This window comes from Oncorhynchus mykiss, chromosome 6 (genome assembly GCF_057628025.1).
Source record: "Oncorhynchus mykiss isolate SJ-2025 chromosome 6, ASM5762802v1, whole genome shotgun sequence".
Lineage (NCBI taxonomy): Eukaryota > Metazoa > Chordata > Actinopteri > Salmoniformes > Salmonidae > Oncorhynchus > Oncorhynchus mykiss.
Window position 1 is genome coordinate 22,674,121 of NC_143027.1, and position 140,126 is coordinate 22,814,246.

At 42.6% G+C, this 140,126-nt stretch overlaps 14 protein-coding genes and 1 pseudogene across 20 annotated transcripts in view; 7 read left to right on the forward strand and 8 right to left on the reverse strand.

Annotated features, from left to right (window-relative positions):
• Positions 1-973: 973 nt before the first annotated feature.
• ptges2 (prostaglandin E synthase 2) lies at positions 974-12,184 on the reverse strand. The gene is made up of 7 exons (XM_021605681.3): positions 11,878-12,184; positions 11,460-11,648; positions 11,273-11,328; positions 11,042-11,194; positions 2,864-3,064; positions 2,593-2,710; positions 974-2,428 (listed from the first exon to the last, which is right to left on the reverse strand). The coding sequence occupies exons 1-7, from the start codon at positions 12,160-12,162 to the stop codon at positions 2,273-2,275; spliced, it is 1,158 nt and encodes a 385-aa protein (XP_021461356.3). The 5' UTR covers positions 12,163-12,184; the 3' UTR covers positions 974-2,272.
• A 34-nt stretch (positions 12,185-12,218) lies between these two features.
• On the forward strand, positions 12,219-41,437 carry LOC110525507 (ral guanine nucleotide dissociation stimulator). 4 transcript variants are annotated; one of them, XM_021605679.3, is made up of 18 exons: positions 12,219-12,904; positions 31,596-31,900; positions 32,008-32,082; positions 32,252-32,445; positions 32,606-32,730; positions 32,860-33,075; positions 33,186-33,289; positions 33,538-33,622; positions 35,167-35,244; positions 35,428-35,514; positions 35,614-35,646; positions 35,767-35,888; positions 35,977-36,072; positions 36,261-36,465; positions 37,330-37,404; positions 37,823-38,074; positions 38,257-38,371; positions 38,573-41,437. In XM_021605679.3, the coding sequence occupies exons 1-18, from the start codon at positions 12,884-12,886 to the stop codon at positions 38,746-38,748; spliced, it is 2,364 nt and encodes a 787-aa protein (XP_021461354.2). In that variant the 5' UTR covers positions 12,219-12,883; the 3' UTR covers positions 38,749-41,437. The 4 variants fall into 4 exon arrangements, with proteins under 4 accessions (XP_021461354.2, XP_021461353.2, XP_021461351.2 ...); XM_021605678.3 differs by lacking the exon at positions 12,219-12,904 and adding an exon at positions 18,919-19,259; XM_021605676.3 differs by lacking the exon at positions 12,219-12,904 and adding an exon at positions 20,903-21,315.
• A 311-nt stretch (positions 41,438-41,748) lies between these two features.
• Positions 41,749-47,438, forward strand: LOC110525510 (SWI/SNF-related matrix-associated actin-dependent regulator of chromatin subfamily B member 1). Its single transcript, XM_021605682.3, has 9 exons — positions 41,749-41,897; positions 42,156-42,267; positions 42,377-42,506; positions 42,595-42,732; positions 42,895-43,022; positions 43,213-43,379; positions 43,848-44,038; positions 46,139-46,270; positions 46,992-47,438. The coding sequence occupies exons 1-9, from the start codon at positions 41,769-41,771 to the stop codon at positions 47,020-47,022; spliced, it is 1,158 nt and encodes a 385-aa protein (XP_021461357.1). The 5' UTR covers positions 41,749-41,768; the 3' UTR covers positions 47,023-47,438.
• Positions 47,360-50,724, reverse strand: derl3 (derlin 3). Its single transcript, XM_021605683.3, has 7 exons — positions 50,488-50,724; positions 50,189-50,254; positions 49,633-49,706; positions 49,328-49,421; positions 48,775-48,970; positions 48,406-48,496; positions 47,360-48,251 (listed from the first exon to the last, which is right to left on the reverse strand). Exons 1-7 carry the CDS (start codon positions 50,575-50,577, stop codon positions 48,128-48,130), a joined length of 735 nt encoding a protein of 244 aa, XP_021461358.1. The 5' UTR covers positions 50,578-50,724; the 3' UTR covers positions 47,360-48,127.
• Positions 50,725-51,064: 340 nt separating this feature from the next.
• On the reverse strand, positions 51,065-66,868 carry LOC110525508 (stromelysin-3). 2 transcript variants are annotated; one of them, XM_021605680.3, is made up of 8 exons: positions 66,551-66,868; positions 55,399-55,664; positions 54,574-54,717; positions 54,258-54,391; positions 53,867-54,108; positions 53,248-53,452; positions 52,636-52,896; positions 51,065-52,514 (listed from the first exon to the last, which is right to left on the reverse strand). In XM_021605680.3, the coding sequence occupies exons 1-8, from the start codon at positions 66,659-66,661 to the stop codon at positions 52,396-52,398; spliced, it is 1,482 nt and encodes a 493-aa protein (XP_021461355.1). In that variant the 5' UTR covers positions 66,662-66,868; the 3' UTR covers positions 51,065-52,395. The 2 variants fall into 2 exon arrangements, with proteins under 2 accessions (XP_021461355.1, XP_090093381.1); XM_090237255.1 differs by having other exon boundaries at positions 54,258-54,437; positions 66,551-66,588.
• Positions 66,869-74,521: 7,653 nt separating this feature from the next.
• Positions 74,522-77,806, forward strand: gstt1a (glutathione S-transferase theta 1a). Its single transcript, XM_021605686.3, has 5 exons — positions 74,522-74,847; positions 75,386-75,473; positions 75,672-75,828; positions 76,526-76,702; positions 76,888-77,806. Exons 1-5 carry the CDS (start codon positions 74,736-74,738, stop codon positions 77,086-77,088), a joined length of 735 nt encoding a protein of 244 aa, XP_021461361.1. The 5' UTR covers positions 74,522-74,735; the 3' UTR covers positions 77,089-77,806.
• On the reverse strand, positions 77,425-79,931 carry LOC110525513 (taste receptor type 2 member 4-like). Its single transcript, XM_036980626.2, has one exon. It carries the CDS (start codon positions 79,889-79,891, stop codon positions 78,926-78,928), a length of 966 nt encoding a protein of 321 aa, XP_036836521.1. The 5' UTR covers positions 79,892-79,931; the 3' UTR covers positions 77,425-78,925.
• A 1,411-nt stretch (positions 79,932-81,342) lies between these two features.
• LOC110525512 (P2X purinoceptor 4) lies at positions 81,343-88,029 on the forward strand. The gene is made up of 13 exons (XM_021605684.3): positions 81,343-81,558; positions 81,983-82,130; positions 82,280-82,351; positions 82,475-82,547; positions 82,859-82,955; positions 83,376-83,456; positions 83,678-83,819; positions 84,079-84,215; positions 84,409-84,499; positions 84,626-84,691; positions 84,784-84,888; positions 85,032-85,139; positions 85,327-88,029. The coding sequence occupies exons 1-13, from the start codon at positions 81,440-81,442 to the stop codon at positions 85,804-85,806; spliced, it is 1,719 nt and encodes a 572-aa protein (XP_021461359.1). The 5' UTR covers positions 81,343-81,439; the 3' UTR covers positions 85,807-88,029.
• Positions 88,030-96,241: 8,212 nt separating this feature from the next.
• LOC110525517 (small nuclear ribonucleoprotein Sm D3) lies at positions 96,242-97,678 on the reverse strand. Of its 2 annotated transcripts, none has more exons than XM_021605691.3 (4): positions 97,540-97,678; positions 97,129-97,254; positions 96,673-96,865; positions 96,242-96,405 (listed from the first exon to the last, which is right to left on the reverse strand). In XM_021605691.3, exons 2-4 carry the CDS (start codon positions 97,252-97,254, stop codon positions 96,341-96,343), a joined length of 384 nt encoding a protein of 127 aa, XP_021461366.1. In that variant the 5' UTR covers positions 97,540-97,678; the 3' UTR covers positions 96,242-96,340. The 2 variants fall into 2 exon arrangements, with proteins under 2 accessions (XP_021461366.1, XP_021461365.1); XM_021605690.3 differs by having other exon boundaries at positions 97,129-97,258; positions 97,540-97,677.
• Positions 97,679-97,709: 31 nt separating this feature from the next.
• LOC110525516 (protein GUCD1) lies at positions 97,710-102,023 on the forward strand. Of its 2 annotated transcripts, none has more exons than XM_036979639.2 (6): positions 97,710-98,725; positions 98,956-99,040; positions 99,144-99,309; positions 99,464-99,555; positions 99,713-99,954; positions 100,253-102,023. In XM_036979639.2, the coding sequence occupies exons 2-6, from the start codon at positions 99,030-99,032 to the stop codon at positions 100,342-100,344; spliced, it is 603 nt and encodes a 200-aa protein (XP_036835534.1). In that variant the 5' UTR covers positions 97,710-98,725; positions 98,956-99,029; the 3' UTR covers positions 100,345-102,023. The 2 variants fall into 2 exon arrangements, with proteins under 2 accessions (XP_036835534.1, XP_021461363.1); XM_021605688.3 differs by having other exon boundaries at positions 98,036-98,422.
• A 741-nt stretch (positions 102,024-102,764) lies between these two features.
• LOC149982799 (beta-ureidopropionase-like) lies at positions 102,765-108,745 on the reverse strand (annotated as a pseudogene).
• Positions 108,746-112,453: 3,708 nt separating this feature from the next.
• LOC118964915 (uncharacterized) lies at positions 112,454-118,072 on the reverse strand. The gene is made up of 9 exons (XM_036980627.2): positions 118,055-118,072; positions 117,747-117,914; positions 117,526-117,592; positions 117,162-117,315; positions 116,847-116,883; positions 116,428-116,738; positions 113,076-116,034; positions 112,805-112,886; positions 112,454-112,630 (listed from the first exon to the last, which is right to left on the reverse strand). The coding sequence occupies exons 1-9, from the start codon at positions 118,070-118,072 to the stop codon at positions 112,512-112,514; spliced, it is 3,915 nt and encodes a 1,304-aa protein (XP_036836522.2). The 3' UTR covers positions 112,454-112,511.
• Positions 118,073-121,410: 3,338 nt separating this feature from the next.
• LOC118964854 (uncharacterized) lies at positions 121,411-125,009 on the reverse strand. Its single transcript, XM_036979657.2, has 3 exons — positions 122,037-125,009; positions 121,766-121,847; positions 121,411-121,601 (listed from the first exon to the last, which is right to left on the reverse strand). Exons 1-3 carry the CDS (start codon positions 124,941-124,943, stop codon positions 121,483-121,485), a joined length of 3,108 nt encoding a protein of 1,035 aa, XP_036835552.2. The 5' UTR covers positions 124,944-125,009; the 3' UTR covers positions 121,411-121,482.
• A 2,464-nt stretch (positions 125,010-127,473) lies between these two features.
• Positions 127,474-134,077, forward strand: LOC149982800 (uncharacterized). Its single transcript, XM_090239403.1, has 9 exons — positions 127,474-127,491; positions 128,629-128,796; positions 128,951-129,017; positions 129,228-129,381; positions 129,660-129,696; positions 129,805-130,115; positions 130,509-133,464; positions 133,645-133,726; positions 133,887-134,077. Exons 1-9 carry the CDS (start codon positions 127,474-127,476, stop codon positions 134,003-134,005), a joined length of 3,912 nt encoding a protein of 1,303 aa, XP_090095529.1. The 3' UTR covers positions 134,006-134,077.
• A 1,701-nt stretch (positions 134,078-135,778) lies between these two features.
• Positions 135,779-140,126, forward strand: part of LOC118964853 (uncharacterized) — a 15,349-nt gene continuing 11,001 nt past the window's right edge. Inside the window, exons 1-8 of the mRNA XM_090239404.1 lie at positions 135,779-135,796; positions 136,938-137,042; positions 137,197-137,263; positions 137,474-137,627; positions 137,906-137,942; positions 138,051-138,205; positions 138,761-139,851; positions 140,122-140,126. The exon at positions 140,122-140,126 is cut by the window's right edge and continues 1,446 nt beyond it. Of these exons, the coding sequence (XP_090095530.1) occupies positions 135,779-135,796; positions 136,938-137,042; positions 137,197-137,263; positions 137,474-137,627; positions 137,906-137,942; positions 138,051-138,205; positions 138,761-139,851; positions 140,122-140,126 (1,632 nt within the window). The remainder of the gene's footprint in view (positions 135,797-136,937; positions 137,043-137,196; positions 137,264-137,473; positions 137,628-137,905; positions 137,943-138,050; positions 138,206-138,760; positions 139,852-140,121) is intronic.

Consider the following 140,126-nt stretch of genomic DNA (forward strand, 5'->3'; position numbering starts at 1 on the left):
CTTGAAGCGTGGATTCCGATTGGTCAGACCAGCGTTAAATAGTCCTTAGCACGGGTACTTCCTGTTTGAGTTTCTACCTATAGGAAGGGAGGAGCAAAATTGAGTCGTGATCAGATTTGCGAAGGGAGGATGGGGGAGGACCTTGTAGGCATTTTGAAAATCTGAGTAGCAGTGGTGTGTTTTCTCAGTGTGAGTGCTACAGTCAATGTGTTGGTAGAACTTGGGTAGCGTTTTCCTCAAATTTGCTTTGTTTTTATTTATTTAATCTATTTTAGAAAAAGGCTGTAACGTAACAAAATGTGGAAAAAGTCAAGGTGTCTGAATACTTTCCGAATGCACTGTATAGTATGCCAAAACTAAATTTGCATATATCATGGCCAGTATCATGAATGCAACATTGGATAAAATGGTTATTCTTGGTGCTAGATTTAGAGTCATTGTTCCTTACCGTTGTTGAGAAGATAATTTAAGGTAGTTAATGTGGCGTCTTGCTGTGTATGGTTCAAGGTTTTTTTTCCCTGTCATATTGTTTCCTCTTTTCTCGTTCACTGCAGTGATAATCTTTGGGTTCGCCAAAGTCATATTGCATTACTTGTAAATTTCAACCTATGGGGTATTTTTATTGGATGGATTTCTGTCCCTTAAGGTTTTGAGAATGTGACTTCCTTTATCTTGTCTTTCTGTTCTTATTTGTTGATTTACTTTTAGAACCAGTAACGATCATGACATCCACTGTTCCAAGTCATATTGTCAGTGTTGTCGTAGATAATGGAAGGTAATCCACAAACATTTGTTCATAGACATGTAATTTGCTCATGTTTTTATAGTGTATATACATAACTATTTCTCAGTTGGTGCAGAACCAAATAATTCTATAGAGAATACTTGTGTAACTTGTAAAGTATGAAATGTTATAGCCATATCTTCCAAAATAGAACAATGTAGTGTTCCTGAATGAGAACATGATACATGATCAGTTTACTTATTTTTATTGAACATTTTTACATGTATGAACATCATTGGGGTGTTTTTAAATTGGTTAGGAGTTTCGGTACCACTTTGTCCAATGGATGCTGCCAAATTATAATAATCATTTCACTTCTTGCACCCTGCATAGTTGATAAGAATGATAATGTAATTAATCTGGCTATGACTGGAACCCTCAAGAACAACAATGAGGAAGAATTTGCATCAGTCAAGAAGTTAACAGATGAAAGAGAATCTTGAAACAGGATTACTGTGCATTTTTTTTAGGGGAATTCAAACCCTGAGGAAAATAATATACTGATTATCTGATGTAGCTAATTAAACTAAGTAATGTTAGCTCGTGCAATCATTTTAACCTTCAAGTATATTGGAAAATAGAATGGGGGCGAAAAAATTTAATCCAAAATGCTAAGACTGTGTGTAGGAGGTATTTGACAATGTTTACATAGATGCAATGTAAATTTAAAGCTGCTAATTTTATTTTACTTATGTTATATACACTGAGTATACCAAACATTAGGAACATCTAATGTCGTCTCCCCTTAAGCCCTCAAAATGGCCTCAATTCGCCGGGGCATGGACTCTACAAGGTGTCGAAAGAGTTCCACAGGGATGCTGGCCCATGTCGACCTCAGTTGTGTCGTGAACCATTCTTGATATACACAGGAAACTGTTGAGCGTGAAAAACCCAACAGTGTTGCAGTTCTTGACACAAACCGGTGCGCCTGGCACCTTCTACCATTCAAAGGCACTTAAATATTTTGTCTTGTCCATTCACCCTCTGAATGGCACACATACACAATCCATGCCTGAATTGTCCCAAGGCTTAAAAAATCTTTAACCTGTCTCCTCCCCACTGAAGTAGATTTATTAAGTGACAATAAGGTTCATAGCTTCCACCTGGTCAGACTCATGGAAAGAGCAGGTGTTCTTAATGTTTAGTATACTCAGTGCTCATGTTACTGCAGCCTTGACACTGTGGGACACCAGGTAGACAGAATGCCACAGTAATCAAGGATCTACAACTAAACGGCTTGCTGCTGCAAGTTTATTCAAGCAAATTAACACAGATCATTTGGGTGCATTTTCACAGGAAATTAATCAAGAGGTTGGCCTTTTGCCTAATCCATATTAGCTAGAGAAGTCCATTTCTGTGAATTGCATCAGGAGGACAAGAGCCTTAGGACAAATGTATAGCATTTTTTTCACCCATCTCTCCTTAATGCAATCACTCTTCACATCTCCTGATTAAGTGAGGGCTGGAAGTGCTATTGAATCAGATCTCCTAGTGCTGGTCAATATTTAGAGCAGGTTCAGTTTGGCCCTTGTGGCTTTTTGTAGCTGTCTCCATTCGTCTGTACCAGCTCTTCACCTTGGTGTTCTCCATCATGTCATCCCAGGCCTCAAGACCCTCCATCACTCTCAGGATCCCATACACTGCCTGCAGAGAGAAGAGTCGTGGACATAATTAGCAAACACTTCCTGTTTACTACTTGTTTATAGTAAACAAAAAGCCAAACAAAAGTCTCATCAGCAAAACTGCATAAGACAATACAAGTTATAGAAGTCTAAGATAATACTTCACATGACATGTGGTGCTCTTACCAGGTCAGCCAGATTGGGCTGGTCTCCACCCATGAACTTCCTCTTCTTGCCAATAGCCACCACCCACTCATTGACTGCCTTGTACAGATCCTGTCTCACGTCATCCTGCAGGTTGTGTCTGCAGGATAGAGGGGTTTAATATAAAACAGAGCTCATCACCAAACATTGGCTGGTTATTCAGAAAAATCCACTTATTCAAGAACTATTTACAAAAACTGTATACATGTACAAAACCTTAGAACAGATCATCTTTTTTTATTGGGGCACCCACCTACTTTTCAGTCTTTTTGAGATGACAAACATGGCAGCTGCTCCAACATACTTTGCAAAGAATCCCTCATAAGTGCCAAACTTGCCCTCACGGACGATATAGTCAAAGGAGGCCAGGGCTTCTCCAGTGGTCCGGTAAACATTGGGCGAGATCAGGTGCACCAGCCAATCATCTGCCCACTTACGCCATTTGATCTCCTCCCTAAAGCAGTTTGAAGGGAAAGAGAATAAGCAAAAGGGACATTTAAGCCTAACTGATGCTTGACATGTATTATATTAGCATCCCCAATTACTACTCTTCCTGGGATCCAAACAGGAAACAAAACACAAGTAAAATACATAACACAATACAAAATACACTACATGACCATAAGTATGTGGACACCTGCTCGTAAAATATCTCATTACAAAATCATGGGCATTAATATGGAGTTGGTCCCCCTTTGCTGCTATAACAGCCTCCACTCTTCTGGGATTTCCACTAGATGATAGAACATTACAGCAGGGACTTGCTTCCATTCAGCCACAAGGGCATTAGCGAGGTTGGGTACTGATGTTGGGCGATTAGGCCAGGCTCGCAGTCGACGTTCGATAGGGTTGAGTGCTCTGTGCAGGCCAGTCAAGTTCTTCCACACAGTTCTTGCCAAATCATTTCTGTATGGACTTCTTTGTGCATGGGGGCATTATGCTGAAACAGGAAAAAGGGCCTTCCCCAAACTGTTGCCACAAAGTTGGAAGCACAAAATCCCCTAGAATGTCATTGTATAATGTAGCATTAAGATTTCCCTTCACTGGAACAAAAGGGGCCTAACCTGAACCATGAAAAAACAACCCCAGACCATTATTCCTCATCCACCAAACTTTACAGTTGGCACCATGCATTGGGGCAGGTAGCATTCTCCTGGCATCCGCCAAACCCAGATTTGTCTGTTGGACATGCCAGATGGTGAAGAGTGATTCATCACTCCAGAGAACGCGTTTCCACTGCTCCCGAGTCCAATGGCGGCGAGCTTTACACTACTCCAGCCGACGCTTGGCATTGCATATGGTAATCTTAGGCTTGTGTGCGGCTGCTCGGCCATGGAAACCCATTTCATGAAGCTCCCGACGAACAGTTCTTGTGTTGACGTTGCTTCCAAAAGCAGTTTGCAACTCGGTAGTGAGTGTTGCAACCGAGGAGAGACAGTTTTTGTGTCAAGCGCGTCAGCACTTGACGGTCCCATTGTCTGAGTTTGTGTGGCCTACCACTTCGCAGCTGAACCGGTGTTGCTCCTAGATGTTTCCACTTCACAATAACAGCACTTACAATTGACCAAGGAAGCTCTATCTGGTTGGAAATTTGACAAACTGACTTGTTGGAGAGGTGGCATCCGATGACGGTGCCATATTGTTAGTCACTGAGCTCTTCAGTAAGGCCATTCTACTGACAATGTTTGTCTATGGTGATTGCATAGCTGTGTGCTCGATTTTATACATCTGTCAGCAACAGGTGTGGCTAAAATAGCCCAATCTACTAATTTGAAGGGATGTCCACATACTTTTGTATATACAAATGTCTGTCTTGACAGTCCCCTTCGCAACATAAGATCTTTTATCTGTTTTTTTTAAATCTGTTTTTATTGCTAGCTTGAGTTACCTGGGGTGGCAGAGACTCCCATGTAGTCATGGCTCTACGTAATACTGTGTTTCACTGCCTCTGTTCTGGACCTGGGAACTGTGAAGAGACCTCTGGCTGCATGTCTTGTGTGGCACCGTTGAGTGTCTGAACTACGTGCAGACAGTTCAGTACATTTAACCCATCAACACCTCGCACAAAGACCAATTGTGATACAGTCAAATCTCTCAACTTTGAGCCCGGAGAGATTGACATGAATACATACCACTGACATTCTCCCTCTGTGTACATCTACAGTAAGTGCAATACACGCTGCTCTGTTCTGGACCCACTGCAATGTCCTTCTTTGCCGCACCACTGGGCAGTAGTCCAGCTGTGATAAAACTAGGGCCTGTGGGACCTGTCTGGTTGATTTAGATGTCAAGAAAGCAGAGCAATACCTTATCATGGACAGATTTCTTCCCATTTTAGCAACCATTGAGTCTACAGTATATGTTTTGACCATGCCAGCTTGCCATCTAGTGTTAGACCCAGAAGGTTAGTCTCTTCAACTTGCTGAATCAACACATTATTCAGTAATCGATCTAGAGGAGGTTTAGGCTTGAGTGATTTGTCCCAAAAACGGTGCTTTTAGTTTTTTAAATATTTAGTACCAGTCAATTGCTAGTTACCAATTTTAAAACTGACTGGAGCTCTATGTTAAGGGTGTCATTTATTTGATTGTCGTAGCTGACTTGTACACGGTTGAGTCATCAGCATACATAGACACAGGCTTTATTCAAAGGTCAGTGGAAGGTCATTAGGAAAAATTTGTTACACCCCTCATCCGAATTCCATTAGACATCCATTAATACACTGAATAAAAATAAACACAATATGCAACCATTTCTAAGAGTTTATTGAGCTGCAGTTTACATCTCATTCAAATAGAGTTGATCAGGCTGCTGAATGTTGTCCCACTCCTTTCAATGGCTGTGTGAAGTTGCTGGATATTGGCGGGAACTGGAACACGATGTGGTACACATTGATCCAGAGCATCCCAAACATGCTCAATGAGTGATATGCAGGCCATGGAAGAAATGGGACATCTTCAGCCACCAGGAATTGTGTACAGATTCTTGCGACATGGGACAGTGCATTATCATGCTGAAACATGAGGTGTTGGAGGAGGATGAATGGCACGACAATGGTAACTCTGTGCATTCAGATTGCCATTGATAAAATGCAATTGTGTTCATTGTCCGTAGCTTATGCCTGCCCTTACCATAACCCCACCATGGGGCGCTCTGTTCATAATGTTGACATCTGAAAACAGTCAGCCACACAACACCCCACACGCTGTCTGCCATCTGCCCGGTACAGTTGAAACCGGGATTCATCCGTGAAGAGCATTTGCCCACTGAAGTCAGTTACGATGCCGAACTGCAATCAGGTCAAAAGCCTGGTGAGGACAACGAGCATGCAGAGGAGCTTCCCAGAGACTGTTTATGACAGTTTGTGCAGAAATTCTTCAGTTGTGCAAACCCGCCGTTTAATTAGCTGTCCGGGTGGCTGGTCTCAGACGATCCCGCAGGTAAAGAAGTCAGATGTGGAGGTCCTGGGCTGGTGTGGGTACAGGTGATCTGCGGCGGTGAGGCCGGTTAGACGTACTCCCAAATTCTCTAAAAAGACGTTGGAGGCGGCTTATGGTAGAGAAATTAACATTAAATTCTCTGGCAACATCTGTGGAGGATATTCCTGCAGTCAGCATGCCAATTGAGTGCTCCCTCAACTTGAAACATACAGTGCCTTGCGAAAGTATTCGGCCCCCTTGAACTTTGCGACCTTTTGCCACATTTCAGGCTTCAAACAAAGATATAAAACTGTATTTTTTTGTGAAGAATCAACAACAAGTGGGACACAATCATGAAGTGGAACGACATTTATTGGATATTTCAAACTTTTTTAACAAATCAAAAACTGAAAAATTGGGCGTGCAAAATTATTCAGCCCCTTTACTTTCAGTGCAGCAAACTCTCTCCAGAAGTTCAGTGAGGATCTCTGAATGATCCAATGTTGACCTAAATGACTAACGATGATAAATACAATCCACCTGTGTGTAATCAAGTCTCCGTATAAATGCACCTGCACTGTGATAGTCTCAGAGGTCCGTTAAAAGCGCAGAGAGCATCATGAAGAACAAGGAACACACCAGGCAGGTCCGAGATACTGTTGTGAAGAAGTTTAAAGCCGGATTTGGATACAAAAATATTTCCCAAGCTTTAAACATCCCAAGGAGCACTGTGCAAGCGATAATATTGAAATGGAAGGAGTATCAGGTATCAGACCACTGCAAATCTACCAAGACCTGGCCGTCCCTCTAAACTTTCAGCTCATACAAGGAGAAGACTGATCAGAGATGCAAGCCAAGAGGCCCATGATCACTCTGGATGAACTGCAGAGATCTACAGCTGAGGTGGGAGACTCTGTCCATAGGACAACAATCAGTCGTATATTGCACAAATCTGGCCTTTATGGAAGAGTGGCAAGAAGAAAGCCATTTCTTAAAGATATCCATAAAAAGTGTCGTTTAAAGTTTGCCACAAGCCAACCGGGTAGACACACCAAACATGTGGAAGAAGGTGCTCTGGTCAGATGAAACCAAAATTGAACTTTTTGGCAACAATGCAAAACGTTATGTTTGGCGTAAAAGCAACACAGCTGAACACACCATCCCCACTGTCGAACATGGTGGTGGCAGCATCATGGTTTGGGCCTGCTTTTGATCCAAATGATCCAAAACATAAAGCAAAATCTACAATGGAATGGTTCAAAAATAAACATATCCAGGTGTTAGAATGGCCAAGTCAAAGTCCAGACCTGAATCCAATCGAGAATCTGTGGAAAGAACTGAAAACTGCTGTTCACAAATGCTCTCCATCCAACCTCACTGAGCTCGAGCTGTTTTGCAAGGAGGAATGGGAAAAAATGTCAGTCTCTCGATGTGCAAAACTGAGAGACATACCCCAAGCGACTTACAGCTGTAATCGCAGCAAAAGGTGGCGCTACAAAGTATTAACTTAAGGGGGTTGAATAATTTTGCACGCCCAATTTTTCAGTTTTTGATTTGTTAAAAAAGTTTGAAATATCGAATAAATGTCGTTCCACTTCATGATTGTGTCCCACTTGTTGTTGATTCTTCACAAAAAAATACAGTTTTATATCTTTATGTTTGAAGCCTGAAATGTGGCAAAAGGTCGCAAAGTTCAAGGGGGCCGGATACTTTCGCAAGGCACTGTATGTAGCGTTGTGTGACAAAACTGCACATTTTAGTGACGTTTTATTGTCCCCCCCGAAGCACCTGTGTAATGATCATGCTGTTTAATCAGCTTCTTGATATGCCACACCTGTGGTGTGGCAGGTGGATGGATTATCTTGGCAAAGGAGAAATGCTCACTAACAGGGATGTAAACAAATGTGCACACCATTTCTGAGAAATAAGCTTTTTGTGCGTATGGAACATTTCAGGCAGCTTATTTCAGCTCATGAAACATGGGACCAACACTTTATATCTTGCGTTTATATTTTTGTTCAGTGTAAATAGGTAACTCAGTCAATGATTAGGCAGAGAATGTAAATCCATAACACCTCAGTATTCTGCAATAGGTTATGATCAATGATATCAAAAGCTGCACTGAAATTTAACAAAACAGCTCCCACAATCTTTTTATTAATTTCTTTCAGCGAATCATCAGTCATTTGTCATTTGTCAGGGCATGTTATTAGGTGCCCTTCCCTATAAGCATGCTGAAAGTCTTAAATTGTTTTTCTGTAAAATAACATTGTATTCGGTTAAACATGGTATTTCCAAAAGTTTGCTAAGCACTGGTAACAGGCTGATTGGTCAGCTGTTTGAACCATTAAAGGGTGCTTTGCCATTCTTGGGCAGCGGAATGACCTTTGCCTCCCTCCAGGCCCGAGGGCACACACCGTCATCTAGACTTAAAACGGAAGATGTAGCAAACAGGAGTCCCAATGTACTCTGCTACCAACTTCAGCAATTTACCATCCAGGTTGTCGGTACCAGGATGCTTTCCTTATTTATGGATAGCAACAACTTTGTTCACCTCTCCTACAGCAACAACTTTGTTCACCTCTCCTACACCAACAACTTTGTTCACCTCTCCTACAGCAACAACTTTGTTCACCTCTCCTACAGCAACAACTTTATTCACCTCTGCTACTTTGTTCACCTCTGCTACTTTGTTCACCTCTCCTACAGCAATAACTTTGTTCACCTCTCCTACAGCAACAACTTTGTTCACCTCTCCTACAGCAACAACTTTGTTCACCTCTCCTACAGCAACAACTTTGTTCACCTCTCCTACAGCAACAACTTTATTCACCTCTGCTACTTTGTTCACCTCTCCTACAGCAACAACTTTGTTCACCTCTCCTACAGCAACAACTTTGTTCACCTCTCCTACAGCAACAACTTTGTTCACCTCTCCTACAGCAACAACTTTGTTCACCTCTCCTACAGCAACAACTTTGTTCACCTCTCCTACAGCAACAACTTTGTTCACCTCTCCTACAGCAACAACTTTGTTCACCTCTCCTACAGCAACAACTTTGTTCACCTCTCCTACAGCAACAACTTTGTTCACCTCTCCTACAGCAACAACTTTGTTCACCTCTCCTACAGCAACAACTTTGTTCACCTCTCCTACACCAACAACTTTGTTCACCTCTCCTACACCAACAACTTTGTTCACCTCTCCTACAGCAACAACTTTGTTCACCTCTCCTACAGCAACAACTTTGTTCACCTCTCCTACACCAACAACTTTGTTCACCTCTCCTACACCAACAACTTTGTTCACCTCTCCTACAGCAACAACTTTGTTCACCTCTCCTACAGCAACAACTTTGTTCACCTCTCCTACAGCAACTACTTTGTTCACCTCTGCTACTTTGTTCACCTCTGCTACTTTGTTCACCTCTGCTACTTTGTTCACCTCTGCTACTTTGTTCACCTCTGCTACTTTGTTCACCTCTGCTACTTTGTTCACCTCTGCTACTTTGTTCACCTCTGCTACTTTGTTCACCTCTGCTACTTTGTTCACCTCTGCTACTTTGTTCACCTCTGCTACTTTGTTCACCTCTGCTACTTTGTTCACCTCTGCTACTTTGTTCACCTCTGCTACTTTGTTCACCTCTGCTACTTTGTTCACCTCTGCTACTTTGTTCACCTCTGCTACTTTGTTCACCTCTGCTACTTTGTTCACCTCTGCTACTTTGTTCACCTCTGCTACTTTGTTCACCTCTGCTACTTTGTTCACCTCTGCTACTTTGTTCACCTCTGCTACTTTGTTCACCTCTGCTACTTTGTTCACCTCTGCTACTTTGTTCACCTCTGCTACTTTGTTCACCTCTGCTACTTTGTTCACCTCTGCTACTTTGTTCACCTCTGCTACTTTGTTCACCTCTGCTACTTTGTTCACCTCTGCTACTTTGTTCACCTCTGCTACTTTGTTCACCTCTGCTACTTTGTTCACCTCTGCTACTTTGTTCACCTCTGCTACTTTGTTCACCTCTGCTACTTTGTTCACCTCTGCTACTTTGTTCACCTCTGCTACTTTGTTCACCTCTGCTACTTTGTTCACCTCTGCTACTTTGTTCACCTCTGCTACTTTGTTCACCTCTGCTACTTTGTTCACCTCTGCTACTTTGTTCACCTCTGCTACTTTGTTCACCTCTGCTACTTTGTTCACCTCTGCTACTTTGTTCACCTCTGCTACTTTGTTCACCTCTGCTACTTTGTTCACCTCTGCTACTTTGTTCACCTCTGCTACTTTGTTCACCTCTGCTACTTTGTTCACCTCTGCTACTTTGTTCACCTCTGCTACTTTGTTCACCTCTGCTACTTTGTTCACCTCTGCTACTTTGTTCACCTCTGCTACAGCAACAACTTTGCAGAACTCAAAACGACACTGCTTGTCTCATTATTTGGTCCGTTATGCATGAATATGAAGACTGAGCGTTTGTTGTTTGCGTGTGATGCCTACATTTTCTAATCTGGTCAACAACAAAAAAGTTTAAGTGAATATATCAAAGGGTTTTGTTATGAACAAGCCATCTGCCTCAATGAAGGATGGAGCCAAGTTTGCTTTTTTTTTTACCCAAGAATTTAATTTAAGGTACTCCAGAGCTTTTACCTATCATCTTTGTTCCATGGTATATTTTCTCTTTTTTGTTTAGTTTAGTGATCTCAATTTACTGTACGTTTGCCAATCTGCGGAGTTGGAAGACTTATTTTCTATGCCTTATTCCTCTCAGCCATATAGTTTTTTAATGAATCTATCCATGGGGATTTGGTAGTGCTAACAGTCAGTTTCTTGATGGGTGCAGGCCTATCTGTAACTGGAAGAAGCAATATCATAATCTAAAAAGAGTAGTGATGTATGTACACCTTTAGAGAGATTTGGACAGACATACATGTATTTTCATGAATGACCCATGCACGGAATGGTTTTTGGTCATTATATGGTCAGCAGTAATTTGGCACCCAATGTGTTCACCTACTTTCTGGAATCTTTCTCGGGGTACATTGTCTGACCTTCAGCTTCATTCACCATCACCCAGTACTTGTTGTTGAACTCGATCACCTCTTTCCCCTTCTCATTGACAGCCTTCATCTCTGGGTAACAGCGCAGAATTTCTGAGATGGTTTTATCCCTGAGGGGGAGATAGAGAAATCAGACCACTTCATGTAAAGAAAACGCAAGAACACTTTTCGTAGAGGTAGTTACTTACTTGCTCATCAACCGTGTCTTCAAGGCACTGATTATTAATGAGGAGTCATTCAGTTGCTGATGAGTCAAGAGCACAGAAGGGGAGAGAGAGAGAGAGAACACCTGACAAGTTTTCCCATCATCCCATACACACCTGTACATTGTAACTATAATACCAAGTCATGCAGAGTGACTGTGTCCCCTCTTACCACATCATCATTCACCATCACAATTGGCACTTTTCTGTAAGTTGACCACTTGATTTCCTTCCTCATGACGGGGTTGACCTCCACAATCTCATATGGAAGCCCATGGTAGTCTAGGAAGGCTCGCACTTTACTGCAGAACGGGCAGGTCTTGTACTGATACAAGGTCAACTTCAGGCCACCAACAGAAGGCTGAGAAAGACAGGGACGTCAGTTAAAAGTACATTTAATTCATTAACGTTACATATACATTTACAACGCAAAATTTGGCACATTTGAGGATGTAACATTGCGCAAGCTACTTGACAAAAGTACACCACAGAGGTTGTTAGCTGACAAACATAAGATTACTGTGCTTCAAGTATATATGGCCAGTAACGAAAATATTTTTCACATTAATATTCTTGCCAAGTATTATTACCTTGACATCTTCAGCAAGGTGATGTTGGACGGAGAGCTTTATTGTTTGATACAAGCCAAGCCCCCCTCCAAACAGGAACGCACACCCCAGGACCCTGCCACCGCGCAGAGGTGTGCTGAAAAGCAGTTTGGAACGGAATCCTGCACCACCTGTTCTGTAGGCCCTGCTCGATCCATGTAGCGGGACCCTTGGAATCAGGGAGGCAATATTCCCAGCACGATATGGTGGAGACTCCAAAATGTGCCAGCCGACCTTACTGAGAGTTCTCGCACAGGCGGCTGCCATCTTAATTTTACATAAATTCCCACAATTCTGTGCGTTGGGACTTGTTCTAGTACATCGTATCAACGCTGAATTTTCGCTCTTGGTAATGCGTTTTGGTGGGATGTTCAAGAGCGAACACTTTCTATACGCTTGAGCTAACTCATACTGTAAATTCCATTTTTTTCTTGGCTGGTTACGAGCTGGATTTGAAAGATTTAGTCTCACAGCTGTAAATAATCTTTGCTTAAAAGTTTATTTTGAGCATCACTCGACATAACGCATCACTGCTTGATGCGATGTACACCAACGTAAAATGATAGGATCATGCATTATATGACTAGTGTTTATATTACTATTGGGGCTGGATTAAATTAACAATTCCAAAGAAAGAAATGGCATCATGAAATTGTTAAAATCAGACCAGTGCGCATTGCACGCCCCCCGTGGTTGCAGGGGGAGGTTTGAGAATGAAGATAGAGGATGACCTAGAAATTAAATGCTGAGCGATTGCAATGGATTGTGAAGTTTAGACTAATAGCTGAATAAACTATTACAGTATCGTACTACATATCAACTCAAGGTGGTGCTGAACTCACTGAGGACATTTCCACAAGGATACCAATCGCTGATTTGGTACACGAACTGTGGATAATCAAAATGCTGGATGTCGGTACAGAAGAAATGAGAATCTATTCTGAACGTGCACGAGAAGACGTTTGAAGAAGGTCATGAAATTGAGAGGATGATAATGCTGGAAAAACAGGTATACTACAGTCACCTGGGGTAACGTTCATTATGTGAGGTGCACTAGCTGTCACGGTGTTGTAGTGTTGCGTCGACACACATAATAAATAATACATCATATTATGATTTTGATCATGGTGGATTATTTTCATCTGAAACCTCACTGAATAAACCCCTAATCTGAATGCATGTGAATAGTAATTTGTCAGCATGCCCATGACCCCAAATATGTTTATGCATTTATTGCATGTGTGGATAATTCCCCCTATGGTCTACTATGCTGAAGGTGAAATATCATCATTTCATTGTCGGTGCATGAATAAATATCATTATCTCACATCCATCATTGCAACAGCATCTGTTAGTCAGTTTCCTTAGATATGGTCTGAATGTGATACACATAATCTCTCTCTCTCTCTCTGTGTATCTCTCTCACTCACACACACTCATGCTTTCTCTCTCTCTGTCTCTCTCTCTCTCTCTCTCTCTCTCTCACACACACACACACACACAGATAGACAGGCAAACCCATGCACGTGTGCATACACAAACATGCATCCACATACAACACTTTCTGGAGTCTCTTTGCATTTCCAATGTCTTCATCATGTGTGTTTATCTGTCTGTGTGTTTCCAACAAAGGCCCCTGTGTAGATTGCCTTCACATTTAATGACATACACACATGAACACTTTTCTGATTAAAAGATAAAGGGCATGACGCTGAATATTTAAATCTCTGTTTGTTGTTTTTATAATAGGCTGTGCATTGATAAGAATTAACAATAAACACAATGATATTCTTGGCAAGGAAGTGAAGTTCTCTAGGAAATATCCTTTTTGGATCAGGCCCTCTGGCCTTCAGCGCCTGAGGGAGGGTGACCTCCCATTGTTAAACTCAGCTCTTGGGCTATAAAGAAAGCAAAGAAAGCCTCCCCAAAAAACAACAAACTCTCCAACAGCTTTTGAAATGGACTTGTTTGCTCTCTCTGGATTTTGATATATTATACATATGTGAGAGGAAATATCTGGGGTTACCATGGCAACATCACCTGTTGACCATGAGTTTTCAGGCAGGGAGAGGTTTTGCAGGATGTTGCTCTCTGCGTCACTCCTGGAACACAGGTCTTCCTTTGTACATAAACCTATCATGAACTGCCTCACAAAGTTGTTTTTTATGTGCACGCGTCTGTGTGCTTGTGTGTGTCTGTCTGTGTCTGGTGGGGGGTGGGGGGGGGGGGTTGAATATTAAGAAACATGCCTAAAAAGGCATCAAATGATGGCTCTGTTCATTTTCGATCTCGGCCTTTCTCCTTCCCTGACTTCAAAACTGTAGACGACTGATCTTCTTCATGCATTTTCTCTTCATTGTTGTATGACTTTAAGCAGTTTTGTTGTGGCATATGAGCTCATTTCTGATTCTGAATAGAAAAAAGCAGACCTCTCTAATAGACTGGCCTCACTGCACACATATGGCTCCTTCTTCTTTATGGAATGTGACAGGAATCTGTGATTTTTTTTAAATCACATGCCTTAGGTTTCTGTGCACAATGCAGAAGAGGCTCCTTATAATCCTTCTATATCTTTTTCGCCCTGCCCTTTAATCATCAGAACGAGTTGTAATGTGAGTTAAATTATGATACAATGCCTTTGTGTGTAAACTTACTTTGCAAGCTGTCATTGTTCCAATAGTATAAAGGCTATGCCATTACTACTGTAGGAGCCATTTCAGCCTACTTACAGTGCATTCAGACCCCTTGACTTTTTCCACATTTTGTTACATTACAGTCTTATTCTAAAATTGATTAAATACATCTATTTTTTCATCAATCTACACACAATGCCCCATAACGACAAAGCAAAAACTGTGGATGCACACTGGAGACCTGATGCGTGAGACAGGTACAGGTGGCACCGGGCTGATGACACGCACCTCAGGGCGAGTGCGGGGGAAGAGGCACAGGGCGTACTGGACTGTGGATGCACACTGGAGACCTGATGCGTGAGACAGGTACAGGTGGCACCGGGCTGATGACACGCACCTCAGGGCGAGTGCGGGGAGGAGGCACAGGACATACTGGACTGTGGAGGCGCACTGGAGATCTGATGCGTGGGACCGGTAGAGGTGGCACCGGGCTGATGACACGCACCTCAGGGCGAGTGCGGAGAGGAGGCACCACCCTTCCTGACTGGAGGCTCACTCCAGCCCGGCAAGTGCGGTGAAGCTAGCACAGTACGCACTGGGCTATGAATGCGCACTGGAGACCTGATGCGTGGGACCGGTACAGGTGACACCGGGCTGATGACACGCACCTCAGCACGCCCGCTCTGCAGCGCTCTCAACTGCTTCATGTGCCCCCTCAAAAAAGAATTATTAGGGTTGCCTCTCGTGCTTGTTCCATTGAGCTATCTCCTATTATCGTCGCCGTTCCGCTTTCGCTGCCTCTATCTCCTCCTTAGGTCGGTGATACTCCCCGGCCTGCGTCCAAGGTCCTGCTCCATCCAGGATCTCCTCCCAGGTCCAATCCCCCTGGCCACGCTGCTTGGTCCATTTTTGGTGGGAACATCTGTCACGTTCGTCGTATGAAGGAGACCAAGGCTCAGCGTGGTATGCGTACCTTCTCTTTATTAAAAGTATGAACACTGAACAAACTAATAAAATAACAAACGAAACGTGAAGCTATACAATAGAGTGCTGACAGGCAACTACACATAGTTGTAAGGGTTTTCCTGTGGTGAAGTAGAGGCGGACCAAAACGCAGCGTGGTTATATTGATTCATGTTTAATAACAACAGATAAACATGAACACTACAAAACAATAAACGTGGAAAACCAAAAACAGCCCTATCTGGTGCAAAACACAGAGACAGGAACAGTCACCCACAAACACACAGTGAAACCCAGGCTACCTAAGTATGATTCTCAATCAGAGACAACTAATGACACCTGCCTCTGATTGAGAACCATACTAGGCCGAAACATAGACATACCCCAGAACATAGAAAAACAAACATAGACTGCCCACCCAACTCACGCCCTGACCATACTAAATAAATACAAAACAAAGGAAATAAAGGTCAGAACGTGACAATAGTCAAGATCCCAAACCAGAAAGTGGGAAAAACGCCTGCCTAAATATGATCCCCAATCAGAGACAACGATAAACAGCTGTCTCTGATTGGGAACCTTATCAGGCCAACATAGACATGCAAAACCCCTAGACATACAAAAACCCTTGACATACAATTGAGCCCAGGTGTATCCTGTTTCCATTGATCATCCTGGAGATGTTTCTACAACTTCATTGGAGTTCACCTGTGGTAAATTCTATTGATTAGACATTATTTGGCAAGGCACACACCTGTCTATATAAGGTCCCACAGTTGACAGACATTCTGCAGCATTGAAGGTCCCCAAGGACGCAGTGGCATCCATCATTCTTAAATGGAAGAGGTTTGGAACCACCAAGACTCTTCCTAGAGCTGGCTGCCCGGCCAAACTGAGCAATCGGGGGAGAAGGGCCTTGGTCAGGGAGGTGACCAAGAACCCGATGTTCACTCTGACAGTGCTCCAGATTTCCTCTGTGGAGATGGGAGAACCTTCCAGAAGGACAACCATCTCAGGATTCTCTGGTCCGATGAAACCAAGATTGAACTCTTTGGCCTGAATGCTAAGCATCACATCTGGAGGGAACCTGGCACCATCCCTCCGGTGAGGCATGGTGGTGGCAGCATCATGCAGTGAGGATGTTTTTCAGTGGCAGGGAGACTAGTCAGGGAAAAATTAACATGGCAAAATACAGAGAGATCCTTGATGAAAACCTGCTCCAGAGCGCTCAGGACCTCAGACTGGGGCGAAGGTTCACCTTCCAACAGGACAATGACCCTAAGCACCAAGCCAAAACAACGCAGGAGTGGCTTTAGGACAAGTCTGTGAATGTCCTTGAGTGGCCCAGCCAGAGACCGAACTTGAACCCGATCAAACATCTCTGGAGAGGCCTGAAAATAGCTTTGCAGTTACACTCCCCCATCCAACCTGACAGAGCTTGATAGGATCTTCAGAGAAGAATGGGAGAATATGAATACTTATGTAAATCTGATATTTCCGTTTAAATGTTTTATTTTATTTTTTAATTGTTTTGTCATTATGGGGTAATGTGTGTAGATTGATGAATGAGGGGGAAAAACAATTGAATCAATTTTAGAACAAGGCTGTAACATAACATTATTTGGAAAAGGTCAAGGGATCTGAATACTTTCCGAATGCACTTTATGTGGTTGTTGTGTGTTATGTTGTCCATAGTTTTTGTCTTTGTATATTCCACGTAATTTGTACACTAGATGACACTATATGTTGGGTCATTGGTCACATGTATATTGGCACACAGGTGACCAGGAAGTAGGGATGCACAGGTATGGCGAGCATATGCTGTTTTTATCTTTACTGATGAATGGGCAAAAGACCCAACAAAAGAGTGACATTTGGAAAGCAAATCCCATTGTATCCCACCAGTGCTAGAGTGGCTATCAAGAAGGTTGGCCAACTACAGTTTGGGTCCTGTTAGTAACTATCCCTTTTATCTAGTCTGGCTAACTAGTAGCCGACATGGAAGTTCCATAAAACTATTTGGATATCACCAAAGACATTTTGTGTTTACAACATGCTGACATTGGAGAGCAAAGACGATGTTATTAATAACGAATAGATGATGTCCGGTGGCATTGACTATTATACTTTTAAGCAGAACAAGACTCACCATGTTGTCTGCATGGTGGGGGTTCTGAGTGTGCTGTGCACCACCCTGTCCTGCCTTTGTCTACAGGAAGTGGACGTGTAGCCTATGCCACAACCAGCTTCCTGTCCTGGCTGTGGCAGTGAGGCAAGACTCGCATGCATGCAGCCATCGCATTGGCCACACGATTTAGCCCTATGAGGGGACATATTTGCCTTACAGTTTCCCTGACAACTACTATTCTACATTATGCAGGCAGTGTGGGACAGCCACTGCATCTGGAAACAGTTTGCAGTGTCTCAACCCTCGTTCTATTGAACATAGAGGACACATACTCGTTTCACTGCCCACTTATCTGTCTACCTATAGCCAATGTTAAATTGCACCCAATCTACGAATTAGGGTTTGATTTGGTTTAGATTAGATTACAAATTGGTCTCTTCTCACTTCTCTGAATGAGCATTGTACGCTAGTACTACATGAAGATGCTTTTGAAACTTACATTTCACAACAGCTACTGTGAATCACTCTTGTAAATTATGAAACAGGGTGTTTTAAATCAAAATGTACCAAGTCTATACATGCTTTTTTCATGGGAGAAACAACTTATTTGTCTAATCTTGTAAAAAGCGACTTTAGTCTTTAGCCATTTGAGCTAAAAGCTGTGTGACCTAAATGGAGTACCATGTCTGTGATTCATTTGAGTTCAGCTCTCTGTTTGAAGTCCTAGTGAGCTAATAGAGAGGGTAGCTGGGGCATTAACAGGAGCAGTACTTCATGCAGAAAGATGTGTGGACTGAGTGTGGACACATTGCACCTCTAATGTATCACTTTCAGCCAAACAAACACTTCTAATTTTGCCTTGACAGCAGCCGACATAGCAACATGGATTTGCCCCAGAGCTATTTTCTCTTGTTTTACCTGGATGTGTTGTTTTTTCAGCACCTCTCTTTACACAACGCAGCCTTGCTTCCAGTGTTAACATTGACTACACTGCAGCACAGTCAGAGAGGAGAGGGAAATGAGCATACCTGCTGCATTTCACATTACTTTTTTTCTCTGCTGTCTGCATACTTCTGTAGGCTGTGGTCCGTGTGAAAAGGTGTGCGAACAACATTACAATGCTACTGAGGAAGGAAAATCAGCCACTAATGTTTGAATGTGCTGCTGAATGCTGAGGGGTTCTACCTACAGCAGGATGAAATAGAAGAAAGTGGCTTGGGCAGCTGCTGAGAACACAGACAGTCCCTTGTGAGAAACACTCTGTAGAGCTGAAAAGAGAGTGAGAGGGGGAGGGAGAGAGGGAGGGAAAGCGAGAGAGAGAGAAAGAGAGAGAGAGGGGCTAGAAGAAGCAGATGAGGGAGCGGAGGGGTTCCTTCCAGTCTGCAGTGGTGTTGTTTCTGTCAGCAGCAGCCCGAAGTTCCCGTTTGTTTGTGTGTGTATGTCATTGATGCAGAGTGAGAGTTAAAGCGAAAGGGAGAGTAGCGATCTGTTGCTGCAGGAGCCTCTACCCTCTGTGTTCTGTCTCTGGGAGTGAAATTATCAGCATGGAGACCAAGTCCCTCTCCAGCTTTCACAAAGCCCTGGCTCAGCCAGTCAAGATGTGTATGTTTGATTTCCCTGTAAACATACTGGATGATCTGGTAAGAAAGAGCTCATCTGTTGTAATTTGAGGCAGTCGCAGTCTCTTTGGCTGTTGTGTGTGTGTGTGTGTGTGTGTGTGTGTGTGTGTGTGTGTGTGTGTGTGTGTGTGTGTGTGTGTGTGAGAGAGAGAGAGAGGGTTGTGATTGAGAGAGAGAGGACTTGTTTGTATGCTACAGTATGCTACCACCGGAGTGGGGGGTTCAGCTGTTCAGTGTGTCTGGCACACATTCACAGTATAGTTAGGCAACCATTCCCCTGTGATGTCATTCACTTCTGCTTTTTTTCTCACACATGTTTGATCATGCCCACTGTTGAATGTGGATGTGTTTTTATTGCTTATTACATAGCTATAAATATGGTAATACTTGCTGATGGTTTAGTGTTGTTGTTATTCACTGAGTTTGGAAATAGACTATGTGATCTGGTCTCTAGTTCCTTCTGACTGTGACAGGTGCATCTCTGTGTGTTTCATTGTGACAGCTGTTTTGCTCTAACTGTACTCTTCTTACTCACACCCTCATACACTTAATGATAGAGGAACTTGTTTTTGTTGTACTAGGTCCCTGTGGTAGCTTGCTGGTCTAGGATGTATTTACAATTACCTGTTGAACAAATTGGAAAACAGAATCATTGCACTGGGGGCATTTTAAAGAAAAATGTTGTCTTCCCTCTGGCAGTCTTAAAAATGTTTGGTGTAGTATTTCTAAATGAAAAAATGGGCACGAAAATGAGTCATTTCTTGTTGAATGACAACAAAGACTTTCCTGAAGGATCTCTACTGTTGACCAATCATCGACGAAGGGGTGTAGACTTCAGCTAACGACCTCGGCTTGCCTCAAGAATTGTTGTGTGCCTGAACAACCGGGGAAAAACGTACCAACGTCCAAAACAAACAAACATCACAAAAGTCATCATAATATATGCACAAACTCTTCCAACTGTTTCGGCTGTGAAGCATGCCGACACCCCAGACCATGTCAGAAAGACCATGCTTCCCCTGCTATTAGATAGGCTGTCTCCTCAAGGTATTACGGCCTAAGAGTGATTGCTTTTGGCATTGTAAAATGATTTTTAAATGCAAAGACCTATGAGCTAGGAGTGCCTCAGAATGGGCTAGCAGCTGCTTGGTTCGCAGGAGTTATTTCACTGTGTTTGAATGGAAGGTTTCTTCCGCCTCTCCGTCTGTAAGGGGGAAGTTCCTCTAAGAGCTATATCGATGTGACTTAGTGGACTTTTTTGTTCAGCTTGTTCAGCTTCTAGTTCACATAACGCCCCATAAAACTAGGCTCTGTAACCTTTATCAGAGATTCACCACAAAAACACCTGTAACTTATAGTTCGAACGATACGTACTCCACCATAAAGAAGCTGTACTTGTGTTGGTAGTGGCACTACTTTTGGTTTAACTGCTTATGCTGACCATTTTTGCTTTCGTTTTAGCTGAAAGCTAACATGTCTACATTTGTCAATCCATTAGTTGATTTTCTGATGCAAATATAGAATTGTCATAATCATATTTTGTTAGGCCTAATAGCTTTTGTATACATTTTGCCTCACAAATGAGTGAGTCACAACGTTAGTTGAATGGGAATACCCCTGGGAAATCCAGGGTAACATGATGCCAGTGATTTCATTTTCTGTTCAGAGAAGTAAAGTGCAAAGTTTGTTAAGGTTTGTGCAGTTGAACATAGGGACAGTGTATTCACTCTTACAAGCTATTAACAGGCTTTTTGGAATCCCTATTATTTTTGAGTAGAAGTTAATGTTTTATTGTTCTGTGCGTGTTGACCCAGCTGTTTAAGTAAACACCCAACTGGGGTGGGCCTGAAGTGGTCACCCAATCTGTGACTGGGGTGGGGAGCGAGGGGAGGGTGAACTCTGAGCCCTGCTCATCCCGGTCCGGTTTCATCTCCAGTGTTATCTCCTGGTTCTGAGGGAAGCAGTGATGTGGGCTCAGTGGACCTGTGGACTGCTGAGGAGTGGAGCCTTCTGTAGGACTCAGTCTATGTGCCAGGCTGCCTTCATTACTGTGAGACACAGAGAGGTAGACAGACAGGTAGGCATCAACTCTGATACACTTAATATTACGCCGGGAAATGTGAGTTTCTTTGATATCTGATATTTTTTTACTTAGCTTCTTTTAGCATGTTATACATGCTTTTAGTGAGCTTGAGCATGTGTGTGTGTGCATCTGTGTGTGTTCCTCACATTTGACAGTGGCATATTATCCAATAGCTTGGTTTTGTTGACTCTATTCTACAGTGTCTTCAGGAAGTATTCACACCTTGACTTTTTCCACATTTTGTTGTGTTACAGCCTGCATTTAAAATTGATTAAATTGAGATTTTGTGTCACTGGACTACACACAATACCCCATAATTTCAAAGTGGAATTATGTTTTTAGGGATTTCACCATGAGGCCAATGGTGACTTTAAAACAGTTACAGAGTTTAATGGCTGTGATAGGAGAAAATTGAGGATGTGTCAACAAAATAGTTACTCCACAATACTAACCTAACTGACAGAGTGAAAAGAAGAAAGAATGTACAGAATAAAACATATTCCAAAACATGCATTCTGTTTACAATAAGGCACTAAAGGATAACTACAAAAAAACTAACATTGTGTTCTGAATACAAAGAGTTATGTTTGGGGCAAATCCAAAACAACACATCACTGAGTACCACTCTTCATATTTTCAAGCATGGTGGTGGCTGCATCATGTTATGGGTATGCTTGTCATCGACTACAAAACATTTTTAGGCTAAAAAGAAGCGAAATAGAGCTAAGCACAGGCAAAATCCTAGAGAGAAACCTGGTTTAGTCTGCTTTCCAACAGACACTGGGAGACAAATTCACCTTTCAGCAGGACAATAACCTAAAACACAAGGTGAAATACACTGGAGTTACTTAGGAACATTCAATGTTGTCTTGGTGAGTGGCCTAGTTACAGTTTTGATTTAAATCAGCTTGAAAATCTATTGCAAGACTTGAAAATGGATGTCTAGCAATGATAAGCAACCAACTTGACAGAGCTTGAAGAATTTTTTGAAGAATAATGTGCAAATATTATACAATCCAGGTGTGCAAAGCTCTTAGAGACTTACCCAGAAAGACTCACAACTGCAATCACTGCCAAAGGGGATTCTAACGTGTATTGATTGACTCAGGGGTGTGAATACTTATAAATGAGATATTTAATTTTAATTTTCAATAAATCTGTGAAAAATTCTACAAATATATTTTTACTTTGTTGTTATGTGGTTTTGTGTGTAAGTGGGAGAGAAAAAAACATATATTTAATCAATTTTGAATTCAGGCTGTAACATATCAACATGTGGAATAAGTCAAGGGGTATGAATACTTTCTGAAGGCACTGTAAGTCCGATATGCTCAGACTTCTGTATTTTGCAGTTGTAGGTTACAGATAGTACAATTGCACAACCTGAGGTGAGCCCAGTGGCCAAAAACACAATGACAAGTGTCATAAAAAGGTTAAGGCCGGGGTCTCCTCTCAATTAACTCACGCAGAGAATTGTTGTGATCAACTAGCATTATTTTTCTTTCTTCTGAATAGCTTGCACATGATTCATGGTTAAAACAGTCTGTCTGGTGATATAAAGGCCTGTTGTTATATGGTGAGATCTGTCTCTCTGGGTCTGTTAGCTCACAGGGGCTTGTCATGAGACGAGCGGTCAAGGACTGAACTCATGTAACACTGACCTGAGACTGAAAACACCATGGCCTGTGTTGCCGCCTGGCCCTGACCCACTATGGCAGAGGTCTGAAGCTGCGGATCTTAGAATTATCAGCAACAGGGCAATTCCACAGTAACAGATTGATGCTGAGCCAAAGAATTTTCACATTTAAATCTATACCAATCAAAAACCAATGATTACGAAGTTAAATAAAACATCAAATTCTGTGCACAATGACAACTTTTGAAGAATTTTGCACTGAACATTTGACAAAAACACATTTACTTAAAGAACAGTGCAGATGCAAAGTTTGGAAACAGATTGACGTTTTTTGCTGTTGGTGACATCATTCTGTTACAGTGGAATTGCCCAACAGCAATTTGATGAGCAGCAGATTGCAGCAAAATCATTCAAGTTTCCTAGTCAACAGATGACCACCATGTAGATTTGCTGATGACAATGCATGCTTTTCAAGGTGGATTCATTTATGCTTGGTAATTCTTGTTGAATTATGGATAATGGGAACCTTTTTGTCATAGCAACCTCAGGAATTGTGGTCACTGGGTTGAGTGTGTTGGTTGGCTAAAAATGTCAGAAAACTTATGCTTTCAATTAAGGTAAAGTGTGCTGCCTGTATTATGCAAAGTTTGTGTGTTTTGTATGTGTGCATGCATGTGTGGATGAAGTCCCTCTCCTGAGAGAGTAGTTAAGCATGTTGGGGTATATGCCAGAGCCGTAGTAGAACAACACTGCTATTTGTTGATTCCAGAAGGAAGCCTGACAAATGGAATAGGGTGGACTGTTGTTAAATCATCACAGGGCAAAAGGTAGCAGAGTAATTACATTGCATTGATTGCAACCAACTGCTTGCACCTACAGGCTGACAACTTTCCATTTCCATCTCTCTCTCTCTCTCTCTCTCTCTCTATCTCTCTGTCTTTCTGTATCTCCTCATCCCATACAGCTGTTCAGGCAGAGATTTGTGAATTTGAAGCGTAGCAGCACTGGTAATCTGTATTTTGTGCTGCTGAATGCTGGGAAAGGGGAGAAAATGTGGACTCAGGAATGTATTGAGGAAAACACCCCCTGTTGTTGAAGCAGATGCGAATGAACCAATTCACATTCACACCTGTTTTTCTTTTTATGTTGTTGAATATTGTATTTTGCAATGTCTTGTAGTAAAGATTGGTTCTCAGTGTGTTCCAATTCTGACCAGTAGAGGGGAGTGTCACTCAAGAGAAATACCAGCAAAATGGTCTGTTCAGTCAATGTTGGAGATGACATGGGCACTCATCCACAGAATACAAGAGGCATAAATAACACCAATGATACCATTCCTTTGAACTGAAAACGTATTATCCTTGTGATATAAGCAGCTGTTTTCAAAAATGCGAAAAGTATTGAATGCTATAGTTGATGCCTCACCTCCTTCAAAAATGGCCGTTTTGCCTTTATACAGATTACACTTCTAATTTCCGACTAGTAATATAATTGAACATTAAACGTATTTTAAAGTATCTCCATTTCTTAAACAAGCCATACAAAGCTGGTTACAATTTCAATTTTATCCTCCAGAAAATATAGAACAAATATTACAACAAATATTATGCTTAAACTCCAATATATTGATTTATAAAATAAACATTCTTTATGGAAAGATTTTTTAAATGGTATTGTATTTATTAAATATATTATTAATAGAGATGGTGGAGTTATGTCACAGACACTGTATTTTTGTTCAGTGTATATGGGAATGTCTGCTCAATCCAAAATGACAACCAATTGATTGCAGAATTACCACATAATTGGAGGAGGGAAGTGGAGGAAGGAGAAGGTGGAGAACTTGTCTGACATATATTAAAGATATAAATTGGCTGAAATGGATTGGCATAAATAGAAAAATATAGAGATTTTCGATTCCGTGGCACATGGTATATGAACTGATACAAAAAAATAGTTTCGACACTTCCGAGTTTTTCCATTTAAATTATTATACAACATTCTTGCCACCAACAGAATGTATATACGGGGCATACAACAATCTCAGCTCTGTAGATTTTGCTGCGAAGAGACCCAATCACTAAATAATTTATTCTGGTAATGCCCCTATGTAGCTTGTTTCTGGTCACAGGTTCAGGAATGGTCAAAAAACATTCACTTAAAATGAACCTTACAAACAGTGTTGGGGGATTTGGAAAGCCATAGTCAATCGATCAATAATATAATAACACTCGTTGGAAAGGTTTTCATCTTTAGCTCACAATCGGTGGATACTATGCGATTAGAAAGGTTCAAAATGAATGTACACGTCACAATTCAAAATATATGGCACATGGAAACCAAACGAGGGCGGTCTACGGTGATTGGTGGGATGGGCTGAGAGTGGCTGAAGAGTGGGATTAAAGAGCTCGTTTTCGGTCATGTTTATTGGTATGTGTTTGCTGTATATATATATATATATATATATATATATATATATATATATATATATTATAATACCCCAGCGCTAAATGAAGTTATACTGTTCTACTCACTAAATCCCAGGGAATTGCCCTCACTGTGGTTCTCTGACCATGGTCCATCCAATTGTAACACGGATGCGTTTTTTTATTCATTATATTTATTTATAAGGTTTTAGTGGATTATAGCCTACGCTTGAGTTTTTTCTGTCCTTTTTCTGTTTCTACTGAGGTGATATCTATAATACATCTTGCCTGTATGGATATCTGCATTGGAAACATTTTAACAGGACCAATATTTCAGTCTTGAATATACCTTATCTGGAAACGGTTTCCACGGCGACCTCATAGTAACAACATTCACAGAGGGACGGGTACCGTCAGAAAGGAGGAGCTATGAGTAACATTCCGCAATGAGTCATGAATTTCTAAATACAGTAGGTCGAGGCGCCTGCCTTTAGCATTCTACAGTAGCCAGCGTCGTCTCTGTACTTCACTTTTTACTGTGTGGTCCTCTGGTAAAATGAAATGTTTTGTAGCCTATCATCAGAAGTAACTATGGATGTACGACAAAGAAAGGTTGTCACATCTATTGACTGCGGTAATCGTATCCGTTACTAATGGTCCGCTTTATGGGGATGTGCTCTGATGCGCAAAGCATCAAATCGGGACACCTCGATGAGATGTTCGATGCTGGAACATGGAAGGTGCGCAATATTTGGGATGGGGTAAAGCTGGAGGTTGGCGAGGACGAAAGCCCGGTGGTCCTTAACAGTTTTACACATTTGGACCCTGACCTACCACTATTTGAGGTAAGTTTGGGAACTGTGCGTAAAGAAGTCTCCATCAATACCGAGACAGTATTTTAATCTTATGTCCTATAGCTAATGTGTCACTATACTGAACATTTGGTGTAATAGTTGCCTCGTGATTTGTGTCTTATTAAAATGTATAGAGTTTAGGCCTACTGAAGTTCATAGTGATGTGGCAGGGTTTTCCTATGGTTGGTATCATGCGTTCCAGAAATATGTCCGGAGTGTCCTGCCTACTACCCATTGCATAAGGACACATTTAAATTCTATAGGAAGGTCCAAAGAGTGGAATATGTTGGTTTTAATTTACTATCTGCTGATGCTCAGTATTGGCCTTATAGGCATATGGGGAAAGAGTAAAGAAGCACATATACTTCAGCATGTATGTTTTAAATATGTTCAATAACCTTCTGAAGAATAAAATATGCCTTTATTTTCACCAAGCTTATGAAACTAAAGGCTGGAACTCAGACGATATGTTATTTTTTATAATATTTTTTTATTATTAAAGACAGTATGTTTCCTTCATTTATACATGTCACATGCTTAGAGAGGGCAATTCAGGCTCCACTCCTACATTTCTCTCTCCCTCTGTCTCTCTCTCTCTCCTATAATCTAATCCTCTCTAGTAACACAATTACTTGATGCTTAATCCCCCTCTTTCATTGGGCTAGGAGCTGCCTCTACAATCACAGCCATTCTTCTCCTTCAGCTGAGAATGTATGGTGAATGTACAGTATTGGGATTCAATGGTTCAGTTGTGTATAAACAAACTCAGGACACTGCAATTCATGTGACACTTCAGCCAATGGCCATTGATCGCTTTAGGGCCCCTGTAACCCCACCACAGTTATCCTTGAGCTGAAGCAGTAAGAGACTGTAGATATAGTATAATTTGGTCTATCTCAGTAGTGCTGTGTCACAGGCTTGTTGGCGTAAGATTGATAGTGTTATGGTCACTCTGTCTTCTGAAAGGTTAAATTACTGGTAGTGGTACAACCAAGGGCAGTGAGGAGGATCCACCCTGTCATCACTATATACGTGTGTCCTTAGGCCCTATTCCAAAAGCCGTGATGCGTAGTCATCTAGCCAATATTGTCACATATACTCCCTCTCCGGCCTCTAGGTCATCAGGCTGCTGATTATCCCGCACACCTGTCACCATCGTCTCGCGCACCTGCGCCTCATGACACTCACCTGGACTCCATCACCTCCTTGATTATCTTTCCTATATCTGTCCCTCCCCTTGGTTCTTTCCTCAGGTGTTATTGACTCTGTTAGCATGTCGGTGTGTTTTTTGTGTTCATTTTATTTATTAAAACACTCACTCCCTGAACTTGCTTCCCGACTCTCAGTGCACTCGTTACAAATATACGGTTCTGATGATAAAGTACTGCACTCTATAGCTAATTGTTTATTTAGGGGCATGAGTTTATTAGGGCAACCCAAGAGATTAAACTGGTGTAACTGGCACAAATTCTCCTTGGTAAAATATGAAGGACCAAAAGCCTGTTCAGATCAAAAAGTCGCATTGTTAATCATGCAATAATGAAAATATTAGGAATTAAAGTGTATTTCCACATATGGGGTTGTGTGCCTATTGGACCTATTATTTTGTCAACCAAATATGTCAATAGCAAATCATACTCTCCCTCTAACTAGTCAATTACATACTTTGTTGTTGTTTTGTGTGTGTTTGGAAAAGGTCTAGAAATGTCTTGCTGATGTTAAGGAGACCTTTGTTTGTTGGATCTTGTCCTGAAGACTGCAGATTGCAGGCGGAAGCTTAACTGAGTCCTGTAACAAGAAACTGGAGGTGGATTTGTAGAAACAGACATAGAGGAGCTTTTGTTGTTGTAGATCATTAAAATGGAGAAAGAAGAGCGAGGGATAGCGAGAAAGAGGGAGAGTGAGTGAGAGGGTGAGGAGCACTGAGGTTCAGGGAGGTTGAATGAGAGAAACAGACAGTGGGTGGAATGTTTCGGCCTGAAGCCTGGAAAATAACTTTATTCCAAATTCTCTAGACCTAATAATACCAAATAAGTGGTAGTCTTGGCCTTACTTGGTTTGTCTGACTACTCAAAATCCAAGTTTAGTGGATACAGCTCCTGATCTAAATTCACATGTAAAAAATAACTCTTACAGTGTGGCACTCAAATGAGAATGTGGAAGTCAAGCAGATAATGCACTCTTGCATTCCTAATTACTAAAAGCTCAATCAGTTTACACTTGCATTACTAAGTGTTGTGCAAATCATAAATTGATGTCTATGGGACATTTTCTGCAAAGTTTGCGTATATTTTGGGTTTAAAGTTACAATTCTGCTCCAGATAAAGTGATCCTAAGCGGTTCATGATCTCATTGGCATTCTACAGTCGTTGTGTGTGAGAGGAAGCTGCTGCCTGTGCTAGAGGGCCACTGTTGGACTTCACTATTGTTTGTGTTGTGTACTCTATTTTGGAGCATCTCTTTCTGGTGGGGACTTCCTATGTGTCCTTGCCTGAACAGCTGGAGGAGACAGTGATCGTTATCAAACCAGTTGTGGATTGGCCAACAGTTTCCAAATAGCCAACACTATCAACACTACTGAAATACTATTATGAAAAGTAGATGGTTATAGCGATGCTATGCATTTGCATTAGCTGTTATTGTGCCATGTGACATTGTCTATTCAGGCACATTTATAGAACTGATCATCTCTCCACTGATGACTGAAGGATGGATGCCTCTGTTGACACTACCTCAGAGTCCAAAGATCGGTGCTTTGTTGATGTGGTCATTGTGGCAACAGCTTCTGTACATGCTATTCATAAGCCTTCTAACTGACTGAATCTAACACATGTTCCAGATAGATTATTTTTATGGATGGGATGTACAATACATAGATGAGACCATTAACATGCCCACTCATTGTTGACATGCTTTGATAGAGGAAGTTCCCCATAGAAGTTTTTACTCTGATGCAGTCTTGCACAAAAAGTGATCTTGTGAAACGGAACCCATTCAAATGTTGCAGTTGTTGTGGTTACGGAGAGGTCCTCAGCCAGTCCATTACAGGCTAGTTTTTTTTCCTTCGTTTTTGACTGACTTACCAGTTGGATTTCGCTTTCTGATAAACTGCATGACTTATTGGACTTTAGTTCTTCCTCGTGTGAGGCTCCTTTCCTTTCTTCCCTATAGGGATTTCCCACTATTGTCTAGTATCTCGCTTAATCATCACTCTCTCATGAAAGCGCAGTACCTGTTTGTCAATGTCTTGGTTTTTATTTTCATAATAAGGAAGTTTATTTATTAGAATGTATGGTGCCACTCTATTAGTGTGTGCTCAAGTACAACACTTAAAATCACCTTAAGATCCAACACTTAATAAAACATCTACTCAAGTAGGCCTATCAACACTTGATAAAATCACCTTAAGATCCAACACTTAATAAAACATCTACTCAAGTAGAATTTCAACACTTGATAAAATCATCATATGATTGAGTCGAGTACTCACAAAATATTAACCAGAATAATAAAAGTCTGTCAACAAGATGGTTGGTGACAAAGTTATTTCTTAGTTTACCTGAATCACATGTTGTATATTGTATGTGTGTGTGTGTTTGTCGGTGTCTATGTTCCGTGAGAACTACAGACACGTGGAATTAAGACCATGAAAGGCATACTACTATTGTGTATGTGTTACCAGGGCTCCACATGCAATCTTTCACGTTCTGACCATAGTTCTGTTATTTTATCTTTGTTTTAGTATGGTCAGGGCGTGAGTTGGGGTGGGCATTCTATGTGTGTTTTTCTATGTTGGGGTTTTGAGTTCAGCCTAGTATGGTTCTCAATCAGAGGCAGGTGTTGTTAGTTGTTAGTTGATTGAGAATCATACTTAGGTAGCCTGGGTTTCACTTTTGAGTTGTGGGTGTTTGTTTCCGTGTGAGTGTTTTTTGCCACATGGTACTGTTTCGGTTTCGTTCATGTTCACATTTATTGTTTTGTATTTCATAGTGTTCAGTTTATGTCTAAAAATAAACGTTATGGACACTTACCACGCTGCACATTGGTCCTCCAATCCTTCTCACTACTCCTCCTCAGAAGAGGAGGAAGAATGCCGTTACACAATCTCTGTCTGATGACTAAGCTATGATTCCGGCAGAGAGGGAAATGACTGGTCAAGGCTTAATGGGGGAAGCCGTTCTCACTTGTATGTCTGTTTCCTGGCCCTATGTATGCCCTGTTCCGTTGGGTCTTTGGGAGTTCCCCCTGGTTTCCATGGTAACCTGGTCTCTGAAAGCCTCTGAGAGTTCCCTGACTTTCTACAGTTGTAAATAGGTCCTGTGTGGCATGGCCAGGCCACAGGCTGCCACAGGTCACCACAGTATACATTCACACACAGTCCAAATGTTATCTACAACCCTTTAATCGATATATAATCTTATATATATATTTTTTTTGTTTAATTCAAGACCTGGTGAATCTGAATAGGTCTGATTTTAGTTTTCTTAGGCCTTGTTCCATTAACATAGAGAGAGAAAGATTGTCCTTATGTCAAGAACAGGGCTGTGTTCCATTGGGTTTAGATTGATAGGCCAGCAGTATCTGTGTGCTCAGCTGATAAGGGCTACTCTCACTGTGGAGTCCAAGGTCTGTGTGCTCAGAGCCTGCTTTCAAACACAGCCATACAAACATGTTACAAATGATTTATAACCACGTACAGTAAACTCCTCTGTTCTAAAATAGAGTGTTAGTAATATAGCACTCAAACTGGATTTGAATCTCTGCCCAGCTCCATGGAAACCAAGCAAAACAGAGTGGCTGTGTGATTGAAGGTGAGAGTAGGCTATGACTAACAGCGAAAGTATTTTGGAGGTGCTGCTGTATATCTAGCTATCTAGCGAAAGGTTCTGATGAATAATGTGCTACAGATGCATAAGTAGGTGTATGACTGATGCCTGTGTCATGCTTGATTAGTGTACATACCACTACCCCACTGAGGAAGCCACAGTCGTCAAACCGATGTTGTTTGGCTATCTGGGTCAAGTGCCTGGGATGCTCACTGTAAAGTCCTCGAAAATACCATTACTGTCCATATCATTCTGTGTTGGAGAGCTGGAGGAAAAAGGAATGGTGACAACAACCAACAACCACACTGTTTGGTACAGACCCCTCTTTTATTGAGGAAGCAGCTTGTGTTAATTCCTTGTTTGTAAAGCATGGGCTTTAGCCTGTGTTGTTGGGCTGTGTATCTAGCAACCTCTGTTTGATGTAACAGTATTGTTATTCATAGCCACACATGTAGGGAGGGAGGGAAGGCCCGATTTTTGTATATGTTTTTCAGACAGACCATTACATCTCTTTGTCTTATTTTCCCTGTAGAACTCGACACAGGAGATCGGAGAGGAGGTGGAAGAGGGGGCAGTCTTCACCATCACCCTGAGGAAGGTACAGTTGCACCAGTCGGCCAGTAAGGGACAGCGATGGCTGGGTGTGGAGACAGACTCTGCTCTCAGCCTGTATGAGACGTGTAAAATACGCACCATAAAGGCTGGTACGCTGGAAAGGCTGGTGGAATACATGGTGTCTGCGTTCAGGGGCAAGGACTCCACCTACGTCACCATCTTCCTCTGCACCTACCGCTCCTTCGCCACCACCAAGCAGGTGCTGGACCTCCTACTCAACAGGTACAGAGATGGCCGGGAAGCTAGAACCGCCCATACATGTAAGCACATAAATACAAAAACACACTATACACAGTGTAATGCTGACAGATGTTTCCTTCATGTCTTAGGTATGCCAATCTACAGAAGCAACCTGTGATAGATATACACAGACACACTCAGGATGACAGCACAGAGCTCAGAAAGTAAGCGTCTGGGGAGACCAGCATTATCAAACATTTTGATATGTTCGTTTTTTGTGTGCACATTTCTTGTGCAGTGTACACACGTGTACTGTACCATACACTCTTCCCTGTCTGTCATCTGCACGTCTCCTCATTCCCCGCCTCTTCCCTACTGGGTTGTGTCCTGCAGCACTGTGTCATCCATCCTGGGGGCGTGGCTGGACCAGTACTCAGAGGACTTCTGGAGCCCTCCACAGTATAGCTGTCTACACCACCTGATGTCCTACCTGCACCACCACTTCCCTGGCTCTGACCTGGAGCGCCGCGCACGCAACCTGCTGGCCCTCTTGCACCGCAGGCAGCAGTGTGAGCCCGACCTCGACGGTGAGGGCCAGGATAGGGTTCAACTGGGGCTTGTCTGTGTCTCAGTGATATCAGACATGATGGGGTTGCTGTTTATGCTTGAAGTGTTAAGGGCCTGTGCTGGACTATAGACAGTCCTTTAGGCAGTCTGATTATTAGCTCATCTGTGTTTTCTTTACAGTGGAGCACATTGGCTGTCCCTTCGCCATGCAGGAAGAGAGTGGCTTTGAAGATGAACTAACTGCCCTGAACTTTTTGTCCTTTGACCCCATCATGGTTGCCGAGCAGTTCACACTCATGGATGCGGTGAGACCCCCGCCCCCCCCATTTCAACAAACTGCTCGATTTCAAGTAACTTCAATTTTAGCTGCTCTTGCGGTGTGCTTTGTGCTCACCCTTACTCACCCTTACACCCTCCTCTGGCCTCCCCTGTAGGATCTGTTCAAGAAGGTGGTCCCTTACCACTGCCTGGGGGGCATCTGGTCCCAGCGGGATAAGAAGGGGAAGGAACACCTGGCCCCCACCATTCGAGCCACAGTGGCCCAGTTCAACTGTGTCACCAACTGTGTCATCACCACCTGCTTGAGCAACCCCTGTCTGAAACCCACCCAGCGAGCCAGACTGGTGGAGCGCTGGATAGAGGTGGCCAGGGTAAGGCATCAGACCCACTCTCTGGGTCAATCACTCAGCAGTTAGTTTCAGTTGTGGATGATTGGTCATGCTGTTTTTCTCACTCTATGGGTTCTTTCTGCTGTGTTTAGGAATGTCGTATCCTCAAGAACTTCTCGTCCCTGCGAGCTATCCTCTCTGCCCTGCAGTGTAACTCTCTCCACCGACTCAAGAGGACATGGGATGAGGTGTCCAGGTGAGAGGCGATCAGTGACTGAGGCTTCGGTTTGGAGGGTTTACAATTGGATTATAAATTGGACCAGGGAGTTTTCATGGCCAGGTTACATGTTCAAGAAAAACATAATTAGTGTCGTGGGTTTTTGGTTGGGTTGATGGTAGAAGTTAACATTTCGTTGTTATTTGGAGGTCTTTTGCAGTGGTCGTTTATGTTTGTCTTGGCCCCTGAGATGTTAGGTTCAACTTTTGACCTCATTCTGCCAACAGAGAGAATTTCCGCACCTTCCGTGAGCTGTCAGAGATCTTCTCAGATGACAACAACTACTCTCTAAGCCGAGAGCTGCTGGTCAAGGTGGGTCAATGAACAGAGGGAAAAACCATACTCCTGAATGTAACTTACCTGGAATCTGTGTAATGGGTTTGTACAAACCTCTGTGGGCTGTTGTGTATGTGGTACAATGTGTCTGTGTTTGTGTAAACCTTTTCCTCCTGCCCCATATGTGTAAGTGGATGTGGAGACAATAGTTGGTACAAATGACCTACATGTCGTCCCACACGTTACTCTGTGTGTATGTGAGAATGTCCCTGTGTTAGTTTTGGCTTTTTCCACCTGCCTCTTATATTGAATGTGTTGAACTGGATATGAAGACCATTGTGCGCATAATTGACCTGAATGTTACTCAGCGGCTAATAGATCTTTAAGATTTGAACTGCGTTAGAAAACAGGAAGAGGGTATGTGAAAAGTGGTTTTGAAAACTAGTAGTTGACAGGAAATATGGCTGGCTGACCCGTTACTGCTCTATAGACTCTCCTCTCGATCTATACAGCCGGGTCTCCATAGCAACCAGAACATAAATAGACAAGCTAGCTAACACCTTGTCTCCTCTCAGATGCGAGCTCATTCATCATTCATCATGAGTTGTACAACACAGTATAGAATCTTACCTCGTAGTGTTCTCTCTAAAATGTATGAGTGCAAGTATCAGTGTGAGTGTGGTTTGAGAGGACTTGATATGCGTAACCGCATGCCTGTAGAAGTGTGTCACCAGCAATGTAGGCTGTGGCAGTAGTCATGAATATTTTACTCGTTCAACATGAGGCCCAATGCTTCTGTCAGGACTAGAGGCAGATCAGATTCCCTTTGATTAAGACCACATAGGATTAGATAGCAGACAACATGTTTGGTTATATCTGAATCCTCCAAGAGAAACATATTTAGTCTGCTCACCTGAATACATTCCTGCACAAAGAAATGGGAAGTGCCCTCGCCGTTGTTATGCCAATTTTGCACAAGTTACTCTTTAACTTGCAGCATATTCTTTCACTGGTTAAATAGTGAAATCTGAATGTGAAAAGCAGAGGGTTTCTCCAACAGGAATGGCTATCCACATTCCTAGGCTTTTAGACAGGTGTTTGAATTGGCCCTAATATTGAAGCTTGGGGTTTTTGGCTATGAGTTGAGGAAACCTGTGCTTGCTCAGAGGGAATCCCAGCTGACGTTGTAGGCAGTTGGCAGGTACAGAAAAGTGCCCCACCCTGATGATGCATGAGTCTGTAAGGGAAATTCCAAGGTGTTGTCCCACTTACCTCCTTTCCTACATTCCACTAGTGCTTAATCTATCTGGGCCAGCCCAACCAGGCCTGTGTGGGATTGCAAACTCTGGATAGGTTGGGTAAAGAATTCCCCTGTTTTGTATCATTCACAGAAACATTAGAGCTAACTCAGCTGTAACCCTTCCTGCACACTCTCATTCATACATTAGTGAATTAGTTTAGCCCTGTATGTCTACTATTCTGAAAGTGTAATCATGGCCATTACTAGTTGTGTTTCAAACTAGTTTTTGCACTGTTCTAGGGATTGTTTTGTGAAACCAGATTATCCTCTCTCTCTGCAGGAGGGCACCTCCAAATTTGCCACACTGGAAATCAACCCTAAACGAGCACAGAGGAGAAACCAACAGCAGAGAGACTTGGTGAGTCTAGATATTTTTTGAGCTAAATCATTTATCATGAAATACCAACTTCAACCACTTTATGCCAAGTATACTTGAATGCTGTTATTGGGTTCATAGCGCCATCTAGTGGTGAAATGGGAGCATTGTTATTGCTCATGGAGCCTGTTGTCACTGCGCTCTTATCAAACTTCTCTGTCATAGGGGGTGATGCAGGGGACCATTCCTTACCTGGGCACCTTCCTCACTGACCTGGTCATGATGGACACAGCTATGAAAGACTACACAGAGGTGAGAGTCTATCTCTATCTATCTCTGGATCATGTAGCCTCTTCAGTCTACTTGTTTAGTCTCTGTTCACATCTAATTATTATTTGTTCTCTATTCCAGAGTGGACTCATCAACTTTGAGAAGCGAAGAAAGGTAAATTAAATTCTTACGTGCTACTGATAAATAGGTGTTGATAAACAGGGAGACATTGCCGGGAATTGTGGCTATGATTGGCTGGAGGCTCACCCCCCCCCCCCCCCCTTCTCTATACAGGAGTTTGAGGTGATAGCTCAGATTAAGTTGCTGCAGCTGGCATCCAACAACTACAGTTTCACGCAGGACAGCTTCTTCAGGGAGTGGTTCTCAGGAGTGGAGAGACTCAGTGAGGCAGAGAGGTGAGGAGAGATTTTTATGAAATGTAAATTAAAATAATGAAATGTATGGGCATACAGTGTTGTTATTTCCATGCCTTTTTCCCCATAGCTACACTCTGTCCTGTGAGATTGAACCGCTGTCAGAGTCATCCAGCAATACTATCAGAGCCAAGAAAAACGGCAGCATCATGAAACGCTGGAGCGAGTAAGTCCCATATTGCATAGATAACTTTTCACACTATGCCTATGTTTATTATAGTTGCAAATTAATAATAATGACATTTTTATTTTGAGCATACATCCTTCCCAGTGTGTTTTTCACTGTGTACAGTTCATGATGTTTTTATGGGGCCCTGTTCGCATACGTCTCCATGTATTTCCCTTTTCCTCCAGTCGCCAGTTAACTGAGGCCAGCTGCAGCAGTGCAGGAAGCTCCCATTCCAAGTTGTTTGACCAGTCCCACATCAGACCGTACCAGAGAGGGGGAGGTGATAGTGGGGACACCCTCAGCGTCACCTCAGCCGGCTCCAGTGGCTCTGACCTGGAGGATGTCAACGCCAGCTTCCTGTCTGACTCGCCAGATGCCCACGAGAGAAAGGTGAGAAGGAGGAAGGGCCAGGGTCACATGGGGGAGGAGAACACTCCCACCAGAGAAGCATCTCATCATGATTCATGCCACACACATCCACCTTGATTTTCTTTCTTCCTGAGATACTGAAATTCCTGCATCACTGCAGCAATTTCAGTCCTGACATTTCAATGTCTTCGAATTCATGTTCTGTAAGGGCCATGTTGATGATAAGGGCCATGTTGATGATAAGGGTCATGTTGATGATAAGGGTCATGTTGATGATAAGGGCCATGTTGATGATAAGGGTCATGTTGATGATAAGGGTCATGTTGATGATAAGGGCCATGTTGATGATAAGGGCCATGTTGATGATAAGGGTCATGTTGATGATAAGGGCCATGTTGATGATAAGGGTCATGTTGATGATAAGGGCCATGTTGATGATAAGGGCCATGTTGATGATAAGGGTCATGTTGATGATAAGGGTCATGTTGATGATAAGGGTCATGTTGATGATAAGGGTCATGTTGATGATACGGGTCATGTTGATGATAAGGGTCATGTTGATGATAAGGGTCATGTTGATGATAAGGGTCATGTTGATGATAAGGGTCATGTTGATGATAAGGGTCATGTTGATGATAAGGGCCATGTTGATGATAAGGGTCATGTTGATGATAAGGGTCATGTTGATAAGGGTCATGTTGATGATAAGGGCCATGTTGATGATAAGGGTCATGTTGATGATAAGGGCCATGTTGATGATAAGGGCCATGTTGATGATAAGGGCCATGTTGATGATAAGGGCCATGTGAATTGACACTGACCCGTGTATATACTTTTCCTACCTGTCTGACTTGTGGCTGACTGTGGCTCTGATTCCCTCTATAGACCTCTACATCCTCAGTAAAACATTCCGTCTCTGCTTTGGGGAAAGAAAGCCAGACTCCTGATCCCAACTCCACGGTACTTTCACTTACTAGCCTTCTCTTTCCATCTCTCTCATCACTGGGGTTTTTCTTCTGTTCTAACTGTCTCTCTCACTACTTTCCCTCTCCCAGTCCCAGAATATTACTGGCCTTCTCTTTCCATATCTCTCATCACTGGGGTTTTTCTTCTGTTCTAACTGTCTCTCTCACTACATTCTCTCTCCCAGTCCCAGAATATCACTGGGGTTCTTACACTAATGCTGCACTCTCATCATATTACAAACTCTTTCTCATTCTCAAATTCATACTTATGAGTCTCATATACTGTCATATTCCACATTCTATTTGTGTATAGCAGCAACAGAAGTTTGTTCTGTGGACTGTAAATGGCTGTAATCATTCTCTCTCTCTCTCTCTCTCTCTCGCTCTCTCGCTCTCTCGCTCTCTCGCTCTAGTTTTGGGAGTCCACCTCCCTGTCTTCTCTAGACACCTCAGGGATGGGTTCGGGCTCCAGCAGCGCCTCGTCCTCCTCTGTGTCCTCCACCACTCCTCTCCCAGGTGCCTCCCGCTCCCACAAGCGCTCCGTCTCAGCCGTGTCCTGCTACTCTACACTCTCCCTGCCCCTCTACAACCAGCAGGTGGATGACTGCTGCATCATCAGAGTCAGCCTAGACGTGGACAACGGCAACATGTACAAGAGCATCCTGGTAAGACAGAGGGAGAGGAAGAGGAGGAGGAGAGAGCTTATATAGATTCATAGATTCTAAATGTAAATTGTTAGCAGTGGGCGGTTGATTCAATGAACAACGTCTGAGCCAGAGAAGAAGCAAATCAGGCAAATCAGTTTTAAATGTCAACAAAGAAAGGTATTCTTCATCTCCTGGTGCAGGTGACCAGTCAGGACAAGACACCAGCAGTCATCAGTAAAGCCATGGTGAAACACAACCTGGAGCGAGAGAAAACGGAGGACTATGAGTTGATGCAGAAAATCTCTGAAGAAAAGGGTAATATCATATGATAATTTCCCCCCAAAATATACATTTAATTTTCATTCAAATAGATTGCCATTAATAGTATATTAATGTGTTGTTCTTACAACGGATTGACTCTAATCCATTAATCTTGTATAGTGTCCTAATTTATTCATTACTTAAATGAAAAACAAATGTTTTTACTAACAATATATACCTCTCCTCTCACCATAGAGCTGCGGATCCCAAACAATGCCAACGTTTTCTACGCCATGAACTCTACCGCCAACTATGACTTTGTGCTGAAGAAACGTGGCTTGTCCAAGAAAGGCCGGGCCAAGAGTGTAGCCAGCTCCACGCTGCCCCGCATGAAGCAGAAGGGCCTAAAAATCGCCAAAGGGATCTTCTGAGGACGAGTGTCCCAGCTCTCTGTCTGTCTGATGGATTAAGGCCCTCTAAATCCACCTAAGCTAAAGGATCTAAGAACTACACTAGAGACGGAGGCCAGTGGAAAACAACAACAAATCATGTCTGCATGCATCACAAGCAGGCAGCAAAGCAGGAAAAGCAATTACCGTTATCAGACTGATGTCTTCTTGGCTCAGGCCTTGATGAAGGGGAGCTTAACAATGTGCTGTCCCTAACCCTTCGTGCCTAAGTTTGTGTCAGTGGTGTTTACAAAGGGAATATTATAGAGAGTGTATAGCGTACATATGGCCACGTTATAAACTCTCTCTAACTGTGTGGTGATTAGAGTGGTGTTGGTAAATGTCGTACTGAGGAGCATAGAGGAAGGCACAGAGAACAATGGTGGCCAGATTTTTTAAGCCAAGTTAGTCTTGTGAGATAAAATACTTTTTCAAGAGAGACCTGGACAAAGAGACCCGATGTGCTATCCTGGTGGGGTACTGTGAATAGATGGAAAGGTGGTCCATTGTAAGTTTGAAGAGTTGAATGCAGATACTGCCATATTGAATATGGGTCAAGGTGTGTGATCATTTCAGAGAAAACAAGGTGTGAGGAGTGGACACTCTGTTAAGAGACATACATCTTGTTTTATTGAATTACAACCAGGACAAGGAAGAATGACATTGCAGTGGGGCTCGATATGCTCAATTGAAACATTTCAACGATTATGAAGGGTTGGTGTAAAACTAAAAATAGATAAACAGTGAGGAGTGATAGATATTTACAAAATACCCACACAGTATAATATCAGCATTACTTTTCAATGGATCTTTATGTTTGATGATGTTACCATTACAGTTAGGCTATTTGTTTGGTATTCTTTACTTTGCTATGCTGCTGCTAAATGTACATTTTATAAAAGATCAATAATTCACCTTATTTTTTTACAAACTTTTTGGGGGTGAGGACAGGCATGACGTTGGGACTCTCCGATGACGGCGTTGTATTGAGTATCACTAAGTGATTCAGGGGCTCCGATGACAGCATTTCATACCACCCGTCCCTACTGGACTATCTCTGTATGGAAAACAATGGTTTACATCTTTGTACTGACAGTGGGATAGTGGTATCATGTATAATCTGTAACTGCCAATGATTCTCCTTATGGCTGCCCAATGCCTGCTCCATGTATGCAAGAGGAGGTAACAGTCCTCGCCTCACCACAAAAAGCAGTGCACTAACCCACACCAGCTTCTTCTTACTTACAATCTTAAAGACAGAGTGAGAGTAATGACACAAACTCTGAGATCCTTACAAGCATGCCAGTGGTTGTTTTATGTAATGGCAAGTACAGACAAAAAGTAGTTTGTCATTTCACTGACATTACATGCCTTTATTGCTCAGTGCTGCATGCTGGTCCCAGCCCCTTTAAATGGCTTTTTAAAACTGTCCTTTCCTTGATGACCATGATAGAACCATAGAGGTAGGGGAAAGCAATATGGTGTAAACTCCCCTGTGATGGGTACTATCCAGACCTCTTGTATGCATGGCGAGGAAGGGGCGGGGAAGAGGCTGTTCTTTTGGAACATACATAGCATAATGATTGGTTGTCTCTGCTGTGCTTTGTCACTGTAATTTGCTACTTACACTGTGAATGGGTCTTTGCCGATCACTCTGATTGGCTCCCTTCAATGCTGAACACTGTGAACACACACACATTGGTCGTGTTCCTCTGCTCAGACGTTGCATGCATCAATCAATGGTTGTGTGCCACATCATCGGCTGTGCAGTCGGGAACCAGATTGCTATAACATATGATTTGGTTTGCTGACACATAAAATACCCATCTAGGCATTGTAAGATCTGTCATGCATCAGCAGCATCTGAGCAGAGGAATACGACCCTTCTCTCTCTGTCTCGCTCTCCATTATGACACAGTTAAATAGGAAAAGTCAACCCTGACAGAGAATAGATAGAGGTCCATGTAGTGATAGAAATGTGTTCAGGGCATGGAGAAAAGGTGGCAACTGGTTTACCACTATATGTGCCAAAGAGATGAGGGGTCTGTCACTCTCAAAAGACAATGTTTGTTTCATTTCTCTATCACTTGAATTTTCTAGGGGAGTTTACCATTTCTGAGTGTTATGTTCTGAACACTACAACACCATTCTAAGAACCTCAGATACACTGTTCAAGCTTAGGTGGCAGTGTGGTTACCCTTGGAGAAACTGCACCACTTCCCTAAATAGTAACAGTCCTTTGGTTCTTTTCAAAGAATGGGTTCAGTATAATTTATGCTTTACATAAGTGGCTGTGTTTACTACCACTTGACTGATTGTTTTCTGGTGTTATTCATAATTACTGGAGCTTGCTTTGCTTGACCTGGAATGACTGGTCCTCTGCAGATTTATTTTACCTTATCTGTCGCCTTTGCCATTATAACTGAGTTAAAACCTTTGTATGTGTTTGCAGTGTCTTGTCTCTCATGTTTTTCTATTCCTAATGAATTAACAGAATATTGAGATGTCATACTATATGGAATTGTCTTTGTTTATGTCTTTGTTGACCTGGCATTATTTATTGGTTTGTACAGAAAGATTTTGTTATGCATTGTATATTATTTCCTCTCTTGTGTAATTATAGATTATTATATATTCATGTAAATACAAATAAACACTTAAGTTTACAAAAGTACTCATTTATTTAAAGTTTTTGGTGTAATTTAGTTCAAGTGAGGTGAGAAGATGGCTCCTTCCTTGGCAGATATGATAGCTAGTAACCCCATGGTATTAACTTACAGCCTACACAATAAATGAAAGCAATAGAATAATATTCACAGGAAAGCATCTAAGATTATGATAAAATACTGTAGCCTATTATGTTCAGTACTGGACTACGGAATTCTTTATGTCCTCTCTGGTGCTTCAGACTGGCCACGAAGGAAAGGAGACGAGCAAAGGAAGTTAGATAAGGAAGCCATTATACTGACGTCATTTCACAGCGCCAGTTAGTTTTTTACACAATGCGCATGCTCATCCGCGCTGATCTTTGTTGTTACATTTCCAATATGGCGCTTAGTAAGACATTTGGACAAAAACCTGTCAAATTTCAGCTTGAAGAAGATGGAGATTATTATATGATTGGGTCAGAGGTTAGTATTTTCTTTGGTTATAGTATATTTTAAGATGAGTCATTTAGTGTAATTTAGCTATAGTATAACCAACGTTAGTTACGACGTTTTGGTGCGTTTGCATGATAATTACCGGAGGGAACATTAGCAACTAGCCGAGGCGAGAGATAGCAGCTAACAGTAGCTAGCTTGTCGATAACAGTAACAGATGCTACCCTCGTAAGTTAGCTATAGCTAGTAAGCCCTTACGTTTTCCCAATTTGCCGTTTTTGATTTTAGGTAGGAAATTACCTGCGTATGTTCAGAGGTTCCTTGTATAAGAGATACCCATCACTATGGAGGAAACTGGCATCAGTGGAGGAGCGGAAGAAAATAGTGGAATCATCACACGGTTAGTAATTTAGCTAGTTAGTTAATTACCATGAAACGATAACATGGGATAACGAAGTCATACTCTTGTAATGTGATTAATTGTTAAACACTTTCTTCACTTCTATCAGATCATGGTTACACAACCTTAGCTACCAGCGTGACCCTTCTGAAGGCATCAGAGGTAGAGGAGATATTCGAAGGAAACGATGAGAAGTACAAAGCTATCTCCATCAGCACAGAGCCCCCAGCTTACCTCAGGTATTCTCATCAGCATTCTCTCATAAATGTTTTGCCTGGTCCTTGATGGTCTAGGTATTGTAGTCAATAAATATTGTCTTGAAAACAGGGAGCAGAAGGGTAAGCGGAATAGTCAGTGGGTCCCCACGCTACCCAACAGCTCTCATCACCTGGATGCTGTCCCCTGCTCCACCACTATCAACCGCAGCCGCTTAGGCCGAGACAAGAAGAGGACCTTCCCGCTCTGGTGAGCCTGATTAAAACCTAAATCGCTGTCAGAACAGATGAACTCTGATGTAAAGGCCTATCATAGTCAATCATAATGTAAACAAAACTGTTTGAAACAATTTTTCAAATGTGTGACTTGTGTGTTACAAAAATGTGTTACTGTTCTCTCTCCCATGCACAGTTTTGATGACCATGATCCTGCAGTGATCCATGAGAATGCCACCCAGTCTGAGGTTCTGGTTCCAATCCGACTGGACATGGAGATAGAGGGGCAGAAGCTTAGGGATGCTTTCACCTGGAATATGAATGGTAGGATTACATTGTAGCTCTGTCTAAAACTGGTGTCCATAACGATGGTATTTGAATCCCTTTATATCTCTTTAGTTTTCTAGAACAAAATGATTTAAACTTGACAACATTCTTGTCATCTTCTGCCCAACCACCATTTCTTCTCAGTCCTAGTTCAAGTTCTCATGTCGTACATGCTGTTGTTCCTCAGAGAAGCTCATGACTCCTGAAATGTTTGCGGAGATCCTGTGTGACGACCTGGACCTGAACCCCTTGGCCTTTGTCCCGGCCATTGCCTCAGCCATCCGCCAGCAGATAGAGTCCTATCCCACAGACAGCATCCTGGATGAACAGACTGACCAGAGGGTCATCGTCAAGGTACAACCAAGATTGTTATGTTAACTTACTGTGTGTGCAACAATGTGGTGAGACCAGAGTTACAGAACTTAGACTGTGTCTGATAATTAAAAGGTGCAATTTGTAGAAATAGCACCACCATTTCCTGGTTTCAAAAATATTCAAACGTTCACCTGATTTTAGTTTGACACAATAAATGTATAGTGTAGAAAATCATTGTACCATCTAAACTGCTGTGAAATATATTTTGAATAACCAAAAATATTGTATTTATCTGTTTGAACCCGATGTAAAAAAAAAACTAAAGTATAAAGAAGCTAATATAAAACTTACGGAGAGGAATCATAGAAATATCACACAAAGGTCATGCCGCGTATCAGACTTGCTTTCAATGAGAATGGCAGATCTATAACTCGCATTTCTATCTGAAATCACATAATGGACCTTTAACTGATTAGTTAAAACATGATTTCTTATCTTTACCATAAGCTAAACATCCACGTTGGAAACATCTCGCTCGTGGACCAGTTTGAGTGGGATATGTCAGAAAGGGAGAACTCCCCAGAGAAGTTTGCCCTGAAACTGTGCTCGGAGCTGGGCCTAGGGGGAGAGTTTGTCACCACCATTGCTTACAGCATCCGAGGACAACTTAGTTGGCACCAGAGGACATACGCTTTCAGGTAATATATACAGATTGGTCTTCACACCCAAGACCCGATCCGGGACCCGAATTCTACATTTTCTCACAGGTCTGGGTCCAATCTGATATAATTACACATACCTGAGACCCGTGACAATCATAACGTGTTTCCCCTTAAGGACCCGTACAGACCTAAACGCAGCTGCTGCAGTAAAGAAAGAGAGAATTATGTTTATGTTGTTGCTCTTGCTTTTCACGAGTGGCGTGTAGCTTGTTGTTGTCCGCCAATCATAAGTCATCAAAGTGGCACTACAGTCATAGAGCCTCCGTGTGTGGCAAAATAAGTTAGGAGGTATCTAATCGCTCAGCTCCGGATAATGAAGTAGCTTAAAAATGGGCTTTTATGCTGCTTCCCTCACTGGGATCGGACCGGGTTTGGATCCAACCGGGTCTATACGGAACGGCTCTCTAACATACAGTACCAGTCAAAAGTTTGAACACACCTACTCATTCAAAGGTTTTTCTTTATTTCTACTATTTTCCACATTGTAGAATAATAGTGAAGACATCAAAACTATGAAATAACATGGAATAATGTAGTAACCAAAAAAGTGTTAAATAAATCTAAATATTTTATATTTGAGGTTCTTCATTGTAGCCACCCAAGGTAGGGGTGGTATACAGAACATAGCCCTATTTGGTAAAAGACCAAGTCCATATTATGGCAAGAACAACTCAAATAAGCAAAGAGAAATGACAGTCCATCATTAAGACATGAAGGTCAGTCAATACGTAAAATTTCAAGACATTTGAAAGTTTCTTCAAGTGCAATCACAAAAACCATCAAGCACTATGACGAAACTGGCTCTCATGAGGACTGCCACTGGAGAGGAAGACCCAGAGTTACCTTTGCTGCAGAGGAGATGTTCAATAGAATAACTGCACCTCAGATTGAAGCCCAAATAAATGCTTAAGAGTTCAAGTAACAGACACATCTGAACATCAACTGTTCAGAGGAGACGGTGTGAGTCAGGCCTTCATGGTCGAATTTCTGCAAAGAAACCACTACTAAAGGACATCAAGAAGAAGAAGATACTTGCTTGGGCCAAGAAACACAAACAATGGACATTAGATCGGTGGAAATCTGTCCTTTGGTCTGATGAGTCCAAATTTGAGAGTTTTGGTTCCAACCAACGTGACTTTGTGAGACGCAGAGTAGGTGAGCGGATGATCTCCGCATGTGTAGATTCCACCGTGAAGCACGGAGGAGGTGTGATGGTGTGGGGGTGCTTTGCTGGTGACACTGTCAGTGATTTATTTAGAATTCAAGGCACACTTATCCAGCATGGCTATCAGAGCATTCTGCAGAAAACACCATCCCATCTGGTTTGGGCTTAGTGGGACTATCATTTTGTTTTTCAACAGGACAATGACCCAAAACACACCTCTAGGCTGTGTAAGGGCTATTTGACCAAGAAGGAGAGTGATTGAGGGCTGCATCAGATGATCTGGCCTCCACAATCACCCGACCTAAACCAAATTGAGATGATTTGGGATGAGTTAGACCGCAGAGTGGAGGAAAACCAGCCAACGAGTGCTCAGCATATGTGGGCACTCCTTCAAGACTGTTGGAAAAGCATTCATCATGAAGCTGGTTGAGAGAATGTCAAGAGTGTGCAAAGCTGTCAAGGCAAAGGGTGGCTACTTAGAATATATTTTGATATGTTTAAGATTCTTCAATCTTTAACACTTTTTTGGGTTACTACATGATTCCATAGGTGTTATTTCATAGTTGTCTTCACTATTTTACAATGTAGAAAATAGTAAAAATAAAGAAAACCCCTTGAATGAGTACTGTATGTATAGCAAATACTCCAAGCGGAGCTGGTAAGAGGACTGATCTATCTCCAATAGTTTTTGTATTTGGGTGAAATGTAATAGACGTTCTTGACTTTGTAGAGTCTGTTTGTGAAGCAATGTATGAATTGGGTGAAAAGTAACTCCCCAGACAGTAACACTGACCTCTGCTTCTGTTGGGCTCCTATCCTAAAATATCCCTTTCAGCAACATGCTATTTTCCTGTTTGGCTCTGTCTCATGGTGGTGCAAGTAATTTGTTGTGGCTCTTTGTCTCCGCGCAGTGAGAACCCGCTGCCCACGGTAGAGATAGCCATCCGGAACACAGGTGAAGCTGACCAGTGGTGCCCACTGCTGGAGACACTGACAGATGCAGAGATGGAGAAGAAGATCAGGGACCAGGATAGAAACACTCGGTGGGTGGTGCTGCGTTGGACTACTGTCCTAAAAATATACTTCATGATCTATAGACGGGTTGGTTGTTTAGCAACAAAACCGACGACTGTGGCAAAACAGACAGATGTAAACTATATTTTGTTTCCAATATTTGTACATTTATATTTTCAATAATGAGCACTTGTCTCTCAAATACATCGTTACAGTTGTTGGTTAGCTCGCTAGCAAATTTTAGCCATATTAGCATAGACATCCAGTCAAAACAAGACATGGTATCAAGAACAAGCTGAAACGAGAACAATTTTCCCCATGCGGCAGCTTCTTGTCATTGACCAATTAGTGAGCAAAAGATCAGATTTGGGCTGCCTGTCTAAATGCAAAAGATCAGATTTGGGCTGCCTGTCTAAATGCAAAAGATCAGATTTGGGCTGCCTGTCTAAATGCAAAAGATCAGATTTGGGCTGCCTGTCTAAATGCAAAAGATCAGATTTGGGCTGCCTGTCTAAATGCAAAAGATCAGATTTGGGCTGCCTGTCTAAATGCAAAAGATCAGATTTGGGCTGCCTGTCTAAATGCAAAAGATCAGATTTGGGCTGCCTGTCTAAATGCAAAAGATCAGATTTGGGCTGCCTGTCTAAATGCAAAGTTTGGTAAATGGAACTATCCACCTAGCTTCTGTTCATTCAATAAAATGTGTGTGTCGTTACTGATATTGACTCTCCGTGTACATTTACATTGCAGGCGCATGAGACGACTGGCAAACACATGGTAGTTGATGCAAGTGGAATGTCTTGCTCCTTCAACAAGACCGACAGTAGGCCATTTGATGAAGTACGAGAGTGTTGGGACTTGCTATGCTAACAGCATTAACACAGGCATTGCTTCAGCCTGTTTACCAGAGCAGGTCCTCCTCTTCACCGATCACCTCAGCTCTCTACACAGCCTCTACTCCACCACTCCATGTGTTTATTTGAGCAAAGCTCCACCACAAACACCCCCTACAATGTGCTCCCTCCCCTTCCCCTGTGTGGTGAACCTGTTCCCACTTTGACGACTGACTCTTCTACCCACCCACAGAGGAGTGAAAAAACACAGGAAAACTCAGACAATATATTCTGTTATGTTGTATTTGTTGTCTTTTTGTACATTTGAATAATTCTTACAAAAATAAAAGTGAAATGATCTTGATTGCTTTTGATAAGTGTTATGTCTTTGTAAATTATATTATAGTGACCATACAACCAAATGAAAGGTTATTAAACTAATTTAGGAAGTAAAAATAAGTTTGCCGCCTTATTACATAGTTGTTGGGCTGTTTTGCATGCTTTGTTCACACTTACGACACCCGGCACAACCCAGTTGTTGGTGGTGTGCTAAGCCATTTCTATTTGGCAGCAGTGCTTCACCCACAAAGGCAATAGTTGGAAAGTGCAGACGGTGCAGGTTCCCTCGGTAACAGGATTCCAGATAGTCGGCAGATTTATGAATGAGTCGAGCAGCAGGTCAATAACAAAGACGAGGCAAAAATTTTGTTTGCACCTGTATTTAAAAGGTGTGATTCTGTTTGAAATGGCAAATGGTTGTGTGCCATTAGTACCACAGACAGAAATGCATGTGGTGATGGAAAGGTTGCAATGCTCATTGGCCTCTGATTGCATTTGACATTTCTAGTTATAACACTCAGTGAAAGAAGTCTGCAACAAACTCACTACGGTGGCTCCCAGTGGACACACTGAACTGTACAGATGGTACGTTGCTGCGCTCTTCATCCACATCCCTGAGGAGTAAACCCTCTATCCACAGCTGGATGGCTCCTGGTTTCTTCGGTGGGGCTGGGAGTATATCTTGGGTTTATATGGGGTTAGATGGTCCCCATGCTACTGCCCCTGGTCATTGGGCTCCCCTCCATCTCCACCTTGGTCCTGCCAAAACTCTCCAGCCTGCTCCTCAGGGAGTGGGAAGTAGCTGGGGTCTTCCTCTTGGGTGTCAAACACGGTTCGACTACAACAACAACAAACAAGTGTGCAATGTGCATCAACTGACATTGCTTTGAAACATCAGACACTGAGGAATACTTTGAGGGCCCAGAGCCCAAATTTAACTTGAGAAAAGGGCAGAGTCACTAGTCAACACCCCTAGTGATATTGATACTCACAGAAGTTCTGGTGTCATCAGCAGCTTCCTGCCTCCAGGCTGGTTTGGAAACACATCTTCCAGAAAGTAGTAGATGTGTCCTACTCCAATTCCTGAGGTGGAGGAGCAAACCAGTAGCATTTACAGTGACATGACTTCAAAAAATAAATAGGCCTGGCAATGACTGACCTCATTGTTAAACATACAGGAACTGTAGCACAATATCCAGGGGGACACATCCTTATTGTTTGTCTGGACACATTTGAGCCTATGCTTTGTAGATACAAGAGAAACACTGTAGACGACTGACAGCTTGGTTAAAGTAGGGGGAAACCCATATTGTTCCTCACTGCCATCTCAGGGTATGTGTGAGACACATAACATACTGTACCTAGAAGGTCAACGACAATGGAATTGCCAAGCAGCAATGAGAATCCCATGAGCACCCAGGGCAGAAACGGTGCCTGGAAGTTCAGAAGGCCGAAGAAGTTCATGCGTATGTAAGGATTCCTTCTACTCCACACATACACCAGCATGATGGTGAATGCCTGGCCCAGGAAGAATAGGTTGGCAAAGAGGCCAAACAGCTGTATAGACCTTCAAGTTAAAGACACCAGTAGAAACATTAGCTACACCTTTAATATGCCAACCTGAGATTATACCAGGTGAATAGACATGTAATTTCTCTTTGCTCAAAACACATGGCAACCCATCAAATGTATTGCTGCCTATCACAATACAAAAACATACTAATACAATTTGACCTAGAACATTACACAATAGAAGGAGGTTATTAACTGGAAAAACAACTGGAGACTACAATATATTATTCTTCAGGAATCCACAGTATGGCTACAGCTGTGACGGGACAGGGAACTGCTGGATGCCATTTTTTACTTGAATACCGGTTGGGTACATTGTGTCAGTTCTAATGTAAAGGATACAGTCATGAGGACACCCCCAAACAGGAACATATATACGAAATCTGCGGTGCGGCCTCGGAAAGACCCTTCCTCCAGCATACGACAATAACGATACCTGTTTGTCTGGTAAAGGAAAGGAACCGCAGTAACTCCAAAACAGTAGACATGGGTAAGAGGGAGCCAGGGGTTCACAAATTAATTAGGAACATTCCATTTGTTTTGAGTTCAGGATGACAAATAGTGGGTTTTTTCTAACATCTTTTGTAAAAACTAAATTGAGTTTTAGATTAATAGTATTTATTTTAAGATGTCCAGACAAAAGATACAGAAAGATGATGTTGAACAAAAAACTGAATCCAAGTGAGCCGAAAAAGAGGAAGTTGGTGATCAGCCGCCATATCTGCAAAACAGAGAGGGGAAACGCAAGTAATATTACATGGATAGTTCACCCAAATTACAAGAGTTCACATTGGTTTCCTTATCCTGTAAGTAGTATATGGATAAGTTATGACAGGGAAACTAATCCAAAACACAGATTGCTGTCATACCTTGTCCATGCACTCTTAGAAAAAGGGGTCCCAAAAGGGTTATTAGGCTGTCCCCATAGGATAACCCTTTTGGTTCCAGGTAGAACCCTCTGTGGAAAGGGATTTATACACGGACCCCAGAAAGATTCTAACTGGAACTAAAAGGGTTCTTCAAAAGGGCTATCATATGTGGACAGCCGAAGAACCCTTTTAAATTCTAGATAGCTCCTTTTTTTCTAAGAGTGTAGACTGCTAAGAGGGTAAGGAAACCGAACGTATAACGTTGTAATTTGTGTTTACTATCCCATTAAGTATGAGGTATACATTGTGTTTATTAATAGAGGTTATCTCTTACCTGGTATCTTCTAATGATAAGGTCTGGGTTGAAATAAAGCTGAAATGGGGTGATTACCTCCAATTGCTACAACCCCAAAGAAAGATAATACATTGAATGTATGAATTAATCATCAGAAACAGTTACACTGTTTCAATATGGTATACCTTTAAATAACGTATAGTGAAAATGTGTTCTCTCATCTTTGAGTATGTATATATTATTTCTCTAACCAAACACGCCAAAACAACCAGTGCACAGTCGGCGAGCTGTTTACTGCAAGCCTGCTGAAAAATAGATGCCACTCGTCAGTCGCTTACCACCGCTGCTGTAGTCAAAACGCAAGCTGTAGTGTACGCTCTGGTAACGGAAGGAATCTGGAAATATTCTTGAGTGAAGCTGTGAGCCATGATCAGAATAAACTCGTTTTTGCCTATGACGCTTAATACATTTGTTGATCCATTAGGTCCGGGTGCAACAGCGATGCACCTTTAACAGAGCAACACGAAAGCGACATTATAATAGTCATGGCACGCCCCTACTTATATTAGCCAATCAGACTAGATATCTATCCATCTATTTATTTATCTGATTCACAAAAATGGACAACGTACTCAAGCTTAAATATTATATTTGTACCAAAACACAGTACGTTATTAATATTTTTGTATTTGCATAGTAAATGTGGCATTTGAGTAGAAAAACATGTTAACACATAAAGATATGTAATCAGAACAGATGATGGCTATTTTAATTAAAGGACAGTTATGTCTTGAAATGATTCTGAGCTCTATAGTCAACACCCAAAACTTTAGAAGAGATCTGCCAGGCTGCGGCTATTGGCTGTCAAACAATGACACAAATATCACAAATACATATTTTACAGTAAAGCAGATATAATAATACTAATACTAATAATAACTTTATTTATACAGCGCTTTTCAATACAGGTAACAAAGTGCTTCACATCAAAAAATAAAAGTACTAACAAAGAAACAAAGAAATAATAGCTAATTAAAATCATTTAAATCGTACATTAAAAGCATCTTTATAAAAGTGTGTCATCAGCAGAGATTTAAAAAGAGCCACTGAATCTGCAGCCTGGTCTCCTCTGGCAGACCATTTCAAAGGCTAGGTTCAAAGGTTTTCCCTAATGGAAAACGCCCAGTCTCCTTTCGTTTTCAACCTACACCAGATTTTGGAATGGTCAATAGTGCCCTACCAGAGGATCTCAGGCTGTATCCTGGCTAAGAAGAACTAACAACATCAGTGCCCTGCACTTACAAAATGTAATGAATGGCCCTTCCAAAAAGTAAGTTATCATCATGGCTTAGATTCACATCATGCAGCACCAAGGATGGAACATTCCATCCATTTGGACTGACTGAGAGCACCATGGATGGACCATTATTAAATTAAGTACAGCTATCTTAGAATGAACATAAATGTGACCGTGTTACAAGTAAGACTGTGAGTAAGTGTTCATAACTTTAGAGGACAAAAAGTGTCCCTGATTGTCAGTGATTTCCAGATTTAGCACCTTAATTAGTAAAACGAAAAAAAAAGACTTCATAGAAAATTGCAGTGCCTTAAACATATTTCCCTTTAAGAAGAAAACAAACTGCAACATCTCTTGAGTAAATTAGACATCACGATACAGTTACTAACCTCCTGCAGATGGCGCTGTCTTCTCAGCCCACGGTCTTTACCAACGCCTCTTCTGACCGTACACTCTTGCAAAGGGTTCTACATTGAATCCAAAATGGTTCTACTTGGAACCAAAAGGGTTCTACCTGGAACCAACAAGGGTCCTTCAAAGCGTTCTCCTATGGGGACAGCCGAAGAACCCTTTAAGGTTCTAGATAGCACCAGAGAGTAAAACCCAACCCAGCAACAAATAAATACAACTATATAGCTGCACATGAAGTCCAAACTCTGAGGAAACATTTGAATTAGTGTTTTCCTGAGAAGAAAAAAGGATCTAGTCCATTCAGTGTTAAGATAATGAGTAAACAAAAACATATTTGAGGAATAGCAAGCATTTTGTGGAAATCACTCAAGTTAAGTAATAAAGTCTTCACCTAAATAATTTGTTACGCAAAATGGTCTTGTTCCCCAAAATGCACAAGATTATAATGTTGTATTTGAAAGGACCATAAGGACAAGAGCATGGTTGGACTTGACTTGGACTTGAATTTGATCTTGAGAGCATTATCACCTAATGATACTCATACATTTCTGCAACCAAAGAAGTCCATGTGAAAATAGCGAGGATACCCCTGTAGTGAATTCATCTCCACAGGATCAAACTTCCAGTACTGCCTCCCTCTGATAAAGTGGGCATAGCCTGTCAATGGGGGAAAAAATCTATTCATCAATACAATTAAACAATTATCCTATGATCTAACTTTTCAATGTCGGACTCACTCCCAAATTGAGGTGATTAGGTGATTCACTCATAATATTACCATATTGGTCCTTGAAGGCTGCGTCGACATCACTGGGGATGCCACGCCAGTCCTGCATGTTGCGAGGGTAGATAGAGTCGACGCGGTTCTCCTTGGGGCTAAACCTCCAGTAGCTGCCTGACTTGAATAAGTAGGTGTTGTAGTTGTTGTCCTGGCCCCAGAGCAGAGCTGCCTGGATGTGGGAGACTGACAGGCCAAGGCTCTGCACAGAGTCTGGCCCTGTGATCTGTCTCTCTGCATCAAACACCCAGTAGCTTTGACCTGCAATAGCGCGAGAGAGAGAGAGGAGAGAGAAGAGAGAGAGAGAGAGAAGAGAGAGAGGAGAGAGAGAGAGAGATACAGTAGATGCCCCTGCTGTGGGATCTGGGCTATGTTTTCATAGTTTCCATAACTCTTACCTATTCAACACTCTTGTCACTCTTGACATGCCCTACTTAAAGTTGCAGAATAACACTTTTCTGGCTAACCAAAAAGTTAATAAAGCTATAATGCAGTTGTTTTCCTGCTTGTCTGCCTAAATGTATGTTAACCTGTTAGTTTTCAACTTGGGGCTTACCTAATCCTACACTTAGAAAATATAACTAACCACAGCACAATATCTATGTCACCCACCTTGAAAGAACCAGATATTCCCTGATTGGTCTTCAAAGGCTGCATCAATGTTCTCTGGAATCCCCCTCCAATGGCGGGATGCCAGCGCGGGGTAGCCTGCCTCCAGCCGCCCCTCCCGAATGCGCCACACATAGCGTGACTTAAAGAAAAACAGCTCTCCGCGAATCATAGACACAGCATCGAAGTCTGTCTGGCAGGCGTCAGGCTGGAGACAGAAAGAGGACCACTAGACTCTTAGAAGAAACTGTGCTATCTAGAACCAATAAGGGTTGTTCAGCTGTCCCCATAGGATAACCCTTTGAAGAACCCTTTTTATTTCCAGGTAGAACCCGTTTGGTTTCCATATAGAATCGTTTCCACAGCGGGTTCTACATGGAACCCAAAAGAGTTATACCTGGAACCAAAAAGGGTTCTATCTGGAACCAAAAAGGGTTCTCCTCTGGGGAGAGCCGAAGAATCCTTCTGAAACCCTTTTTTCTAAGAGTGTAGTGCATTTCCATACTGTCGTATCACATTTATTCTTGTGTGGCTAGTATCTCAGTTGTATTGTGTGTCTTATATTGTGATTATCTGCCTGTGTAGCACCTCCAAAGAAAAATATGTTGAGATTAACACTCACAATACTACTAATGATCTCATTGGTATCTGTAGTGATTTGTGGCAGTGGTTGGGGTGGAGATGGGGGCTGGACATGTGGACGAGGGCCATACAGGTATTGGATCCCCAGCTTGTCATCCTCGCTCAGCTCCAGGGGATAGGAGAAGCTGTAATAGGGGGACATCACTGCGCCCGGTTCCTGGGAGTGCTGCAGGCCAAGAACATGCCCGAACTCATGAGCAGCCACTTGGAGGAGGTCTGTGCCTGCAGTAGAGTCAGGGCGAGGGTCACACCTCCAGAGATAATACACTACAACTGTAGAAATACCTCCTGACTTTACTCATTTTACATAGAGCTCTATGTAAATCAACTCTCCATATTTCCTGCATGTTCCCTGCCAAGAAAACACTCACCCATGTAGTTGCCAAGGGACCACGCCTCATCATAGTCAAAATGGATGTCGCCCTCCCTGTGGGTCTTGGGGAAGAAGGCATGGGCTAGAATGCCCCCAGGGCCGTCAAAGGGCAGGTTATCTCCATGCCAGTAACTACAGTAGAGATCCATATGAGGGCAGGTTATCTCCATGCCAGTAACTACAGTAGAGATCCACATGAGGGCAGGTTATCTCCATGCCAGTAGCTACAGTAGAGATCCATATCAGGAAAGCGCTGGCTGAGCAGTAACTTAAAATCGGACATTTGAATACACATAATGTACACACATGCGTACCTAGTGAAGTCAATGACAATGTCAGCCTTTCCACTGCTGACCTCAGTGAATGTGAGGGGTGTGACCTCACTCCACACTCTCAGGGCTTCCAGCAGGACACGCCGCACTTTGTCTTCGCTCATCTGCCAGGGGAAACGAACCACTCTGAGGAAGAAAGATGTATAGATATAAACAGATATAAATCAGAGGACGTAAACTCCACGCACATATGCACACACACACTCCATAGTCTGTAGCCTGTAGAAACACACCAGAGACTACCAGCCTTGTTGCATACCTAGAACCTCCGTCTCATTTGATATCTAACCATCAAATCAACAGATAGGTGTGCTGTTACATAGACCCTCAGGCTCTGTAAAATAACAGTGTATCATAGTCCTGTTCCTTCCAGTTTACTTCATCTGTAAAGTCTCATTAGCCCATCATGGCTTCCCCTCTCCTCTCTCTGAACGGCTTCTTAAATTCCATTGCATTTTGATAAAGAACAGCCACAATGAGAGGAACCAGGGTAGACACAGACAAAGAGGCAGCAGCCAGTCGACAGACAGCCCAGCCCAGACAATCCATACAGTGAGTCTCAGAAGGAGGAAAAGTAATACCATAAAAGCTACTTTATGACCAAAACAGGAGACTAATGACGGATAGAGCAACACTGGATTCTGAACATACAGTACCTTCCCCACCAACACAGGCAAATATGCACCAAAACAGGATACAAATACTATTTCCTTTGTTGGGACCAAGTCCATCTCTAAATACAAGCTGTACACGAGTGTGGTTATGCTATAATAATAATAATAACAATTATAATATTATTATCCTTACTTGTAGGTGAGGTCAGTTTTCTCCAAGCGCCCCCCAAACAGGACAAAGCGTTTCTGCCTGTGTCTCCCCCTGTAGATGACATCCTTCAGTGTGGGGTAGTCAGGGACGCCACACCGGGGGCGGTTAGACTCCTCAGTGTTGTTAGTTACCAGTGCTGCTTTTACAGGGTCTCCTATGGCCAAGGCTGTGTCTTTGAGTGTGTCCTGAGGATGGGCCACTCTTCCTCTCTTCTTTACGTCATGGAGATCAAACCTCTGGAGCCATCCCTTTGAAACAGCAGGATCATGAGCAACATTTATTAGATAAGATGTTTACAAAAGTGTCACTTATAAGGATGAACAACTTTAATTAAAACGCATTAGAAAACAATAGATTTGGTGCAAATATGTATCCCAATGCATTGCACTTTTTTGGAATCCATGCATGCACTGACATTGCCTTAAAGGGAAATGTAAAAAAAAACATTCTACTTCACATTCATCATCTCCAGCACCACCCTAACATCAACATATGTGAAAATGGTGCGTTCCTATGTTTTGTAGTAAAATAGATAGAGAAAGATTAGTAGACAATTAGTATGCAATTAGTAGGCAATGCCTACTCACATGCACACAGATGATGTCATTAGAAACACTTATCTTCCTCTACCTATTTTACTACAAAACATAGAAAAGCACCATTTTCACATATATTGATATTGGGGTGGTGCTGGAGATGATGAATATGAAGTTGAAAAAGTTTCCCTTTAACATGATTGCTAGTATCTCTGAGAGTGGGAGTATTAGAGGTCAATAATAACTGGAAATAAGTAAACAAACAAAAATTGCCTGTCAGAGAGTGTTTCCCTTGTTGACTTGGAGTGGGCTTGTAGCTTACTTTACTGTCAGTTATCATTACACATAGGAACTATTACAGTAAATATCCCCCTGCAGAACCCAGAGGAAATTACTTTGCTCATCACCTCCTACCTCAAGCATAAATTACAGAGAGGAGAAATACTGTCAGTGGCACAGCGTCTCCATGGCTTTTTGAAGTTGTACAATTCAAGGCCTTTTACAGCTTTGCAATTCGGGAAGCATTGGGGTGCTCTTCATGATCACAAATGTCTTTACATTTCCTCTGACACTGCTACTGTAAAACACATTGTATTTCTTAATGCACTAAGAACACGAGGATGTAGCGTATTCTACACTCTTAGAAAAAAGGGTTCCAAAAGGGTTCTTCTGCTGCGCCCATAGGAGAACCCTTTTTGGTTCCAGGTTAGAACCCTTTTTGGTTTCAGTTAGAATCCCTTTGGGTTCCAAATAGAACCCTCTGTGGAAAGGGTTGTACATGGAACCCAAAAGGGTTCTCCTATGGCAGGGTTCCCCAACTGGCGGCCTGTGGGCCGGGTGGTTTTATTAGGCCCCACAAGTTTTCTGAGTAAAAAAAAAAAATTCATTGTGGAATTTCATTGTTGGACATAAAAGACTGTAAAAACAACAGGAAATCAGGTCCAAGTGATTTTAATTTAAGAATTCCCATGCATAATAGAGAGACATGTGACCGTATACAAATGTAAGCAAGGTTTGAAATTATTATGTTTTAGTCTAACATTATATCTGTTTGGGCTTCTTGCGGTCAATTTGCAGTCTACAAATTTTTTGTAATTATGTTCAGGCCCTCCTACCATCCACTCCAGAAAAAAATCGTCCCGCGGCTGAATCTAGTTGATGATCGCTGTCCTATGGGGACAGCCGAATAACCCTTTAAGGTTCTAGATAGCAAATATTTTTCTAAGAGTGTAGCGTATTCTAGATGAACGATAATCAGACATAAGTCCTAATCATTCTGTCATTGTGTCAAGCCAGTCCTCCCTCTGGTAGCCTACTGCTTTGTGAGGCTTTAGTGTTGTGGAGTTGTGGGATAATGGGAACAATGCCCAGCAGGATTCGTGGAATGTGCTCCAGACCTCAAAACGAGAGGGCCTTACCCTGAGTTATGTGCCCCAATCAAGGAAGAAACACTAGACAGCAGAACTCTCAGTCATTCCGCCTGCATTTCACTTTGTAATTTAACCCAAATATATGGATCTTGGGCTTGCACTCTAATCTAGTTTGGCAATAAGATGTATACCCAACTGCATGAGAATGGGAGTGTGGGCTATCTACAGTGCATTGTAAAGCGTGGCTAACAAGCAGGAGGAGTGTGCACTCAACATATTTCAAAAAGGGAAATGAGAAGAGAAATTAGTGCTGTTGACAAGTTGCTGACAATAACTCCCTCCCATCTGTCAAAAGGATCAGTCTAGCCCCTGAGGTGAGAGAAAGCACAGCTCCTCCCCTCAGATTGCCAACAGGGTAATGGCCAAAGTTCACTTCCATGGTGTCACAAGGGTTGTTTCATGAACTTATGAAAGCTTTGACTGTCCTCAAATTGCCTGTCTTTGTTTACATTTATGGCATGTACTGCATATGCTCTTCTGCATGTATGTCCACTGAGCAGACAGTCTGGACACATATTAAAATTTGTGCATGTCACACCCTGACCATAGAGAGCTTTTTATTCTCTATGTTGGTTAGGTCGGGGTGTGACTAGGGTGGGTCATCTAGGTAATTATATTTCTATGTTGGCCTGGTATGATTCCCAATCAGAGGCAGCTGTTTATCGTTGTCTCTGATTGGGGATTATATTTAGGCAGCCATTTCCCCTTTGTGCTTTGTGGGATCTTGAATATGTATAGTTGCCTGTGAGCACTATAGTAGCTTTGCGATTTATTGTTTTCTTTGAGTTTCACTACCTAATAACGAGGATGGAACCATACCACGCTGCATCTTGGTCCACTCGTTATAAAGATCGTGACAGTGCATTGGTTGTGTATACCCAACACGTGGTGTTCAGTGGTGTCGTCTTCTGACGTGTATTGTGATATATTTGAGTAAAATTGCTTTCCTTACTCATATCTGCTGTCCTGCGCCTGACTCATCTCACCAGCTACACACAGACGTAATTACAGAATTACTCACCTTCGAATAGATTCAGCAGGAGTAGTCGCCCTCCCTGTGGAGGTAGAGGACCATGTTGCAATGTCTGAACACCGCCATGGATCGCTGTTACAGATGATGGATCATTGGGAGAGAGCAGGAGGTCATCCAGCGCCTTCACCAGCCCCACTACAACAGGCCCCACTGTCCACCCCTCCTTCACCCGGTCCCAGCGGGAATCCGCTTGAGCTCCCGAGGGAGTATAATGGGACGGCTGCCGGATGTCAGGGGTTCCTACTCCAGCTGGAGCTCTACCCGGCGGCCGTCCATCCGGCTCCTTCGGGACGTGAGAGCGTGTCCGCCCTTGTCTCCTGCCTCTCAGGCAAAGCCCTGGACCATTACACAGAGTTCACCCACCGCTTTCGGGCAATTTTCGACCACCAGCCTGAGGGTCGAGCGGTGGGTGAACGTCTGTTTCACCTGAGGCAGAGGACTAGGAGCGCGCAGGATTTCCGGACCCTGGCCTCCAGCACGGGATGGAACGACAGGGCCCTGATCGATCCATCCTGATCGATGCAGTCTGCGCGAGGACGTTCGTCGGGAATTGGCCTGCCGAGACACCACCCTCACGTTGGACCTTCTGGTGGATCTGTCCATCTGTCTGGACACCCTGCTGGCTGCCCGCGGACGTCCAGATCGGGGCCTGTCAGTTCCATCCCCCAGGGCGACCGGAAAAGGGGCCATTCCCTCCACCATCTGTGGCTGCAGAGGGCACACTGCTGGGGAAGTTCCTCAGGGAGTCAAGGCAGCAGGCAGGGCACTATCGTGTCACCCCAGGTGAGTCGGCACCAGGCTCACCCAGAGCCCCCTGTTGCTCACATGTATGTGTTTATTAAATTTCCTGAGTTTTCCCCGCATTCCCAGCATAAGGCACTCATAGATTCAGGCGCCGCTGTGAATTTGATTGACCGTTCATTTGCTCATAGTTTAGGGACCCCCTTGTTCCTGTGGATATGCCCTTCCCTGTGCACGCCCTAGATAGTCGACCATTAGGGTCAGGGCTGATTAGGGAGGTCACTGCTCCACTAAGCATGGTTACGCAGGAGGGTCACAAGGAGAGAATCAGTCTCTTCCTTATTGATTCTCCTGCGTTTCCTGTGGTGCTGGGCATACCCTGGTTGGCCTGTCATGACCCCACTATTTCGTGGCAACAGAGGGCTCTCAAAGGGTGGTCACGAGAGTGCTCAGGGAGGTGTGTAGGAGTTTCCATCGGTGCGACTACGGTGGAAAGTCCAGACCAGGTCTCCACCGTGCGCATCCCCTCGCAATATGCAGATTTGGCTCTCGCCTTCTGTAAGAAGAAGGCGACTCAATAACCACCCCATCGACGGGGTGATTGTGCGATAAATCTCCTGGTAGACGCAGCACTTCCCAGGAGTCACGTGTATCCCCTGTCACAGGAGGAGATGGCGGCTATGGAAACACATGTCTCCGAATCCCTGGGGCAGGGATACATTCGGCCCTCCACTTCACCTGCCTCCTCGAGTTTATTTTTTGTGAAGAAGAAGGATGGAGGTCTGCGCCCGTGTATTGACTATCGGGGTATCAATCAGATCACAGTGAGGTACAGCTACCCGCTGCCACTCATCGCCAGTGTGATCGAGTCAATGCACGGGGCGCGCTTCTTCACAAAATTGGATCTCAGGAGCGCTTACAACCTGGTGCGTATCCGGGAGCGGGCCGAGTGGAAGACGGCTTTTAGTACCACCTCAGGGCACTATGAGTACCTCGTCATGCCGTACGGGTTGATGAATGCTCCATCAGTCTTCCAGGCCTTTGTTGACGAGATTTTCCGGGATCTGCACGGGCAGGGTGTAGTGGTGTATATATCGATGACTTTCTGATATACTCCGCTACACGCGCAGAGCATGTGTCCCTGGTGCGCAGGGTGCTTGGTCGACTGTTGAAGCATGAGAAATGTCTGTTCTTCCAACAGTCCGTCTCCTTCCTAGGGTACTGCATTTCCACTTCAGGGGTGGAGATGGAGAGTGACCGCATTTCAGCCGTGCGTAATTGGCCGACTCCCACCACGGTAAAGGAAGTGCAGCGGTTTCTAGGGTTTTCCAACTACTACCGGAGGTTTATCCAAGGTTTTGGTCAGGTAGTGGCTTCCATTACCTCACTGCTAAAGGGGGGACCGGTACGACTGCAGTGGCTGGCTGAGGCGGACAGGGCTTTTGGTCACCTGAAGGCTCTGTTTAACTCGGCTCCCGTGCTGGCCCATCCTGATGCCTCTTTGGCGTTCATAGTGAAGGTGGATGCATCCAAGGCTGAGATAGGAGCCGTGCTCTCTCAGCGCTCGGGCACGCCACCAAAGCTCCGCCCCTGTGCTTTTCGAAGAAGCTCAGCCCGGCGGAGCGAAACTATGATGTGGGGGACCGGGAGCTGTTGGCTGTTGTCAAAGCTCTGAAGGCGTGGAGAAATTGGCTTGAGGGGGCTAAACACCCTTTCCTCATCTGGACTGACCACCGCAATCTGGAGTACATCCGGGCGGTGAGGAGACTGAACCTTCGCCAGGCAAGGTGGGCTATGTTGGGCTCTGTCCTACAGACCAGGTTCCCAGAATGCTAAGGCAGATGCACTGTCCCGGATGTATGACACAGAGGAGCGGTCCATGGATCACACTCCCATACTTCCGGCCTCTTGCCTGGTGGCACCGGTGGTGTGGGAGCTGGACGCGGATATCGAGCGGGCGTTACGCACAGAGCCCACTCCCCCACAGTGTCCAGCTTGGCGCCTGTACGTTCCGTCTACTGTCCGCGGATGTTTGATCTATTGGGCCCACATGTCACCCTCCTCTGGTCATCCTGGCATTGGTAAGACGGTGCGTTGCCTTAGTGGGAAGTACTGGTGGTCCACCTTGGCCAAGGACGTGAGGGTTTATGTGTCCACCTGCTCAGTGGGCACCCAGTGCAAGGCTCCCAGGCACCTGCCCAGAGGGAAGTTACACTCCCATACTTCCGGCCTCTTGCCTGGTGGCACCGGTGGTGTGGGAGCTGGACGCGGATATCGAGCGGGCGTTACGCACAGAGCCCACTCCCCCACAGTGTCCAGCTTGGCGCCTGTACGTTCCGTCTACTGTCCGCGGATGTTTGATCTATTGGGCCCACATGTCACCCTCCTCTGGTCATCCTGGCATTGGTAAGACGGTGCGTTGCCTTAGTGGGAAGTACTGGTGGTCCACCTTGGCCAAGGACGTGAGGGTTTATGTGTCCACCTGCTCAGTGGGCACCCAGTGCAAGGCTCCCAGGCACCTGCCCAGAGGGAAGTTACAACCCCTACCCGTTCAACAACGGCCGTGGTCGCACCTGTCGGTGGGCTTCTTGACGGATCTTCCTCCCTCGCAGGGCAACACTACGATCCTGGTCGTTGTGGATCGGTTTTCTAAGTACTGCCGTCTCCTCCCTTTGCCCGGTCTCCCTACGGCCCTACAGACTGCGGAGGCCCTGTTCACTCACGTCTTCTGGCACTACGGGGTGCCTGAGGACATAGTCTCTGATCAGTTCACGTCCAGGGTCTGGAGAGCATTCATGTAACGTCTGGGGGTCTCGGTCAGCCTCACCTCAGGTTTTCACCCCAAGAGTAATGGGCAGGTGGAGAGGGTAAACCAGGATGTGGGTAGGTTTCTGCGGTCATATTGCCAGGACCGGCCGGGGGAGTGGGTTGCGTTCATCCCTTGGGCAGAGATGGCCCCGAACTCACTTTGCCACTCCTCCACTAACCTCTCTCCCTTCCAGTGCGTACTGGGGTATCAGCCGGTTCTGGCACCTTGGCATCAGAGCCAGATCGAAGCCCCTGCAGTGGACGAATGGTTTAAGCGCTCAAAGGAGACCTGGGAGCCCACCCATGTGCACCTGCAACGGGCCGTGAGGCGGCAGAAGGGGAGCGCCGACCGCCACCACAGTGAGGCCCCGGTGTTCGCACCGGGGGACCGGGTCTGGCTCTCGACCCAAAATCTGCCCCTCCGCCTGCCCTGCCGGACGCTGGGTCCGTGGTTTGTGGGGCCATTCAAAGTCCTGAGGAGAGTGAACGAGGTATGCTACAGGTTACAGCTTCCCCCAGATTACCGTATTAATCCCTCGTTCCATGTGTCTCTCCTCAGGCCTGTGATGGCCGGTCCACTCTAGGAGTCTGAGGTGGGGGAGGTTCCTACCACCAGTGCCGGTGGAGGACGTCTTGGACCCTTCGTTGCTGCGGGAGTTCCACCGTCTCCATCCGGATCACCCTGCGCCTCGTCCTCCGGGTCGTCCCCGAGGTCAGTGTCAGTGTCACAACTTCCGCCGAAGTCGATCCCTCTCCTTGTTCGGGCGGTATTCGGCGGTCGACGTCACCGGCCTTCTAGCCATCGCCGATCCACTTTTATTTTCCATTTGTTTTGTCTTTGTCTTACACACCTGGTTTCAATCCCCCAATTACTTGTTAATTATTTAACCCTCTGTTCCCCCATGTTTGTTTGTGAGTAATTGTTTATTGTATTGCGGTCTGTATTTGTGGCCTTGTATTTATACGACATGTATAAATATATATATTTGAGTAAAATTGCTTTCATTACTCATATCTGCTGTCCTGCGCCTGATTCATTTCACCAGCTACACACAGGCGCATTACATAGATGACCACTCTGGGTAGTAGAGCTATTGGAGGAGCAGAGGTCCCCAGACAATATTGACTTGTCTGCAGCCGGTTTGCGTGTTCCCACATCATCTGAGAGCAGACAGAGGATATCCTTATAGGAGTCTCTGGCACAGTGTTTCTCAGCTAAGCCCTGGGAGACACAGTCAGTCCATCATCTTCTGTCCTGATGACTATGCAAGATGCCATTTACGAAGTAGTTCACCCTCCAAAAGAGGGCTCTAGGTGACTCAGGATGTTTTATCATTGTGTTTGTGAACCAACGTGTTTTGGGAGGGGGATCCATTACATGTATGGACACATCTAGCTTCTGGTTACAGTGATGACAAGATCTGTGAGTCACTGCAGTGGAGTGACAGAGTGGTATTCAAAGAGCACAACTCAACATGTCTGTACAAGTATACAAGTATCCTAAAGCCTAGACATTATAAAATGTGGACATTCTGTCAGTTCTTGTAAGAATTTGTAAAAAGGAGGACACTTAAACCCTTTCATATAGGAACAATACTAGAGGACATTGTCTGCAAACGGAGCAACTTGGTAATGTTTACACAATGCATCAGATATGGTCTTGGAGAGGATATGTATACTACTGAGTAAATACAGACAAACTGTTTCACTATAACAGGATAGAAGATTCAACTGATGAGGTGAAAGATAGATGCACCACTATCAACACATGCCTTGGTATCTGCCTCCTTATCCTCCTTAATCCAATACATCAGCCACAATCAGTAACACCAGGCAATAGAAAATAGGTTGCAAATCTCCTGGGATCTTACTGTGCTCTTTTATCTTTCCTGGCAAACAAACTTCCTCCCCTGAGACCACAGGCTTCCAGATTCTCTGTCTGCCAAGCAGAGAATCAGGGGGATAATGCCACCCTCACCTTGCATGACCTGATCACACATTAACTGGGTTTTGTGACCTGCTGTGACTTAATTCAATAGGTGGATGCTATGGAAACTGAGGCTAGTAATCTCTGATGTCACTTCCAGTCTCATGGGTGTCTGGCAGTCAGTTTGGCCAGAGGACAGAACTAATGGAGAAAAACAGGAAGAAAAACCAAGGGACATGGCTTTTATTCACAAAGGGATATCCAAACATTGAGCCCATCGTATTATTTTCCCTCCATTTTCCCTGTGAGAGCAAACAGGCTCTGTGTTTCCTGACCCAGATACAGAGAAACTTGTCCCTGCTTGTATAATCACTAACTCTTTTGTCAACAATGGGAAACAAATTGACAAAACTACAGATTATGCTTTCCAGTTCAGTTAACAAGTAGACATAACAATTAATTATTATTTGCATGTGTTGCCATCGCAGCTGCAAGTAATTTCGGTAAAGGAAGAGAGTAGAAACTAAACTAACAATTTTTCCTCCATGACATTGAGGGGACGTTTGTCATACTTGGTCCTTCCTACAGTTGGTTTACAGTAGACTACCTCAGACATTCTCAAATTAATGAGTTTGCATTTTTTCCAGTTTTCATCAAGAAGCCGATAATCTCTGTCATTGAGGCAGTAGGCTAATATTGCAAGTTATCAGCAATATATAATCTAAAACATCAATTTGGACAATAAAACACCCCCAATGGCAATGTGGAGCTTCCCTCTTCATCCTCTCATTCACAGTTGTTGACAAAATGTCTTTACAGACCAGCTATTATCGTTTCCTGCCCTGCGGAGACAAGAACTCAATTACCTTCTCTATTTACCACACGCCCATACCATGCAGGACTTTCAGTTGTGCCATGGTAGCACAAATGTTACATATCAGATCAATTAACATTGCATGAAGGTTGAAAATAAAAGCCTTTTAGATGTCAGTGTTGATGTTGTGGCAGTGGCTCTGTGAAGTTTCTAAATGCCACATTGCTTAGACTTAGTCCCATTCTGGGAGGGTTATGTGTTTGACAGATACATATTTTTGTTTAGGATTAATGAGGCAGTGTTTAAAGGGCAAATCAGCAATTGAAACAATAATAAAGCTTCTCCCAGCCCTGTTTCGGTAAAAAGCTGAGGGACGGGCTGGAAACATGTAACCACACTCAAATTCATAGACAGAGCTATGAATGCAAGGACTGATCATCCTTGACATCAAAAGTATAGTTTTAACCATGCTTTAAGGCTATATAGTGTTTGTTTACATTTACTTTGTTAACAAACATTCAAGTGAAACAAGCTTATATTTTAGCGTTTGATCGGGTACCTTAATCTAAGCTCATAAGTCATTTATAAATGATGTTCTTCAAAAATCAATGGATACATATCACAACTGTATAAATCCAAAAATGGATGTAGCAACTGCTGATTGCCACTTTAAAATATGATGTTGTAATATACTCATTTCATATCGGTCATCTTCGAAAGATATGACACTTTGTCCACTGCACAGGTTCATCATCTTAACACTAACATGCTGACCAGACCGAACACGTCGGGTGCGGCGAGCGACGCAAAATAAATTTAGAAATCCATGTTATTCAATTATTGCATCCACACTACTTGCGTGCGCCAACGAGCGTCTGCGATGCCAAGGGCTAAAATAGAAGTCATTCCTATTTCTGACGCAGATCGAGCTGAACCCACGCGCCATCTCCTCATTGGTTATACCCACGTGGATGATTGAATGACGAACTGTTTTGCCAGTAGTCGTGGTAAAACTATGAAAGTTTAGATGTGATCACCATATAAGTTCAAAGATGAAAAAGCCTGGAAGGAGGAGAGCTGACTTGAAACGATTCGGTTGGCCGTTTTACGTGTAGATTAATTGTCGGAGTAGAGGACCTTGTGCATTTCAGATAAAAAAAAAAAATGTTTTCATTTTTTTTCCAGTTCAGGTAAAATAACAACTCAATGTTTATATCCCAGGACAAATTAGCTAGCAACAGCAAGCTAGCTAAATAGGACAAATTAGCTAGCAAGAGCAAGCTAACTAGCCATACATGTTTAATGCTTTTCGAACTGTCCCCAAATTAATGTCATTGGTTTAGAGTTTGTTTTGCTATTTTAACCTGCGTGTCGTGAACGCGTTTGGTGTGGGGGGCCAAATACATTTATGCACGATAGCGCACGCGCGCAGCCGGTTTGGGTTCCGTGTAAGTATTGACATAGAGCCCTTCTAATAATACTGAGCATAACATCTACAATATTATTTGTTTTGACAGATGGGTTTTAAACATTTAGCAGGTTGGTGTCGGTCAACCAGGGCGAAGCATAATCATAACTGTAATAAAGCACACTGTAGTGTGGGTATAGCACACTGAACATTCGAAAAAGCCTGGAAAACTGGGATTCACAACTAAGAACTTTTCTGCACTCTCATGTGTGCATGATTTGAAATAGCAGGTGAATTGGGAATGCACTAATAATAATTGGCAGTGACTTGCAACACCGATGAAACTTCCAGTAATTGCACTATCAAGCTATTTGTGTCTGCTGAAAGATATTATCAAACAAATAAAAAGTAATACAACTAAAGTATTCTGCACTCACCGGCGTCGCTTTGTAGCTGATTGCTTCGGGCACTGGCGAACAATGCATGCTTCGGAGGCATTGCAGCGTAAAGACGCAAGATAGGACAGAAGTCTGCATCATTATCATCATCTTTTTGACCCGTGGACAGCTCTTTCTTCAGCTCTCTCTTCAGCTGAAGAGTGACGGCGCAGCTTCTTGTGGGCTCTTATATAGGTTCTGATTCTTTCTTCTTTCTTCAGCTCTCTCTTCAGCCGAAGAGTGACGGCGCAGCTTCTTGTGGGCTCTTATATAGGTTCTGATTCTTTCTTCTTTCTTCAAATACGCGTTTTACAGTCTGGACTCTGGAGTGATAATACCACCCGCAACAACGTAACATTTAACCCATTTTGTGCTGCGCTAACATGGATTTTTTTGGATTCAAAACGGATGATCTACCTGCAATTGATAGAATAGGAAACTAATGCATTTTCTATTTGGAAAAAATGACTTATGTGAAACTCAAATGTGTTATTCATCAATAAATATTTCAACAAAGCTATTGAAGGTGTTGGTTTATTTTCGGATTGATATTAATACACGCATGGCTATTCATTTCAGCCAACTGGTAATGACACATACTGTAGGCTACATACATTTCGTTTGCAACAAGTTGTGCGATTGTTTCCTTATAACAACAGCCCATTCACCATTTGTGTCTTTGATTTTGGAAATAATGTGTCACAACAACTCTCATAACCCAAACTTTGTCCCTAGGAGTGGTGCCCATCTCCAAATTGACAACAGTCACACCAGCCACAAAAAAAAGCTGCAAAAGCCACAGCAAGGCATTTAAGCCACAGCAAGGCATTCAAACTCTATTTAAGTTCATTTCAGTAAGGATGGGCATTAAATAACAGGATTGGGGAGTTTAACAGGGCTAGTCTATTTAATTACTGACATACAGGTAGGCACAGGGAAAAAGCCCTAATAAATCTAATTTTTCTGAAAGAGAATTACAAAACACAAACCACAGTGGGCTTGTTAACAGAAAGTTATAGAATAAAGAGGTGTGTGTGTTTGTGTGTGTGCGTGCGTGTTTGTGTGTGTGCGTGTGTGCGTGCTCGTGTGTGTGAATGACTTTGAAATTGCTGACTAAAACTAACTAAAGCTTTTCAAGGACTTGAAGACTTGAGTGGACACCCAACAAGAAGGTAAGACCTTCCAGGAAATAGATTCCCAATAATCCAGTGCTGTGCCCACTGCCCATCCTTCTTGATTACTGTTTATAACTATGTCACTACTAAGTTTCTCTCTTGAACCAGGGCCAGGTGGCTGAACACTGACCTCAGCATCCCTCTCAACCACCTCATCTCACCTACCTCATTGGCCCCCTGTTGGTCAGACAGATACATGATGAGGTGAATACCTTTGTTCAGGTGACATGAACTCAATGAATAGTATGGACTATTGCCTAGCATTATGCTCCACTAACTACAGCACATAAAATATACTTTTGTTGTAGTATTTTGCCTTTGAACCTAAAAACATAGCTTTACCCAATGTACTATGAATTGAAGCTATTGTTTGTTTATTAGATGCACAGATTATATAATGTTGGAACGGATCGATTTCCTCTGCTGTATGTTTAGAATTTTGACTCCAAACTGTGCGCTGCATTGCTCTCCAGTGAGATCATCCGCTGGGTGGGGGTGAAATGAATTTTAAAGCTGGGCTGCATTAGGCCTCTCTGCTTCAGTCTGTTTCAAATGGCAAACACCAATGTGATGTCTTCAGGACCTTGTATTCCCTTCTCAGGAAAGGGTTTCTGTTTAATATCACCTGTGAGCAACACTGAGAAAATCACACTGGTCTTTACAGAGAGGGCCAGCTATAAATCCTAAGAGGTGTTTGATATATAAACCTTAGCCTTAAAAACATGTCAGGTCTGTTTCAAACTCCAGTCTGTGTGAGTAACATTCTCTGTACAGTAGCCTAATACTCAACTCATGTTAATATTGGTTCATCTGTAAATGCTAATCTATGCTTACAATATGAACACATTCACATGTATTATTGTGTACAGTGCAATCAGAAAGTTTACACACCCCTTAACCTTTTACACATTTTGTTGTGCTACAGCCTGAATTTAGAATTTATAAAATGTATATATTTTTTAGTCACATACACAATACCCCAGAATATGTTTTAGAAATGTTTACAAATTAATAAAAACTGAGAAGCTGAAATGTTAATAAGTATTCAACCCAGGTTTTCCAATGCCTTGCAAAGAAGGGCACCTATTGGTAGATGGGTAAAAACAAAAAAGCAGACAATCTGTATCCCTTTGAGCATGGTGAAGTTATTAATTACACTTTGGATGGTGTATGAATACACCCAGTCACTACAAAGATAGACGTCCTTCCTAACTCATTTGCCGGAGAGGAAGGAAACAGCTCATGGATTTCGCCATGAGACCAATGGTGACTTTAAAATAGTTACAGAGTTTAATGGCTGTGATAGGAGAAAACTGAGGATGGATCAACATTGTATTTACTCCACAATACTAACCTGATTGACAGAGGGAAAAGAAGGAAGCCTGTACAGAATACAAAATATTCAAAAAAATGCATCCTGTTTGGAACAAGGCACTAAAGTAATACTGCAAAAAAATGTGCAAAGAACTTCAATTTTTGTCCTGAATACAAAGTGTTATGTTTGATGCAAATCCAATACAACACATAACTGAGTACCACTCTATGTAATGAATACGAGGGGAGACAGAGAGCTGGTTTCAAGCGCAGGGCACAGCAGGTGTTTGTTGCAAAGTACCACAGGAGGAGGCAGGTAGCTGGGTCCAGAGGCAGGCAGAAGGTCATACACAGGGGGTCCAAAGAGGCAACAGTACAGGCAGGGAAAAGGCTAGTAACGTAGTCCGGGAGATCAGGCAATAGGTAGAGAACACGAAATCCGATAGGCTAAAGTACAGGCAGGGAATAGACAAAAGGCGTCATTAGTGAGGCAGGCAAAAACTATCATACACAGGAGGAGTAAATCACGGGAAAAACAGAGCCCCGAAAGACGTGTGTCACAAAACAAACAATACCTCACAGTGATGGGGTGCAAAGAACTGAACTAAATGTTCCTGACTGGATGATTTACAGTTTTGACTTAAATCAGCTTGAAAATCTATGTCAAGACTTGAAGATGGTTGTCTAGCACTGATCAACAACCAATTTGACAGCGCTTGAAGAATTTTGAAAATAACAATGGGAAAATATTGTGCAGTCCAGGTCAGTCATTACTTTAAAAGGAATTGTTAATTCAACAACCAATGTATTACATCACATCCCTGAGAAACCCATTCTCACATGTTCAGTTATGTTATGGTTTGGTGATATGCCCCCTTTCTTAAAACAAAGACCACATGTCATCCTAAATGCAAACCAGAACCTGGCCCCAATAGCCTGGTCTCATAGCATGAAATAGCAGGGTCATGAAAGTTGGCCCTATGGGAGAACCATTGTCCCTCTTTCACTCCCCCAAAGTGACCTGGTTTGACCGCCTGTGGGACTTACCACAACAAAGGACTGAGGTGGGAGTTTGGTTGGATCCCTTACTGCAACTTAAGGAAAATCAAACCACGATGAAATATGGTTGTGATTTTATGTGTAATGATATCACGAAAGCTGTACATGACAAGTTAATTATTTTCTTTAAAGCTATTTTTGTTCATAAGTAAGTTTTTTCCTGTTTTCCAAGCAAGATACAAGTTGATGCTCTATCATGACAAAATAATAATAATACATTGGGCAAAACTGTGCACGTAAAGTGGAAGTGACAAAAACACCTGAAACTCTACAACTCAGCCTTTAACACCATAGTACCCCGCAAGCTCATCACTGAGCTCAGGACCCTGGGACTGAACACTTGGGACTCCCTCTGCAACTGGATCCTGGAGTTCTTGAAGGTCCGCCCCAAGTGGTGAGGGTAGGCAACAACACATCCGTCACACTGACCATCAACACGGGGGACCCTCAGGGGTGCATGCTTAGTCCCCTCCTTTACTCCCTGTTCTTCCACTTCTGTGTGGCCATGCACAAGTCCAACACAATCATTAAGTTTGTTGAAGACACAACAGTGGTAGACCTGATCACTGATGACGATGAGACAGCCAATAGGGAGGAGGTCAGTGACCTGGCAGTGTGATGCCAGGACAACAACCTCTCCCTCAACATCAGCTAGACAAAGGAGCTGATCGTGGACTGCAGAAAACCGAGGGCTGAGCACACCCCCATCCACATGACAGGGCTGTAGTGGAGCAGGTCGAGTGCTTCAAGTTCCTCTGTTTCCACAACACTAAGGGATTAACATGGTTCACACACACCAACACAGTCGGCAAGAAGGCACGACAACGCCTCGTCGCTCTCAGGAAGCTGAAAAGACTTGGCATGGGCCCGCAAAGCGCTACAGAGGGTATTGCGTACTAGAGGTCGACCGATTATGATTTTTCAACGCCGATACCGATGCCGATTATTGGAGGACCAAAAAACAGCCGATACCGATTAATTGGACAATTTTTTTATTTTATTTGTAATAATGACAATTACAACAATACTGAATGAACACTTATTTTAACTTGATATAATACATCAATAAAATCAATTTAGCCTCAAATAAATAATGAAACATGTTCAATTTGGTTTAAATAATGCAAAAACAAAGTGTTGGAGAAGAAAGAAAAATGCAACATGTGCCATGTAAGAAAGCTAACGGTTAAGTTCCTTGCTCAGAACATGAGAATATATGAAAGCTGGTGGTTCCTTTTAACATGAGTCTTCAATATTCCCAGCTAAGAAGTTTTAGGTTGTAGTTATTATAGAAATTACAGGACTATTTCTCTCTATACCATTTGTATTTCATTAACCTTTGACTATTGGATGTTCTTATTGGCACTTTAGTATTGCCAGTGTAACAGTATAGCTTCGTCCCTCTCCTCGCTCCTACATGGGCTCGAACCAGGAACACAACAACAACAGCCACCCTCAAAGCAGCGTTACCCATGCAGAGCAAGGGGAATAACTACTCCAAGTCTCAGAGCGAGTGATGTTTGAAACGCTATTAGCGCGCACCCCACTAACTAGCTAGCCATTTCACATCGGTTACACCAGCCTAATCTCGAGAGTTGATAGGCTTGAAGTCATAAACAGCGCTGTGCTTGCTAAGAGCTGCTGGCAGAACGCACGAAAGTTCTGTTTGAACGAAAGTGCTGTTTGAACGAATGCTTACGTTATAACATAATGACACACAGAAATACGAGCCTTAGATCATTAATATGGTCGATTCCGGAAACCATCATCTCGAAAACAAGACGTTTATTCTTTCAGTGAAATACGGATCTGTTGCATATCTTATCTAACAGGTGGCATGCATAAATCTAAATATTCCTGTTACATTGCACAACCTTCAATGTTATGTCATAATGACTTAAAATTCTGACAAATTAGGCGGCCCAAACTGTTGCATATACACTGACTCTGCGTGCAACGAACGCAAGAGAAGTGACACAATTTCACCTGGGTAATATTGCCTGCTAACCTGGATTTCTTTTAGCTAAATATGCAGGTTTAAAAATATATACTTCTGTGTATTGATTTTAAGAAAGGCATTGATGTTTATGGTTAGGTATACATTGGAGCAACGATACGCACCGCATCGATTATATGCAACGCAGGACACGCTAGATAAACTAGTAATATCATCAACCATGTGTAGTTAACTAGTGATTATGATTGATTGATTGTTTGTTTTTTATAAGATACGTATAATGCTAGCTAGCAACTTACCTTGGCTTCTACTGCATTCGTGTAACAGGTAGGCTCCTCGTGGAGTGCAATGTAATCAGGTGGTAAGAGCGTTGGACTAGTTAACTGTAAGGTTGCAAGATTGAATCCCCCGAGCTGACAAGGTAAAAATCTGTTGTTCTGCTCCTGAACGAGGCAGTTAACCCACCGTTCCTAGGCCGTCATTGAAATTAAGAATGTGTTCTTAACTGACATGCCTAGTTAAATAAAGATTAAATAAAGGTGTAAAAAAAATATTTTTAAAATCGGCCAAATCGGTGTCCAAAAATACTGATTTCCGATTGTTATGAAAACTTGACATATGCCCTAATTAATCGTCCATTCCGATTAATTGGTCGACCTCTAGTGCGTACGGCCCAGTACACCACTGGGGCCTAGCTCCCTGACATCCAGGACCTCTATACCAAGAGGTGTTAGAGGAAGGCCGTAAAAATTGTCGAAGACTCCAACCACTCAAGTCATAGACTGTTCCCTCTGGTACCTCATGGCAAGCAGTAGCCGAAACAAGTCTGGAACCTATAGGACCCTGAACAGCTTCTACCCCCAAGCTATAAGACTGCTAAATAATTAGTTAAATAGTTAACCAAATAGCTAACCTGACTATCTGCATTGACCCCCTTTTGCAATAACCTTTTTGACTCATCGCATGCGCTGCTGCTACTGCTTAACATATATCCTCTTGCCTAGTCACTTTATCCCTACCTATATGTACATATCTACCTCAATTACCTTGTACCGCTGCACATCGACTTGCTACTGGTACCCTGTGTATATAGCGGAGTTATCGTTACTCACTGTGTAGTTATTCCTCGTGTTATTATTTTTCTATTTTTTTAAAAGGGTATGACAAATAAAATGAGATTTGAATTGATTTGACAGAACTGTGCATGCAGAGTGGAAATGACAAAAACACCTGAAACTTGGGCAACAGGGCTATCTACGTCAGGTGTTCTGAGACACTGCTGAACAAAAATGACAATGCTCACATGCCGTCATCAGGGACACGCATGTACTCTCCAAGGCTGTTGAGCCCATTTATTCATTTGCTAAATGTTACAGGAGTCTACTGCATTCCAAGTGGAGATGAAAGAGTTTAAATGGACTGCCAGTTAACCAAAACCATTGCTAGACCAGGCCCTTGTCTCTGGGGGCTGAGAGCAGAGTTGTCATGCCCATAGCGGGCACAGGGGAACATGCCCCGTAAGATTTGTCCTGTTTCAAATAATAATAATTTCACATAATGTTTTGTTGTTGTTGTTTCTCTGTAATACCACTAGCCATCTAGGAATTTTCTGAAGTAGGCTTTAGCTAGTCCAGATAGGTTCCTAATCTCCCAACCTCATAACTAACTACCAAGAAGCCATTTCAGGCTATCAAATTAGAGTAGTTAGCTTGTCTAACTATCTTAGCTGGCATACCTGCTGGCAAGGTTGGTAGACTTGAGAAAAGCATGCAATAACTAAATGTACTGAATAAGACTCACATTCCTTTCAAACTTTTACACAGATTTTAGCATTGATGCAGAAAAGCATATTTAGATTATTCAAAAAAAATACAGACAGCTCAAGTGGTATGCAGAAAAATATACATATAAATGCAAATATATATTTTTACATAGAATTAAGCATAACAATTATGGCTCTAGATTGTAGGAAAAAGCTATTTCGGATTTTTATAAAATGCAAAATGCCATCCTCATGTACTTTGTGACCCCTCAAATTTTTGGGGTATGTGATGTCCCTGGGTGAGAGTCTCTGGACTTATGCCTTCCTCCCAAATCTGTCTTAAAAGGCCCATTATCTTAGTAAACAAAATACTTGACCTACTTATAACATGATCAATACTGTGGTGAAATCGACAACGCTAGTTATCAACTGCACTACTGGTTCAGCTGTATCACTGGTCATCAACTTGGGTGAAATAAAAAAATGTAAATTGCACTTAGTGAATGCCCAAAAATGTGTTCATGAAATGATCCAGACTCGCAAACAATAACTGTCTGAGACATTGCTCATTATATGACATTATAATAAAACAGTCTATATGCAAATAATAACTGAATCATAGCATGGTCCATTGCACAGAGTCGCTTTATGGCTCAGTTATTTTGTCTGGATAATTTTATAAACATTTACAAAATGTTGCCAACGCCTGACCCCGACAACCAGAAGCAGACACCACAAGTACAAGTAGACAATGGACCTGATCGGACAGCTCAGAGCCTCTGCTCTTTTCTGTCCATATTGAACTGTCGGAACCCTTTATAATCATTTGACTATATGGGAGGGGCTCCATACCAACATAAAGGATAGCGGGTGCTGGGAAGAGATTCGGCACATAACATCCCTTCTACATCTGTGAAAATGCCGTTGGAATTGTATCTTGATCTGCACTCTCAGCCATGTCGCTCTGTGTTCATTTTTGCAAAGAAAACAAACATTCCGTTTGATTTCAAGTTTGTCGATCTGGCTACAGGTAGGCTACTGCGAGATATTTGGAATGTGATTTATAACGTTTATATTGAATATATAGTATTTATGTTGACGACTTCTACACAACAGAGTTTTGGTGTGTATAAAATATGTTCAAATATAGTGAAATTCTATTCGAGGTAAATCAAACAATATATTATTTTGAAGCAAGCATCCAACCATTTTAGTAAATATGGGCCTACTGCAAATACAGTTAGGAAGTAGCCTAGCCTATTATGACAATGAAAGTTCGATTTTATATGTATATATGTAGGCCATAAACTTCTAGGTGAAAACAACCAATTGCAAACTTTGAACTTGTTACATAATGACCTTGTTTGTTTATTCAGAAGGTAATATCTAACTGGACCCAATAACTAGATAGAAGTCATGAAACATGAAAGACATACTGTATATGGAAAAGTTTTTTCACAAAGATAATCATCATGCTATATGTGTAAATTCATTATAATAACAAAATAACTATATTTTCTTAAAAGTAATATTGGATAAATCAGTGTCACAATTGTTTTGCTCCTCAGGCCAGCAGTATGGGGAAGACTTTGGTAAGATCAGTGTGGTGAGAAAGGTTCCGGTCATGAGAGATGGAGACTTCATTCTTACAGAGAGGTAAAGTAGCCTACAGTAATCTACACAGAGACACTTCCCACTGGGCACACACTGGTTGAATCAACATTTCAATGAAATTACTTTGAACCAACGTGGAATAGACGTTGAATAAGTGGGTGCCTAGTGGTTTACATGTCGACTCTAATTAGGTTTCTAGGGAGTTCCTTAAATTAATTGTATATCTCTCCTTATTTTTAGTGTTGCCATCCTAAAGTACCTGGCTGAAAAATTTGGCACCTCAGATTCAGACCACTGGTACCCAGCAGACCTGCAAAAGCGAGCCCGGGTCAACGAGTACCTGTCTTGGCAACACGCAGCCATGCGAGCCCATGGCTCAAAGGTGTTCTGGTTCAGGGTAAGATATAAACATCCAATATGTCCTGTAAGTGGAACTGCACTTAGAAAAAAAGGTTATACCTAGAACCTAAAAGGGTTCTTAGACTGTCCTCATAGGAGGACCCTTTGAAGAACGATTTTTGGTTCCAGGTAGAACCCTTTTGGTTTCAGGTTTGGTTCCGTTCCACAGGTTTGGAACGGAAGTTTCGGGTTCTGTTCCATAGGAGAATCAAAAATGGTTCTCGTATGAGGACAGCCCAAGAACCCTTTTGTACGTTTTTTTTCTAAGTGTGGACCTTGGCTGGTTATTGAACCATTTGTACACAAATAATTTCTTACGTAATAACTTAGTTAATGACTGAAGGAAATCATTAGCGTCAAACATTTAAGTCTATGGCATTGGTGAATAGACATTTTATCACTGGATTATTTTATTAAATGTAGACTCAGCGACATGACTCAGGTGCATAAAGTAAACAGCATAGTGGGTCAATTTACGGAACAACTAAGAGCATTGAAGCGAAGCGCGAGGCTCAACTTCTTTGTTGTTTTGGTGCCCTGGCTACCACACTGTGAACAGTGTTGCAACTTGCTAATTTCAATATCTCCGGTGCTGTTCGTGGCAACTTCATTTTCCTCAGTCTACCTTTAAACCGTATTGAATAAGTATGGGTATAGACACAAGTGAAATTTTTAAAATATTTACATATTTTCAGGCAATAGTTCCCATCATAACTGGTTCAGACGTCCCTAAGGAGAAAATGGACTCTGCTATGGAGGACCTGACACTGTCTCTGAAGGTGTTTGAGGAGAAGTTCCTGGATGACAGACCCTTCATCATTGGGGAAAAGATCTCACTAGCAGACCTGGTGGCAATAGTAGAGATCATGCAGGTGACATTACATTTGTAAAAAGTGAAAGGGTAGGGAAGAGTGAGTTGTGCATGATTTTGAAGCTATTGTGTGAGGGATTCTCTCACTAACTGTTGTAAATGTCCCTCCCAATGTCTTTGGTTGCAGATTTGCGCTGTACTTTCCCTGAAATGATATGGGTTTTCCTGTGTGTGCATGTTTTTCAGCCGGTTGGCACTGGTCTGGATTTGTTTGAGAACAGGCCCACTCTCGGTGCCTGGAGAGACCGGGTAAAAATGGAGCTTGGCGAGGCTCTCTTTGACGAAGCTCACAAGACCATCATGGATGTGGCCAGCCTGCCTCAAACCTTTGAGAACAATGGAATGCTGGAATTTCTCAAGCCAAAGATACAGAAGATGTTCAACTAACTCATGATGAGAACATTTTGACCACCAAGTATTGTGTGACAATGCTTTTAATTTTTGTCTTAATTTTTTATGTCTTTGCACATTTTATTTGCAACCGGAACTCAAGTTTAGACGTAACATAGTAAACGCACATCCGATACTCCAATTAGTATGATATGTTATATTTCGTATTGTATGTATTAATTTTTGGAACTCCATCAACCATTTTGTGTAATATGTTACAAATTACAATTCATATGATATGTTACCGATTGCAATTCATACAATATGTTACAAATTTGCAAATCGTATGATATGTTATGAATTCCAATTTGTTGTGGCTAACGTTAGCTAGGTGGCTAACGTTAACTAGGCTAGGGGTTAAGGTTAGGGTTAAGGGAAGGGTTAGCTAACATGCTAAGTAGTTGCAAAGTAGCTAAAAAGTAGTAAGTTGTTGCTAATTATCTAAAATGCTAAAGTTGTCCGTGATGAGATTCAGAACACAAAACCTTTGGGTTGCTAGACGTTCCCGTTATACGCCAATCCAGCCACCCTGACTAACCACCCTACTTTTTGCCTTAAGTAACCATCTGTCTTATGTTACCATACCAAATATAACATATCATACTAATTTTAGAGTCCCTTATTTACATTTACTATGTTACGTCTAGTCTATGAGACCAAGCTGTTATTAGAATAAACACTTCATTTCTTGATAATAAATAAAATAAAATCTAAATGTGTCTTTTTTCAATTTTTTCGAATGATTTTTAATTCTTAAAAAAAAAATAAACAATAGAATGTAAAGTACTATTTGGTGAGAGATGCAAAGGTTCTGCAGTCCAAAACCTAAAAGAAAATTCTTTAAACTCTTCCCATTTTTCCAAAACGGTTTAGTTCTAAAAAGAAAATGCCCAATTAACAATAGAATGTAAAGTACTATTTGATGAGATATGCAAAAGTCCAAAACCTGAAAGAACATTCTTCAAACTCTTCCCATTTCATTTACAGTGCCTAGTGAAATTCTACACATCCCTTGCACAGTTTTCACCTTTTGCTGCCTTAATAAAATTATGTAGATCTAAAAAAGGAAAAAATAGGATTTTAGTGGATTTTTCCCCTGCTTATCTACCCAACCTGCTTCACATTAACAAAGTTACATTTATAGAAAATGTTCTTAGTTAATAAAAATATTAAAGAAAGATGTCTTGCAGAAGATTTGCATATGTCGTCACACTCCAGAGTTTGTACTTGGTGGAAGCGCCTTTGGCAGAAATTACAGCTGTGAATCCTTTTGAATAAGATTCTACCAAATCTGCACAACTCTGTCCATTGTTTTTGTTAAAATTGCTCCAGCTCAGTAAATTTGGTTGGGAATCATTGATGGACAGCCATAATCAAACTTTGCCTCTGATTGTCAAACAGATTCAAGTCAGGACTGCTACTGGTCAACTCAGGAACACTCAGCACCATGCTGGTGTATCTTCGGCATTAACATTTGTATAATTGTCCCTCTGAAAAATAAAACTGACATTGAAATAGTGTAGACTTTCACTAGGCACTGTACATAAAGCCACACTCCTTAATTTGTGCAAATCATCATTAAGAAAATACATAAAAAATATAAAAAGACAAATAAAGCCAATACATGCACCGCTACGTAAAAGTAAAATACTATGAAACCCAGTATACCTAAGCATAAAAAGCCAACAACAGCAGTAGCAAAAAGGGATTTTACAACTAAATAATTAGCACTTGCTTGTAATATCTGGCAATGACAAACATTAAGTATATTGTGACGTAATACACTGTCCTGAAGAACTGAAAAGGTGACAATGTATTAAAACTCAAAAGCATATCAAGCTGCCCCAGTTTCTCCACTCAGGCTTTTGCTTGATGCATTTGATGCCTTGGTACCGCAGAAAAGAGCCCAGAGTTTCTCCCTCAGGTTCTTATTGGAGATAGTCAAGAGAACACCTGATGCTATGCAATAGAAGGAGTAACCCAGCAGGAGTGAGTTAATGCTAATGTCAGAGCCATATAGTTTAGAGAGGTAGAACAGGGAGATTATGGTCAGAGTGGTTATGTAGACACCCACCAGGGCCACAGTAAGCTTGCACACCAGCAGGTAGGAGTCAGCACTCTGAACATCGGTCTTGTTCTTTCTCATCTCCAGCGTGTGTTTGCAGAGATGGACCACCAGTCTGATAGAGGAGGGAACCATCACCATCACAGGTAACGGAGCCAGGTAGCAGATGAAGACTAGCACATAAAGGTTCATGTTGATCCAAGTGGGGAATAGAGGTGTCTTAATCACACAGGTGGTGTTCTTTGTCACAGGTGTTACGTATGACTCGTTACGGTAATTAAGGGAGAAGAAGGGGGAAAACATCACACAGGAGTTCAGGAAGGTCACTGCAAGAGCCACATTGATGATGGGTGAGATGTTTGTCTTGATCTTAGCGAACAGCTCAGAGGTGAAGTTGACCACCTTCACACAATAGAGGACACTCAGCCAGGCGATGGACCAGAAGCTCAAATAGCTACTGCTCAGCCACACATACAACATGACACAGAAGAACATGGGTAGATCATCCCAACACAACACCCCATGCCACATAGTGACTACGATGCCAAAGGTGGAGAGGTGCAGGAAAACATTACCCAGGGAGATAGTGGAGATGATCAGTCCCACAGTCTGGACACCACCAGCCTTCCACTGCTGGAACATGGTTGTTATCAAGTTGAATGTGTTCCATAGCACTCCAATAATGACCAGGACAGCTATACCATACAGCTGGACTTCATGTTGTCCAGAACCCATAGTTATAACCAGATGAGAACGATTTGGCAGAATTCCTCTTTGTTATGAAGCAGAGAATTATTCACATACCATTTTATAGAGAAAATGAGTATTCCTATGCAAATCTGTTTCTGTGAGTAATGACTCTCTGAGATAATGTAAATGAGGGACAATGTTGATTGATGGTAGGGCATGGCCATTCCACAGCAGAATTTGAAAACACAAATTAGCCATGAGGAAGACAAGTCACGTTATTCATGACCATTTTGCTTTTATGAAAAGCATGCATGAAGTATACATTGACTAGAATGTAGACTATTACTGGATTTGCAATGCTGTAACCAGACACAGATTCAATTGAAGATGGAGGGAAGGAGTAGCAAGATAGTCAATACTTGTATCATCTCAACCACTCTCATTGTCCCTAGTGAGGATAAACATGACATGTTACTTACTGTCTGCCTTGCCACTGTCCATCGTGCCATGGTTTTTGTTTACAGACCAGACAGTCATTTACTTACAAGAATCTTCTGGGGCTTGTTTTACATTTTTAAACCATGGAAATTATATGTATTTTATTTTCCTTTGCCTGATGAGGCTGAATGTATTTCCTTATTCAAATCCATTATGTATTTCACTTGTACAAGTTAGCTTATTCAAAATGAAGTTTTGTGCTTTTCATCCTGTTTCAATGTCATGTCATTCACAATGCAAATGGTTTTGAGCGCATAGTCTCTTTTCTCCAGATTTGATCTTTTTCTCAGGCATAATTGCACAAGCAATTTTAATGTCACACAATAACAAAAACGAAATATATTGAGCTACAGTGAAACTAAAGCTAGTATGTGACACAATTATATCATCCTCATTTTCAAGCTCCTGTGGTGGCCAAATACATCCACTTCCTTTCCATACTAATTATTTACTGCTATCTAGAGTTTAAAATGATTTCTTGATTGGGCACCAAATCAGGAAACTTGTTTGGCACAACTTTCACCCCAAAGAAACTGTCACTCATACTGCATAAAAAAAACATTCAAGCATACTGTAGCCTATATCATATCTGGACTAGGATGCAGTGCACATCTTCACAATCAAGTTAAGTGGTCCGGATACAGCCATGCCCAGATACAATGACTTCCTTCATAGGGATATGTGACCCTTTGATTTGCAAATACTGATAGTGACAGAAATCTTCATTCAATCTAATTTATCGGTGTACCCCATGGTAGGCGTACTTCAGATGTTAGTCTTTAATTCATATGAATGCATTCGTGTCATTTTCATGTAATAAATGATCAAATCATTTCAAAGTAGCAAATAACATAAAACAATAGACAAACGCTACTTTGTTCCAGCTTTGGCTGCACAACAGGGATACATGCATAATGCTATACAACAACGACGACTGGACCAGTCTTGAATTTCACAGGCGTAGAATATTGTTTGGTCAATGGAACTGAAACAGCTCCAAGCAGATGTACATGTGATCACTGACCCACTCAGGAAGGAGAAGAACCAGTATGAGTCAGAAGAAAGAGATTCACTCTCTCTCTGACAACATCCAAAATGCCGTGTAAACTGCTAAATCTATGTGAGTATGAAACACATAAACTGGTCCGAATACAAAGTGCAAGGCTGGGATCGCTGAAATGGACATTTAACGGAGTCATACTGATGTTCATCTGGTGAGTATTCTGCAGAAGGATTCAGTTTGCGGTACTAACGGTAGTAGACAAGGAACGCCCACGCACCTTGATCAAGAATGTGTGCATGAAAATAAAGTATGAATGTTATTATAGATATCGAATACATTCTGAAATAATGATGCATTACTTTTATCAATTGTATTAACTATTTATTTTAATGTGTTTACCATCCATCTTCTAGCCATACCAATAATATTTCAAAATGAATGCTATTATAGATAGTGAATACATTCTAAAATAATGATGTATTACTTTTATCAATTGTATTTACTATTTTTATTTATTTACTTACCATCCAACTTTTCTAGCCATAACAATACTATTTAAAATATATCAGGGACAGATAAAAGTATTTTACTCCAATTTGCAACATTCTATAATAAAATACTGTTTTACATTGTAGCATTGTAATGTTCTGGAACAAGGAGTATCAAGAACACGACTATGTGGTCAGCTCTGTTACTGCTAAGGTCAAGGGAGTGGCCATGACCAGCTTGCCAGATGTTGGTGATATAGTATGGGATGTTGTAGATTACAGTGGGCCATCACAGGTGTGTGTGTGTGCGTTCATACATTTGTGTTTTACGAATGTTGTTGTTTTATTGTTGTATATTATACACATATTATATTTGTATTATACATGCACATATTTGTACATTGGTTCTGACTTTCTATACATTTGTTGGACTTTCTGTTTAAGGGAAAGAATTCATTTTTCGTGGTGACCAATGTCATTGTTACAAAAAATCAAAGGCAAGGAAAATGCCCTGAGGTAGAGTGCCAGTAGGACATCCCTACCCAATTCCTGTAAATTATCATGTCTGATATCACTTCTATTAACCACACTACTTGATGACTAGAACCAACTCATCTCACAGGAGTCTGTGTATTACAGGTCCCTCCTTACGGAAAAGTGTGTTGGACAGACAAGGACTGTGTGAAGGGGTTCTGGGAACAGAACAGCCACGGTACAACTACAGCTGTCTACAACTTTTCTCCTGATCATTCTCCTCTGTTTGTGTCATCTCTATCTGGTTAGACCATTAGTTCTTGCAAGGAGGGGAGGAATGTGTTGAGGTTTCAGATGGTCTGCTCTGTTCTCTCTGTCTTTACTGTAGGCAGATACATTCTGGTTATGTAAGGGTTACACAGTAGTATTAAACATGTAGACACATGATAATAGAACAGCTAGGACAATTTTTGTTATTATTTGTCACGTGAACCATATAATAGTTCAAATTGAACTCATTCTAAATTCCACATTTTGATTTCCTTTCAGGGGTTCAGACAGGTGCATGTGTGAAGTTTGATGTAAAACAGAAAACATGTGAGGTGTCTACATGGTGCCCCATAGAAACCAAGAAAACGCCCCCCAAGTAAATAAGCTCACTATTATTTGTATTCTCATTATCAGTATGTGTGCCTGCCTTCCCCCTCTCATCATATTCAGTGTGATTTGACTTGCAGTCTCTGCAGAGGTTAGTTACTCAGTAAATCAAGTTATCTTCACTTCTACATAGACCACTGCCTGACAGCTATATTTATACTTTAGTTCCTCTAATGTGGAGGAAGCTCACCACATTACCGCTGCATGAGTGTATAGTCAAATATGATGAGGAACATTGTTTCAAAGTAGTTTCACAACAACTTTGGAATGAAAATTAAGGGCTCTATCACGGAATCTGTAACACTTCAGCTTTAAAGATTGAATAGAGCCCTAAACCGTCAGCTGTAAAAACATATTTTTTTCACAACTATGCTTCAATAGTGCAATTGATGACTGCTCTGACATCTAGGCCTGCTCTCTTGGCATCAGCTGAGAACTTCACAGTCCTCATCAAGAACAACATCAGATTCCCAAACTTTAACTTCATTAGGTGAGACTGCCCAATTCAATGTGAATAGATTTGTATTTTTAGCTTGCATACCACAGTTAAGTATATTATATATATTATATTCAGACCTTCACCACCCCACCTTTACATACTCAAAGGGTCATAATCACAAAAAAACAGAATTACATGAATTCATAAACAGATGGAAAACGAGCACCGTCTTTACATTCAGCTGATCTTACTAATGTGTGTTTGTCTCACAGAAGGAACATCCTCCCTGAGATGACGGACAGCTACCTGAAGCACTGCCAATTTAACAGGCGTACAGACCCTTGGTGCCCCATCTTCCGCCTCGGGGACATTGTGCAGGAGGCCAGAGAGAACTTCTCAGAGATGGCAGTTGAGGTGGGCTGCTCTGTTAGAGGGAATTTCTCAAATAACCACAAACTTACTCTATGACTCTCAATTATGTATGTATGTCACTGATGTCTGCATCTATTTTGGCATTGCACATACTGGCAATTCATAACATTGGACATATTTGATTACTTAATGAATTACAGAATGAAATCACCTTAATTACTTCAGATGTGAGAGGGTTTACATGATTGTCAGGTAAGGTTGACGCTGAGTAGATCATCTTCACCATGCTCTCTCACCAAAGGGTGGCGTCATTGGGATCCAAATTAAATGGGATTGTAATCTGGACGGGTTCTTGCGGAACTGTCTGCCCAAATACTCCTTCCGCCGGCTGGATGAGAAGGAGAGCAACAGAACTCTGTCCCCTGGTCTCAACTTAAGGTAATTGTGACTGGCCTTGTTCTTTAGGCCGAATGTCATAGACCATACATGGCCAGTTGACCCAGTTCAAATGAGATTATGGAAAACTGTCAATCTATACTGGAATAGTTATTTGTAATTGTAGACATCGGTGCATCCAGATATTACAGTGTAACATAGTTTTTTACAGTTTTATAACAACATGTGTTGGCAGGTTTGCTAGATATCAGACAGAAAAAGGTGTTGGGGAGAGAACCCTGTTTAAAGCGTTTGGGATCAGGTTTGATGTCATGGTATTCGGAAAGGTTTGTCTTATCATTCAAACCTGCAATAATGATGATGGTAATCTAATGAATGAGCATATATTATTCTAATCAGTGCATGAATCAGAATAATACAACTGGTAATTTATCATGTGTGTTCTTTTAAAGGCAGGAAAATTCAGCATAATCCAACTGATCATCTATATTGGATCAACTCTATCCTATTATGCACTGGTGAGCTTTATTCAGATGTTTTCGTTCAACTTTTTTTGAAATTCAACATTTTAACAGGCAAAGAAGCCTACATTGACTGTGACTTTCCCCAGACCACTTTATTCATTGACTGGCTCATTGGGACCAGCTGCTTCTCTAAAGAAGCCAGACAGAACTACTCAGAGAAAAAGGTTGAATCTGTTCAGGACAGACAACAGGTATGAGTGGGATGGCATTCCCCACTGGGGATTATACATACCCTCAAATCCACAGCAACATTTGCATTCCCATTGACTGAATGTTGGATGTAAATATGTGGTGAGACACTGAACAATGGCACTATTCTCCTTCTGTGTTCCAGTGCATTCTTTGTGTCTCGTTTGTGGACGAGAACCATATAAGAGTGGTGAAAAGATCACATAGGAAAAGTTTACAACAAGTGAAGCCCATGTCCGTTCACCCATTCAAGGTTAGCATAATTGTGTTTTCCCAAATGTAGTGCCATTCTCACCCCCTGATACAGTAGATACTCACTTTTAAGCTCACTTTATGTTACCCTTCTCTTGTCTTTTACACAGTTACTGAGCAAGGTAAAACTATTGTATATAAGTACACATGACTACTGTAATATGTATGTATTGCACTCTTGTTGTCAGGACGACATAAGGCACCTGAGTGCCATGGCTGGTGTATTGCAGAAAGGGCACAGCATAGACAAGCAGCCCCAGGCTCTCCCTCGGCCCAGCTGTCCAGCCTGGTGTCTGTGTGGCTGCTGCCTCCCCTCCACCCATCCCCAGGAGCAGCTGTGCTGCAGGATGAGCAGAGGTCGCTGCATCACCACCTCCTCCTTGTTTGAACAGCTGGTGCTGAGTCGGCCCTTATTGGAGGCAGTGTTGCTGTACAGGGAGCCTCTTTGTGAGCTGACCGAGGGGGAGCAGTGGACCACCGCCATGCGCCACTGTGCCTACAATCAGTATATCACCTGGAGATTTGGGGCCCCACCCAGAGAAAGCCTCCCTGTCATACCCAGTTGTAGTGTGTGGAGAATCAGAGAGGAATACTCCAGCCAAGATGGAGAGTACACTGGCATGAGACCCAGAAGAACTACTTCTCCCCAGTCCAGCCCTAACACATAGCTTTAGGGAAGAGGGAGAGTCAGTGTTCTAGAAAGTAGTGTTCTATATAGAAATCAGAGACTGGTCCTCATCATGTAACAGCTGTCTCATGCATTTGTACTGGTGTATTTATCTAATCTTCCATTCTGCATTAAGGTTGACATTTTCAACTTGATCATTATTCTCGCCTATAGATATTGCGTCTATCCATCCCACTGTCTAGAGACCATGAATGATTAAAAGGGCTCCCAAGTGGCGCAGCGGTCTAAGGCATTGCATCTCTGTGCTAGAGGCGTCACTACAGACCCTGGTTTGAATCCAGGCTGTATCACAATCCGCCGTGATTGGGAGTCCCATAGGGCGGTGCACAAATGGCCCAGCGTTGTTCGGGTTTGGCTGGTATGGGCCGTCATTGTAAATAAGAATTTGTTCTTAACTGACTTGCCTAGTTAAATAAAGGTACAATTTTAAAAAAAATATACAGTGGGGAGAACAAGTATTTGATAGACTGCTGATTTTACAGGTTTTCCTACTTACAAAGCATGTAGAGGTCTGTAACTTTTATCATCAACTGTGAGAGACGGAATCTAAAACAAAAATCCAGAGAATCACATTGTATGATTTTTAAGTAATTAATTTGCATGACATAAGTATTTGATCACCTACCAACCAGTAAGAAATCCGGCTCTCACAGACTTGTTAGTTTTTCTTTAAGAAGCCCTCCTGTTCTCCACTCATTACTTGTATTAACTGCACCTGTTTGAACTCGTTACCTGTATAAAAGACACCTGTCCACACACTCAATCAAACAGACTCCAACCTCTCCACAATGGCCAAGACCAGACAGCTGTGTAAGGACATCAGGGATAAAATTGTACACCTGCACAAGGCTGGGATGGGCTACAGGACAATAGGCAAGCAGCTTGGTGAGAAGGCAACAACTGTTGGCGCAATTATTAGAAAATGGAAGAAGTTCAAGATGACGGTCAATCACCCTCGGTCTGGGGCTCCATGCAAGATCTCACCTCGTGGGGCATCAATGATCATGAGGAAGGTGAGGGATCAGCCCAGAACTCCACGGCAGGACCTGGTCAATGACCTGAAGAGAGCTGGGACCACAGATTTAAAAAAAACATTAGTAACAGACTACGCCGTCATGGATTAAAATCCTGCAGCGCACGCAAGGTCCCCCTGCTCAAGCCAGCGCATGTCCAGGCCCGTCTGAAGTTTGCCAATGATCATCTGGATGATCCAGAGGAGGAATGGGAGAAGGTCATGTGGTCTGATGAGACAAAAATAGAGCTTTTTGGTCTAAACTCCACTCGCAATGTGTTTGGAGGAAGAAGAAGGATGAGTACAACCCCAAGAACACCATCCCAACTGTGAAGCATGGAGGTGGAAACATCATTCTTTGGGGATGCTTTTCTGCAAATGGGACAGGATGACTGCACCGTATTGAGGGGAGGATGGATGGGGCCATGTATCGCGAGATCTTGGCCAACAACCTCCTTCCCTCAGTAAGAGCATTGAAGATGGGTCGTGACTGGGTCTTCCAGCATGTCAACGACCTGAAACACACAGCCAGGGCAACTAAGGAGTGGCTCCGTAAGAAGCATCTCAAGGTCCTGGAGTGGCCTAGCCAGTCTCCAGACCTGAACCCAATAGAAAATCTTTGGAGGGAGCTGAAAGTCCGTATTGCCCAGCGACAGCCCCAAAACCTGAAGGATCTGGAGAAGGTCTGTATGGAGGAGAGGGCCAAAATCCCTGCTGCAGTGTGTGCAAACCTGGTCAAGAACTACAGGAAACATATGATCTCTGTAATTGCAAAGAAAGGTTTCTGTACCAAATATTAAGTTCTGCTTTTCTGATAATATGCTAATTAATTACTTAAAAATCATACAATGTGATTTTCTGGATTTTTGTTTTAGATTCCGTCTCTCACAGTTGAAGTGTACCTATGATAAACATTACAGACCTCTACATGCTTTGTAAGTAGGAAAACCTTCAAAATCGGCAGGGTATCAAATACTTGTTCTCCCCACTGTATATATATATTTAAATTTTAAAACTAAAAAAGATTGTAGAAGATCCATCATCTTAGATGACAATGAACTGGAGCTAACTGGAGAAAGGAATTGTGTTATCATTTTGTTTGTCTGTCTGCATACATGTAACCTATTTCAATTATTTTTTATATTGAACAAATCTTTTTTGCCATGTGCAATAAATGTAATTTTGAAAATATTGTTGACTTGATGATAATGTAATTTCACATCTTCTCCAGTTCTTGTGTGCATACAATAGTACATACCGTTTCTATGGATCCATTGTAGTCGATGTACAGTAGTTTTATTATGCCTCTACTCAGATGAGTTAGATTTGCGAAATGAGCCAGCGTCCGTTGCAGTGGAGATTTTAGTATGTAAATCTACGTGGAGCAAAAAAATAAAAAAAGGTGGGATGCATGCCAGCAAAGCCACTACACAACACAACACTAAACAATACATGAATTGCACTATAACGGTGACAAACGGTTCCCACAAACTGGCCTACATAGAGCTGTCTCAACAGCAGAGTCCCAACAGCAGTCCCAACACCTTACTACACCTGGCTGTCAGGAGAGCCTTGTCTGGCAGCGAAACAGTTGAGATTGCCTGCAATCTCCCGGGTGGCGCAGTGGTCTAAGGCACTGCACTGCAGGGCTAGCTGCGACCACCAGAGACTCTGGGTTCGAGCCCAGGCTCTGTCGCAGCCGGCCGCGACCGGGAGGTCCATGGGGCGATGCAAAATTTGCCTAGCGTCGTCCGGGTTAGGGAGGGTTTGGCCGGTAGGGATATCCTTGTCTCATCGTGCACTAGCGACTCCTGTGGCGGGCCGGGCGCAGTGCACGCTAACCAGGTGGCCAGGTGCACAGTGTTTCCTCCAACACATTTGTGCGGCTGGCTTCCGGGTTGGATGCGCGCTGTGTTAAAAAGCAGTGCGGCTTGGTTGGGTTGTGTTTCGGAGGAAGCATGGCTTTTGACCTTCGTCTCTCCCGAGCCCATATGGGAGTTGTAGCGATGAGACAAGATAGTAACTACTAACAATTGGATACCACGAATTTGGGGAGAAAAGGGGGTAAAAAAAAAGTTTAACATTTTTAAAAAGAGATTACTTGCAATGACAACAAGCTCAGTCCAATGGTGCTGTGACACACCAGACCATGACGAACCCTCCACCTCCAAATCAATTCCGCTCCAGAGTACAGGCCTCGGTGTAACGCTCATTTCTTCGAGGATAAACGCGAATCCAACCATCACCCCTAGTGAGACAAAAGGCGATTTTTGTTTTGTGCCCATAGGCGACGTTGTTGCCGGTGATGTCTGGTAAGCACCTACCTTACAACAGGCCTACAAGCCCTCAGTCCAGCCTCTCTCAGCCTATTGTGGACAGTCTGAGCACAGAGGGTGGGATTTGGCGTTCCTGGTGTAACTCGGGCAGTTGTTGTTGCCATCCTGTACCTGTCCCGCAGGTGTGATGTTCAGATGTACCAATCCTGCACAGGTGTTGTTACACGTGGTCTGCCACTGCGAGGACGATCAGCTGTCCGTCCTGTCTCCCTGTAGCACTGTCTTAGGCGTCTCACAGTATGGACATTGCAATTTATTGTCCTGGCCACATCTGCAGTCCTCATGCCTCCTTGCAGCATGTCTAAGGCACATTCATGCAGATGAGTAGGGACCCTGGGCATCTTTCTTTTGGTGTTTATCAGAGTCAGTAGAAAGGCCCCTTTAGCATCCTAAGTTTTCATAACTGTGACCTTAATTGCCTACCGTCTCTAAGCTGTTAGTGTCTCAACGACCGTTCCGCAGGTACATAATTGTTTATGGTTCATTGAACAAGCATGGAAAACAGTGTTTAAATCATTTACAATGAAGATCTGTGAAGTTAATTGGATTTTTAAGAATTATCTTTGATAGACAGGGTCCTGAAAAGGGATGTTTCTTCTTTTGCTGAATTAATACTATATATATATATTATTTTTTTTTACATTGTTTGCTAACTGATATGTGACACGTATTAATGCCAAAATGACTTGCAAAACAGGCAAGCCCCTCCCCCAAAAATGTATGACCACTGGTCAGTTGTAGTTTTCTTACTAGCCATGAAGATGATTTTACTATTATCTCAGCAGGCTGTGGGTGTGAGACCTGTTTACCTCTTGTATTACTCCCATTGCTAGTTTGCTACAGTATATCCATAACTCAGAAGACAGGCTGCTGTAGCTGTCAGAGCTGCCTCTGCTGTTTGTTTGATTATGAAACATAAGGAATTATTGTGGCCAAGAACAAAGTGGTGGTTGCTGTCTTTAGATTAATCCAGTTTCTGGATGTGTTTGGGTAAATAGGGGCTTCAATAATTCAGTTTCTATTACAAAGCCATCTATATTAAGTCAGAGTGGATGATGTGTGATTGTATCACTTTGTCTCTACACTTGTTTCCTCTTGTGTCGTGTCTAACCTGCAATTCTGCAGGTGTGTCTGTACGGTGCAAAAGTCTTACCAGGAGACTCAGTGATCAGCTCTGTCACCACCTAGGTGAAGGACATTGCCTTCCCCAACATCTCTGATCTGGGTGCCTGTGTGTGGGATTTGTCTGATTACAACATCCCCTCTCAGGTAGCATCATATACTCAATACACTTCATCTACAGTGTATCACCTTTTGGTCAGTTTCAGTTCAAATTGTATTTAACTGTTTTTATATTTGTGAATAAGGGGATTTGTTTGAGGAAAATGTGATCTTTGTCTGGCAGACTAACATGATCGTCACCCCCAATCAAACTCAACTGAGCTGTCCAAAGGTATGTTTCTGATTTCTTATTTAAAATATACTGAAAAGTATATTAGGCTATATTGTGAAACGTTATGTTATTGTTTGAATTGAACACCACTAAAAATATATTGTAAAATGTATAATGAGACTGTAGTTACACATTAATAAATTTACTTATACAACCTTTATTTCAATTGTAGTCAAAAAGGTATTTGAATGTTAGTGAAATGTGATCCTGTATCTTCTTAAGCTCCCAAGCCAACCCACCATTTGCATGTCAGACAGTGACTGCACAGAGGGATCCAGTGATGTCCGTGGCAACGGTAAACCTCCATGTCTTGCTGATGAATCCTTGTAGAATTGTTAACAAGGGCAGCAACCAGCAAAGAGATGGCTGAAACATTTATTCAGTGTCATAAGTAAATACATATCTACTGCTCCAGAGAAATGTGTCCTAAATTTCATTAACATTTTCTGAATCATCCTGCAATATATTTGAATAACTATATAGCAATGTCTCTAATCATATTACTCTCTTCAAAGGTATGTAGACAGGGCTATGCGTAAACTACTCAGAGACTGTCAATACCTGTGTGGTGCCATCTTGGGGTCCTCTTGAAATAGACACTAACCTACCTGAGTAAATAAGAACACATTACAGTGCATTCTGAAAGTATTCAGACCCCATGACTTTTTCCACATTTTGTTATGTTTTTTTCCATCATCAATCTACAAACAATACCCCACGATGACAATGAAAAACAACAGAGATATCACACTTTACTCAATTAGTTGACGCACGTTTGGCAGTGATTACAGCATCTAGTCTTGGGTGACGCTATAAGCTTGGCACAATTGTATTTGGGGAGTTTCTCCCATTCTACTCTGAAGATCCTCTCAAGCTGTCAAGTTGGATGGGGAGCGTCGCTGCACAGTTATTTTCAGGTCTCTCCAGAGATGTTCAATCAGGTTCAAGTCCGGGCTCTGGCTGGGCTACTCAAGGACATTAAGAGATTGTCCCGAAGCCACTCCTGCGTTGTCTTGGCTTGGCTGTGTGCTTAGGGTCGTTGTCCTGTTGGAAGGTGAACCTTCGCCCCAGTCTGAGGTCTGGCTCAGGTTTTCATCAAGGATCTCTCTGTACTTTGCTCCATTCATCTTTCCCTCGATCCTGACTAGCCTCCCAGTCCCTGTTGCTGAAAAATATCCCCACAGCATGATGCTGCCACCACCATGCTTCACCGTAGTGATGGTGCCAGGTTTCCTCCAGACGTGACGCTTAACATTCAGGCCAAGGAATTCAATCTTGGTTCCTTTAGGCCAGATAATCCTGTTCCTCATGGTCTGACAGTCCTCTAGGTGCCTTTTGGCAAACTCCAAGCAGGCTGTCATGAGCCTTTTACTAAGGAGCGGCTTCCGTCTGGCCAGTCTACCATAAAGGCCTGATGGGTGGAGTGCTGCAGAGATGGTTGTCCTTCTGTAAGGTTCTCCCATCTCCACAGAGGAACTCTCGAGCTCCTTAGAGTGACCATCGGGTTCTTGGTCAACTCCCTGACCAAGGCCCTTCTCCCCTGATTGCTTAGTTTGGCCAGGCGGCCAGCTCTAGTCTTGGTGCTTCCAAACTTCTTCCATTTGAGAATGATGGAGGCCACTGTGTTCTTGGGGACCATCAGTGCTGCAGAAATGTTTTGCCACCTTTCCCCAGATCTGTGCCTAGATGCAATTCTGTATCGGAACTCTACGGAAAATTATTTCGACCTCATGGCTTGGTTTTTGCTCTGACATGCACTGTCAACTGTGGGATTTAATAGACAGGTGTGTGCCTTTCCAAATAATGTTCAATTGAATTTACCACAGGTGGACTCCAATCAAGCTGTAGAAACATCTCAAGGATGGTCAATGGAAACAGGATGCACTGGAGCTCAATTTTGAGGGTCTGAATACTTCTGTAAATAAGGTATTTCTGTTTTAACTCTAAAAACCTGTTTTTGCTTTGTCATTATGGGTTTGTGTGTGTAGATTGCTGAGGATTTTATTTATTTAATCCATTTTAGAATAAGGACGTAACGTAACAAAATGTGGAAAAAAGTCAAGGGGTCTGAATACTTTCCAAAGGCACTGTATGTTTGTGTTGCACTCAACTGAAAGATGTAGGAATAAAGGCAGGACACCTGCTTAAGAGTTTTATTTTATTCTGCAGAATACCCCATATTTTCTCCGTTAGTCTCTTGCAGAAGAAACATTTTGGCTGATGTTAACCCTTCATATCTGAAGCAATGTGGTTTCAATCGCACATCAGACCCCAACTGTCCCATCTTCCGCTTCAAGACATGGTCACTGAAACTGTGGAAGACATTCAGACCATGGCTATCAGGGTATAACATGTAGCCACTCACTTTCTTTTCTCAGGTCCCATTTAGATTTGACTCTGCATAAGCCCATATTAGATATTCTTGAACTTATTCTCAGCAGTTATGCAGTGTTTGGTTTGTGTCACAATTTAATAAGGGCTTCGTCCATGTCCATCAGGCTATTTGGGCAGTAGTGTAACTCTGTGGTGTATATACACTAAGTATACCAAACATTAGGGACACCTTCCTAACATTGAGTTGCACCCCCCCACTTCAGTCTCAATTTGTCGGGGCATGGTCTACACAAAGTGTCAAAAGTGTTCCTCAGGGATGTAGGCCCATGTTGACTCCAATGCTTCGTACAGTTGTGTCAAGTTAGCTGGATGTCCTTTGGGTGGTGGACCATTCTTCATAAACACAAGAAACTGTTGCGCACGAAACACCCAGCATTATTGCAGTTATTCACACAAACTGATGCGCCTGGCCTGGCAAAAACTACCATATCCCATTCAAAGGCACTTCAATATTTTGTCTTGCCCATTCACCCTCTGAATGACACACACACACACAATCTTTCGTTAACCTGTCTCCTCCCATTCATCTATACTGATTGAAGTGGAATTAACAAGTGACATCAATAAGGGATCATAGCTTTCACCTGATCAGTCTTTCATAGAAAGAGAAGGTGTTCTTAATGTTTTGTATATTCTGTGTAAAATTAGCTAAATAGCTGAATTTTGAAATTAGACTATATCATGGTTATGCTGTTAAGGGTGGCGTTCTTTGGATTATGATTGGCTGGAGCTGGGACCTGTGGCCCTAAGTACTCTTTCCGCAGGCTGGACATAAAAACTCTGAGAACAATGTACAGTTGAAGTCAGAAGTTTACATACACCTTAGCCAAATACATTTAAACTTAGTTTTCACAATTCCTGACATTTAATCCTAGTAAAAATTCCCTGATTTAGGTCAGTTAGGATCACCACTTTATTTTAAGAACATGAAATGTCAGAATAATAGTAGAGAGAATGATTTATTTCAGCTTTTATTTCTTTCATCACATTCCCAGTGGGTCAGAAGTTTACATACACTCAATTAGTATTTGTTAGCATTGCCTTTAAATCGTTTAACTTGGGTCAAACTTTTCGGATAGCCTTCCACAAGCTTCCCACAATAAGTTGGGTGAATTTTGGTCCATTCCTCCTGACAGAGCTTGTGAAACTAAGTCAGATTTATAGGCCTCCTTACTCTGAAACTTTTTCAGTTCTGCACACACACATTCTATAGGATTGAGGTCAGGGATTTGTGATGGCCACTCTAATACCTTGACTTTGTTGTCCTTAAGCCATTTTGCCACAACTTTGGAAGTATGCTTGGGGTCAATGTCCATTTGGAAGACCCATTTGCGACCAAACTTTAACTTCCTGACTGATGTCTTGAGATGTTGCTTCAATATATCCACATAATTTTTCTACCTCATGATGCCATCTATTTTGTGAAGTGCACCAGTACCTCCTGCAGCAAAGCACCCCCACAACATGATGGTGTTCTTCAGCTTGCAAGCCTCCCCCTTTTTCTCCAAACATAACGATGGTCATTATGGCCAAAAAGTTATATTTTTGTTTCATCAGACCAGAGGACATTTCTCCAAAAAGTACAATCATTGTCCCCATGTGTAGTTGCAAACCGTAGTCTGGCTTTATTATAGCGGTTTTATAGCAGTGGCTTCTTCCTTGCTGAGCGGCTTTTCAGGTTATGTCGATATAGGACTAGTTTTACTGTGGATATAGATACTTTTGTACCTGTTAACTCCAGCATCTTCACACGGTCCTTTGCTGTTATTCTGGGATTGATTTGCAATTTTCGCACCAAAGTACGTTCATCTCTAGGAGGCAGAACGCATCTCCTTCCTGAGCAGTATGACAGCGGAGTGGTCCAATGGTGTTTATACTTGCATTCAATTGTTTGTACAGATGAACGTGGTGCCTTCAGGCATTTGGAAATTGCTCCCAAGGATGAACCAGACATGTGGAAGTCCACAAAAAAAAATTGAGGTCTTGGCTGATTTTTTAAAATGTTCACATGATGTCAAGCAAAGAGGCACTGAGTTTGAAGGTAGGCCTTGAAATACATCCACAAGTACACCTCCAATTGACTCAAATTATGTCAATTAGCCTATCAGAAGCTTCTAAAGCCATGACATAATTTTCTGGAATTTTCCAAGCTGTTTAAAGACAGTCAACTTAGTGTATGTAAACTTCTGACCCACTGGAATTGTGATACAGTGAATTAAGTGAAATAATGTCTGTAAACAATTTTTGGAAAAATGACTTGTTCATGCACAAAGTAGATATCCTAACTGACTTGCCAAAACTATTGTTTGTTAATAAGAAAATTGTGTAGTGGTTGAAAAATTAGTTAATGACTCCAACCTAAGTGTATGTAAACTTCTGACTTCAACTGTAGCCCCTAGATACAACTTTAGGTGAGATCAATGAACATGTGGGCACAATACTCTAAAGAGAATAAATATAGCTTTTCAATAAGACTTATTTGCACAGGTTTGCAAAGTACTGCAAAACCACTGATAATGTGTAAACAAGGACATTGAAGCCATGCTTTTTTTTGTCCAGACCTTTACCCACCTCCAATATCCAGCCCCTGCCACTAAACATCATGCATACACTCGTATTTCCTTAACTTTCTAACTAAGCATCTTCAGTGTACGACCTATCAAACTGTGAAGGTTAGCCAGAATGCTTGCTTATGTGGTATGGTATGTGCACATACCATAATCTAGGGATGAGAAATGCATTGTACTCCGAATTGTCCCTTTATCTCAACTGTTACACCGATAAGATTGAACGACTGACTGCTAGTTACAGAAAACTGCCCTTTTCGTCCTAATGCTAGGTAGCAGAAGCAAGAGCAGCCGTTTTGGAATGGCAGTGTCAGCCAATCAGCTCCTTTGTTGTTCAACGGAACATTCCATAACGGCGGCAGTGGCTACTGCTAGCTAGCATGAGAACGAAAACAGCAGTTTACCTAAACTTGCAGTCGTTCAATCTCCTCAATGTTACAGTTGGGATAATGGGACAATTCGGCATACAACTAATTTCTCATCCCTACATTGAGGTACGTTTCCCGAGCCATATCTCGCACCGGCTCCGCTGTGTTTTAATCTAAACAGGAAACCTGTTCGACCCCAGTGCAGCTGTAAGCAAGCGTAGGGTCAGAATCTATAATGGCTACTCTAAAGTTATTTGCTACCTGATAACAAGGAACATATCAATATTAAGAAAATCATTTTAATATGGAAATGGTATTTTGCATCATTTATCAACAAAATAACAAACAAGCGGTATTATAGAATGTAGAAAATAATTTTTACAATTATCGCCTTTTCGGGAATATATTTCCTCTTCCCATCCCTCCACGTCCTCGACCCCTAGCAGCCACTGGGAGAGGAGACAAAGCAAATTGTTCAATCAACATACATTATTACAATAATCTGCTTCCATAATTTATGTAGCAAATCCAATAGGATACTAGCCTGGGCCTAGATCTCTTTGTGCTCCTGCTAAATGCCAACTCAATTGCTATCATAGTCAAGCCAAACATGTTTGGCATCACAATGACTGACAATGAGTTGGCATGATGGCGCATGCAGGCCAGTTGGAATCAAAGAAAATCTGATTAGGGCCAGAATGTAATAAAATCTATACCTTGTGCTTTGAGAATGGCAGCTTTGCCTCTCCCAGCTCCAGCTCCCTGGTTCTTGTTCTTCATACTCTTTAGCATTGGTGCATTCTTCAGCATGTCTGGTAGAATAAGGAATCGAATCTTGCTGCCTCGGATGTACACTTGCTCCAGCTGGGCTACACGGCCGTCTCTGTGGGTCACTGTGATGTTGGCCATCTGGAGGGGACAGAATGTTGAATGAGAAATACATCAAATTAGATTAGGAAGGGAGGGTTTGGGGGGTAGGTTGTAGAGGACTACTTTATGAGGGATTCAGGGAAAAGATATGCTTATTTATAAAACATAATATTAAAATATAGACTAGTAAGGAACTTAGAACTTAAGAGAACTTGATGCAACATGTTCAGAATTATACTTTCTATACAATTGTAATTCGTGTTAGGCATGAAATCCACTTTAACGTTTGAGACGCTTATTACCTGGCAGTTCATGTTGTCCTCAGCTTCAATGAGTTTCCCCCGGTACACCTCCCCGGTGTTGGTCTCGCAGGTAACGATGTGGCCCTCAGCTTCATGAAGGACTTTGATTGGCACTCCAATGGACATCTTTCTGAGCACCACCACAAATACAGTAATGATTTTAGTCAAATATAAAACAGCTTCTGGTTGATGTTATTTGTCACTAAAATCAGTAGTTAAACGTTAGTAGCTAAAACAGCATGAATGGAATTGGCTAGCTGGGTGTTAGCTAGCTATGCTTGGTAGCTAACGTTGGCTAACGATAAATATCTAACGTTAGCGCCGAATGATACGTACTGTAGCTAGCTCATTTCCGTGTGCACTGCTATAATGCTAATAGCTAGATAGATGATGATAACCGTAATATTTTACCGTTTAAATCCTTGCAAACAAGTTCGTGGAAATTATTAAGCTAGATAGCTAATATTTTTTATTTAGGTCCTGCTATGGGTGAATGGCAAAGATGTCCTGCTTGTTTGAAAGCTAGCCTCTCCAGCCCCGTGTATTTCCTGTTTGACTCATTCATAGCCATGGCAAAGATGTTTTATAACTAATAGCTCATTGTTCTATCTGTGGCGATGCAGGGTGAAAACTAGAGCGAGAACTGTATGTGCTGCCACCTACTGATGTCCTGCCAACGGCGCAGTTTAGTTCACTACTAAAGCTTTTTTCTTTTACAGACAACGCTCAATCCAATTTATTACGTTTTTTTTATATTCCATCTATAGTATGAACAACAATTAAGCGACTCGAATAATGTGGGATACACTCTGTGATAGATGTTGTTCTTGTTTGCGACCAGGGTTATTTTGGTGGCAGTGTAGTTTCTGGATCCACTTTTAAGTGTGTGTGTGCGCGCGCTATTAACAACATTTGGGTGTGCGGGCGCTACCAGCCACCGGAAGTGAGTTTGACTCGCAATCCTCGTTCGTATCAATTATTTGAAGAAACCCAGCTAGCTATCTGAACAGAACTAGTTTAGCGATCAGTACAAGAAAACACTAAACAATTCACATGAATCCACTTTATATGATCTAACAGTTAGTGGGCGAATTGACTATTAAGTCGACCAACTAGATGTAAATAATGATATGTTCTAGGGTACACTGATTTGGTTGCTAGCGCCAGGCAGTGCTAGCCAACACCCTCATGAGGCAATCCAACTCCGGAGGATTAACTAGCTACCGACCGTAAGCAAGTCTAACTAGTTTGTGATTTGCATCTAGCAGCAAAGAACAAACCAACAGAATGTCAGGTACGTGTGCTCTAGTTATCTAGAGTGTTTTTGAAATGTCACGTTTGGTAGTAGAACCCACCTAACTTAGCTCGCTAACCACCAATTTAATGTGAAGCAAAATAATTGTTTTATTTAACTAGGCAAGGCAATTATGAACAAATTATTATTTACAATGACGGCCTACCCCAGCCGAACCCTCAACTAACCCGGACGACGCTGAGCCAATTGTGCGCCACCCTAAGGGACTCCCGATCACGCCCGGTTGTGTTACAGCCCGGGATCGAACCAGGGCATCCCATCCATCTCATGACATTGTCACATGTAAATAACACTTGCTGTGTTTGTCAGTGGTGCTAAAGGAATGTCCAATCCATTAGAAAAACATTAGTTAGCTAGCTACAGTAGTAATTTACTTTCGTAAACATGATTTTAATTAATTTGGAGAAGCTTGCCACAACAGAAAGAAACTGACATATTATAGGCCTGGTGAGCCCAGTAGCTAAGATTGTGTAATTATTTCCATCAGCCTCATCACATCTTGTTTTTGACAGATGATGCTGTCCTGCTGAATGTACCCGTCATTCGGCAGCTGTACCACTGGGACTGTGGATTAGCCTGCTCCAGAATGGTTTTGAAGTATGAGGACATTTCATCATATACTGCATACAGACATGGGTCTGCATTTTAACTACAGTGCATTGTGTTGGTGAAGACTTCATCATATACAATAATTTGGCAGGTACCTCCACCCTGTGAGTGATGAGGAGTTTCAGGGTGCTTGCTGGGAGTTGAAGCTGACGCAGAGTGTTTGGACAATTGACTTGGCCTACCTCATGTGCCAGCTGAGGGTCCGGCACCGCTTCTGCACTCAGACACTGGGTGTTGACAAGGGCTTCAGGAATCAGGTAATGAGTCAACACTTTGTAGGCCATCACAAGTACAATAGTTATAATGTAAGGTTAAGTACATTTAATTATCATGTAGCCCACCATAACAAATGTCCTTAACTAATACGTACCTGAGAGACTTACTATGTTTGTTTCTTTCATCTGTTTCCAGTCATTCTACAAAAAGCATTTTGACACTGAGGAAGACAGAGTCAACGAACTCTTCCTAAAGGCTGAAAGCAAGGGTGTGGTGGTGAATAAATGGTTAGTAAACCTTGTGAAATACTTGCACGGATAAAGAAAAAATACAAATTGTTCCAAATCTACCAGCTTGTCTGGTTAGTAATAGTTTTTTTTACAGACCTAGACAGAAAATAACCAAGAGATGCTAACTTTCTGCCTTTTTGAATGTCACCTGTAGCTCTGTGACAATTCAGGAAATCCAGGAACATATTTACCAGGGCCATGTGGCCATAGTGCTGGTCAACGCTGTGGTTCTGGTGTGTGAACTCTGCTCTTCGCCTGTCAAGTACTGCTGTTTCCTGCCTGTGGGCCAGAAGTGCTTCTGCAGGAAGCCAGAATACCAGGGTCACTTTGTGGTGGTGTGCGGCTTCAACCGGAGCACTGGCTGCATCTTCTACAACAACCCTGCCTACTCAGACCGTTAGTCCTCCCTCTACACATTTCCAACAGTCGACATGGCCCTTATATTCATTAAGTATAAGTGTGGAATAAATCACATTGTGTTTTTTGGCATTCCAAGTTCTAAATCTAAGTGCTTCATAATAAATTGCACAATAACATAACACCTGCACCTGACTCTGTGCCCTGCATGGGGCTTTGCATGAACATGTAACCAGAGGGTGAAAAGTTAACCATGTTCTTGTCAGTAAGCACAGAGAGATTGAGTAAGAGTGAAAATATCACATTGACAGAAAGCCTTTGTGTGTTTTGCTTACAGGTGTGTGTTGCACCAGCATTAGTAACTTTGAAGAGGCTCGAATGAGCTACGGGACAGATGAGGATATTCTGTTCATCTTCAAGGAGAGCTGATGGCTTCGGGACAATGAAGATGCAGATGGTCTCCACATCGCTATGGTGCCCCATCCTCACTATGATGACACATCAGTGGGTCTACAGGTCCCTGAACTGGGACTGCTGGTTCCAGCTCTTGCCCAGTGTTGTAGATGGTCCCGGGCTGTCCTCTCCAGTGCTAACTGACTGCTCACAGAACACACATCACTCCAACGTCACCACACCAGCCTCACTTCACATAGCCCATGCTAGTCGTCAGTGTGTAAAGGAATAATCACTGAAGACATAAATAAAGTGTGGTTTTTAAGTTGGTTGGGGGACAAGCAGATAGATGAAATAGAATAAAGGAATTTTTCCTGTGTCCCATTTTGTTTAGTTTTACTTCAGTTAGTTGATTCTACCAATTGACGTGTGAAGAGTGAGCAGTGCAAGACTTGAAATCCTATTTCTAATGCTGGGTGGAAAAAATAACATGACACTCAAGTTGATTCTAGACTTGTAGAGGAGGACAAAACAATGCACATACAAGGGCTTATGGCAACATGATGCTCTCTTTGGTTTTACCTGGTGTCATGCAAGTCTGATGGGCCATGTATTGCTGCTTTCCTCCCCTTAGACTAGCCTGGTCTTATTTTATTAATAGTTATTTTGATACTGTTTGTTGAACTTCATGTATTATTTAGTATTTTCTAATAACATGGAATAGAGGGAGAAATTGTTTTTGAAAGACTCAGGTAATTCATGTCCATAGAGTCTGATGTGTTGTATTACAATAGAAAACCCATGTTACAAATGTATTTTCTTTAATGCAATACACCTTGACCCATTTCCTGTTTATGGAACCAAATCTGCCTGGCAGGCCTAGGTGTCAGTCATCAGGACATCATGTTCAACCTCAGCCTGCTGCTTTGTACAGACTTTGCTTTTGTTGTGTGAACCGATGATTACAGTCCATGTCAGTGTCATTCACATCAAGGAGATTATTACAGAGAATCAGCTATAGTTTCAACTGAAGGCAGTGGAGGCTGGTGGGAGGAGCTATAGGAGGATGGGCCCATTGTAATGGCTGGCATGGAATTAATGGAACTGTATCAAACATGGAAACCACATGTTCGAATCCGTCCCGTTAATTCCATTCCAGCCATTACAATCAGCCTGATCCTCCTATAGCTCATCCCACCAGCCTCCACTGTCTGACGTTTTTTCAGTGTTGCACTACATGCCTCGATCTCCATGCTCTTTGAGTTTGGAAAAGGGAGAATGGAGACACAGTGGAAAGTGTGAAGTACTCGGTACGAGGTAGATGGATGCCTTGCAGGTTTTGCTTCAGTATATGACTCAACACTACCTTCCGAGTTAGGAATTATTAGATCATAAGATATTTTCTGTTGAAAATAGCAATCAAGTGGAGGCAACACACAGAATGACTTCATTATTCTCTTTCAACATTTATTTTTATATTTTGGTATCATGGATGATGTTATTGCACTTTGGTTTTTGTACCAGCCATAATTCTGTATTATTTAATTTTCATTTTACCATGATAACATATTTTCCCAATCTAGATGGGATGACAATGATTTATTCCTGCTTGTGTATTTTTGTTATGAACAAATGGAATGTGTTAAAATTGCTTTATTTTTATGAAATATACAATTCCATTTATGTACTGTACTCATTAAAATAATTTGAACACAGTCTTTGGTTTAGCTTATGGCTGGCTTGTTTGGTCTGTTAATAATCTTGATAGCAGTAATCATGTCTTCCTCAACATTGACCTCATGTCCTGTTATTGAGATAGCCTACTGTCTACAGTGCAGCACGTCTCTTTGTTTAGGTGTACCTTCAGGTCATGTCGATCTTCTACTTCTTGATAATGTTTGGCTTGAAGTCATGCTTGGTTGCCCTGGTGAGCTCCTCTGAATAGTCCCCATACCTCCCAGTCATCTGCAGATATAGTAATGCAAACTACTTATGCAAACGTAATATACCAGGGTTTTGTTATCGCGTAACTGAACATGATACAGGTTAAACCAGACAGTGATGTCTGTTAGTGTTTCACAGGTAGACAACCTGCAACATTATGCATAGATCATGAGGTCTATGGATATGAATGTGCTGTGAGGCTAACGTTCAGCAACATGACACTTGTTAACATGGCAGTAGGCCCCAGGCCTGTTCTCGATGCAGAATGTAAATGGCAGACAGACACACTGCACTTGGGTGTGGCTCATATATCAAACATGGGTCTATGCCATTGAGGCTCACTGTCAATGACGCTGGTATAGACCTGACCCATTTCTGGATATCCCTTTTGTATGCTTTACTTATTCAGAAGTATCTCTATTCATGCAGACATCCATGTCAAATTCTTGACAGAAAGATAGTGTTGATTGAGTACTTAGTTGAAAAACAGATATGCAGTAATATGCATGATACTACACTGTCCTAAAAAAACTGAAAGATTTATACCTTTTTTTTCCATTCCCAGAGGTGAACTCATTCTTAAAGTGCTCCTACATAACAAGAGATATCCTCTTCAGAAATCTGCATTATGATGGTTCATACATAATATAGTTGTGTTCACCAGCTGTGAAGTCTGGCAGTGGCATACTGTATGAGGCTACACACAAAAGAGAGGATACCAGTATATCATGGATAATTGGACTATGGAGGCAGTAGAGGGCAGAATGGAATAGATTTCAATGCCCCTAGGACTTGGCTCAGTAATAAGAGGTTGTAAAAGAGATAATGTGGAACAACATAAACCCGTCTTTGATGGTATTTACTGTCCCAACAAGGTTGATTCCACAGGTGAAGCAGTGGTTTGCTATAGCTGCATTCCTAGCCTCAATTGACCACATGGGCTCACTGAGTTGAAGAGGATTTCTGCTTATATATCTGAGCCTAGAGGAAAGTCATTGTCCTCAGGCCTGGAGGGAAGCCAAAGTCCTTCCTCTACCCAAGAGTGGTAAAACAGCCTTTACTGGTTCTAACAACAGACCTATCAGCTTGCTGCCAGCTATTAGCAAACTGTTTGAAAAAATTGTGTTTGACCAAATACAATGCTATTTATCTGTAAACAAATTAACAACAGACTTTCAGCATGCTTATAGAGAAGGGCACTCACCATGTACTGCACTGACACAAATGACTGATGATTGGTTGAAATAAATCAATAGGAAGAAGATTGTGTGAGCTGTACTGTTAGATTTCAGTGCAGCCTTTGACATTATTGACCATAATTGTTGTTATTGTTGTTGTTGAGTAAACGTATGTGTTATGGGTTTTAAACCTTTGCCATAATATTATGATGGATTCAGAGCTATCTATCTTATAGATCTCAGAGGGTTTTCTTTAATGCAAGCTTCTCTAATGTCAAACATGTAAAGTGTGGTGTACCGCAGAGCAGCTCTCTAGGCCCTCTACTCTTTTCTATTTTTATCAATGGCATTTAACAAAGCATGTATGTCCATGTAAGCTAATGATTCAACTATATACACATCAGCAACAACAGCTAATGAAGTCACTGAAACCCTTAACAACGAGTTGTAGTCTGTTTTGGAATTGGTGGCCAGTAATAAACTGGTCCTGAACCTCTCTACAACTAAGAACATTGTATTTGGTACAAATCATTCCTTAAGTTCTAGATATCAGCTGAATCTGGTAATGAATAGTGTGGCTGTTGAACAAGTTGAGGAGACAAAATTACTTGGTGTTACCTTAGATTGTAAACAGTCATGGTCAAAACATATAGATTCAATGGTTTTAAAGATGGCGAGAGGTCTGTCCATAATAAAGAGATGCTCACACTCCACAGAACAAGTCCTGCAGGTTCTAGTTTGATCTTATCTTGATTATTGTCCAGTATTACAGTACGGTCAAGTGCTGCAAAGTGTTACGTTCTGACCTTAGTTCTTTTATTATGTCTTTGTTTTAGTATGGTCAGGGCGTGAGTTGGGTGGGTTGTCTATGTTCCTTTTTCTATGTTTTGGGATTTCTGTGTTTGGCCTGGTATGGTTCTCAATCAGAGGCAGCTGTTTATCATTGTCCCTGATTGAGAACCATATTTAGGTAGCCTGGTTTCACTTTTGAGTTGTGGGTGTTTGTGTTTGTTACCACACGGGACCGTTTCGTTTGTTTCACTTTATTATTTTGTATTTTTGTAGTGTTCAGTTTGTCTTATTAAAATGGACACTTACCACGCTGCAAATTGGTCTGACCTCTCTTACTCCTCATCAGAAGAAGACGACGAATGTTACACAAAGAAAGACCTAGTTAAGCTGCAACTGGCCCAGAACAGAGCGGAACATCTTGTTCTTCATTGTAATCAGAGGGCTAATATTATGCCAGTCTCTTTTGGCTGAGAGTTGAGGAAAGACTAACTGCTTTTATAAGAAACAATGTGTTGGAAATTCCAAATTGTTTGCATAGTCAACTTACACACAGCACCGACACACACTTACACCACCAGACAAGCCACCAGGGGTCTTTCACAGTCCCCAGGTCCAGAACAAATTCAAGGAAACGTACAGTATTATACAGAGCCATGAGTGCATGGAGCTCCCTTCCATCTAATATAGCACAAGTGAACCTGGTTTAAAAAAAACTAATAACACAACACCTCACGGCACAATGCCTCTCCCAATGTGACCTACTTGTTGTATGTACTGACATGCACAAATTACACTACATGTTAATGTTTTTAAATGTATGTCAATTGTAAAGTCTTTTGTCTGTATTGTATTTTTCAGTATGTTTCAGACCACAGTAAGACTAGCTGTCGCCATCGGCTAATGGGGATCCTAATAAATAAAAAATCGAATCAAATCTCAATCCATTCATACTGTACATGAACCAGTTGAGAGGGTGATGGTGCCCATAGTAGATGTTCATAGCAATCTTTCCAAACTGGGTCTGAAACACTCTGTGGCCAGTGTCGCCCTCCATGTAATTTGTGGACAGTTAGGGAGGAGGAATATCTGCATCCAGTATAGTATATTTGCCATAAAAAAAATGTAAGAGGTCAGTTTAACAGGGTTACATGTAAGGACATATAGAAGAAAAAGACAAAAGAAGAAGGTTCAAATAAATTCTCAGAAGCTCTACAAATCTAATGTATTCCTAAGGAAATGGTTGATACTGTAGGTGTCAGTGTAGGACAATGAACATGAGCAATGCACATGCGATGCATGCCTTGTCATCTGCATGAACATACAGAATCCGCTGACCTGAAATGATAGGTTTAGTGGATGACATGATTATTAACTTCTTGAGAAATGAAACAACAGCCCCTTGTGTTCAGCAAGTAATGAGTATGTCTTCCTACTGTAGACACACCATTGTGGGATGGCAGCTGGAAGAGTTTAGTTAGTGTGTGTGTGTGTGTGTGTGTGTGTGTGTGTGTGTGTGTGTGTGTGTGTGTGTGTGTGTGTGTGTGTGTGTGTGTGTGTGTGTGTGTGTGTTTGTGTGTGTGTGTGTGTGTGTGTGTGTGTGTGTGTGTGTGTGTGTGTGTGTGTGTGTGTGTGTGTGTGTGTGTGTGCGTGACAGACACAAGCAACTTTAGAGTATAAAGTACAAAGATGGCTGGAACAGTCCTCCTGACAGCCCTAATTACAAAGGTCTGTTCTTCACTCTGAGGATGGACATGCAGCTAATGAGACAAGCACACAGGCAGATAAAAGAGATGGGGTCGTAAGCAGGGAACCTTTGTTGTGTTCAGGCCGTACATTGCAGGGCTGCAGCAAGTGTAGAACATATATAGCAGGGTGGGTTTCTTAAAAGGTCTTTTCCATGGATTCAAAGTGCACCCGCTCCAATTAACACGAGCTACAGGGCGAGCTACAGGCTCTAAATTCATCTTCCTGTTGGTTTACAGATCGGAATGCCAGAGACATGAGGAATTATTGTTTGATGAACAAATGGGACACTATTCAATCAACATGTACTCAATGATCTGCTCGGGACTTGATGTACACATACACTACGGTTCAAATGTTTGCGGTCACTTAGAAATGTCCTTGTTTCTCAAAGAAAAGCACATTTTTTGTGCATTAAAATAACATCAAATTGATCAGAAATACAGTGTAGACATTGTTAATGGTGTAAATGACTATTGTAGCTGGAAACGGCAGATTATTTATGGAATATCTACATAGGCGTACAGATGCCCATTATCAGCAACCATCACTCCTGTGTTCCAATGGCACGTTGTGTTAGCTAATCCAAGTTTATAATTTTAAAAGGCTAATTGATCATTAGAAAACCCTTTTGCAATTATGTTAGCACAGCTGAAAACTGTCCTTCTTTAGACGAGTTGAGTATCTGGAGCATCAGCATTTGTGGGTTTGAAATTTCTTCTGAAACTCATCAGTCTAGTCTTGTTCTGAGAAATGAAGGCTATTCCATGCGAGAAATTGCCAAGAAACTGAAGATCTCGTACAACGCTGTGTACTCCCTTCACAGAACCAGAATAGAAAGAGGAGTGGGAGGCCCCGGTGCACAACTGAGCATGAAACTAGACACATTATAGTGTCTAGTTTGACAAGTCATCAACTGGCAGCTTCATGAAATAGTACCCACATAACACCAGTCTCAACGTCAACAGTGGAGACCTCTACTGCTGTGTTCCAAAGTACGTTGTGTACCTTTTCTCGCTACAAAATGGGCGATATCACTACGATGTTGTATTTCTTTGCCAGCTGAAGACAAAACAAGAATAGAGTTTAAGACATGAGTCATCATACAAAGACAAAAGGCTGGAATTGCCCATCTCCATCAGCACAAACACATGCACGCACACACATGCAAACACAGAGGCGTATGTGTGCAACAGCGCACAGCTGCATGCTGGAATGCTCATATCAGACTGGAGCTGTTTTTATGTTCTAAACCCCAAACTGAGCATGAACTCCCACCACAAACATGTATTATTCACTATGCAAGAATTAGATGACAGCATGCAAACTACCCCAGAGTACAATCACTCTTTGTTTCTCAACAGCTAGGCCTACATTATGTTGTAGAATGTGCCTTGTCGTTAAACATAATGGAACATTATTTCACATGCTAAATAATACACTAAGGAGCAATACCAATCTCTAATCTATACAATGGCATTATTTGACTACAGTTTCATATCTGTTAACCTTATACTGCAGTGGGCTAAATCAGGGTCACACAGTGTTTCTTGGTAGTCAAATAAATCTACTTTGTAACAAAAGTACTCACCTTACACACATGGTTATGGGCTTACAAAACGAAGACACCTGGACCATGTCAGATATAGAGTTGAATGTATAACATTTTTAGTTTGCAACTCAATATTACACTTTATATACATCACAGAAGACTGAAATATAACAACACTGTTTGATATAGAAACACAGGATTTGCGCCACAATTGTTTTGTTTTATTAATATGGAAATTATGAAAAATATTAATAACATTCCACCCATGAGGCCACTAGGTCATTTGACTGCAGGGATTTGTAAAACTACAGTTAAATTATGCATACTTACTACTACCCATACTATTAAATGGCTTCTACTATGACTGTTCTCAGAGTATGAGTCACTAGCAGTATTGCATTGGATGTGGTATATTCTTGTGCCGTGGATGACCCTTGACCTCTAACCTCTTGGCAGAAGCGGGTGGTGTATCCACCTTATGCAGACTCTGTCCACATTTCTTTCTCCCGGGTACGGAAGGCAAAGGGAGTACCTGTGATGGGGAATAAAGCAGGATCATCTCTAAAAACTCAGAGCCGTAAAATGGAGGTACACACTAGAGAGCACTTAAACATAACTGTTCATATAAGTATATCTCTCAGAGGACAGAAAATATGCATACGATGCTCCAAAAATGTATCACGTGATCTGTCTTCACACCATGTGAAGCATTTTGATGACAATCTCTGTGTATGCTTATTACTGTTGCACATAGCTGTGGGGATGGGGGTCACCTCTCTGATGGAGCACTTGGGGGTGAGTTTGGTGTATTTCTACTATACTAGGACACTCTTAATGGGCAAGAGGCCATAGGAATGCACACCTCTTTCATCACATGTTCAACACATCATAATGTAGCTTAGGCCCTTTTTCACATCTGAGGTTTTTGTGTTGTGCCCGCCATCAGTTGAGACACGACATGCTCTTGAATACAGGGTGGGTGTCATTTCAACCATAGAAATATAATTCATAGAACAGACCCTATCCCTTCAGACCACTGCAATTTAGCTGGTACACCATTAAAATTGAATAGAAATTTGAACTTCTAATTACTACCACAAAGATGCCCGCCGGTCCAACCATCGTTGAATATTCAACTTAATGGCCATGTTTCTTATGGAGGATTGACAGTATAATCTAAAACAACAGATATTCCCATTCAAGTCAACATCCTCTGACCTCTAACCATCTTCGTCGTAACATTTGAAAGTTGACATCTCAATATATTCCTATTTTAGTACATTTATCAGCCAAAACATGACACCCACCCTATATTTAAGCGCACGTTGTGTCTCAACTGATGACGGTCACAACACATAAACCTCAGATGATGTAAAATAGGGTCTAAGCTAAAACATGACCTAACATTTTTGACAACCCTGTTTGTAAACTTTTAAATTATATTAATCTCAACCGTTTATCTTTTCCAGTGATGAAGACATGAATGTTTCATGGTATAGTTGGGTATGCAAAATGGGTCAACTTTGACCACCTTTTTCTCTTGAATGATTTGGCATTCAGGTCCAAAAAGTCACTTTCTGAGCCCTTCTACAATTGGAAAATATGTATGGAACGTTTTGTTCAAATCTAATTGGGTGCTGTCAAAACGTTATTGAATTGAAATGGATTTACCCAATTGCAATTTGAAGTCCTTGCTATGAGCAGTGTTGAGAAGAGGCATGGGGCTTGGTGACTGATCTCTGTGTTCATCAATGAAGGCCAGAATGGAGTAAATGGAATGGTATCAAACACCATTCCAGTCACTCCATTCCAGTCGTTACACTCCATTCCAGCCATTACACTCCATTCCAGCCATTATTATGAGCCGTCCTGCCCACAGCAGCCTTCACTGGTGTTCATCCCTTTACCCGGATAATAGCACTCCACAAAAGGATTGGTGAGATGCTCGATGTGGCGGCCATGTGTGGGGTCAACATTGTCTCCTTTCAGGAGGCCTGGAGTGAGTGAGATTACAGATCTGTTTTACTGAGGTAGCCTATTAGAGCTTTCCATACATTTTCTTTGTGCAATCTGTTACAGAGAATAAGGATACAAATTGTGCTTGTTCACTTGACTGTACTTTAACTGGATCAGCCAGGGTAATAGGATCTGGGTATACGGCAGAGGGTTAATTTGTCCTTAATTGGTTAAAGGGACATCAGCAGCACACCAAACACAGTCTGTTATCCTATTTGTTTGGGGTCCTAAACAACAACATATGTGAATATGAACTAAATCTGAGTTAACGTGTTTTTAGATCATTTTCATTAAAGGTTTAAAATATACATTTTTATTTAAAAGCATTTTTTTCAATAAATAATCAAATAGTGTGACTAAACTGTAAGCTTTAAAATGATATCGAACTCAACCGTTTATATTTTCCAGCGATGAAGACATGCATGTCTCATGGTATGTTTTAGCATTCAGGTCGTTTTAGCATTCAGAAAAATACTTTTCTGACCACTTTTTCCATGGGTAAACATATAACATTTTGAGTAAATCAAAAGGGATGCTGTGAAAAAGGGATTGAATTGAAATGGATTTATTATAACTTTACATGCACATATAACGAGAAGAAAGAGAGTGTGCCATAGATGCAAACAATATTGCAGCAGGCATTGGTTGGTAAAGAGATTGAACCTAAGTAGTCATTACTCTCTAATCTGAACCAGGACAGGGGCATCAGTGGGCAGAACGATGCGTTCTGAATGAGGACGTTTCTCGGGGGCCTGAGCTACTCCGGAGACGCATCAAGCAAGTACCCATGAAGCTCAAAGTCCCTCTCCAATGCACCTCACATGCTGGGAGATCAAACTTCCTGCAAGAGATTGTCAAATGTGCTTTGAAGGTCAGCTAAACCTAACTATCCAGACAGAAGTGACTCTCATCTGTTTTCACAGACCCTCAGCAACACCTATATGAAATGCTGGTAAACCCTACAAACAAGTGCATCTTTGTGTGATTGTATTAACAGTTGAGTAATTAACAAAATACTACACAATTTTGATTGAACCATCCCTTTATTTTGCCATTGCTGCTAGGTGGCACCAGCCTGCCAGGCAGATAGTGTGTGGATTGCTTAATGTCCATATATTCTAAAGACTGAAGATTGCACCCATGAAAGGTTCAATCATAGACATTAAAACCAGGGTTCAATACTGCCCCCATTTACAGGCGCTATGACAGGGGTTGGTTGAAAGGACACTGTTTTGATCAAAGTCCACTTTATTGTAAATAAATTGCTCACTCTGCTGAACAGTAGACTCCAAACGAATAATTGAATATCAACATTTGAGACATCAACATTTTCATATATTTTCCACTTTATAACAGCAGTGTCAAAATGTGGCTAAACCTCATGGATGAGAACATATTGTCCACATAGTTATGAAATGCAATCTACTGTATTTTCTATGGTCCCATGGCAACCTGGTATCATAGCATTTCATATTGTTCTGTACATGTATCTGAAACATTCCATTTAGTATGATATGTTATGTTATGTTTCGTATAGTATATATTTAGTCCCAGTATCCTTAGCTTAGCTGATCACTAAGCTAAGGATCCTGGGACTAAACACCTCCCTCTGCAACTGGATCCTGGACTTCCTGACGGGTCACCTCCAGGTTGTAAGGGGTAGGTAACAACACATCTGCCATGCTGATCCTCAACACTGAAGCCCCTCAGGGGTGCGTGCTCAGTCCCCTCTTGTAGTCTCTGTTCACCCACGACTGCATGGCCAGGCACGACTCCAACATGTCATTAAGTTGGCAGACGACACAACAGCCTGATCACTGACAACAACGAGACAACCTATAGGGAGGAAGTGAGAGACCTGGCCGGGTGGTGCCAGAATAACAACCTATTCCTCAACATAATCAAGACAAAGGAGATGATTGTGGACTACAGGAAAGGAGGACCAAGCACGCCCCCATTCTCATCGACGGGCTGCAGTGGAGCAGGTTGAGATTTTCAAGTCCCTTGGTGTCCACATCACCAACAAAATAACATGGTCCAAGCACACAAAGACAGTCATGAAGAGGGCCCGACAAAGTCTATTCCCCCTCAGGAAATGAAAAGGATTTGGCATGGGTCCTCAGATTCTCAAAAGTTTCTACAGCTGCAACATCGAGAGCATCACTGCCTGGTACAGCAACTGCTCAGCCTCTGACTGCAAGGCACTACAGAGGGCAGTGCGTTCGGCCCAGTACATCACTGGGGCTAAGCTGCCTGCTATCCTTGACCTCTATACCAGGCGGTGTCAGAGGAAGGCCCTAAAAATGGTCAAAAACACCAGCCACCCCAGCCATAGACTGTTCTCTCTGCTACCGCATGGCAAGCGGTGCTGGAGCACCAAGACTAAGACCAAAAGGCTTCTTAACAGCTTTTACCCCCAAGACATAAGCTTCCCGAACATCTAATCAAACGGCTAACTGGACTATTCATTGTGTCCGCAACCCCCTCCCCCCCAACCCCTCTTTTACGCTGCTGCTACTCTGTTTATCGTTTATTACTTTAACTAATCCAACATGTACATATTTCCTCAATTAGCCCAACTAACCGGTGCAAACGCACATTGACTCTGTACAGGTATACATAGCCTCGCTACTGTTATTTTTAAAAATATTTATTTTCTTTAGTTATCTATTGTTTTCCTAGGGATCTGACCTAGCAACCTTTCAGTTACTGGCCCAACGCTCTAACCACAAGGCTACCTGCTGCCCCAAGTCCTGCCAACTCAAAAACTGCACAATAAATGTGTAACCAAGGGAGAACTAGTGCATTTCTCTGAGAAAAGCTGCTTCAGTTTTACTAATCTTCCAAAACACTTGAAATTCTTGTAAAATAATTTGCATTTATTTGATCAAATAGACTTTGAAAGGGTAGACATGCAGAAATTCCTCTTTTCAAAAGTCTTGCTGTTACAAAAGTAGATCTTCATGCAGCTTAAGAGGTTACAGGTTCTTCTTGGTGAAGCGCCTGAATGGCTTCATCATTGCTGAAAAGACCCTGACAATCAAGGATGGTTTTTTGACAGGCTGAGATATCGAGGGAGAAACCTCTCCAACTGGAGCTAGAAACACAAGAGAAATGGATGGGGTGAGAGAGCGAGAGAGAGAGAGAGAGAGAGAGATGCAGTATAGTAACGTTGAAAAATAACAGTGCAGTGAGTTTGGTAGGCATACCTATGTTTCTAACACACACCTAAACAAAACTACAAGCTTTAGCAGAGCTCTAAAATCCTTACCTATGCAATGTCCATCAGTAGAGGGAATCTCAGTCTGTTCCTGGACTGAATGGCAGTCCTTTTTGTTTCCTCTCTTGGAACGCTAACAGAAGAAAGGTCAAGAAAATGGTACAGAGAATAAATAAATAAATGGAACACTTCTGAATCCAAGGCAACAATTTAGTGATGAATAAAACATATTTATCTCATGTATTTGTCTTATCATATCAATAACATCAATAACATCAGCACCTAACTGGAACCAAAAACAAATGCTAACTCCCTGCTATACCTTGAAGTTGATCCTGAGTTTGGTCATTGAAAAGCAAAGGAAGCTCCTTCTTGCTTTCTGCTCAGCCCCCCTCTCTGTCTCAGCCTGGTCTGATGGGTTTGTTGCAGCAGAAGCTGGTCTTGACGCCTCCTTGCATCCCTGTACCAGCTGCTGGGTCAAGGACTTTACCAGGACTCTGTCAAATGCAGGGTCCTGGGAGGAAATAGCCGCTTGCAAGGTGTTATAAGAGCCAAACTCCTCCATGAGGTTTTTATGTACACCTCTGAACACCCTTTGGATGTTCAGGTTCTGGGAATATGCCTTTGTCCTGGAGAATCTGGATGCAGCACAGAACTCAGACAGGACTTGTCTGATGAGTTGCTGAGATGTTTCTGTCAGATCTGCTGCCTGTTGGGAGGGTCCATCTAGGGCTGAGGGTCTGATCTCCGATAGCAACCTTATCACCAGTATGGTGACCAAACAGATGACATCATCTTTGCTGGAGTCCATCAAGTACTGCAGTGGGAATGCAGTGGCACTGCTGATGTCCGGGGTGATTAAGAGCTCCCTCAGATGGCCAGAGCTGCTGGGGATACACTCTTCCTTCTCTTCAATGTCAATCACATCTCCCTTTGGTACCAAAGAGGTTCCCTTGCTTGTGAAAGAAGGAGTGGAGGATCGTTCATCTGTGTGTGCCATCATCTTTGTCTTTAGGTCACTTGAAGAAATATCTGGCATTTTAGAGACCCTGGTGTCGATGAAGGAGCTCCTGACGATGGGGCAGGTCAGATCGAAAGGCACTTCGTCAGGGATGGGAGTGCCAGGGAGGTTGATCTCTAACTCACACTCTGACCTAGGACTCTTTGAAGAGCTGGACAAGGAACTACGACCATTTAAAGAAGTGGACAAAGATGAACAGGTTCTAGGGATGTCTTGGCAGACTTGTTCACGGTCATCCTCACTTTTCTCAACCTCCTTCAGCATAGTTCCTACCATATCATTGATCTGAAGGAGCTCCCTGGAATCCTTCATTCGCCCTAAGTTTGAGATTTCACTCTGGATAGCAACCAGGATTTCCCCAAGGGTCTCTTTGGAAGAAGCATTTTCTGTCCTTTCGGATCCGGGTGGCTTCAGCCCTGTGAAGAAATCCTTAAGTGTGTTCTTCATTCTGACGCATATGGTCTTAGCTGTTGACCAAAGCTTCTCCTCTGATATTTTAACACTCAATTCAGTATCATCCAGTTGGGAGCCCCCGTGGGAGCACTGCGAAACTCTCCCACTTCTTTCCAGTAGCACAGTGTCAGTGGACTCATTTTTCTGGAAAATAGTCGCCATTCCTTTGACAAAGGTTTCCACTAATCCAGAGGCTGTATTCTCAGAGGACATGGAGGACATGGATTCTGAAAGGACATGGATCTCTGATGGTGAGCTAGATGATAAGCCAGCCTGCAGACTTTTCTGAAGACCAGTATGGCTGATCTGTGTGATAAAGGAATGACTGGATCTCATCAGCACTTTACTCACTGCCTCTTCTGCCTGAGTCTGGAAGTCATTGCTAGAGAGCTTCTTAATGCTCTGAATCAGACTAGTAGAGGACTCTGTGATTCTGACACTCTCTTCTGAGCTCAGTTGAGAATATTGAGTACTCACGCTCAAGTCTTCATTGGGTGAGGGTGACTGGGAAATAGTATAGTCATCGAGCTTTGATAGGACACCATCAACAAACCAACAAGCCTCTAGGGACTCATCAGATGAACTGACAACAGCCAAGGATTTACTCTCCACTTTTGATAACTCTGACTTGTAGATGGAAAAAACACTGCTAAGAACTTCTTGAGTACTGGTATCCAGATTGGAGAGACAGAGAGCTGGTATTGGTTGGCTCTCACTGGGAACTCTACTAAGTTCGGTGCTGGGTAACTGGACCTCAACAGTTGAAACAGTTGCCTTTTCCAGGGTGTCTGAAGACTCCTGAAGAGAAGCATCCTTAGCCACACCTTCTTCTCGAGCGGATAGAGTTAAAAGGTCCCTCAGCTTTGCTCGTATACGGCCGTAGAGTGTGCGGGCTAGAGAGAAGGTTATCATCTGTGAAGATCCTGTTTTGTGGTCCTTTACAGGAACTGGCCAATCAACTGCTTCACATGTGCCTTCAAATGATGCTATCGTCTCCATGCCTCCCACAAATGCCTTAACAATCACTGTGGCAGTGGAGGTTACAGGTGTCAGGGCTGTGCAGCTGGTATTCAGGGGAGCTTCAGTAAGGCTAGGTGCAGCACTAGAAGGCCTAGAGGAAGGATCCATGCCAGAAGAGCTGCTGACTTTCCTTGTAAGGATGGTGCTCACCGCCTTCAGGGCTTTAGACTGAAAGTCGGGGCTAGAGAGGGTCTGAAGCTTTCTGGCCACCACACTGGTAGAGGATCCAGTCTCTTTGAGAAAGTGAGTGGTCCCTTCTTTCCCAGATGGACACTCAACATCAAGGTCACATTGAAGATTGGTCAGAAATTTAGACCCCAAGATTGTCATCTTCTTGGCCAGATCCAATAGGATGTTGAAGTCCTGTGCCATTTTGTCCATTGTGCCGACAATGGCATCCAGCACATCATCGGTCACAGGGTCCATGAGGGGCTCGATAAACCCTACCCACTCTGGCTCAGACGTTTGGCTCTGTAGCTCGGCCAGGATCTGCACCGAGGCTACCCGAATGACCTCCTTGCCTACTGCTATGTCCTGACTGTCCATAGGGGGGCAACTCCCTGAGCTGGCCTGAATGGCCACTGAGAGGCCAGAGTTAAGCTGGTGTACTACCTCTCCCACAATAGCACAGCTCAACTCAGAAGAGCTGGAGGAGATGGGGTTGGAGTGACCCTCAACCAGGGATATCAGGAGGCTCTCTTCCGTTACCCCAAAAAGAGCCTTCAGAGGCTCCTCCATGAGGGGAGCCTCTCTAGTTGCAGGCAAGCTCTGCAATGAGGTCTGGGACCTTGAAGATAAACACACAATCACCACAAATGTGACCAACTGCTATCTAATCTGGGTCATTAGTGAGCCTGATAACCAAATTAGAGCAATGATGGTTTACTTCTCATACCACCGTAGTTCTAGAAGCCTAAAGCCAACTGACACGATTTTTTGCCTGATTTTTATGTTTGTACGACATCAGAATATGATTAATTCTGAAAGGCTGATCTATTTATTCATAGATGACTTTATGGCTTACCCAGTTAAAAATGACTTTCACCTAGACCCACCCCCTCAGTGGCAACATTTCTGACCAGAACTTAAAACTACAAGGTGTGAATTCCAAGTTAATAATTTATGATAAGTATGGGTCAGGTCTTGCAATTATTAAGTTGAAATATTGCTGTGAACATACCTCTTAGGCGAACAGCATGGTGATGAGGTTCTGCGAGTGGATTTTTGGCGGAACCCTGCACTGCCATTCCTCCTCCTCTCCTTAGTCCAGTAGTTCATCTCACTGATCAGCAGCCTTTTCTCTCTCTCATCCAGACTGCCTAAGGAATCCTCAGACCCTGTCAGAGAGCACTGGGATTCTGGGGAGGTTGCCCCACTCCTCAGGTTCACCCCCATGATACGAGCTAGCGCTGGTAGGAGAATGCGGAGGGCTGTCTGGGTCACGACTTTAACAATCTTCAGACACAGCATGGAGAGCTGCTCGAATGTGAGCTATGGCCAACAAACAGAGTAATGTTTTTGTCAATCAAGCAATTCCATGACACCATTCCCTATATAAGGGCACAACTTTTGACCAGAACCTTATGTGGAGAGACTTACGTTATTTTTCATGCCATGCTGAATCACCCTCCATTGGCTAGAGAAAAGAAAAGAAAGGAAACATATTTTACCTGCACACTGGTGTTGAGTTAGTGGAGTCACTAGATAGCCATGTCAGGGAAAATAAAAGTGTATTTAATTAAGCTATTAGCAAGTACATGAGACATTTTGTTCTTGATTTACAGGAAGAGTTAGGGGTGTGGTTACAGTGATGTTAGGTGTAGTGTCTAAAATCCCATTTGTGGTTAGAAGGTGCACTATGACTATAAATTCAGAGTTGTTGTATGTGAGGTTGGAAAAAGACATGGGACTTGCTCATCAGTTAGACTCCTCAGGAAGGAGAGGAGGATTGGGGCACAGCATGTCCCAGTCTTGAGAGAAGGCATTAGAGTCCTCTGAGCCTCCTTCTCCAGCTGCTCAATGATAGATCCCCTTTCCCGGAAACCACACCCGGGTGTCTGAGAAGACTCTGGGAAACCGCAAAGAGAAATCTAAAGTTGAATCTGAACTTGATCCCTCATTTCTTTCACCTTTAGTGATTTGATTGCACTGGACAGGTAAAAGCACATCTCTCTGCGTGCCTCCACTATATTGCTTTCACCTATATAGATACTATCTTCTCAGATCAGTGCTGATGAATTTGAATACAACCTGCAACCAACATGAAGTAATCTCAGACCTGCACCAATGCTGCTGTCTTCCTCCACGGAAGTCTTCTTGGCGCGGCCACTGGACTTACGTTTAGCCTACATGACAACAGATTATAGGTCTCATAGCAGATCCAAGGTCAGTGTAGCGTCTCCTCCTAATGCTTTAAGGCTAGGATTTAGTGACAGTAAACTAATCCTAGATCTGTGCCTAAGTAGGCAGAACATGTGTAGAGGACAGCATATTTCTTACCTTGCCTCCTGTCCTGTTCTTGTTGGTCTCATGTGTCTCTGTTTCATCCTTCATATTCTCCACAACCTTATTTTGGTCATCCGGGGGATCCTCCCATTTCACGCTCTGGTGGATAAATGAGAGGTCAATATCAGTCCTAGGTTGTGACTTTGTGAAACAACTTATTCGCTAATATTTTAAACAAAACGGCAATAGTGGTCAGATTTCAGTCCATGGATCAAACCAGTGAGACATATTGCTTTGGTAGTGACCTACTATATTGTTAGTAATTTCTCCTCTAAACTCAAAATAGGCTAAATGAACCATACCTTGCTGTCATCTGACATGATGTGTAGGAAATACTAATACCTCCTTTAAAAATACGTCAGTGAACCATCGGCAGACAACTGAAGTGAATATGAATGTCCTTGAATTATGCCTAAGCATTGTTGAATACTCGATTCCGATTGGCTGAAGCCAGAGCATTCTTCAAAGATGTCATACACACATGATGTCACAATTAGGCCTAAATCTAATGTCTATATGAACTGTCAATGTCATTAGAAAACAGATCATAGCTTGTCAGCAGGGCTCAGTTCTATGGATATCTCATGCGGATTTTTCTGCTAACCTACGTATAACGATACTATAATTACATTATTTTCATCCATCCGTCAACACAAATGGCATGTCAACGTTCCCCAAATAATAAAGCCAAGTCGAGATGTATGGTTCTTCATCCAGAGGACGAAGCACCATTGTATCATCTAAAACCTTCAGAGAGATCCCTTAAAACTGTAGTATAAATTCTCCACATCTGTTCTGGTAGCTAGGTTAATTTAGCGAGACATGGCCAAATCCAACACATAGCGTTTCTACTGGGTCCTGCTTAGAGGTGACTGTCTGTCATGTTGCTAGTTGTAATGACGCTTTTAAAACAACAAAAGGTATTTGTAATTGCTCTGGGAGCTAATTATTGCAGAGCCCAGCTACACATCCTGCTCACTCATTATGGACAGCCAATGAGCAGTTCAGGTGAAAAAGTCAGCCAGATCTGATCTCTATAACATACATGATACTAGGATCCTGTAGCAACCTGCCGGCCTGCACAATCCTCCATGGCACGAATGCTACACGCGCAATATATTATGCTAACATCCCACAACAATTCCCCAATTGGAATTACTTGCCTAAACTTCCAATCATACTTATTTTCTAATATCAACCATCGTTTCTGCACTTAAGGCAGACTTGCCATTAGAACAAGATGGAATTAGGACAACTGTAAAGCTCGTTAAACGTGGGCTAAAATTAACCTTACCTGGCTGTCGTCAGCCATTATGTGTAGCCCGTTAATTAAGGCTCTGCGCCTCTGATACTGCAGCTGTTCTGATAGGCTACTGTAGCTTTTCTGTAACTGTTAAACTCGTCTAATCGTATCCGTTGAAAACCGGTCAGTGAACCGTCCTCAAACACAATGAACTGATGTCAATATGGACATTAACCTTCACATAAAGATATACATGACGTCAGATATGCCTAGACGTATTGTTGACTTGATCAGAATACATATCATACATAGTACGTGCTGTTGACAGCCTACCCCGAAATCAAACAGGAACATGGATTTTGTGAAATCTGTTGTGAATGTATAGGGATGTTTTTACAATTGCATAACTGCCTTCATTTTACTGGACCCCATGAAGAGTAGCTGCTGTAGCTAAAGGGGATCCACAATAAATACAAATACAAACCCAATGCAACATGATAATACATGCATCAACTTGTTTTGACATATCACATGGGATATGACAGTAAACCAACAGACCTTGAGAGGAGATAAAACATCATCTGTTGATCTATTTCACAGGTTTCTGGTGCTTTCTAAGCATTCTACATGTGTTGGGGAAGGACGGTGGGATCTCTCCAGAGCATCTAATTACATCAATCATGTCTTGCCATGCATGTGATATGAGATAATGTTATGCACCACGTAAATATACATTGCCTAAGGCTGCAGTGCTATACTCCATGGAGACAGTGCTCAATGTTTATTTTACATGATGGATATATGCTACTTCATTTCATACAATCAATCATCAATCAATCAGTACAATTTATTTATAAAGCCCTTTTTACATCAGCAGATGTCACAAAATGCTTATTCTGACACCCAGCTTAAAACCTCAAATAGCATGCAATGCAGATTTAGAAGCACGGTGGCTAGGAAAAACAGGAACCTAGGAAGAAACCTAGAGAGGAACCAGGCTAGTCCTCTTCTGGCTGTGCCGGTGGAGATTATAAGCGTACATGGCCAATAAGGCCAGATCATTCTTCAAGCATTGTAGTTCAAACATTCTTCATAGATGACCAGCAGAGTCAACAAAATAATGTGGTTATAGAGGGTGCAACAGGTCAGCACCTCCGGAGTAATTATCAGTTGGCTTTTCAAAGCCGAACATTCAGAGGTCGAGAGAGAGAGAGAGAGAGAGAGGTCGAGAGAGAGAGGTCGAGAGAGAGAGGTCGAGAGAGAGAGGTCGAGAGAGAGAGAGAGAGAGGTCGAGAGAGAGGTCGAGAGAGAGAGGTCGAGACAGAGAGGTCGAGAGAGAGAGGTCGAGAGAGAGAGAGAGAGAGAGGTCGAGAGAGAGAGAGAGAGGTCGAGAGAGGTCGAGAGAGAGAGAGAGAGAGAGAGAGAGAGAGAGAGAGAGAGAGAGAGAGAGAGAGAGAGCGAAGATCGAAACAGCAGGTCCATGAAAAGGTATCACGTCTGGAGAACACACATGCCTCTTCATGTGATACATGATGTTTGGCTGTGCTAAGTGTTATCTTATGGGTTTGGTGATTGTTCTGTGTGAAGCCGTATTCTGCATTGCATCATGGAATCCACTGCACTGCTGCTCCACTGCACTTCCCTTCTCCCCCGATTGCTCAGTTTGGCCTAGCGGCCAGCTCTAGGAAGAGTCTTGGTGGTTCCAAACTTCTTCCGTTTAAGAATGATGGAGGCCACTGTGTCCTTGGGGACCTTCAATATTGCAGAAATGTTTTGGTACCCTTCACCAGATCTGTGTCTTGACACAATCATGTCTCTGAGCTCTATGGACAATTCCTTCGACCTCATGGCTTGGTTTTTGCTCTGACATACACTGTCAACTGTTGGATCTTATATTTTCAACATATTTTCAACATATACAAAACATCTAGCTGCAGATAGCTAATTCTCCTCTATGTGTTTTCCCCTTGCTGCTAATAAGCTCTTACCAATCGAACTAAATGCATAGACATCTGGTTATCTGACAGTCTATGCAGCAACTATTGTATTAGAGTCAAGCTGTGGTTATTTTATTTATTTTCCTAGACAAGTCAGTTCAGAACAAATTCTTATTTACAATGACAGCTTAGGAACAGTGGGTTAACTACCTTGTTCAGGAGCAGAACGTCATATTTTTACATGGTTAGCTCAGGGATCTGACCTAGCAACCTTTCAGTTACTGGCCCAACGCTCTAACCACAAGGCTACCTGCTGCCCCAAGTCCTGCCAACTCAAAAACTGCACAATAAATGTGTAACCAAGGGAGAACTAGTGCATTTCTCTGAGAAAAGCTGCTTCAGTTTTACTAATCTTCCAAAACACTTGAAATTCTTGTAAAATAATTTGCATTTATTTGATCAAATAGACTTTGAAAGGGTAGACATGCAGAAATTCCTCTTTTCAAAAGTCTTGCTGTTACAAAAGTAGATCTTCATGCAGCTTAAGAGGTTACAGGTTCTTCTTGGTGAAGCGCCTGAATGGCTTCATCATTGCTGAAAAGACCCTGACAATCAAGGATTGTTTTTTGACAGGCTGAGATATGGAGGGAGAATCCTCTCCAACTGGAGCTAGAAACACAAGAGAAATGGATGGGGTGAGAGAGAGAGAGAGAGAGAGATGCAGTATAGTAACGTTGAAAAATAACAGTGCAGTGAGTTTGGTAGGCATACCTATGTTTCTAACACACACCTAAACAAAACTACAAGCTTTAGCAGAGCTCTAAAATCCTTACCTATGCAATGTCCATCAGTAGAGGGAATCTCAGTCTGTTCCTGGACTGAATGGCAGTCCTTTTTGTTTCCTCTCTTGGAACGCTAACAGAAGAAAGGTCAAGAAAATGGTACAGAGAATAAATAAATAAATGGAACACTTCTGAATCCAAGGCAACAATTTAGTGATGAATAAAACATATTTATCTCATGTATTTGTCTTATCATATCAATAACATCAATAACATCAGCACCTAACTGGAACCAAAAACAAATGCTAACTCCCTGCTATACCTTGAAGTTGATCCTGAGTTTGGTCATTGAAAAGCAAAGGAAGCTCCTTCTTGCTTTCTGCTCAGCCCCCCTCTCTGTCTCAGCCTGGTCTGATGGGTTTGTTGCAGCAGAAGCTGGTCTTGACGCCTCCTTGCATCCCTGTACCAGCTGCTGGGTCAAGGACTTTACCAGGACTCTGTCAAATGCAGGGTCCTGGGAGGAAATAGCTGCTTGCAGGGTGTTATAAGAGCCAAACTCCTCCATGAGGTTTTTATGTACACCTCTGAACACCCTTTGGATGTTCAGGTTCTGGGAATATGCCTTTGTCCTGGAGAATCTGGATGCAGCACAGAACTCAGACAGGACTTGTCTGATGAGTTGCTGAGATGTTTCTGTCAGATCTGCTGCCTGTTGGGAGGGTCCATCTAGGGCTGAGGGTCTGATCTCCGATAACAACCTTATCACCAGTATGGTGACCAAACAGATGACATCATCTTTGCTGGAGTCCATCAAGTACTGCAGCGGGAATGCAGTGGCACTGCTGATGTCCGGGGTGATTAAGAGCTCCCTCAGATGGCCAGAGCTGCTGGGGATACACTCTTCCTTCTCTTCAATGTCAATCCCATCTCCCTTTGGTACCAAAGAGGTTCCCTTGCTTGTGAAAGAAGGAGTGGAGGATCGTTCATCTGTGTGTGCCATCATCTTTGTCTTTAGGTCACTTGAAGAAATATCTGGCATTTTAGAGACCCTGGTGTCGATGAAGGAGCTCCTGACGATGGGGCAGGTCAGATCGAAAGGCACTTCGTCAGGGATGGGAGTGCCAGGGAGGTTGATCTCTAACTCACACTCTGACCTAGGACTCTTTGAAGAGCTGGACAAGGAACTACGACCATTTAAAGAAGTGGACAAAGATGAACAGGTTCTAGGGATGTCTTGGCAGACTTGTTCACTGTCATCCTCACTTTTCTCAACCTCCTTCAGCATAGTTCCTACCATATCATTGATCTGAAGGAGCTCCCTGGAATCCTTAATTCGCCCTAAGTTTGAGATTTCACTCTGGATAGCAACCAGGATTTCCCCAAGGGTCTCTTTGGAAGAAGCATTTTCTGTCCTTTCGGTTCCGGGTGGCTTCAGCCCTGTGAAGAAATCCTTAAGTGTGTTCTTCATACTGACGCATACGGTCTTAGCTGTTGACCAAAGCTTCTCCTCTGATATTTTAACACTCAATTCAGTATCATCCAGTTGGGAGCCCCCGTGGGAGCACTGCGAAACTCTCCCACTTCTTTCCAGTAGCACAGTGTCAGTGGACTCATTTTTCTGGAAAATAGTCACCATTCCTTTGACAAAGGTTTCCACTAATCCAGAGGCTGTATTCTCAGAGGACATGGAGGACATGGATTCTGAAAGGACATGGATCTCTGATGGTGAGCTAGATGATAAGCCAGCCTGCAGACTTTTCTGAAGACCAGTATGGCTGATCTGTGTGATAAAGGAATGACTGGATCTCATCAGCACTTTACTCACTGCCTCTTCTGCCTGAGTCTGGAAGTCATTGCTAGAGAGCTTCTTAATGCTCTGAATCAGACTAGTAGAGGACTCTGTGATTCTGACACTCTCTTCTGAGCTCAGTTGAGAATATTGAGTACTCACGCTCAAGTCTTCATTGGGTGAGGGTGACTGGGAAATAGTATAGTCATCGAGCTTTGATAGGACACCATCAACAAACCAACAAGCCTCTAGGGACTCATCAGATGAACTGACAACGGCCAAGGATTTACTCTCCACTTTTGATAACTCTGACTTGTAGATGGAAAAAACACTGCTAAGAACTTCTTGAGTACTGGTATCCAGATTGGAGAGACAGAGAGCTGGTATTGGTTGGCTCTCACTGGGAACTCTACTAAGTTCGGTGCTGGGTAACTGGACCTCAACAGTTGAAACAGTTGCCTTTTCCAGGGTGTCTGAAGACTCCTGAAGAGAAGCATCCTTAGCCACACCTTCTCGAGCGGATAGAGTTAAAAGGTCCCTCAGCTTTGCTCGTATACGGCCGTAGAGTGTGCGGGCTAGAGAGAAGGTTATCATCTGTGAAGATCCTGTTTTGTGGTCCTTTACAGGAACTGGCCAATCAACTGCTTCACATGTGCCTTCAAATGATGCTATCGTCTCCATGCCTCCCACAAATGCCTTAACAATCACTGTGGCAGTGGAGGTTACAGGTGTCAGGGCTGTGCAGCTGGTATTCAGGGGAGCTTCAGTAAGGCTAGGTGCAGCACTAGAAGGCCTAGAGGAAGGATCCATGCCAGAAGAGCTGCTGACTTTCCTTGTAAGGATGGTGCTCACCGCCTTCAGGGCTTTAGACTGAAAGTCGGGGCTAGAGAGGGTCTGAAGCTTTCTGGCCACCACACTGGTAGAGGATCCAGTCTCTTTGAGAAAGTGAGTGGTCCCTTCTTTCCCAGATGGACACTCAACATCAAGGTCACATTGAAGATTGGTCAGAAATTTAGACCCCAAGATTGTCATCTTCTTGGCCAGATCCAATAGGATGTTGAAGTCCTGTGCCATTTTGTCCATTGTGCCGACAATGGCATCCAGCACATCATCGGTCACAGGGTCCATGAGGGGCTCGATAAACCCTACCCACTCTGGCTCAGACGTTTGGCTCTGTAGCTCGGCCAGGATCTGCACCGAGGCTACCCGAATGACCTCCTTGCCTACTGCTATGTCCTGACTGTCCATAGGGGGGCAACTCCCTGAGCTGGCCTGAATGGCCACTGAGAGGCCAGAGTTAAGCTGGTGTACTACCTCTCCCACGATAGCACAGCTCAACTCAGAAGAGCTGGAGGAGATGGGGTTGGAGTGACCCTCAACCAGGGATATCAGGAGGCTCTCTTCCGTTACCCCAAAAAGAGCCTTCAGAGGCTCCTCCATGAGGGGAGCCTCTCTAGTTGCAGGCAAGCTCTGCAATGAGGTCTGGGACCTTGAAGATAAACACACAATCACCACAAATGTGACCAACTGCTATCTAATCTGGGTCATTAGTGAGCCTGATAACCAAATTAGAGCAATGATGGTTTACTTCTCATACCACCGTAGTTCTAGAAGCCTAAAGCCAACTGACACGATTTTTTGCCTGATTTTTATGTTTGTACGACATCAGAATATGATTAATTCTGAAAGGCTGATATATTTATTCATAGATGACTTTATGGCTTACCCAGTTAAAAATGACTTTCACCTGGACCCACCCCCTCAGTGGCAACATTTATGACCAGAACTTAAAACTACAAGGTGTGAATTCCAAGTTAATCATTTATGATAAGTATGGGTCAGGTCTTGCAATTATTAAGTTGAAATATTGCTGTGAACATACCTCTTAGGCGAACAGCATGGTGATGAGGTTCTGTGAGTGGATTTTTGGCGGAACCCTGCACTGACATTCCTCCTCCTCTCCTTAGTCCAGTAGTTCATCTCACTGATCAGCAGCCTTTTCTCTCTCTCATCCAGACTGCCCAAGGAATCCTCAGACCCTGTCAGAGAGCACTGGGATTCTGGGATTCTGAGCTAACCATGTAAAAATATGACGTTCTGCTCCTGAACAAGGTAGTTAACCCACTGTTCCTAAGATGTCATGGTAAATAAGAATTTGTTCTGAACTGACTTTTCTAGGAAAATAAATAAAATAACCACAGCTTGACTCTAATACAATAGTTGCTGCATAGACTGTCAGATAACCAGATGTCTAATCATTTAGTTCGATTGGTAAGAGCTTATTAGCAGCAAGGGGAAAACACATAGAGGAGAATTAGCTATCTGCAGCTAGATGTTTTGTATATGTTGAAAATATAAGATCCAACAGTTGACAGTGTATGTCAGAGCAAAAACCAAGCCATGAGGTCGAAGGAATTGTCCATAGAGCTCAGAGACATGATTGTGTCAAGACACAGATCTGGTGAAGGGTACCAAAACATTTCTGCAATATTGAAGGTCCCCAAGGACACAGTGGCCTCCATCATTCTTAAACGGAAGAAGTTTGGAACCACCAAGACTCTTCCTAGAGCTGGCCGCTAGGCCAAACTGAGCAATCGGGGGAGAAGGGAAGTGCAGCGGAGCAGCAGTGCAGTGGAGTAGCTTCAACAGCCATAGGCCCAGGGATTTCACATCACATTCCATGATGCAATGCAGAATACGGCTTCACACAGAACAATCACCAAACCCATAAGATAACACTTAGCACAGCACAGCCAAACATCATGTATCACATAAAGAGGCATGTGTGTTCTCCAGACGTGATACCTTTTCATGGACCTGCTGTATCGATCTTCGTTCTCTCTCTCTGTCTCTCTCTACCACACCTGCTGTCTCGACCTCTGAATGTTCGGCTTTGAAAAGCCAACTGATAATTACTCCGGAGGTGCTGACTCTGCTGGTCATCTATGAAGAATGTTTGAACTACAATGCTTGAAGAATGATCTGGCCTTATTGGCCATGTACGCTTATAATCTCCACCGGCACAGCCAGAAGAGGACTAGCCTGGTTCCTCTCTAGGTTTCTTCCTAGGTTCCTGTTTTTCCTAGCCACCGTGCTTCTAAATCTGCATTGCATGCTATTTGAGGTTTTAAGCTGGGTGTCAGAATAAGCATTTTGTGACATCTGCTGATGTAAAAAGGGCTTTATAAATAAATTGTACTGATTGATTGATGATTGATTGTATGAAATGAAGTAGCATATATCCATCATGTAAAATAAACATTGAGCACTGTCTCCATGGAGTATAGCACTGCAGCCTTAGGCAATGTATATTTACGTGGTGCATAACATTATCTCATATCACATGCATGGCAAGACATGATTGATGTAATTAGATGCTCTGGAGAGATCCCACCGTCCTTCCCCAACACATGTAGAATGCTTAGAAACCACCAGAAACCTGTGAAATAGATCAACAGATGATGTTTTATCTCCTCTCAAGGTCTGTTGGTTTACTGTCATATCCCATGTGATATGTCAAAACAAGTTGATGCATGTATTATCATGTTGCATTGGGTTTGTATTTGTATTTATTGTGGATCCCCTTTAGCTACAGCAGCTACTCTTCATGGGGTCCAGTAAAATGAAGGCAGTTATGCAATTGTAAAAACATCCCTATACATTCACAACAGATTTCACAAAATCCATGTTCCTGTTTGATTTCGGGGTAGGCTGTCAACAGCACGTACTATGTATGATATGTATTCTGATCAAGTCAACAATACGTCTAGGCATATCTGACGTCATGTATATCTTTATGTGAAGGTTAATGTCCATATTGACATCAGTTCATTGTGTTTGAGGACGGTTCACTGACCGGTTTTCAACGGATACGATTAGACGAGTTTAACAGTTACAGAAAAGCTACAGTAGCCTATCAGAACAGCTGCAGTATCAGAGGCGCAGAGCCTTAATTAACGGGCTACACATAATGGCTGACGACAGCCAGGTAAGGTTAATTTTAGCCCACGTTTAACGAGCTTTACAGTTGTCCTAATTCCATCTTGTTCTAATGGCAAGTCTGCCTTAAGTGCAGAAACGATGGTTGATATTAGAAAATAAGTATGATTGGAAGTTTAGGCAAGTAATTCCAATTGGGGAATTGTTGTGGGATGTTAGCATAATATATTGCGCGTGTAGCATTCGTGCCATGGAGGATTGTGCAGGCCGGCAGGTTGCTACAGGATCCTAGTATCATGTATGTTATAGAGATCAGATCTGGCTGACTTTTTCACCTGAACTGCTCATTGGCTGTCCATAATGAGCCCAGTGAGCAGGATGTGTAGCTGGGCTCTGCAATAATTAGCTCCCAGAGCAATTACAAATACCTTTTGTTGTTTTAAAAGCGTCATTACAACTAGCAACATGACAGACAGTCACCTCTAAGCAGGACCCAGTAGAAACGCTATGTGTTGGATTTGGCCATGTCTCGCTAAATTAACCTAGCTACCAGAACAGATGTGGAGAATTTATACTACAGTTTTAAGGGATCTCTCTGAAGGTTTTAGATGATACAATGGTGCTTCGTCCTCTGGATGAAGAACCATACATCTCGACTTGGCTTTATTATTTGGGGAACGTTGACATGCCATTTGTGTTGACGGATGGATGAAAATAATGTAATTATAGTATCGTTATACGTAGGTTAGCAGAAAAATCCGCATGAGATATCCATAGAACTGAGCCCTGCTGACAAGCTATGATCTGTTTTCTAATGACATTGACAGTTCATATAGACATTAGATTTAGGCCTAATTGTGACATCATGTGTGTATGACATCTTTGAAGAATGCTCTGGCTTCAGCCAATCGGAATCGAGTATTCAACAATGCTTAGGCATAATTCAAGGACATTCATATTCACTTCAGTTGTCTGCCGATGGTTCACTGACGTATTTTTAAAGGAGGTATTAGTATTTCCTACACATCATGTCAGATGACAGCAAGGTATGGTTCATTTAGCCTATTTTGAGTTTAGAGGAGAAATTACTAACAATATAGTAGGTCACTACCAAAGCAATATGTCTCACTGGTTTGATCCATGGACTGAAATCTGACCACTATTGCCGTTTTGTTTAAAATATTAGCGAATAAGTTGTTTCACAAAGTCACAACCTAGGACTGATATTGACCTCTCATTTATCCACCAGAGCGTGAAATGGGAGGATCCCCCGGATGACCAAAATAAGGTTGTGGAGAATATGAAGGATGAAACAGAGACACATGAGACCAACAAGAACAGGACAGGAGGCAAGGTAAGAAATATGCTGTCCTCTACACATGTTCTGCCTACTTAGGCACAGATCTAGGATTAGTTTACTGTCACTAAATCCTAGCCTTAAAGCATTAGGAGGAGACGCTACACTGACCTTGGATCTGCTATGAGACCTATAATCTGTTGTCATGTAGGCTAAACGTAAGTCCAGTGGCCGCGCCAAGAAGACTTCCGTGGAGGAAGACAGCAGCATTGGTGCAGGTCTGAGATTACTTCATGTTGGTTGCAGGTTGTATTCAAATTCATCAGCACTGATCTGAGAAGATAGTATCTATATAGGTGAAAGCAATATAGTGGAGGCACGCAGAGAGATGTGCTTTTACCTGTCCAGTGCAATCAAATCACTAAAGGTGAAAGAAATGAGGGATCAAGTTCAGATTCAACTTTAGATTTCTCTTTGCGGTTTCCCAGAGTCTTCTCAGACACCCGGGTGTGGTTTCCGGGAAAGGGGATCTATCATTGAGCAGCTGGAGAAGGAGGCTCAGAGGACTCTAATGCCTTCTCTCAAGACTGGGACATGCTGTGCCCCAATCCTCCTCTCCTTCCTGAGGAGTCTAACTGATGAGCAAGTCCCATGTCTTTTTCCAACCTCACATACAACAACTCTGAATTTATAGTCATAGTGCACCTTCTAACCACAAATGGGATTTTAGACACTACACCTAACATCACTGTAACCACACCCCTAACTCTTCCTGTAAATCAAGAACAAAATGTCTCATGTACTTGCTAATAGCTTAATTAAATACACTTTTATTTTCCCTGACATGGCTATCTAGTGACTCCACTAACTCAACACCAGTGTGCAGGTAAAATATGTTTCCTTTCTTTTCTTTTCTCTAGCCAATGGAGGGTGATTCAGCATGGCATGAAAAATAACGTAAGTCTCTCCACATAAGGTTCTGGTCAAAAGTTGTGCCCTTATATAGGGAATGGTGTCATGGAATTGCTTGATTGACAAAAACATTACTCTGTTTGTTGGCCATAGCTCACATTCGAGCAGCTCTCCATGCTGTGTCTGAAGATTGTTAAAGTCGTGACCCAGACAGCCCTCCGCATTCTCCTACCAGCGCTAGCTCGTATCATGGGGGTGAACCTGAGGAGTGGGGCAACCTCCCCAGAATCCCAGTGCTCTCTGACAGGGTCTGAGGATTCCTTAGGCAGTCTGGATGAGAGAGAGAAAAGGCTGCTGATCAGTGAGATGAACTACTGGACTAAGGAGAGGAGGAGGAATGGCAGTGCAGGGTTCCGCCAAAAATCCACTCGCAGAACCTCATCACCATGCTGTTCGCCTAAGAGGTATGTTCACAGCAATATTTCAACTTAATAATTGCAAGACCTGACCCATACTTATCATAAATTATTAACTTGGAATTCACACCTTGTAGTTTTAAGTTCTGGTCAGAAATGTTGCCACTGAGGGGGTGGGTCTAGGTGAAAGTCATTTTTAACTGGGTAAGCCATAAAGTCATCTATGAATAAATAGATCAGCCTTTCAGAATTAATCATATTCTGATGTCGTACAAACATAAAAATCAGGCAAAAAATCGTGTCAGTTGGCTTTAGGCTTCTAGAACTACGGTGGTATGAGAAGTAAACCATCATTGCTCTAATTTGGTTATCAGGCTCACTAATGACCCAGATTAGATAGCAGTTGGTCACATTTGTGGTGATTGTGTGTTTATCTTCAAGGTCCCAGACCTCATTGCAGAGCTTGCCTGCAACTAGAGAGGCTCCCCTCATGGAGGAGCCTCTGAAGGCTCTTTTTGGGGTAACGGAAGAGAGCCTCCTGATATCCCTGGTTGAGGGTCACTCCAACCCCATCTCCTCCAGCTCTTCTGAGTTGAGCTGTGCTATTGTGGGAGAGGTAGTACACCAGCTTAACTCTGGCCTCTCAGTGGCCATTCAGGCCAGCTCAGGGAGTTGCCCCCCTATGGACAGTCAGGACATAGCAGTAGGCAAGGAGGTCATTCGGGTAGCCTCGGTGCAGATCCTGGCCGAGCTACAGAGCCAAACGTCTGAGCCAGAGTGGGTAGGGTTTATCGAGCCCCTCATGGACCCTGTGACCGATGATGTGCTGGATGCCATTGTCGGCACAATGGACAAAATGGCACAGGACTTCAACATCCTATTGGATCTGGCCAAGAAGATGACAATCTTGGGGTCTAAATTTCTGACCAATCTTCAATGTGACCTTGATGTTGAGTGTCCATCTGGGAAAGAAGGGACCACTCACTTTCTCAAAGAGACTGGATCCTCTACCAGTGTGGTGGCCAGAAAGCTTCAGACCCTCTCTAGCCCCGACTTTCAGTCTAAAGCCCTGAAGGCGGTGAGCACCATCCTTACAAGGAAAGTCAGCAGCTCTTCTGGCATGGATCCTTCCTCTAGGCCTTCTAGTGCTGCACCTAGCCTTACTGAAGCTCCCCTGAATACCAGCTGCACAGCCCTGACACCTGTAACCTCCACTGCCACAGTGATTGTTAAGGCATTTGTGGGAGGCATGGAGACGATAGCATCATTTGAAGGCACATGTGAAGCAGTTGATTGGCCAGTTCCTGTAAAGGACCACAAAACAGGATCTTCACAGATGATAACCTTCTCTCTAGCCCGCACACTCTACGGCCGTATACGAGCAAAGCTGAGGGACCTTTTAACTCTATCCGCTCGAGAAGGTGTGGCTAAGGATGCTTCTCTTCAGGAGTCTTCAGACACCCTGGAAAAGGCAACTGTTTCAACTGTTGAGGTCCAGTTACCCAGCACCGAACTTAGTAGAGTTCCCAGTGAGAGCCAACCAATACCAGCTCTCTGTCTCTCCAATCTGGATACCAGTACTCAAGAAGTTCTTAGCAGTGTTTTTTCCATCTACAAGTCAGAGTTATCAAAAGTGGAGAGTAAATCCTTGGCCGTTGTCAGTTCATCTGATGAGTCCCTAGAGGCTTGTTGGTTTGTTGATGGTGTCCTATCAAAGCTCGATGACTATACTATTTCCCAGTCACCCTCACCCAATGAAGACTTGAGCGTGAGTACTCAATATTCTCAACTGAGCTCAGAAGAGAGTGTCAGAATCACAGAGTCCTCTACTAGTCTGATTCAGAGCATTAAGAAGCTCTCTAGCAATGACTTCCAGACTCAGGCAGAAGAGGCAGTGAGTAAAGTGCTGATGAGATCCAGTCATTCCTTTATCACACAGATCAGCCATACTGGTCTTCAGAAAAGTCTGCAGGCTGGCTTATCATCTAGCTCACCATCAGAGATCCATGTCCTTTCAGAATCCATGTCCTCCATGTCCTCTGAGAATACAGCCTCTGGATTAGTGGAAACCTTTGTCAAAGGAATGGCGACTATTTTCCAGAAAAATGAGTCCACTGACACTGTGCTACTGGAAAGAAGTGGGAGAGTTTCGCAGTGCTCCCACGGGGGCTCCCAACTGGATGATACTGAATTGAGTGTTAAAATATCAGAGGAGAAGCTTTGGTCAACAGCTAAGACCATATGCGTCAGTATGAAGAACACACTTAAGGATTTCTTCACAGGGCTGAAGCCACCCGGATCCGAAAGGACAGAAAATGCTTCTTCCAAAGAGACCCTTGGGGAAATCCTGGTTGCTATCCAGAGTGAAATCTCAAACTTAGGGCGAATTAAGGATTCCAGGGAGCTCCTTCAGATCAATGATATGGTAGGAACTATGCTGAAGGAGGTTGAGAAAAGTGAGGATGACAGTGAACAAGTCTGCCAAGACATCCCTAGAACCTGTTCATCTTTGTCCACTTCTTTAAATGGTCGTAGTTCCTTGTCCAGCTCTTCAAAGAGTCCTAGGTCAGAGTGTGAGTTAGAGATCAACCTCCCTGGCACTCCCATCCCTGACGAAGTGCCTTTCGATCTGACCTGCCCCATCGTCAGGAGCTCCTTCATCGACACCAGGGTCTCTAAAATGCCAGATATTTCTTCAAGTGACCTAAAGACAAAGATGATGGCACACACAGATGAACGATCCTCCACTCCTTCTTTCACAAGCAAGGGAACCTCTTTGGTACCAAAGGGAGATGGGATTGACATTGAAGAGAAGGAAGAGTGTATCCCCAGCAGCTCTGGCCATCTGAGGGAGCTCTTAATCACCCCGGACATCAGCAGTGCCACTGCATTCCCGCTGCAGTACTTGATGGACTCCAGCAAAGATGATGTCATCTGTTTGGTCACCATACTGGTGATAAGGTTGTTATCGGAGATCAGACCCTCAGCCCTAGATGGACCCTCCCAACAGGCAGCAGATCTGACAGAAACATCTCAGCAACTCATCAGACAAGTCCTGTCTGAGTTCTGTGCTGCATCCAGATTCTCCAGGACAAAGGCATATTCCCAGAACCTGAACATCCAAAGGGTGTTCAGAGGTGTACATAAAAACCTCATGGAGGAGTTTGGCTCTTATAACACCCTGCAAGCAGCTATTTCCTCCCAGGACCCTGCATTTGACAGAGTCCTGGTAAAGTCCTTGACCCAGCAGCTGGTACAGGGATGCAAGGAGGCGTCAAGACCAGCTTCTGCTGCAACAAACCCATCAGACCAGGCTGAGACAGAGAGGGGGGCTGAGCAGAAAGCAAGAAGGAGCTTCCTTTGCTTTTCAATGACCAAACTCAGGATCAACTTCAAGGTATAGCAGGGAGTTAGCATTTGTTTTTGGTTCCAGTTAGGTGCTGATGTTATTGATATGATAAGACAAATACATGAGATAAATATGTTTTATTCATCACTAAATTGTTGCCTTGGATTCAGAAGTGTTCCATTTATTTATTTATTCTCTGTACCATTTTCTTGACCTTTCTTCTGTTAGCGTTCCAAGAGAGGAAACAAAAAGGACTGCCATTCAGTCCAGGAACAGACTGAGATTCCCTCTACTGATGGACATTGCATAGGTAAGGATTTTAGAGCTCTGCTAAAGCTTGTAGTTTTGTTTAGGTGTGTGTTAGAAACATAGGTATGCCTACCAAACTCACTGCACTGTTATTTTTCAACGTTACTATACTGCATCTCTCTCTCTCTCTCTCACCCCATCCATTTCTCTTGTGTTTCTAGCTCCAGTTGGAGAGGATTCTCCCTCCATATCTCAGCCTGTCAAAAAACAATCCTTGATTGTCAGGGTCTTTTCAGCAATGATGAAGCCATTCAGGCGCTTCACCAAGAAGAACCTGTAACCTCTTAAGCTGCATGAAGATCTACTTTTGTAACAGCAAGACTTTTGAAAAGAGGAATTTCTGCATGTCTACCCTTTCAAAGTCTATTTGATCAAATAAATGCAAATTATTTTACAAGAATTTCAAGTGTTTTGGAAGATTAGTAAAACTGAAGCAGCTTTTCTCAGAGAAATGCACTAGTTCTCCCTTGGTTACACATTTATTGTGCAGTTTTTGAGTTGGCAGGACTTGGGGCAGCAGGTAGCCTTGTGGTTAGAGCGTTGGGCCAGTAACTGAAAGGTTGCTAGGTCAGATCCCTGAGCTAACCATGTAAAAATATGACGTTCTGCTCCTGAACAAGGTAGTTAACCCACTGTTCCTAAGCTGTCATTGTAAATAAGAATTTGTTCTGAACTGACTTGTCTAGGAAAATAAATAAAATAACCACAGCTTGACTCTAATACAATAGTTGCTGCATAGACTGTCAGATAACCAGATGTCTATGCATTTAGTTCGATTGGTAAGAGCTTATTAGCAGCAAGGGGAAAACACATAGAGGAGAATTAGCTATCTGCAGCTAGATGTTTTGTATATGTTGAAAATATGTTGAAAATATAAGATCCAACAGTTGACAGTGTATGTCAGAGCAAAAACCAAGCCATGAGGTCGAAGGAATTGTCCATAGAGCTCAGAGACATGATTGTGTCAAGACACAGATCTGGTGAAGGGTACCAAAACATTTCTGCAATATTGAAGGTCCCCAAGGACACAGTGGCCTCCATCATTCTGAAACGGAAGAAGTTTGGAACCACCAAGACTCTTCCTAGAGCTGGCCGCTAGGCCAAACTGAGCAATCGGGGCAGAAGGGAAGTGCAGTGGAGCAGCAGTGCAGTGGATTCCATGATGCAATGCAGAATACGGCTTCACACAGAACAATCACCAAACCCATAAGATAACACTTAGCACAGCCAAACATCATGTATCACATGAAGAGGCATGTGTGTTCTCCAGACGTGATACCTTTTCATGGACCTGCTGTTTCGATCTTCGCTCTCTCTCTCCCCCACCTCTCTCTCTCTCTCTCTCTCTCTCTCTCTCTCTCTCAGTATAGCACTGCAGCCTTAGGCAATGTATATTTACGTGGTGCATAACATTATCTCATATCACATGCATGGCAAGACATGATTGATGTAATTAGATGCTCTGGAGAGATCCCACTGTCCTTCCCCAACACATGTAGAATGCTTAGAAAGCACCAGAAACCTGTGAAATAGATCAACAGATGATGTTTTATCTCCTCTCAAGGTCTGTTGGTTTACTGTCATATCCCATGTGATATGTCAAAACAAGTTGATGCATGTATTATCATGTTGCATTGGGTTTGTATTTGTATTTATTGTGGATCCCCTTTAGCTACAGCAGCTACTCTTCATGGGGTCCAGTAAAATGAAGGCAGTTATGCAATTGTAAAAACATCCCTATACATTCACAACAGATTTCACAAAATCCATGTTCCTGTTTGATTTCGGGGTAGGCTGTCAACAGCACGTACTATGTATGATATGTATTCTGATCAAGTCAACAATACGTCTAGGCATATCTGACGTCATGTATATCTTTATGTGAAGGTTAATGTCCATATTGACATCAGTTCATTGTGTTTGAGGACGGTTCACTGACCGGTTTTCAACGGATACGATTAGACGAGTTTAACAGCTACAGAAAAGCTACAGTAGCCTATCAGAACAGCTGCAGTATCAGAGGCGCAGAGCCTTAATTAACGGGCTACACATAATGGCTGACGACAGCCAGGTAAGGTTAATTTTAGCCCACGTTTAACGAGCTTTACAGTTGTCCTAATTCCATCTTGTTCTAATGGCAAGTCTGCCTTAAGTGCAGAAACAATGGTTGATATTAGAAAATAAGTATGATTGGAAGTTTAGGCAAGTAATTCCAATTGGGGAATTGTTGTGGGATGTTAGCATAATATATTGCGCGTGTAGCATTCGTGCCATGGAGGATTGTGCAGGCCGGCAGGTTGCTATAGGATCCTAGTATCATGTATGTTATAGAGATCAGATCTGGCTGACTTTTTCACCTGAACTGCTCATTGGCTGTCCATAATGAGCCCAGCGAGCAGGATGTGTAGCTGGGCTCTGCAATAATTAGCTCCCAGAGCAATTACAAATACCTTTTGTTGTTTTAAAAGCGTCATTACAACTAGCAACATGACAGACAGTCACCTCTAAGCAGGACCCAGTAGAAACGCTATGTGTTGGATTTGGCCATGTCTCGCTAAATTAACCTAGCTACCAGAACAGATGTGGAGAATTTATACTACAGTTTTAAGGGATCTCTCTGAAGGTTTTAGATGATACAATGGTGCTTCGTCCTCTGGATGAAGAACCATACATCTCGACTTGGCTTTATTATTTGGGGAACGTTGACATGCCATTTGTGTTGACGGATGGATGAAAATAATGTAATGCCCTGCTGACAAGCTATGATCTGTTTTCTAATGACATTGACAGTTCATATAGACATTAGATTTAGGCCTAATTGTGACATCATGTGTGTATGACATCTTTGAAGAATGCTCTGGCTTCAGCCAATCGGAATCGAGTATTCAACAATGCTTAGGCATAATTCAAGGACATTCATATTCACTTCAGTTGTCTGCCGATGGTTCACTGACGTATTTTTAAAGGAGGTATTAGTATTTCCTACACATCATGTCAGATGACAGCAAGGTATGGTTCATTTAGCCTATTTTGAGTTTAGAGGAGAAATTACTAACAATATAGTAGGTCACTACCAAAGCAATATGTCTCACTGGTTTGATCCATGGACTGAAATCTGACCACTATTGCCGTTTTGTTTAAAATATTAGCGAATAAGTTGTTTCACAAAGTCACAACCTAGGACTGATATTGACCTCTCATTTATCCACCAGAGCGTGAAATGGGAGGATCCCCCGGATGACCAAAATAAGGTTGTGGAGAATATGAAGGATGAAACAGAGACACATGAGACCAACAAGAACAGGGCAGGAGGCAAGGTAAGAAATATGCTGTCCTCTACACATGTTCTGCCTACTTAGGCACAGATCTAGGATTAGTTTACTGTCACTAAATCCTAGCCTTAAAGCATTAGGAGGAGACGCTACACTGACCTTGGATCTGCTATGAGACCTATAATCTGTTGTCATGTAGGCTAAACGTAAGTCCAGTGGCCGCGCCAAGAAGACTTCCGTGGAGGAAGACAGCAGCATTGGTGCAGGTCTGAGATTACTTCATGTTGGTTGCAGGTTGTGTTCAAATTCATCAGCACTGATCTGAGAAGATAGTATCTATATAGGTGAAAGCAATATAGTGGAGGCACGCAGAGAGATGTGCTTTTACCTGTCCAGTGCAATCAAATCACTAAAGGTGAAAGAAATGAGGGATCAAGTTCAGATTCAACTTTAGATTTCTCTTTGCGGTTTCCCAGAGTCTTCTCAGACACCCAGGTGTGGTTTCCGGGAAAGGGGATCTATCATTGAGCAGCTGGAGAAGGAGGCTCAGAGGACTCTAATGCCTTCTCTCAAGACTGGGACATGCTGTGCCCCAATCCTCCTCTCCTTCCTGAGGAGTCTAACTGATGAGCAAGTCCCATGTCTTTTTCCAACCTCACATACAGCAACTCTGAATTTATAGTCATAGTGCACCTTCTAACCACAAATGGGATTTTAGACACTACACCTAACATCACTGTAACCACACCCCTAACTCTTCCTGTAAATCAAGAACAAAATGTCTCATGTACTTGCTAATAGCTTAATTAAATACACTTTTATTTTCCCTGACATGGCTATCTAGTGACTCCACTAACTCAACACCAGTGTGCAGGTAAAATATGTTTCCTTTCTTTTCTTTTCTCTAGCCAATGGAGGGTGATTCAGCATGGCATGAAAAATAACGTAAGTCTCTCCACATAAGGTTCTGGTCTAAAGTTGTGCCCTTATATAGGGAATGGTGTCATGGAATTGCTTGATTGACAAAAACATTACTCTGTTTGTTGGCCATAGCTCACATTCGAGCAGCTCTCCATGCTGTGTCTGAAGATTGTTAAAGTCGTGACCCAGACAGCCCTCCGCATTCTCCTACCAGCGCTAGCTCGTATCATGGGGGTGAACCTGAGGAGTGGGGCAACCTCCCCAGAATCCCAGTGCTCTCTGACAGGGTCTGAGGATTCCTTAGGCAGTCTGGATGAGAGAGAGAAAAGGCTGCTGATCAGTGAGATGAACTACTGGACTAAGGAGAGGAGGAGGAATGGCAGTGCAGGGTTCCGCCAAAAATCCACTCGCAGAACCTCATCACCATGCTGTTCGCCTAAGAGGTATGTTCACAGCAATATTTCAACTTAATAATTGCAAGACCTGACCCATACTTATCATAAATTATTAACTTGGAATTCACACCTTGTAGTTTTAAGTTCTGGTCAGAAATGTTGCCACTGAGGGGGTGGGTCCAGGGGGTGGGTCCAGTCATTTTTAACTGGGTAAGCCATAAAGTAATCTATGAATAAATAGATCAGCCTTTCAGAATTAATCATATTCTGATGTCGTACAAACATAAAAATCAGGCAAAAAATCGTGTCAGTTGGCTTTAGGCTTCTAGAACTACGGTGGTATGAGAAGTAAACCATCATTGCTCTAATTTGGTTATCAGGCTCACTAATGACCCAGATTAGATAGCAGTTGGTCACATTTGTGGTGATTGTGTGTTTATCTTCAAGGTCCCAGACCTCATTGCAGAGCTTGCCTGCAACTAGAGAGGCTCCCCTCATGGAGGAGCCTCTGAAGGCTCTTTTTGGGGTAACGGAAGAGAGCCTCCTGATATCCCTGGTTGAGGGTCACTCCAACCCCATCTCCTCCAGCTCTTCTGAGTTGAGCTGTGCTATCGTGGGAGAGGTAGTACACCAGCTTAACTCTGGCCTCTCAGTGGCCATTCAGGCCAGCTCAGGGAGTTGCCCCCCTATGGACAGTCAGGACATAGCAGTAGGCAAGGAGGTCATTCGGGTAGCCTCGGTGCAGATCCTGGCCGAGCTACAGAGCCAAACGTCTGAGCCAGAGTGGGTAGGGTTTATCGAGCCCCTCATGGACCCTGTGACCGATGATGTGCTGGATGCCATTGTCGGCACAATGGACAAAATGGCACAGGACTTCAACATCCTATTGGATCTGGCCAAGAAGATGACAATCTTGGGGTCTAAATTTCTGACCAATCTTCAATGTGACCTTGATGTTGAGTGTCCATCTGGGAAAGAAGGGACCACTCACTTTCTCAAAGAGACTGGATCCTCTACCAGTGTGGTGGCCAGAAAGCTTCAGACCCTCTCTAGCCCCGACTTTCAGTCTAAAGCCCTGAAGGCGGTGAGCACCATCCTTACAAGGAAAGTCAGCAGCTCTTCTGGCATGGATCCTTCCTCTAGGCCTTCTAGTGCTGCACCTAGCCTTACTGAAGCTCCCCTGAATACCAGCTGCACAGCCCTGACACCTGTAACCTCCACTGCCACAGTGATTGTTAAGGCATTTGTGGGAGGCATGGAGACGATAGCATCATTTGAAGGCACATGTGAAGCAGTTGATTGGCCAGTTCCTGTAAAGGACCACAAAACAGGATCTTCACAGATGATAACCTTCTCTCTAGCCCGCACACTCTACGGCCGTATACGAGCAAAGCTGAGGGACCTTTTAACTCTATCCGCTCGAGAAGAAGGTGTGGCTAAGGATGCTTCTCTTCAGGAGTCTTCAGACACCCTGGAAAAGGCAACTGTTTCAACTGTTGAGGTCCAGTTACCCAGCACCGAACTTAGTAGAGTTCCCAGTGAGAGCCAACCAATACCAGCTCTCTGTCTCTCCAATCTGGATACCAGTACTCAAGAAGTTCTTAGCAGTGTTTTTTCCATCTACAAGTCAGAGTTATCAAAAGTGGAGAGTAAATCCTTGGCCGTTGTCAGTTCATCTGATGAGTCCCTAGAGGCTTGTTGGTTTGTTGATGGTGTCCTATCAAAGCTCGATGACTATACTATTTCCCAGTCACCCTCACCCAATGAAGACTTGAGCGTGAGTACTCAATATTCTCAACTGAGCTCAGAAGAG

Coding starts and splice junctions, on each gene's coding strand:
- ptges2 (XM_021605681.3), bottom strand. CDS start 12,162: ATGGCAGCCGCCTGTGCGAGAACTCTCAGTAAGGTCGGCTGGCACATT. Junction 11,649..11,877: donor ACCTTGCTGAAGATGTCAAG/GTAATAATACTT, acceptor TGTCTTTCTCAG/CCTTCTGTTGGTGGCCTGAA. Junction 11,195..11,272: donor AAGACACGGTTGATGAGCAA/GTAAGTAACTAC, acceptor TCTCCCCCTCAG/GGATAAAACCATCTCAGAAA.
- LOC110525507 (XM_021605674.3), top strand. CDS start 26,037: ATGGTCCGCTTTATGGGGATGTGCTCTGATGCGCAAAGCATCAAATCG. Junction 36,073..36,260: donor ATCATGAAACGCTGGAGCGA/GTAAGTCCCATA, acceptor CTTTTCCTCCAG/TCGCCAGTTAACTGAGGCCA. Junction 36,466..37,329: donor CAGATGCCCACGAGAGAAAG/GTGAGAAGGAGG, acceptor TTCCCTCTATAG/ACCTCTACATCCTCAGTAAA.
- LOC110525510 (XM_021605682.3), top strand. CDS start 41,769: ATGCGCATGCTCATCCGCGCTGATCTTTGTTGTTACATTTCCAATATG. Junction 44,039..46,138: donor CAGAGGACATACGCTTTCAG/GTAATATATACA, acceptor GTCTCCGCGCAG/TGAGAACCCGCTGCCCACGG. Junction 46,271..46,991: donor GACCAGGATAGAAACACTCG/GTGGGTGGTGCT, acceptor TTTACATTGCAG/GCGCATGAGACGACTGGCAA.
- derl3 (XM_021605683.3), bottom strand. CDS start 50,577: ATGGCTCACAGCTTCACTCAAGAATATTTCCAGATTCCTTCCGTTACC. Junction 49,707..50,188: donor TTATCATTAGAAGATACCAG/GTAAGAGATAAC, acceptor TCTGTTTTGCAG/ATATGGCGGCTGATCACCAA. Junction 48,252..48,405: donor CTGATGACACCAGAACTTCT/GTGAGTATCAAT, acceptor TTGTTGTTGTAG/TCGAACCGTGTTTGACACCC.
- LOC110525508 (XM_021605680.3), bottom strand. CDS start 66,661: ATGATGATAATGATGCAGACTTCTGTCCTATCTTGCGTCTTTACGCTG. Junction 53,453..53,866: donor ATGAGATCATTAGTAGTATT/GTGAGTGTTAAT, acceptor TTCTGTCTCCAG/CCTGACGCCTGCCAGACAGA. Junction 52,515..52,635: donor AGCCTTCAAGGACCAATATG/GTAATATTATGA, acceptor CCCCATTGACAG/GCTATGCCCACTTTATCAGA.
- gstt1a (XM_021605686.3), top strand. CDS start 74,736: ATGCCGTTGGAATTGTATCTTGATCTGCACTCTCAGCCATGTCGCTCT. Junction 74,848..75,385: donor GTTTGTCGATCTGGCTACAG/GTAGGCTACTGC, acceptor TTTGCTCCTCAG/GCCAGCAGTATGGGGAAGAC. Junction 75,829..76,525: donor CAAAGGTGTTCTGGTTCAGG/GTAAGATATAAA, acceptor ACATATTTTCAG/GCAATAGTTCCCATCATAAC.
- LOC110525513 (XM_036980626.2), bottom strand. CDS start 79,891: ATGGGTTCTGGACAACATGAAGTCCAGCTGTATGGTATAGCTGTCCTG.
- LOC110525512 (XM_021605684.3), top strand. CDS start 81,440: ATGCCGTGTAAACTGCTAAATCTATGTGAGTATGAAACACATAAACTG. Junction 82,131..82,279: donor ATTACAGTGGGCCATCACAG/GTGTGTGTGTGT, acceptor TTTCTGTTTAAG/GGAAAGAATTCATTTTTCGT. Junction 82,956..83,375: donor ACCAAGAAAACGCCCCCCAA/GTAAATAAGCTC, acceptor TCTGACATCTAG/GCCTGCTCTCTTGGCATCAG.
- LOC110525517 (XM_021605691.3), bottom strand. CDS start 97,254: ATGTCCATTGGAGTGCCAATCAAAGTCCTTCATGAAGCTGAGGGCCAC. Junction 96,866..97,128: donor AGGACAACATGAACTGCCAG/GTAATAAGCGTC, acceptor TGTCCCCTCCAG/ATGGCCAACATCACAGTGAC. Junction 96,406..96,672: donor TGCCATTCTCAAAGCACAAG/GTATAGATTTTA, acceptor CTCCTCTCCCAG/TGGCTGCTAGGGGTCGAGGA.
- LOC110525516 (XM_021605688.3), top strand. Junction 99,556..99,712: donor GGTGTGGTGGTGAATAAATG/GTTAGTAAACCT, acceptor TGTCACCTGTAG/CTCTGTGACAATTCAGGAAA. Junction 99,955..100,252: donor CAACCCTGCCTACTCAGACC/GTTAGTCCTCCC, acceptor TTTTGCTTACAG/GTGTGTGTTGCACCAGCATT.
- LOC118964915 (XM_036980627.2), bottom strand. Junction 117,316..117,525: donor AGACAGCAGCATTGGTGCAG/GTCTGAGATTAC, acceptor GCGGTTTCCCAG/AGTCTTCTCAGACACCCGGG. Junction 116,739..116,846: donor AGCATGGCATGAAAAATAAC/GTAAGTCTCTCC, acceptor TGTTGGCCATAG/CTCACATTCGAGCAGCTCTC.
- LOC118964854 (XM_036979657.2), bottom strand. CDS start 124,943: ATGGAGGAGCCTCTGAAGGCTCTTTTTGGGGTAACGGAAGAGAGCCTC. Junction 121,848..122,036: donor AACTCAGGATCAACTTCAAG/GTATAGCAGGGA, acceptor TTCTTCTGTTAG/CGTTCCAAGAGAGGAAACAA. Junction 121,602..121,765: donor TACTGATGGACATTGCATAG/GTAAGGATTTTA, acceptor TTGTGTTTCTAG/CTCCAGTTGGAGAGGATTCT.
- LOC149982800 (XM_090239403.1), top strand. Junction 128,797..128,950: donor AGAACAGGACAGGAGGCAAG/GTAAGAAATATG, acceptor GTTGTCATGTAG/GCTAAACGTAAGTCCAGTGG. Junction 129,697..129,804: donor AGCATGGCATGAAAAATAAC/GTAAGTCTCTCC, acceptor TGTTGGCCATAG/CTCACATTCGAGCAGCTCTC.